The sequence below is a fragment of the Prunus mume genome, linkage group LG6, assembly GCF_029339155.1.
Source record: "Prunus mume cultivar Tortuosa linkage group LG6, ASM2933915v1, whole genome shotgun sequence".
NCBI lineage: Eukaryota > Viridiplantae > Streptophyta > Magnoliopsida > Rosales > Rosaceae > Prunus > Prunus mume.
Window position 1 is genome coordinate 11462283 of NC_142703.1, and position 114380 is coordinate 11576662.

The 114380-nt window shown below is 36.9% G+C and overlaps 19 protein-coding genes, 3 long non-coding RNA genes and 3 pseudogenes across 25 annotated transcripts; 14 read left to right on the forward strand and 11 right to left on the reverse strand.

The window, feature by feature from the left end:
• Nucleotides 1-4170: 4170 nt before the first annotated feature.
• LOC148916061 (putative sodium/metabolite cotransporter BASS2, chloroplastic) lies at nt 4171-7173 on the reverse strand (annotated as a pseudogene).
• Nucleotides 7174-9315: 2142 nt separating this feature from the next.
• On the forward strand, nt 9316-11052 carry LOC148916062 (acyl-coenzyme A thioesterase 2, chloroplastic-like; annotated as a pseudogene).
• Nucleotides 11053-11875: 823 nt separating this feature from the next.
• LOC103334663 (Thioesterase/thiol ester dehydrase-isomerase superfamily protein) lies at nt 11876-15161 on the forward strand. The gene is made up of 5 exons (XM_008237641.2): nt 11876-12521; nt 13100-13277; nt 13714-14186; nt 14373-14498; nt 14672-15161. The coding sequence occupies exons 1-5, from the start codon at nt 12114-12116 to the stop codon at nt 14837-14839; spliced, it is 1353 nt and encodes a 450-aa protein (XP_008235863.1). The 5' UTR covers nt 11876-12113; the 3' UTR covers nt 14840-15161.
• A 527-nt stretch (nt 15162-15688) lies between these two features.
• LOC103334662 (formin-like protein 1) lies at nt 15689-20456 on the reverse strand. Its single transcript, XM_008237640.2, has 4 exons — nt 18016-20456; nt 17644-17843; nt 17081-17325; nt 15689-16920 (listed from the first exon to the last, which is right to left on the reverse strand). Exons 1-4 carry the CDS (start codon nt 20325-20327, stop codon nt 16087-16089), a joined length of 3591 nt encoding a protein of 1196 aa, XP_008235862.2. The 5' UTR covers nt 20328-20456; the 3' UTR covers nt 15689-16086.
• Nucleotides 20457-26131: 5675 nt separating this feature from the next.
• LOC103334661 (TMV resistance protein N-like) lies at nt 26132-31812 on the reverse strand. The gene is made up of 7 exons (XM_008237639.3): nt 31198-31812; nt 29310-30417; nt 28907-29209; nt 27904-28791; nt 27264-27771; nt 26744-26935; nt 26132-26537 (listed from the first exon to the last, which is right to left on the reverse strand). The coding sequence occupies exons 1-7, from the start codon at nt 31692-31694 to the stop codon at nt 26341-26343; spliced, it is 3693 nt and encodes a 1230-aa protein (XP_008235861.3). The 5' UTR covers nt 31695-31812; the 3' UTR covers nt 26132-26340.
• A 790-nt stretch (nt 31813-32602) lies between these two features.
• LOC103334728 (TMV resistance protein N-like) lies at nt 32603-37398 on the reverse strand. Its single transcript, XM_008237702.2, has 5 exons — nt 36356-37398; nt 34872-35979; nt 34452-34763; nt 33432-34322; nt 32603-33220 (listed from the first exon to the last, which is right to left on the reverse strand). Exons 1-5 carry the CDS (start codon nt 37396-37398, stop codon nt 32603-32605), a joined length of 3972 nt encoding a protein of 1323 aa, XP_008235924.2.
• A 7479-nt stretch (nt 37399-44877) lies between these two features.
• Nucleotides 44878-49711, reverse strand: LOC148916063 (TMV resistance protein N-like). The gene is given in 7 exon segments (XM_089053746.1): nt 44878-45305; nt 45307-45337; nt 45510-46146; nt 46239-47129; nt 47254-47562; nt 47671-48772; nt 49083-49711. Coding segments are annotated over 6 exon segments (2265 nt in total). The 5' UTR covers nt 47908-48772; nt 49083-49711; the 3' UTR covers nt 44878-45145.
• LOC103334725 (disease resistance protein RUN1 pseudogene) lies at nt 48016-49591 on the reverse strand (annotated as a pseudogene).
• Nucleotides 49712-52006: 2295 nt separating the features above from the next.
• MED19A (mediator of RNA polymerase II transcription subunit 19a-like protein) lies at nt 52007-56493 on the reverse strand. Of its 2 annotated transcripts, none has more exons than XM_008237638.3 (8): nt 56283-56493; nt 56039-56167; nt 54906-54972; nt 54288-54571; nt 53883-54110; nt 53505-53559; nt 53199-53339; nt 52007-52381 (listed from the first exon to the last, which is right to left on the reverse strand). In XM_008237638.3, exons 3-7 carry the CDS (start codon nt 54934-54936, stop codon nt 53335-53337), a joined length of 603 nt encoding a protein of 200 aa, XP_008235860.1. In that variant the 5' UTR covers nt 54937-54972; nt 56039-56167; nt 56283-56493; the 3' UTR covers nt 52007-52381; nt 53199-53334. The 2 variants fall into 2 exon arrangements, with proteins under 2 accessions (XP_008235860.1, XP_008235858.1); XM_008237636.3 differs by having other exon boundaries at nt 53500-53559.
• A 1150-nt stretch (nt 56494-57643) lies between these two features.
• Nucleotides 57644-60917, forward strand: RNS2 (ribonuclease 2). Of its 2 annotated transcripts, none has more exons than XM_008237635.2 (9): nt 57644-57909; nt 58061-58089; nt 58462-58535; nt 58873-58974; nt 59094-59097; nt 59202-59293; nt 59462-59623; nt 59901-60000; nt 60672-60917. In XM_008237635.2, the coding sequence occupies exons 1-9, from the start codon at nt 57659-57661 to the stop codon at nt 60707-60709; spliced, it is 852 nt and encodes a 283-aa protein (XP_008235857.2). In that variant the 5' UTR covers nt 57644-57658; the 3' UTR covers nt 60710-60917. The 2 variants fall into 2 exon arrangements, with proteins under 2 accessions (XP_008235857.2, XP_088910679.1); XM_089054553.1 differs by lacking the exon at nt 60672-60917 and adding an exon at nt 60124-60473.
• A 488-nt stretch (nt 60918-61405) lies between these two features.
• On the forward strand, nt 61406-63905 carry LOC103334658 (Cytochrome b561/ferric reductase transmembrane with DOMON related domain-containing protein). Its single transcript, XM_008237633.2, has 4 exons — nt 61406-61813; nt 62024-62423; nt 63065-63354; nt 63562-63905. The coding sequence occupies exons 1-4, from the start codon at nt 61628-61630 to the stop codon at nt 63790-63792; spliced, it is 1107 nt and encodes a 368-aa protein (XP_008235855.2). The 5' UTR covers nt 61406-61627; the 3' UTR covers nt 63793-63905.
• A 589-nt stretch (nt 63906-64494) lies between these two features.
• Nucleotides 64495-65867, forward strand: LOC103334657 (transcription factor RF2a-like). The gene is made up of 4 exons (XM_008237632.2): nt 64495-65053; nt 65155-65287; nt 65381-65465; nt 65587-65867. The coding sequence occupies exons 1-4, from the start codon at nt 64938-64940 to the stop codon at nt 65661-65663; spliced, it is 411 nt and encodes a 136-aa protein (XP_008235854.1). The 5' UTR covers nt 64495-64937; the 3' UTR covers nt 65664-65867.
• A 222-nt stretch (nt 65868-66089) lies between these two features.
• On the reverse strand, nt 66090-67385 carry LOC103334656 (RNI-like superfamily protein). The gene has a single exon (XM_008237631.2). It carries the CDS (start codon nt 67383-67385, stop codon nt 66204-66206), a length of 1182 nt encoding a protein of 393 aa, XP_008235853.2. The 3' UTR covers nt 66090-66203.
• On the reverse strand, nt 66090-68380 carry LOC103334723 (uncharacterized protein At4g08330, chloroplastic-like). The gene is made up of 2 exons (XM_008237699.3): nt 68149-68380; nt 66090-67735 (listed from the first exon to the last, which is right to left on the reverse strand). Exons 1-2 carry the CDS (start codon nt 68172-68174, stop codon nt 67387-67389), a joined length of 375 nt encoding a protein of 124 aa, XP_008235921.2. The 5' UTR covers nt 68175-68380; the 3' UTR covers nt 66090-67386.
• A 2028-nt stretch (nt 68381-70408) lies between these two features.
• On the forward strand, nt 70409-74505 carry AKR2 (ankyrin repeat-containing protein 2). The gene is made up of 9 exons (XM_008237630.2): nt 70409-70620; nt 70741-70782; nt 71512-71699; nt 72280-72492; nt 72579-72727; nt 72872-73040; nt 73534-73626; nt 73893-74032; nt 74125-74505. The coding sequence occupies exons 2-9, from the start codon at nt 70749-70751 to the stop codon at nt 74222-74224; spliced, it is 1086 nt and encodes a 361-aa protein (XP_008235852.2). The 5' UTR covers nt 70409-70620; nt 70741-70748; the 3' UTR covers nt 74225-74505.
• A 4662-nt stretch (nt 74506-79167) lies between these two features.
• LOC103334653 (UDP-rhamnose/UDP-galactose transporter 1-like) lies at nt 79168-81846 on the forward strand. The gene is made up of 5 exons (XM_008237629.3): nt 79168-79493; nt 80301-80485; nt 80574-80774; nt 80892-81053; nt 81138-81846. Exons 1-5 carry the CDS (start codon nt 79367-79369, stop codon nt 81489-81491), a joined length of 1029 nt encoding a protein of 342 aa, XP_008235851.1. The 5' UTR covers nt 79168-79366; the 3' UTR covers nt 81492-81846.
• A 672-nt stretch (nt 81847-82518) lies between these two features.
• On the forward strand, nt 82519-85077 carry LOC103334652 (UDP-rhamnose/UDP-galactose transporter 1-like). Its single transcript, XM_008237628.3, has 5 exons — nt 82519-82869; nt 83611-83795; nt 83884-84084; nt 84197-84358; nt 84440-85077. Exons 1-5 carry the CDS (start codon nt 82743-82745, stop codon nt 84782-84784), a joined length of 1020 nt encoding a protein of 339 aa, XP_008235850.2. The 5' UTR covers nt 82519-82742; the 3' UTR covers nt 84785-85077.
• Nucleotides 85078-86689: 1612 nt separating this feature from the next.
• Nucleotides 86690-88885, forward strand: LOC103334722 (UDP-rhamnose/UDP-galactose transporter 3-like). Its single transcript, XM_008237698.2, has 5 exons — nt 86690-86944; nt 87417-87604; nt 87754-87954; nt 88051-88212; nt 88313-88885. Exons 1-5 carry the CDS (start codon nt 86809-86811, stop codon nt 88625-88627), a joined length of 1002 nt encoding a protein of 333 aa, XP_008235920.2. The 5' UTR covers nt 86690-86808; the 3' UTR covers nt 88628-88885.
• Nucleotides 88886-89268: 383 nt separating this feature from the next.
• Nucleotides 89269-93393, forward strand: CLC-E (chloride channel E). Its single transcript, XM_008237627.3, has 7 exons — nt 89269-89745; nt 89877-90336; nt 90424-90627; nt 90965-91431; nt 91916-92476; nt 92565-92773; nt 92943-93393. The coding sequence occupies exons 1-7, from the start codon at nt 89317-89319 to the stop codon at nt 92974-92976; spliced, it is 2364 nt and encodes a 787-aa protein (XP_008235849.2). The 5' UTR covers nt 89269-89316; the 3' UTR covers nt 92977-93393.
• Nucleotides 93394-93453: 60 nt separating this feature from the next.
• HD1 (histone deacetylase 1) lies at nt 93454-97736 on the reverse strand. 2 transcript variants are annotated; one of them, XM_008237626.3, is made up of 8 exons: nt 97253-97736; nt 96483-97029; nt 95928-96368; nt 95410-95640; nt 94739-94809; nt 94599-94656; nt 93897-93968; nt 93454-93796 (listed from the first exon to the last, which is right to left on the reverse strand). In XM_008237626.3, exons 2-8 carry the CDS (start codon nt 97008-97010, stop codon nt 93710-93712), a joined length of 1488 nt encoding a protein of 495 aa, XP_008235848.1. In that variant the 5' UTR covers nt 97011-97029; nt 97253-97736; the 3' UTR covers nt 93454-93709. The 2 variants fall into 2 exon arrangements, with proteins under 2 accessions (XP_008235848.1, XP_008235847.1); XM_008237625.3 differs by having other exon boundaries at nt 96483-97010; nt 97253-97734.
• Nucleotides 97737-97852: 116 nt separating this feature from the next.
• LOC148916064 (uncharacterized) lies at nt 97853-98847 on the forward strand. Its single transcript, XR_016127723.1, has 2 exons — nt 97853-98565; nt 98678-98847. It is a non-coding gene; the product is annotated as an uncharacterized LOC148916064 (long non-coding RNA).
• Nucleotides 98848-98916: 69 nt separating this feature from the next.
• On the forward strand, nt 98917-100228 carry LOC103334721 (tetraketide alpha-pyrone reductase 1-like). Its single transcript, XM_089055051.1, has 4 exons — nt 98917-98935; nt 99076-99290; nt 99543-99705; nt 99781-100228. The coding sequence occupies exons 1-4, from the start codon at nt 98917-98919 to the stop codon at nt 100083-100085; spliced, it is 702 nt and encodes a 233-aa protein (XP_088911177.1). The 3' UTR covers nt 100086-100228.
• Nucleotides 100229-100387: 159 nt separating this feature from the next.
• LOC148916065 (uncharacterized) lies at nt 100388-103277 on the reverse strand. The gene is made up of 3 exons (XR_016127724.1): nt 102629-103277; nt 102355-102513; nt 100388-100755 (listed from the first exon to the last, which is right to left on the reverse strand). It is a non-coding gene; the product is annotated as an uncharacterized LOC148916065 (long non-coding RNA).
• Nucleotides 103278-103651: 374 nt separating this feature from the next.
• On the forward strand, nt 103652-107358 carry LOC103334648 (tetraketide alpha-pyrone reductase 1-like). Its single transcript, XM_089053925.1, has 7 exons — nt 103652-103865; nt 105314-105440; nt 105553-105722; nt 105969-106163; nt 106416-106578; nt 106654-106846; nt 107009-107358. Exons 1-7 carry the CDS (start codon nt 103845-103847, stop codon nt 107145-107147), a joined length of 1008 nt encoding a protein of 335 aa, XP_088910051.1. The 5' UTR covers nt 103652-103844; the 3' UTR covers nt 107148-107358.
• A 5427-nt stretch (nt 107359-112785) lies between these two features.
• LOC148916066 (uncharacterized) lies at nt 112786-113985 on the forward strand. Its single transcript, XR_016127666.1, has 3 exons — nt 112786-112933; nt 113287-113350; nt 113786-113985. It is a non-coding gene; the product is annotated as an uncharacterized LOC148916066 (long non-coding RNA).
• The last annotated feature ends 395 nt before the right edge of the window (nt 113986-114380 follow it).

Below are 114380 nucleotides of genomic sequence, written 5' to 3' on the forward strand. Positions count from 1 at the left end.
TGACTTTCAGATAAAGGAAGAAGACGCTGAAAATTGACAACTGCCATTCCCACTTGTCAATGAAATGTTTAGCAATTGACGCTCTCCACTCCAATGCTTGTCTTCCGCCCCTACTTATGCCGTCACTTAGAGCATGATCTAGTTCAGTTATAAACTTATAGTTGAAGGAAGACAGCGATGTAATATATCAAGTAGTTCCCCGTGAAAGATACAACTAATTTGTTTCCCTCTTCACGTGTTAGTTCAGTTTGCTCCGAAGCACATGTGTAATGTGATTCAGAATATCTCCAAGGCGAGGCACAATGAGCCAAATTGAGAGAAAGATCATCCATATTTAAAAGCGAACTTATGACATTCATCATCATGATCTGCATCATTACATAAAGCATTATAAAATAATTACAATGAAAGAACAGGGAAAAAGATGCAGCAAACTAATAAAACTGATGATATATATCACAAACATATTGAGAGCATTTACATTTGAAAGGAAAACATGAAACTTCACCAGTCATACCACATGTGCATAAGTTCAATATGTTGCATCCTACCATATAATAAAATAGAACAGAGAAACACGAAACCATCAACATGTGAAGAAAAACATGTCAAATCCCAAAATGACAAAAAATATGAAATACATTGAGTGCAAAATTCGTTTGCAGATCTAATTTAAGTGTTGGAGAAATCCATTTTTGGGATTGGGCCATAATTCTCCCTTGGATGCATAATGCAATGGCCTTCTTCCATTTCATTCCCCTCCACCTCCCTGCCCCCGGCACACGCACACACACACAACAAAAAAGACTCCCACAAACTTCGAGTTACAACATAATATGATAGTATTATTATATTAATGTAACAAAACTAACAGAAATATTATATTAGCTTCTCTTGGGGCGTGTTTGTTAAAGCATTCCAAAGACTACTTTGGTGTAACTCATGTTGATTGGACAGAGTTTTGGGCTGAATGAAATCTGATTTCATATGTCATGTCATGAATATTGTTGGTCTGATTTTGATGGTTTTCTACCAGATATCTTTGAAGACGAAAAGAACAAAGAAATAGTTTTCCTTTTCTTTCTCTGTTTTGAATAAGATATAGTTTTCCTTGTAAAAACAACAAAGAAATAGACCAGAACAAGATTATTTTGAGGATTTTGAGTACTTACCCGAAGTGGACTTTGATTTCCAGTACGAAATTCTCAACAAAAGGGTCTAACAGGTGATCTTCGCATGCTATTTGTTCTTTAGCAAACAACATCAACGATAATTTTCAATTCCATGCTCGACCAGAATTGACGCAGGCAACAGAAGAGGCAAGATAAAGTCGATAACATAAAGAATCAGAAGGAAATTTCCGACAAATCGGGCTAGGCAGCGCCTAGGCGGCCTGGGCGGCTCTGTGGAATATAAAATTAGTTTCTTTAGGTTCTTCTATTTTCCTTTTTGTAATTAAACAATATCTTTGCTTTATTTTAATTATTTTAATTACTAATTATGTTTTAAATATTATTTCTTTAGTGAACAAGTAGTATTAAATATTTTAATTAAATTAATAAATTATATTACTTAATAAATAGCAATTATTATTTTTTAAATATTTTTCAGACTTTAATTTTCATAGGGATAAATTTATTTTTTATGGAATAGCTAATTAATTAATATTTTTAATTAAATAATATCTTAGTCTTATTTAATCAATATATTTACTAATTAGCTTTTAGTTATTATTTGCTTCATAAATTACTTATCAAATAGTAATTAATTTTTATGAATTATTTGTGCTCTTAAAAACCAAGAAAGTGGTTGCAACATAGTGAGTATATATCACAAAAGAACCAATACGTACATATAGTATACTTGATTTGCTTATGAACTTGGTTCTTGATTGACTGGTTTGTAATGGTTACATGTCCTCTGAATACGCAATTGATGGGTTCTACTCGATAAAATCCTATGTGTATAGTTTTGGTGGGTTGGTGGTAGAGATACAGAGTGGGAAGAGAAACATAGGATCTACTCATTGCTTTTTTTGTTTCTTCTTTTAACTAAGCACAATGATTTTGAACTTTTGATAAATTCTTTTAGGCATGGATGCTATACACAGAAGGCTGGTCCATTGATGTGATGTATGTGCTTGATACATCAATAGGGGACTCAGGTGATCCACATGAAGTTGAGAGATTATTTCATGCATGTAGATCTTTTATGTGTGCAGCGTAACCCGGGAGATAGGCCGAGCATGTCAGTTACAGTTCTAATGCTATGTGGTGAAGGGTCATTGCCTCAACCTCAAAAACCTTGTTCTTATAGTGAAGGGAACCTCATTGAACTCAAAGTCAGTCATTCTTTTAAAGCATTTTCAACAAATGAATGCAAGTGCTTCATATTTGGAGCAAAGATACATGAAGTTCCAAATTGCATGAGGAAGGATCTCCTAAAATGCCACTGCAATGTGCACGTGTTATAAGGTATGCAATTACAGTCACTTCAATCATATGCACTTCAATCATATGCACTTAGCGAGTTAGTGATAGGGGAAACTAGTCTAGAATTTTCAGATTCTTTAGAGAGCATGTGATTTTTGTCATTTTTGACCATTGTGTCATATTTACTATTTGTAGTCCTAGATGGCTATTTAGACTTTTAAAACTATTTTGAAACTCTATGTGATACTGTGGACTGTGATAAAGACTTCTATTTGCTTTGGAAGCTATTTAGAGGCTCAGGTAATTATTTCTGTTTACTTGGCATTCCCAACCCAAAGCATATGTACAGTTTGAGTTTTGTGTTGTATAACTTACTGAGAAGACTTGGGGAACTGAACCATGCATATTCCCTTCTAATGGCTAGCTCACCATTACCCTTACCCTCATCCACACACTAGTAGTAACATTTTACATATTGAATCAATGGTCAATAAGTTTTCCAATAACATATTTGTTCTAGCTAAGCAGCCGCGAGCCTGGTTATATATATATATATATATGGAAGTTCCATGACACCATATTTTTAACACAAGTTCTTGATAGTGCCCAATCAAAGGGTATAGTCGCCCGGCTATACTAGTTTTTTATAATAAAAAAAAGGGAGTTTCACTAAAACACCCAAAATGGAGGTTGAAATTATAAAAAAACCCAAGCACTATTTAAACATATAAACACACCCAAAACCCATCATTACACACACTCAAAACCCATTTATAAACACACCCAAAAAGTTGACTTTGGGGTTGATTTTGGGTGTGTTTCTATGTTTAAATAGTGCTTGAGTTTTTTTATAAATACATGTCTAGGATTGGGTTTATTTATAAATTTGTATAAAAAAAACCGTAGCATAGCTATTTATTTAAAAAAATTATTATAAAAAAAAAAAAAAGACCCTTCTATTTGCATTAGTTTATACTTTTTAGATATTAATTTGCTAATTTCGATATATATACTTTATAGATTTAATTTTTTAAATATATATTATTTTTATTGAAAATTTTGTAAAAAATCAAGTGTATTAGACATGAAAAATATATACGTACATGTAAAATACGAGTATTAAACATGAAAATGCTAAATTTTTTATACGGCTAATGACTCTGGAAAAGTAAAAACTCAAAAGGGTATAATAGAGACTCGTGTAAAGGCCTAATAATAATGGAAAACGCTCAAAACTATTGATAAACAAAAATCAGGGAAAAAAGATAATAGTATCCATGTAAAGAGTATAGCCGAACGGCTATACTAAATTAAAAAAAGACCCCAGTATAGTTATAGCCACGCGGCTACACTCTTTATTTTTATTTTAAAAAATCCCGAGTATAGCCACACGGCGATACTATTGTCAGTAGGAGAGTTCAAATCTGGCTAAAAACTAAGCAACACAAGATGCTAGAGGAAAATACCACGAGATTCTAGAGGTACATAACATATTAATGATAAAATAGGATGCTTATTTATATTTGAAGTATTAGTGTGACCTCAAACAACACTGTTTTAGACTATTAGTTAACAATATCTTCACATAAAAAATAAAACAAAGAATCTGAACTCCGTAAGTGTGCCAGGAAACTTAGAAAAGGCTTTTACTGTCACTTAACATCAACTGTAGGAAACTTAATGGAGCCAAAATGATACATATCTCCAAGGACACCCAGACTGCTGCTGCCACTTAACCTCAATCAGTAGGAGTCTCCTTGGAGTCGAAGGGATCTACATATCTCCAAAAAAATGCCAGATCGCTTCTCATTATATTCATAATCACAGCAGACAATGTTGCGAGTAATGCAACCATCGGCGAGGTGAAATGAGAAGTGGCCAAAACCACGCCCAAAGAAGAATTTTGCATACCAACCTATGAGTGTCAAACATGTGAATGAAGGATTAGTGTTGCATGCCCACCAAAATTTATGGAAGTTTCGACATTTCAATCTGAGCATAAAACAATGAAGATCTTCTATGGACTTACAATAAAGTTTAAGAAGAGAATTTTTATATCTTTATTACCAGTTTGACCAAAGCCGAAACAAAATTGGAACACAAGGATTCACAGAAAGCCAGATCATGTCTTAAGGTTTACATTCTATTTGATTAAGGCTTAATTATGTACATGCCCTCTGTGCTTTCAAACTTATCTCAGATTACCACCTGTATTTGCAAGCGGCTCAAAGTACCCCCCAACCTTTTAAAACCGTCTCATGTTACCCTTCCGCAGTTTTTTGACGTTCGTTACAAACATTACTATTCATCCCCCTCCCCAAGAATCCGAACAGCCCCTCCCTTTGTTACTGCTTCATCCGACCAGTTTTTGTGCTGCCATCTCCTCCTCCGGCCACCCCAAGCGACGACATGGGTATCAAAAGAACCAGCACGTTGTCCTCTACCAACCTCACATCTCAGCCGCTGCCAACCGCCGTTTGGATCACCGAAAAAGTAAGAAATTGGCCGTTTTTACCCAAAATCTCCATCGCTCGTTCGGGCGATTCCGAGCACCATTTGCTTCGATCCATGTATGGTTTTTCAACCTTTTGAGCTGTTCTTGCTGCTAGTTGTGTTGGTTAGGAGAAATTTTTTAGTTTTGGAGGGTAAATAAGCGATGAACAGTAACAAAATGGAGGGGCTGCTGTTCTTGAATTTTTTTGGGGATGAACAGATAACGTTAAATAGCGGAACATCAAAAAACTGACGGAAGGGGTAACATGAGACAGTTTTTAAAAGGTTTGGGGTACTTTGAGCCGTTTGCAAACACAGATGGTAATCTGAGATAAGTTTGAAAGCACAGGGGGCATGTACATAATTAATCCTTTGATTAATACCTCAATTGATATTAATTGATCGTCTTTGTGCTTCTATAAACCCGCAAACAGCTGCTGATATATACCTGCAAATTAAGACTCTGGTTGATCAAAAGACTCCCCAAGTTGCACATTTGCACCGCAAAAACTCCAAAACAAACTAAACAAACAGGCCCAGCACCACAACCTTAAAGAATATTTGTATGAGTTCAAACTCTGCCAACAATGCTCGTATACAAAACTAGCTTCTATCTTCATATGTCAAATTAAAATCAACATAGACAAAGAAGATTGAATATATACTTTCTTACTGCAATAGCTTTTATGGCTATGAAGTCATAATGACAGCAAACTATAGTTTCTCAACTGTTGCTTACAAATTATGAATACTTTGTTTTTTCAAAGTATAGTTAACTTCACTCTATAATTTATATATCAAACTTGACAGAAGCTAAATCAAACAGCAATAATACACTAATACAAGGCTTCAACGTAATTATTTTAGAATTTTTGAGCTAAAATTAGAGTGAATCTTTACATACTGAAAAAAATGTATACATTACCTTGAGCTTTTTCCACAACAACACAATTAAAGAATTAAAGTCACCAAGAGTTAAAGGCAACTTACCCCACAAAGAAACCAAGCAATATGTACTAACAGCACAGAAAGAATAACCACCCCAACTTCTCCAGACAACACTGTCTGAGCATGAGCCATTAGAGACAGATCAGCCGGCAATGTTACAACAACCATTGAAGCTTTGAGACGGACAACATTCTCAGAGAATACACTGGCCCACAAAATAAAATCTAGTATGTTTGAGAAAGAGAGCACATTTGGAAGGAATCACAGGCAAGACAATCATATCTTACATATAAGTAATTAAAAAGATATTTATATGCACAACAAATGTACCTGCATGCAAGCAGTAATGCAACTAGAACAGCAAAAAGTGGTGCAAAAGGTATCACAATTTTAACCACTGCAGGAAATGCACTCTGCATATAAGAACCTAACAAAATTGGAGCAACAACGACCTACAGATGACAGAATAGAGACCATAAGCCCAACTGATGGATAATATAATATTACTGAAGTTTATTATATTTAACTTAACCTGCATGGTGCTGATTGACAGTTTGGTAGCATCAACAGGGACGTCAGTCCCTGCCAATATCTTTGTTAGTAGAGGAGTCAGGGCTACTGCCCCAAGAGTTGTGCATTCCGTCATTACAATAGACAGAGGAACATCCCCTTGAGCAACTAAGGTCACCTGAAAGGCTATTTCATAAAAAGCATTGAATGGAGTTGAATAAATGGGCTAGGCGGGGGCTAGGCGCAGGCTGGCAAGGAGGGCTAGGCGGGCGCTAGGCGGGGCTAGGCGGGGTCTAGGCTGGCGCTGGCGCCTAGAAGAAAAAAAATCGTCATTTTGGAACTCCAAGGTCTCAGACGAGATGACGATGGTGTTATGAGGCGAGAGAGAGAAAGAGAGAGAAACGAGGATTGAAGAAGAAGAGAGGTTGCGAGTTATGTTTTGGGTTTTAAAAAAGGGCCTGGGAGAGAGAAAAGGGCATGGGCTTCATAAAATACAACATTAAATGGATTTTGCATTATGAAATCACTAAAGTAATCACTAATAAGTAACAAATAACAATTTAATATTTATATATTTTAAATCAAAAAAATATTATACTATTTGTTTAATATATAATTTATATATCCTTTTATTTTTCATAATTTTGGTATAAATTTATAATTTATAATACTAAATAATTTATTAAAAAAGGCATAGGCACTCACAAGCTCCAATTACTCCTCTAGGTGCTAAGCCCTTGCCTACCTCCACCTTACTACATAGTGATTTTTCGAACATAGGGATCAACATGTTGGTAAATCGAGGTGTACCAGCACTTCAATTTACAACCCTGCAATTTTAACTGACTCCAATTCCCTTCTGTTTGTGTTCATAATTAACTAAAAATTAGTTGCATTGCATGGCGTTTAGATTTAACTTTTCTCGTATAATTTTTCTCAAGACTACAAACAAAGAAGCAATTTTGGTCAGTTCTCAATTGATTGTGCATTGGCTATATGTCTCTGGAGTATGCCATGGGTGGGATGTTTTGCAATTGGAGATTATTAGTGGCAAAAAGGATACCAGCTTCTATTCCAGTGACCAACATATAGGCTTCCTAGCTTATATGTATGCTCACACTCTAAATCTTAATGCAAAATTGTATCTTTCATACAGCTTAAGCAACCTATATGAAACTAAATGCAGCAGAGTTTAACAATTCTGACCAACATACATGAAATTTTATCAGGCATGGCACTCATGGAATGAAGGCAGGGGTTTGGAGTTGGTTGGTGAAGTATTGGGAGATTCATTTTCACCTTCAGAATCTCATGGATTTCTATTTTTGAAATCCAAAGGCATTGCATATGCATGGGTCAAGTTTCAGATTGGCAAGCACATGGAATTGCATACAATTATATTGGATTTTTGCCTCAGTTTAGGTGCACATTGATGTGCGCATTTTTTTCACAAACATGATCCAATTGGTACTTGGTATAACAAGCACAAGCAACATATACAAGTTTTGGCATGCAGCTAGCACACCAAATTCACAAAACGTAAGTGGGGATAAAGGGAACCAAGGTCCCAAGAAGGAGTTGTCCAAAAGATGCAACTCCCCACACAAAACTCTCATCTGGGGACTTGGGGGATTTCTATTTGTAAGGTAAAATACCTCTTGGTCGAGTTGGGCTAAAGTACAAATGACCGAGCTGAGCTCGGGTCCAGGTGGTCCGGTTGAGCTCGATATCAATGGACAAGCTGGGCTTAAGCCTTGGGCGGGATGTCTCCAGAGTATGAGTGCACGATAACTTTTTTAGAGTTCCAACTGTTCACATTTTTTTAAATAAAAAATTTCGGAGAAATATTTATCACAATGAGTCTAGCATAATAAGGAACAGGCTAGGCGATTGTATAAATTTCAGTTTGTGTTTAGGTTTAAAGTATTAATAGAACAACATGTCAAGGCAATATGGAGAATTGGAGAAAATTTCAAACCACACCATTTATAATATGATTCATATTCCTCCTCAAATAAAAATATAATCTATCATAAAACATATAATTTTTTCTTTTATTTTAAAAAAAAACATAAACTACATTTGACTGTATATATAGCCAGTTAATGAATTGGTAATTGCATAGGCAAGAACCTAAGGTATATAAATATCCCCTCAACAAGAGCCTTGATTAACTTACCTAGGAGAAAAGTATCCTAAACGTGAAGGGAATGGTAAAAGTGAAAGTTTATCGCTTTTATTCAACTCGTTGTTAACAGTTGCCTCATAATTGTCTTACTGTTTTTTAGAATGAAGGGCATAAGGAGAATTGTTGATGATCCTACAAAAACATAAGTCATGTGTAAAGTGCTATGTAAATTGATCAATTAGAATCAAATATCTTATGTGTTTTGAAAAAAAAAATCAAATATTTTGTGCCTTAAGAATAAAGAAATAGAAACCATGTTAATCTTAAATTTTTTCTAGGGCTACAATGAAAGGGCAAACTCTAGCTATTGATGCCAATCAATTTGCTTCATTATACGGTTAAAAAAAACTCGATCTCCTTTTATATTTTTTTTCCTTTCTTTCCTTCTATTATGTTTTCTTTTGTCAAACAGTAAATAAAAAAAATTGTTGACCATCAATTATTTAGGCAGGTAAGTGGTCTTGGGGGAATGATGGAGAAGAAAATGGGTGGTTGCGGCGGTTATGGGTTCGTTGGGGTGGGCCGGGGGGGAGGAGGTTTGTCTGTGGGATTCCTCAATTTGGAAAAATATAATTAAATATGTCATAATTTGCAAAGTTTGCTCCTTATTAACTGCCCCAAAATTGAAGCCAATGGAAACTTCTCTTATTAGGACAGAGACATAAGCCTTAACCATCAGAGAAATAACTTAAGCTAAAATCCCATGGATCTAGTTTCCTCATTGCTCTTGAGAGCCCTCCATTAATGAACAAGTTAAAATCTTGTGTCCAAAAACCCGTAAGGTTACCAAAAGATGCCCCTCCACAAAGCCAATGGCTCACAAAAACTCCATCTCAAAGAAGGACAAGCATTTTGTATAACTTTTTCATCAGATTATATTTTGAGAGAGCATTATAGGGATCCATGGAATGAAGTTAGAATTGGGAGATTGCTGCAAGACCTTGATGCCTTGGCTACTACGATATCGGTCAAGGTATTTATTATGTCACCTTCTTATTAAAATTGGACTAAAATTGCAACCTTCATCACCACAAAATAGTAATTCGTAATTGATCATCTGTTAAATTTCTGGTGGATGATCAGCATTGTTCCGATGATGGTAGCAAAACACGGCCGCTCTTTCTGGTCACGGCTGCTGTTGATAAGATTGTCCTGAAGAAGCCGCTAAGTGTCAGCATTGATATGAAAATTGTAGGTAATGTCATCTGGGTTGGGAGGTCATCAATTGAAATCCAACTAGAAGTCACTCAACCCTCTCAATGTACATCAATATAATTATTTAATTGTACTATATTTATTGATCGCATCTTTCGCAGAGGTGGTCAACAACGTAGTAAGTTCGTACATGTGTAATGTACTAGAATTACTCTTTTTGCGCACAACTATACAAGTAATTGTGGTTTTTTTATACAGAGGACCCTGAGGATGATTCAGACTCAGTGGCTCTTACAGCCACATTCATATGTGTGGCCATTGACTCAAAGACAAGGGAAGCAGTACCAGTGAACCGTACTTTGCCCGAAACTAAGCAAGAAAAGGCTCTTTTCAAAGAAACCGACGCACAAAACAGCTTGAGGAAAAGCAAGAGAGGAAAAGAGTTGGTGAATGGAGAGGTACTAATCACCAAAAATAGAGTAGAAGCAATGTTGGCTGAGAGATGGATCTTCAACAACATCCCATCCTTGGCAGACAGAGAAAGCATTCTCATAGGGAAACCCGCCTCGAAAGCTCTCAGTGATATGCCAGCCACAGCACAGGAACATGCATGGTCGAGTCTTTGGAGGGTTTCTGATGTACCGGGCTTTCGAATTGGCTTTCTCAACAGCTTATGCTTTTGCTGGTTTGGTGCCTTGCTTTTCAGAAGTTGATCACATTGAGTTCTTAAAACCTGTGAGTGTCTATTGTATTGCATGATGGCATATAAAGTAGGTTCCTTTCCCACCCAATTTTAGTCACACATGCTCTAAGTATTTAGCTCATTTACCACACTCACGTGATGGGACGTGTTGAGAGAATATGACTAAAAACCTTGCGTCCCGTATTCTAAGTTTTGAATATCAATGTATATTAAAATTCATGGTTTGTATGCCTTAATTTTGAGCTGCAGGTGGATGTGGGAGACTTCCTCCGTTCCAAGACATGTGTTCTATACACAAAACCAGAGGATCCTGAACAACCTCTGATCCACGTTGAAGTTGTTGCTCATGTTACAAGCCCAGAGAAGAGGTCTGCTGAGGTAAGTACTTAAGCAATTAATAGTGAGCAACAACTTTGAAAAAAAGCTGCTTATTTTTTACCCATCAGAAACCCAGTCAGTTAGCTAGCTATCTACTTGGCTACATTTACATGCTTCTTTCTTATTTAAGAATTTGGAAGCTTCAGGTATCAAATACATTCTATTTCTCTTTCGCTGTTCGTCCTGAGGCAAAGGCCACGATGAAGAAGGACTTCAAAATGAGGAAGAAGCTCGACCTATGGTAGCACATGGATTCTGAACCCTTGGACTCAAAAAAAAGAGGCAACAGCTAGATGGTGAATATATATAGAATAAAGAAATCAAGGTAGTCGTCTGCCTTATGTTATATAATCTGTAATGGTGAGGCCAACCGAATAGCTAGCGGGTGTCATAACCTGTTTTGATTGGCAGCATACAATACCTCAATCAACTTGTGTCAAATTAATGTATTGTAAGTTGTGACTGAGATTCTGCTTATAATATAAACTGGTTTTTGTCTTTCTAGTGAAACCAAAATGTTAAAATAATATTTCAAAAAGTGTGTAAAAGTTGACAAAATTAGTTGAAATGGAAAGAAATTCCATATGCTTGTATGGCAGAATCAGATTTTTAAGACTTATCGTACCCTTCGAGAGAATAGACCAATACACCATCTCTCTAGTGGCGTCTTATCTTGTTAGTGAAAGGTCAAATTTAAGCTGTTAGGAAATTGACCAAGAAGTTAATCGAGCTTACAATCGTACCTATTCCTCACGGAGTCTCATATTGACCAGAAAAATTTGTATTTTTATGAAACATTATTTCCGACCAATTACAATTTATTATGTGAAAAAATTATCACAAGTACCATATCGTGATTGACCGGGTGATAACCCGGTTCGATGTAAATGTTTCCCATGTTGACCATGCAAATGGCAATGCACTCGTCTGAACTTAACAAATTCTCATCAACATTATATCACTCATAGTCAAATAAAAATTGGGAATGCTACAAACGTCAAAAGCGACTCGTCGTTGTGCTGAGCAAGTCTTGTCGTTCAAACATTCATCCCACTTTCGTGGAAAATCTGCAAAGAATAATCAAAAGCCCCCATCGTCTTCTCCGAATGACCTGCCAGTTCTCTGCTTTAAATATGATCAAAAGCAAGCAAGCTCACAACTTCAATTATAAAAGCAACGCTGACTTCTTTAAAATTAAAACCCACCAAACTTGTAACCACCAAAATTAAACAAAACCGGTTTAAAACCCACAAGCCACACCTGAAAATTTCCCAGAAACCCAATTCTCAAAACCCCCCAAAATCCCATGGACTTGAATTCCTCTCCTCCCAATTCCAATTCCAACACCGCCATTCCCGTAGTCTCAACCTTTTCATCGCCTTTCGAGAACCGGCCTTCGGCACAAGATGGGCCCAACGGTTGGACCCGAAAGCCCATAAGCTTGTGGCCCGGAATGTACCAGTCGCCGGTGACAAATGCACTGTGGGAAGCGAGGTCTAAGATCTTCGAGAGGTTCTTTTTGGACCCTCCGAAAGACGCTCCTCCACAGAGCGAGTTGCTCAACAAGACTCCGGCGCAGAGCAGGACCACAATTCTGTACAATTTCTCGTCGGATTATATATTGAGGGAGCAGTACAGGGATCCTTGGAATGAGGTTAGAATTGGGAAATTGCTTGAGGACCTTGATGCTTTAGCGGGAACCATTTCTGTCAAGGTACAGTTTATTTTAGTCTTCAGTGTAATTGGATATGTGGGTTGTGCTTGAAATTTGATTACTTGAACTGGGTTGTGATTGGTTTGGTTGAATTGCAGTTTCAATATGTAGGCCTGAGCTTTCGAACTTTACATTGTTAGGAACTTTCTGGTTTTAATTTTTGATTGGGAACTTGGGTTTTTGTAATGAGTGATATGTCTTGTATGGTATTTTTCCGCTGTTGTGTTCAAATTTTTGGCTGAATCCTAGTTTTCAGGAATGAGATTTTTTCACACATAACATTATGCTATGGAGCTGCCATAATCTGGAATGCTTTTTCTTTAAGAGAGAGAGCACTGAATTGGTACTTTTTGCATATGTATATTATGATGCAAAGGGGGAGTGGAGGAAGCCGAGTGGTGGTCATGTGCAGTGATCTAAGCTAGAAAAAATTTGTCTTTTAAAGAGACCTGATAATTATGAGCTGAGTTGCTAGCTTATTTCATGTTAAAGTAAATTTCTCCAAGGTGGAATTTCTTGTTTGTGCTTTTCTTTTAGTGAAGTGAGCGACTTAAATTTTATACCTTTGTATGGATCAGCACTGTTCTGACGATGATAGCACAACAAGGCCACTCTTGCTGGTCACTGCATCTGTTGACAAGATTGTTCTGAAGAAGCCGATTAGTGTTGATATTGATCTAAAAATAGTTGGTGCTGTCATATGGGTTGGGCGATCATCTATTGAGATTCAATTAGAAGTCACCCAGTCCTCTAAAGGTACTTATAATAACTTTGAAGTTTGGTAATGTTTCAAAGTTCAATTAAATTCTTTTTTCCCAGCATTTCTCTCTATAAAGTGTGCTTTTCTTTAAAATATATCCGTTGATGAGTATTAAAATTGCTTATCAGCAATGTTTTTTCCCTTCTAATTTGAGTTTAATGGAAAGTAAGCTTTACAATTTGCCTCTGTTTAGCGTAATCTTTACCTTGAAACTAAAACCCACAAGAACTACCGAGTGGCTGTTATAAGAAGTTTGAACTATGACCAATATTGTCAACTTAAAAAGAAAAAAGAAAAGGGATATTGATATTATCTGCCTGCTCAGCTAGTGTTGTTGCCTTTGAAGTTTTGCTTCTCTTCATGTGAAGGGAAGGGCTTAATGCTATGACCAAGAAGATTCGCATAAGTGATTTTTTATTTTATTTTTTTCAGAAGGATTTGACAATTCAGACTCAGTAGCTCTTTCAGCAAACTTCATATTTGTGGCTCGTGATTCTAAGACTGGGAAAGCTGCTCCAGTTAATAGGATCTCACCAGAAACTGAAAGAGAAAAATTGCTTTTCGAGGAAGCAGAAGCCAGAAATAATCTGAGGAAAAGAAAGAGAGGAGGAGGAGACAAAAGAGAGCTTGAGAATGGAGAAGTAAATAGACTTGAAACACTGTTGGCTGAGGGAAGAATCTTCTGTGATATGCCTGCCTTGGCAGACAGAGATAGCATTCTTCTGAGGGATACCCGCTTGGAAAACTCATTGATCTGCCAACCACAGCAGAGAAACATCCATGGTCGAATCTTTGGAGGGTTTTTGATGCACCGTGCATTTGAATTGGCTTTCTCCACAGCTTATGCCTTCGCAGGCTTAGTGCCTTACTTTCTAGAAGTCGATCACGTTGACTTCTTGAGACCTGTGAGTACCCCATTGACATCCTTCTTAATTGCTAGCATTACGCATAGTCATTAGCTTCTCCCTCAATTGAAATTCTAGTGAAGCATTTTCTGGTACTGTTTTTGTTATTTATTATCTTTGGCGAGTATCTTATCCAAAGTATCTTTAACCTATTATTTTGGCTTTCTGAATGGCCCTTGATTGTAGGTGGACGTTGGAGACTTCCTGCGTTTCAAATCATGTGTCCTCTACACAGAAGTTAATCCAGATCAGCCTCTGATTAATATTGAAGTTGTTGCTCACGTTACCAGGCCTGAGCTCAGGTCTAGTGAGGTATGTTCCTCCAACTCCGCGTTCAAAGAACAAGAAAGCTAAAGTTTGGCAATGCTACAGTACCAGATACCCAATTTACTTTCAAGGAACTTTCAGTTTTATGATGATCTATTCATTCATGAATTTTCCTTTTAGATAACTGCACATCTTTTACTATCTCATGTTTGAAACAGGTGTCGAATACATTTTATTTCACTTTTACTGTACGTCCCGAGGCGAAGGCCAAGAAAAATGGATTTAGGATACTAAATGTGGTTCCAGCAACAGAGGAAGAAGCACGCCATATAGTAGACCGCATGGATTCTCAAGCCTTGCTTTCAACAAGAGGCTTCGGAAAGTAAACGCAAATACTAATTGTACGAGACAATAGGCAATGAAGAGGCTCATAGTTGCTAGTTGCAAGTGAAAAAACAAAGTCCTATAGAAAAACCTTTGAATAAGAGCCCTTGAACAAATGGGCTTATATTTATATCTCCTGTAATTGAAACTTTTGGAAAACGTGAGCAAGCATACGCCTCATCTGCACCCTATCAGTTGACATATACATATATATTCAAAAGAAGGGCTCATATTTATATCTAGTGCCTGTAATATCAAATTGTCAATCAAAACCACAAATCTACTTATTTCATCTGTGATTTGTGTAGCGAAATCGAGGGTGCAGATTCATTTTGTGCATGTGAAAGAATTACTATTCAGATGAGGAAAAATAAATCTTGGACACAGTAGGCTGCTTTTACCTTATGCCCCACACAGTTTTCTGTCCTTGCTCCTCCACAAACTCTTCTTTTGCTCACAAGGAAAATACAAAATGTTATCCAAAAGGAATAAAGACAATAGAAATGGAACTTTTCCTTCCTGCCCTTTTATTACTCGTGTTGGTTAAAGATGAGGATATTCCACTAAAAAAACAGTAAAAAAAACTCGGGTCCAGTTAAAAAGGCATAGATATTTGGATGGAGGCAGGTGACTTTCTGGTTGGATCAAAAGGCACCAAGCAAGCACACCATTTTCAATTTGCCTGTAAGCAGCAGAATCTTTTCCTTGAAACACGCAGGATTTGCATCATGTGATGTATCCCTTAATGGAAAACGACCCCTTCATGTCTTCTTTTAAATATTCGAATTTAAAAAACAAGTTGACTGCATAATCAGACACTAAGCATGCCAGGATTAAATTACAAAGAATAATTGGGGATAAGAAAGTTAACAGAGAATAAATTAGTAGTTTGATTTGGTACAGTACAGAACATTTACAGAAACTATCTACAGCCATGGGTTCTGCTTGCCTTAAACAGCATTTCTATGATCAACGTTCTAGACAGGTCTACAGTATTAAACTAATCCGAAATACAACTTATTCTTCCCAGATAAAATCCCTTCCTCCGTATATTATCTATAGAACGCAAAATCGCTTACAAGAAATTTTTTTACAAGTACAAATATAAGGGTGGAGAACCAGAAGCTATATATATAAAACCTGGCATGCAAGCTGGACCATTCTAAGCTTCAACCTGTTCCGACCGCCTACTTCAGGCAGTTTCTTGCTAAATTGAACCAAAAAGCCGTTCTGAAATGAGCCAGGGAAACTATGGAGATGTGCTCTCATCGTCAGTCCAACTGTAAGGCCGCCTTCCATGCATTCCAGGAAGTGCTTGGGGCAGCATTGGATTTACTGGAATTACTTGTGGTAGCATTGGATTTACTGGAACTGGAAATTTGTGGGCAGTACTAACTATCGTTCGCTCATTTATCATACCAACTTCTTTACATACCCGGTCAAGAATTGTAAGAAAGTCTCTGACCACCATGAAGATTCTGAACGGGTGAGCTTCTTCCCTGGCGGAGTTACCATGGAAGTACTCTGTAATCTCCTTCACTAGGGACAAGGCAACACTTTCTTGAGCTTGAAGTCTTATAATCTCCTCTTCGGCCATTTTCATGAACATGTTCATTGACTCTGAAAATTTCCGCCTGCTTTCATCTGATACTGCTCTCTCATTTAATTGCACAACCTCCTGAATGTCGCTAATTCCTTTAGAAAGCTTTGAAACATCAGTGCTAAGCACATCAGAATCCATGGCAGCAGCTTTCTTCACATTAGTGAGCTCTGAACTGAGACCTGAAACAACTTGCAGGCCAAGCCTCCTACACTTGGCATCATCATTCACAGTTGGGTTTGAAGTTTGATTCCCACCAGTGAGACGAGCACCTTCAGTTCTTATGATTTCTTGTACAACAAAATGCAAGAGTGTGGTTTTCCCATCAGCCCCCTTGACATCGACCAGCTTGAGGAGTGTGTCAAGTTTGAAGGCATGGGCATCACCACGGTTTGTCCCAACATTCATCCTGTTTCCAGTCTTCAGCACAGCTTCTAGAAGCTTCAAGAACATCCTACTGTTCCTCAATTCTTCACAGGCAGCCTACATGAAGGAAATTCCAGTGAGATAACACCGGAAGGCACCTCAGCATGAGTATAAAAAAGGATACTAAAATTACGTGCAAAAAAGGGAAAGAAATTAACAGGACCAGTGAGAGAGAGAGAGAGAGAGAGAGAGAGAGAGAGAGAGAGGTGTGATTTACCTCTAGAGTTTCAAAAGACTTTTTAAGGTAATCAATCTCAGACTCAAAATTAGTCATGTAGAGCATTGCCTCCACCCTTTTAAAAGCAAATGGAACATCAAGCAACTCTTTCAGAAATTTCTCAGCAGTACCAAGCTTAACTGGTGAATCATCTTTGTACTCCTTCAACTTACGCTCTTCTTCTTTGGTTGGAGCCATCTTCAATAGACTTTCAAGTAATTCAGTTCCAAGAGCATCAGAATTACCTGCATTGATAACCAGTACCAACAAGCACCATGAATTTACAACCATCACACGAAACTTATCAAAAACCATTCCATTCGCAATTAGAAATCCTCTAAGAAGAATCACTGCTATATTTCAGTACAATAAATTTTTAGAAGCAAAAGGATATGAACAACATAATGCTAATAGAAAGACAGAGAGTATTTGAATGCTTGTTTCAAATATTTTCCTGACCAACCAAAATCATAAAATTCTCAAGGTTATTTAAAGGGTGAGTTCAAGCTATAACCAAAAGAAGATAACTCTGAAGAAATAACCAAAAACTAACGGATTTATACCTTCTAATAACGCTTCACAAACTTCATCTATGGTCACATTGAGTGCCCTTAGTGAGATTGCAATATTTTGCGACTTTTTCGGATCAAGTACTCTGTTCTCTTGGTTTGGAGAGGGAAGAACTGTGCGTGGGGTCGTTTCCTTTGGATTCGGGTTTGGTGTTTTTACAACAAACAATGTCTCTATCATTTCTTCATTCAACCTGCAACCACCCCAATTCCACAAATTTAGTGGAGCAACTCAATACAACCAACCGAAGTACTGCATAATTTATAAGCGTACTATAACAAGAAAAGCAAGTAAAATGCAAATCAGATACAGATTGAAGCACAATATAAGGCGAAACTACATAGTGAGAGACTGCAATGTCTTACTTGAAAGAGCTTGATCTAAGCTGATCCCACACCATTTCGCGATCGGAGCTTGCTCGAACTTTATCCCAATGCAATGGCTTTAACTTGGGTTTTGGATTCTCCTCAATAGGCTCCAAGGGATTCGAACTTGGAGGCAACTCTACTGGTGAAACAGAGACCTTTGCTGGGTTCTGAAGTACAAAAGGTCTTGAAGGAGGTATGAGAGCTGGAGGCTTACACATCACTTGGCCAACCGGTGTTTTAGGACTTGGAGTTTCCCACAGTCTTAGTGAAGGAGGCATCGGTGGCGGAGGCGGCGGCACTGAAATAAGATGTTTTAAACCACCGCTAAGTCTCATCGAAGACTCTGTAATGTGGTGAGAAACATTTGAAAGTTTTGATGAAGCATCTGAATTGTTCCCAAACTCTCTCTCTGGTGAGTTAGACAATGAAGATGAAGCTGATGATGAGAGAGACTGCACTTTTGGATCCAAATTAATATATTCGGAAGCGCTTGAAATTCTTGGTGATGCAGCTGGGCTTTTCTCTGGTGAAAAAGACTTGGCCTCTGGATCAGAAGCATTTGATCGTCTCTCTGGTGACGATGAATAAGATGAAGATGACGACGAAGACTGCTCATTACGATCTGAAAAGGCCGAAACTTTCGGTGACGCTTCTGGGTTCTTTCCGAAACTTCTCTCTGGTGACGAAATGGGCGAGCTTTGGTCCGAAACGACCGAAATTATAGGCGATGATGAATCTGGGTTCTTACCAAAACCTCTCTCCGGTGATGAACTGGGCGAGCTTTGGCCCGAAACGACCGAAGTTCTCGGTGATGATGAATCTGGGTTCTTTCCCAAACCTCTCTCTGGTGACGAAATCGGAGAACTTTGGCCCGAAACGACCGAAATTTTCGGTAATGCGTCTGGGTTCTTTCCGAAACCTCTCTCCGGTGACGAAATCAGAGAACTTTGGCCCGAAACGACCGAAACTTTAGCTGATGCATCTGGGTTCTTTCCGAAACCTCTCTCCGGTGACGAAATCAGAGAACTTTGGCCCGAAACGACCGAAACGACCGAAACTTTAGCTGATGCAGCTGGGTTCTTCTCCAAGCTTCTCTCCGGTGAAAAAGATAGCGACGACAATGAGGGAGACCGTCTCTTTCGGTCCGATGTAGATGGGTATTCGTCCGCAGCTTTCTCTGGAGAAGACATTGGAGTCAATGAAGGAGACCGTACATTCTCGTTACCAAACCGCGTCGCATGGTACGTAGCTACGGGCTCAGGAGGCTTGGGCTCTTCTGATCTTCTGTTGGGGCTCAAACTCACCGGCGGAGAGAGGCTGATAGACTGTGACCGAGACGGCGAACCCGAATCCGAAGACGAGCAAGAGCAAGACGTTGTTTCACTGCTTCTCCGGTCGAAAACACCACCCGCCACCGCCGCGAACACTCTCCTGGACCCCGATCCAGTTCCATTGAAGCTCTCTCGATCGCCCGAAGACCCTCTGGGCGAGTAGAACTCTTCTTCTTCTTCGTCCTCGTCTTCGTCTCGGTCTCGGGTCGAACCCGGTTCGGCATTCTCGCAATTGATCAGCATCGAGGTCTGCCGAGCCAGTGGCGGAAGCGGCTGGAGGTCCGGCGACTCCACTTTCCGAGTTTCTAACTCGGCGACGAGGCCATTACTGCCGCACGAGTCGACTGGGTCCTCGAGTCCGCGTGAGCTGACCAATGTGCCCAGGTAGAGGAACTCGGAGCTGGTGGAGGAGGCGGTCCGGAGCTTGTGGGTCCCACTGAAGGAGTGGCTGTGATTGGGCTGCTGAAACAGCCTGTTGCTTTGTTCGGATCTAATAAACGACTTGTCATCCTCGTCGTCATCGGGGAAGTTGCGGCTATTGTGTCGTCTGCGGCGGTAGAGGAAGAAGGCGGCGAGGGAGATGACGACGACGGCGGAGAGCACGGCGGCGATGGTGAGGGCGAGGAGCTTGTGGGCACTGGAGTTCCCGGAGGGGGTTTTGGGGACGATGAGGGAGGAGATGTTGGCGGGGAAGGAGGCGAAAGCGGTGGTTGGGGAGGGAGGAGGAGGCGGCGGGGAGGGGTAGGTTGGGAAAAAGGGGGAATCGGCAGGGGTAGAGTTGGAACCGGAAAATGGGTACTTTGGGGGAGTTGGGTTTGAAGGCAGGGAAGGTGGGGAAGGTGATGGGGGCTGAGTGGGAGGTGAGGAAGAGTCTTGAGGCAGAAATGGCTGGTGGAGGACCCTATGGTTTGGCCTTGAGGTAGCAATGGGCTGAGAAGATAAGAAGAGCAGGAGGAAGATGAAGAAGAAGGAGGGCATTGTGAATTTGGAGATTGAGTTGCAGAGTCTCCAGTGTTGTGTTTGTGTTTGAGTCACTTGTCAGTGAGAGAGAGAGAGAGAGAGAGAGAGAGAGAGAGAGAAGGAGAGAGGAAGGTGGGGACTGTGTGAAAAGATTGAATCTTTGAGAGTAAAAAAGTGGTGTTTTTTTTTTTTTTTTTTTGGTTGGTTAGACATAGAAAAATGGGAACTGGTCTGTTGGTGATGCAAGTGAGTGCAGCTGCATCCAGCTGTTTAGTGTTCGCTACTTCCACTAGTGGGAACACTGGACTTGCCTTCCTTGCCTGCCTCGCCAGTGCCACCACTCTCTGGTTTTGTTTTCTTCTGGTTAAAATTGATTGCCTTATTCTATGCTCTATGTTGGTCTTATTCTCTATAGACTATAAATGCTACAGTTGAATAATCTTGAATAATCTGTCAATAGACTCAACACCACTCTAAACCCATCAAACCATAATTCCACTAGAAACATAATTGAACTAAAATAGAATGGGAAGGAAATCTCGATGAAAAAAATACCAAACTTTCCTTAAATCTTTATACGCCGAACTTTCCTTAAATAGTTAAATTATGATCAATGTGCCATAAAAGAACCGATGTTTGTTGGCCCAAATGCCCTTAGGTCATGGCAAAGCGATGTGTATTGCTTGACATGTCGACATCATTTGCCCAATTTGCAAGTCATAGCTCGTTAGAGCTTGTGCATTTTGAGACAATTTATGGATAGAATAATGCTGATGATCCTCATATAGTTAATTAGAGTTGCACAAAACATAATTTAATTAAGTTTTACGCAATATTCAATTATAATATAATAATAATTTAGTGATATTTCTCTTCTCAATGTTAAAAGATGTTCCGAATATGAATGTCTTCTTTCCCTTTAATCAAAATAATTATAAATAATATCAAGGGCTTGTCCAATATAGACCCCTACATTTTCTATTTCCTAAACATATACTCATCATTCTATAAATCTATGTGTAAAACCCAATTTCAAATTTAAATGACCAGTAGGATATAAGAGGTCGTAGTATTTCTATGTTTTTACATCGTTGCCACTAAACTTCATATTTTATTTATAATTTTATTTCAAGCATTTCATTAACTGTCATAATTGTAATTAATATACTCCCTATCAATAGCATATCAATCACCCCATTTCTTTTAGTTGTCATTCCCTCTCACATCTCGCCCACTAAAATTGCAAACAAAAAAAAAATCTGTAAATTACATATCCAATAATGTACCTATGAAAAATATAATATAAATATATACATATAAAATATATGTATATTATTTACCAAAAAAAAAACAAAGTCAGTTATTTTGTAATTGCGTATATTTTTCATAATTAAAAATAGGTACACAATAATTTATATAAAATATAGGTATATTATTTACCAATAGGCCTGTAAATGTGTATAGGTACATTATTTGGAGAGGAAAAATAGGTACATTATTAGAGGAAAAAATAGGTACGTTATTTGGAGAGAGAAAATAGGTTCATTTAAAAAAATTGCTTTTAATAAAACAAATAATAGGTACTTTATTCAGAGAAAAAAGGCTATATTATTTATAGAAAAAAATAGGCACATTAATTAGATAAATAATAGTCACTTTATTCGTAGTAGGTATATTATTCAAATGGTAGGTACATTGGATGGCATATAATACCTAAATTCTAATTGTAAGTACATTAAAATTAATGTAGGTATATTGGATGTCGTATAATGTAGGTATATTGGAATAGATAATTATGTACACTTTTCATACTAGGTAAATTATATTTTTCATAAAATAAACAAGTAATAGGTACATTATTTTTTCAACATAATTAGTATGTACAGTTTTATTCATAAACAATTATAAAGTGGATTATTAGTCATTTATAATTCATAAAAAGAAAATAACATAAACATTTTATTAAACAAACCAATTACCCAAATTAGAATTTATTGTTAAATTTTTTAAAAAATGTTTCAAAATTAATTCTTACATCCATTACAACCATTTGGAGATCTTTCTATATTCAACATCTGTCATTATATACAATCCAATTAAAAACTATTTCCATATTGATTCCTACATTAATATACAAAATGTAATAATGGCTTAGTTGGGGGTATTTTTGGAATCGAAAAAGTACAATAAATCAGATTTTATGCTTAATTAGGTAACTTACTGAGTTAGATCATAGTCATGGGTTTTTACTTATACAAATTGGGTATTATTTATAGGAACAAAAAGTGAAGGGTTTTAGATACTACAAATTGAATTTAAAAGGTGTAAGCCAAATTTACTATAATATCATCAATACAAAGTTTTTACAAGGAGTGGAAATTCAGCTAGTATTATTCCTTACCGACAATAGCGCCCGAGATTTCAGGACGGACGGAGGTCAACAAAAGCGGTGTGTCCGGTCGTCGCCTTTTTGCAGTGCAACCCATGCATGCGCATTATTGCACCACCAATACCATGACACCGATAGCTATTGGAATATTGCACAAAGCGACGTCGTACCATCACACCATCATAGCTTCACCTGAAAGGAAGATTAGATTAGAAAGCCAATTCAAGAAAACAAGAATAATAATTAAATTTTACGTAAAGTTCAATATACTAATTTTCTCTAAAAGCCAAATTCAGTGGATATTAAAGTAAAAAAGAAAGATTAATTAGAAAGCACATTTTATGAATTTCTTTTTTAATTCGAGAATAAAAGTCAAACTTTAAGTTCAAACACGAATGAGTGTATTTTCCACAATGATTTAACCGAGTCAAGCTGATCGGCAATAAGTATGAGATTTTATATCCTCACGAACCCATCAGATCGCTAGAGTTATAAGTCTTTATTTTCTAATTGACGAATTTTGATTTTGATTTTTTTTGTAAGTAATTTTATTTTATTTTATCTAAAATCGAATGCGACATAGCAAGTGATGTAATTGGTGTAGTTTTTGACACCTTGCGCACGGAATGCATACAAAAGCAAAACAAAGCACTCTCTCTGAGTATGTGTAAAGGAACATGGACTGTGCAGCACCGACACTTAGAAATTATGTGCATTATTATTATTATTATTCAACCAAGTACGTGGGGTGGTCAATTTGACAGTGTAGCTACCAAATTTAGAAAACCAATGGAGGAGACTGGCACGTTTGCTGATGAAACAATGGAAACTGGGAAGAGAAGGTACATCTTGGAACCCTAATGCTGATTGCTTTTACGGTTATTTAATTATATTTATGGATCTGCATAAGATAGATACCATTCGTCTTCCCTCTTTGTTTAATCTGTGTTTATATATTTTATGCCCTTCTTCCTGTCTTGCATTCTTGGCCTAACGTTCTTTAAAAAATAAAATAAAACTCTCCAGAAGAGCAATAATTAATTGTTATTCTATTAGTTATCTGATTGAGTGATTATTAAGTGATGATTTTTTTTTTTTTTAAACGAACCTTATAAGTGATTTTCTATCAAAGTGATTGTTGGTCTATCTAAAATCACTCTCGAACGAACCTTTATACTTTGGGTGGCTAACCATTATCAACCGGGGGTCAATTTAAATTGATTAAAAAAATATTACTAAATCATTTTAATTTTATATTGTGTATAGTTGACTAATATTGACTATACAGTGCAAAGCCTCTGTTGGTTGTCAATTCCTTTAAAAATTGATAAATATTGATCCTTCTTGCACTCGCACTCAAGATTCAATTGTGAGGGAGTTTTTCACATATATCAAGGTACCACGTGAGTTTGAACCTGAAACTATTGATATGCAGTTTTTTTTAAACCTTAAAAAAACCGTTATTTTTTAAGTGGGTTTATATATGATACTTAATTAGGTATATATATAGTGGAAAATTATGTCACATAATGAATTCTAAGATCGATCTAACCCAAAAAACAGAAAAAGAACCCAAATTTTTTTCTTCTTCTCAGAAAAGCAAATCATGAAGTGCTCTTATGACATGGGTCTTGACTTTATTTGTACATAGCTCACATGATCAGCTGGAACCTACCAATTTGACCTTGCATACCAATATTACCAAGGGAATGTTGGGTGTTTCCAGTGATGTGCATTTAGAGGCAATCATTTGCTTGTTCTTCAAATACTTGAAGGTAAAGCCACCATGAAACAGACACTATCAAACTAACCAGAAGCATAAAAATCATTAGTGCCATAAAAGCTTAGAATTACTTTATTCTATAGAGAGAGAGAGGGAGAGATATATATCTGGCATTGAATTTAACCTAATTGATTGATTTGCCCCCCATTGCTATGTATGTGCATGCGTTCCTTATTCTCTAGAAGATGCCATTTTAGATGACCTGGGCTTCAACGGTAATATTTCTAAATTTTTTTTGAGATCTTTAGACTGGGATTAATTATGAATTTTCAGTGCTTAATGACTTTTCCCCTCTTTTTCCAGTGCTAAAAGGTCAAAAAGCAATTTCCGGAAAAGAAAGAAAGGTAAAAGAGAAAAAGAATAAAAAGAAGAGAAAGTAATTTGTTCTTTAATTAATTAGGGTAATTGGGATTAGAGCGCTGCTTAGGGTTTTCAATGAGCAAAAGTGAGATTTCCCTCGACCAAAAAGCTCCAAGGTTTTGGAAATAGAAATGTATATATATTTTTTCTTTTCTTTCTTTCTGTTGTCTTTTGTGGATCATCACTGCTTTTTTATTTTTTTTATTTTTTATTAATTATATAATCAATTTATAATAACCCCAAATCAGAAATGATAATTTTGATTAAACAAGTACCTGGATGAAGCATTGTTGGTTGGATGCTCTTGGGCACCACTGTGTTTGTGCGATCATCTGTCATGTGTCATGTGCACACCCTCTCTTGCTTTGTTGCATGCACAAGCTTTTTAAGTTACCTATAAAAAGAAAGATAAAAAGGTAAAAGCCAGGATCGAAATTAAGCAAAAGAAAAGCATTGCTGCAAGTGGAACGTTGTGGTTATTCCTTTTACTATTAATATTAGAGGGTGTGATTTGGTTTTTTTTATAAATAATATTAGAGGGTGTGATTTGTTTTTTTTTTTTCCTTAAAAAAAAAAAACAATTAGAAGTTGTGATTTGTAATCTCTGGATGTCATGGTTTAAAAAATAAAAAGAAATTATAATGCTTTTTTATAGGGTTAATTTCAATTTAGCACCATTAACTCTCACCCTTAAGATGTGTTTGTCCACGCACACTCAATTTTAACAATCGTATATTCTTTTTAATTTTTTTGCAATTTGGTTTCGGCCGTCAAAATTTCCCTTAATTGTCTACATGGTAGGCATGGGTCTCACCTTTTCGTTGGTTTCGATGTCAGTTGAAGGGTATTTTCGATCATGCCTATATCATATTCTAATGAGAAATTTGTTAGACACCATTTGTTAAAATTAAGAGTGCATGGACAAACATGCCTTAAGGGCGAGAGTTCAGGGTATTAAAGTCAAATTAACCATTTTTTATAAGGTCCTTTAGAGTTTTGAAAAGTTAAGAAGATGGAAGATACCTCATCCCAGGACTAGAACATACGAAGGTCTTTTGATCGTGATTAAAGTGGCAATTAACAAGCTAGATATATATATCTATAAGCAATGATGGTTTGCTAATTGAGAGTCTTTTTCCTCCTCCCCACATTCCAATTATTATATGTGGTAATGATTTTCGGACCCTGAATTTAATTAACAGCATAATTAAGGCATAAGTTAGGATACTAATCATGTTTTGTAATTCCAAAATTGAACTCTCTCTAGCTCATCACATGGAGAAGGCTCTCTACTGTAGAATGTGCTCACAACATGCACCTTTTTAAATTTATTTATTTCCATTATATATAGGGTTTTCATCATTATTTGACCATCACCGCCATAATCTAATCCACAACGATCCATATCAAGTCAAAACACCTTCTTCAATTTTGTTCTATTTATGATGGGCCTTGCCTTCCATGGCTTTCTTTCCCAGTTGGGTTGGTGGAGCTTCCATTTAGTACCCTTCTGTTCCGCCGCAACGGAAGTTGTTGGGAGTTGCTTTCCGAATAATTTTCTTTGTCATTGTGAAGATGCTGACCACGTAATTCCAACCGAAATTGAATGCTTTCCCTCCCTCTCTTTGATAAGAGGCGGATTCACTGTCTCCAAATTGCATGTCCCCTTTATGGTTCTCTTCTAAGTTTTCGAGATCTGTTTTCTCACATAACATATCCTAACACGGTTAACTCGTATAAAAATATAAAATAAACAAAAGACCTACTAGTATAGTGATTTGGAGCAATTGCTTCCTTCAGGAATTGAATATTAATACTTAAGCGTAGATATATAGTTGGAAGTTATTAATAATATTCAACAAGTGAATTTGTAAAATCAGACGGGGACGTTATAGAACATACCTATCTTTTCCTCACTAACGAAGTCATCGAACCATGACCACCTATCCACAACAATTTCCTCAGGTCGATTGCTGAGGAAGTATGTTCCTGACATCACCTCGTCAGTTTTTGAAAGATCTCCAGCAATGACAAATTGAGAAGAAGGAGCATCATTTCGAAAACTTATTACACCTGCCGCCTCATCATGATCATCTAACCAACAAACCCAGCAGAGTAAACAGTCAGTTCCTGAATCAAAGTTTTTGTTAGTCAAATTGTCAACTATTGTAAAACATAATTAGCTTTTAGTTGATTTTTGTTCTATTGTATTGAGCTAACCTAGTCCCAATGAGAGATGCTAATTGTACAAACTTTTACTGAGGACACATTATTAACCGCTTCTCTAATAGATGTGGATTTCATATAAATGGACGGGTATCACCGATTAGTAAATGTGGTACAAATTCTATATGCTCTGTATTGATTACCATTTCAAAGTAATGAAAAATATCTCACTTCTCATCATCGTCCACCCACGTACCTTGGAGCACCATATTTGACTGACTTGTGTCAATTCTATCTTCTCGAGTCCTCATCTTCTTTTCTTGCTCGTGCACAAGCTGAATGCCGTACTCTTTTACCTGAAACTCAAATCTCGTAAATACTGAAACAGTCACCCGATCGCCACGATCTAATATTTGACTTCCTAACCTCCAATGGCTTAACCATACCATGTCTTTCCCATCACCTGGAACGCCAAAGAATGAAGGGACATATACCCACTTCAAATTCTTTCCATTTTCATTACTGACTTTAATTGCAGTAACTATTAGGTTAGGTATTGATTCAACATTGGCATTGATGTTCTTGGGAGAATCACTGTTGGACTTTGCATAGACAGAGAAGACGTTCAAGCCCCGAATCTTGAGATTGCCACGTATAGGCACGGTTAAAGATATTGACGACTGTGTACTACTTCTATGGCTGAAAGGGCCTGGAACCTCATTTCCAGGAAGAAATGTGCTGAATATACCATATTCATTCAGTCCCTATGCCAAGGAAATCAAAATATATTAGTGAAGTAAATCTTGTATATATGAAGACAGACATCACGTGACACAAGGTTAGCTTGGCATGAGAGAGAGAGAGAGAGAGAGAGAGAGAGAGAGAGAGAGAGAGACCTGGATGGGATGCATCCTACTCTTCATCCAAGTTTTGAACACATGTAGGGTACTATCCATCATAATGGTTTCCGTGGATTTCAACTTGCCCAGGCTCAAAAGGTTGATCATTTTTTCATCAACTCTTTCAATATGTTCTAACTTGAAGTAGTGCTCAATCTCAACTAGCTTGTAATTGGATTCATCCAAGATGATCTTTGGTTGGTACGACATTGATTGAAATGCTACTGTTTCCAATGATGCGCAACCATTTACTATCAATTCTGTCACAGGGGGTAGCCCTCGAAGCGACTCGAGTCTCATACACTGTGAAAAAGAGAGTTCCTCGAGTCTCTTAAGGCCTCTGATGCAATCTGGTAGGCTAGAAATAGGATTACAGCTTAGATTTAATCTTTGCAATGAGAACAGGTTACCGAAACCCCGAGGAAAATCATAATCAGAGAGATTGCAGTCACTAAGACTTAATTCCACTAAATTGCATGGTAAATAACTAGTCCAATATGTCTCTGGATTTTTTCTTGGTTGTAATTTGACCTCCACAATCGTAGTGAGTAAGCGATATATTGGAACTCCATCTCCTTGAAGCACTTTCAGAGATTCCATTTTCCCCATCTCTACTGGAAACTCATTAAGACTTGAGCAACCAGAAATGATAAGTGTTTCAAGGAATTTTAGCATAAAAATGTTCTTTGGGAGCTTTCTGATATTTTTGCAATCTTCCATATTCAAATAAACAAGTTTCTTTAGGTCTCCAATGGATTCAACATCAACCAAGTTTGTACAGTCTTTAAGAATAAGGCTTTCTACATTGGGGACATGTGAAAAATCAGGGGTACCGATAAGGCGATGGGAATTACTGAGGTTTAGGATCTTCAATGATGGAAGATACTGTTAAAATGCCAACAAAGAAAAAAGGGAAGGAGTCGATCAAATCCTATAAATGTATAAAATATAAGCTTAAAAACGTTAAAGAAAAGCGAAATATATTGTCTTGATCCCATACCTTTTTTCCCTTCCAGACTTGTCTCAAGTTGCTATAGCACATTTCAAGAACAACCAGGCTTTCCAATGTAAGATCACTGGGTAGATAATCAAATGGAAACTCATTCCAACACAACCATCTTAGTTTTGTTGGAAATTCTTTGTAGCGTCCAATGAGACGTACATGACTAAGTTGGAGTAGTCTTAGTTTGTGCATGCTTGCAAATGCATCGGTTTCCAAAGTTACCTCATTCGAATTTCTTGGAGTGCAATATGCAGGATGCATTCCCATGTTCAGGACAAGGCCTTCAATTGTTTGTGTACCCTAACAAATAAAAAAAAGATAAAAGAAACACTTCTGTAAGTTGATTAACAAACACCGCACAGATGCATACAAAAAAAGTATTTCACAAAATATATCTTACATTCTTTTCTTTCAGTACTTTGAAAGAATCTTTATGATTCCACAATCTACTACGTTCCCCGGGCTCCTTTGATTCTAGGTGAACAATACCTCTTCCCATGTCCCGGATCATGTAATGCATATGCACCTTGTTATATTCATCAACTGTTACCAGACATCTATCAATGAGATTTTGAATGCCAACAATTGTGTAGAAGCCACAACTATCTAGTATTCTAACAATCACATCTTTCTCCATTCCGATGAAGAAACATGCAATATGGAGAAATAAACTTCGATCATGTTCATCTTGTAAAGAGTCGTAGCTTATTCTGAGTTTATTCAATATTTCACCATTTGGAATGGCTTCCAATTTGTTTAATGCACTTTCCCATACAACTGTACTTTTCCCTGATAAAGAAGAACCCAAAATCTTCAAAGCTAATGGAAGTCCTCCGCTAAGGTTTACCACCCTTTCTGAAAGTTCCATGTAATCTTTTTCGGGATGGTCTTGCCCGAATGCATGCCAACTGAAGAGCTCCAGTGACTCATTGCGACTAAAAGTTTCAAGGTTATGCACCTTAATGGCTTGGTGGCTAGCATTTAACAAAGCTGCGTGGCTAGTTGTGATGATGATTTTGCTTCCTGGACAAAACTGGCCTTGCATCTTAAGTACTGCATCTAATTGCTCGACATGATCCACATCATCGAAAACGAGAAGAACCCTTTTAGAGCTAAGAGCATCTTCAATCTTAATTATTCCCTCGCTAATATTCCCTACTTTCACTCTTTTGCCGTTCGAAACATCAGAAAGAAGTTTCTTCTGTATTTGTACCAAACCATTGGTTTGCTTTGAATGTTCTTTGATATTTTCCAGGAAACTGCTTCCCTTATACCTTTTGAAATTTATATTGTAAACGAATTTTGCAAGGGTTGTCTTCCCTATTCCACGCATCCCATAAATGAGAAGTACTCTAACTTTACTCGATCCATCATGTAACCATAAATTAATATCTTGAACTCGAGAATGGATTCCAATCAGGTGTGCGTGTGGGGCAACATTGAATGCAGTGCGACTTAATTTGCCTTCAATCACCTTAACAATTTTCTTGATGAATTTTGACTCGTGCCTAGAAAATTGCAATCAAGATGGAAAACAAGGGAAGCATAATTAAATTGTAAAGTCTCATGGAAACAACATGCCAAAATTCTAAGTACCTCAATTAATCTTTTATTTATTTTATTTTTTTATACAGAGTGGGGTAAGGGAATCGAACTCGGGTACAGAGTGAGGAGCACATCCGCTCTAACAAACTTGGCTAAGTCCATGTCTGCACCTCAATTAATCATTTAAATTTAATAAGTACAAAATCAAACTTTGTAAAAACAATTTATAAACCTTATGGCAATTTTGTGTCTTTCTCCTCATTATCTATTTTTTTATTTTTTATTACAAGCGATATTCTACTTTAAACTAATCTAATTACAGGAAAGGGGATTCACATTTGGGTACAGAATGGCGAGCACGTCCTCTCTAGCCAATTTTATTAAGTCCATATCTGCCTCCTCATCATTATCTTTGATACGCATATGAACAATATGTTTCAAGTACCAAAATTGCCCATGAGATGTGTTAATTTTTATATATTTATTTGGTACTATTGATAGACTAAATTGGGACAAATAACGTTAGGTAAAAGTCAATGTTCAGGTACCAATTAAAAACAAATCATATAATATTATATTTGGGAACACAAAAAAGAGAGAAAAATAGCACCAAATAGCCTCTATCTATAAATTTTTTACCAATTAATCTAGAAGGAGATCTAATATATCCAAGGTCATATATATAATTCTTTTTTTTTTAAAGCATATATGTACGAGTTGTAATAAAGAAATTAATTAATTACCTATCAGCTTGATTTTGCAAGACCATCCCGGCTAGATCTGCAACTTCAGTAAGTGCAGCCCTCCGTTTCTCCACCTTGACCTTCAAGGACCCATTTTTCACAAAAGCTGTTGCAAGACTTGCCGTCGGCTTCCTCACTTGAGATGGGTCTACGTCGTAGAAGACTGGTAAAACTACATGATCTGACGTCCTTTTGCGTTCGAGGATCATGACAAGTTCGTCAAGGCACCATCGGGAAGACGCGTAGTTTTTTGATAACACAATGACAGAACTTCGCGATTGCTGGATGGCTTTCTGCAGTTCTGGCTTGATATCTTCTCCTCTTTCGAGTTCATCGTCATCTCTAAATGTGCGAAAGCCTGCGTTTATGAAGGCTGTGTAGAGATGGTCAGTAAAAGTCTTGCGAGTGTCTTCGCCTCTGAAACTCAAGAACACGTCATAGCTGTGTGGAGGATGAGAGGCGTTTTGACTCTGATCAGCTGATTTAACAAGAGCCATCGAATAACGTGTAAATCTCTGCCCTTGAAATGAAGATGTGCGTACTAATTTTTAGAAGGAACTGATCATAGGTTGGAACCACAAACTTTTATTTTTCCAGTTATATATTCTAGCTAGGAACCAGATAGCGTATAGGAATATCTGGTGGCAATGAGTTCACCGACCATGATGAATAAAGAATGCAGTTCTTTTATTTATTATTTTCTGACCTAGTGTGAATGGAGTGAATGGTTGCTTGCGACGATACGATTTCAGCCCTTGCCAATTCATAATTTCCAGACATAAGCCCATTGACTTTTGATTCATTGATTAATCCAAGTTTATTATTATTATTTGTCTTTAAATGAGTTGTTGTAGTCAATACTTTCTGGAAAGTCAGCTGAGAGACAAGCGGATTTTCAATCCCACATGCCCTCATAAGTAACATGACATTCATTTTGGCTGGCAACTTCTTGGAAAAATGCCATCAAATTATTTGTTCATTAATTTTCTTCACCAAATGAGACGGAAATTATGTTATTTATTTAAATCCCTCAGCTCACAAACTTTAAATTGTAAAAGGAAACCTAAAATGTTAATTGAAGAATAAAGGACCTACAAGTGTAGTAGTTTAGAGTAATTATTCCATCAGGCAAGGTTTTGGATTCGTGTCCTAGCATCCATGTAGTGTGTGTGAGTTTAGTATACTATCATCTTTCTCAATGAAAATGATCCTAAAAAAAATTGTTAATTGACGATGGATGACCGGTGGAGTATTTCTACAGTCATACTTTATGAACCGCTTTGTTTTCGTAACGTTTCTTGTTCTGATCAACCACCACAGCATGCATGAATTAAATTGACTCCAATACACAGGAAAACGACAACGTTTAGTATCCAGCTAATAGTATCTTATCCTTCACTTTGAATCAAGTGATGCGCCTTAGGTAATTGAACTCAGGTGCAAAATGGTTGGTAATATATTCTGCAGTTGGGCCTGGCGTAGAGTGAGTGATGAAGTATGTTCCTTTACGATCCCACTTAATCCCATACACCGACGCTTCTCCAGCAATCACATTTGGATAAAAAGGGTCCTCCGTGTAGCTCTTCCACCTCTTCTCTCCTTGCTCGTACACGACCTGGATGCCACATTTCTTTACCCTAATTTCCTCTTTTGGAAATACCTTAAAATCCACTTCATCACCCCCTCGCACTTGATCACCGAACCTCCAATGGCTCAGCCATGTCACATCCTCTCCATCGCTCGGGACGCCGTAGTACAACGGGCCGTATGTCCATGCCACGCGGCTGGTCTTGTTGTCGACTTGACCCATTATAGGTCTAAGTGATGAATCCCTAGTGTAATTGTACTTAGAAGGAGTGTCGGATTTTGTATAGACGGCGAAGACGTTCAAGCCTCGGATCTTGAGATTGGGAAGTAAAGGCACGGTGTAAGATACTGAGAGCCCATCCATATAATGGCTGAACTGTTTTGGAACCTGGTCCCCGGGAAGAAATGTGCTGAATATACCATTTTCATACAGTCCCTATGCCAACAACACACTTACACATCAACATATGCATAGTACTATAGCAGTAGCTTCGCGAAGATTTTATGTTAAGAATTGATTAAAAACTTCTAATTTCAGCTATCTATGTTTTTTTTTTAAACACTTCCGTTTCCGTATACGGATCAATTTAACAAAAAGCTTCTTTTTAATGCATATAACTATATAAAGTGGAGATAGAGAAAGAGACCTTGATGGGTTGCTGCTTCTTCTCAGTCTCAGCATTGACAAGCGCATCATGTGTAGTGTCCGTAATAATTCGCATGGATGCCCAGTTGGTCAAGTCCAGAAGGTTGATCATTTCTGCATCGTCAAATGCATCAATGGGTTCAAACTTGAAGCAGCCCTGAAGCAGAGCTAGCTTCCAGTTGGATCCAATGACAAAGCGGGTGGGTCGATAGGAAATCGATTGATACGATATTTTCTCCAATGAGGTGCATCCGGATATTACAATATGTTCTCCAACCTTGGGTAGCCTTACAAGGTATTTGAGCCTTGTGCATTGAGAAAAAGAAAGTGTATAGAGCTTCTTAAGACCTCTAATACAATCTGGTAGGCTGCGAATAGGGTTGCCGCTTAGGTTTAGGTTTTGCAATGAGGACAGGTTTCGAAATGCCGCAGGAAAATCATCATCAGAAAGATTGCAATTTCCAAGACTTAAATCTACCAAGTTGCTTGGTATGTAAGAAGTCCAAAACATTTCGGGAATATTTTCTTGCCCTAGTTCAACCTCTGGATCCTCTGCGGTATGGAGCAATTGGTGAATTGGATCTGCTTGAAACACTTTTAGAGATTTCATCTTCCTCATGTCCATCAGAAACTCGTTAAGATTTGAGCAACCGGAAATAATAAGTGTTTCAAGGAATCTTAGCTGAGAAATGTCCAGCTTCCTAACATTTTTGCAATCTTCCATATTCAACTCAGTGAGTGTCTCTATTTTTCCAATGGATTCATGGACATCAACTAAGCTTGGACAGTCTTTCAGAATCAGAACCTCTAGATTGGGAACAAACGAAAAGTCAGGGGTTTCTTTAAGATAATGGGAATGGCTGAGATTTAGGATCTTCATTGTTGGGAGACACTGTTGAAAAAGAAACAACTTAACTAAGTAGGTAAACAATTAATTCTTACAAATGTATAATCCAGCATCGAAAACGCGAAAAAAAGAAAAAGGAAAAAGGAAAGTATAGTGTAAAGAGGTAGCATATACCTCAGTTCTCCGATTCCAAAATCGTCTCAAGCTGCTATAGCACATTTCAAGAACAACCAAACTCTTCAATGGAAAATCAATGGGTAACATTTCCAACTGAGATTGATGCCAACTCAACCATCTTAATCCTTTAGGAAATTCTTGATAGTTTCCTTCGAGTTGTACATGACTAAGTTGGAGCAGCTTTAGTTTGTTCATCTTTGCAAATGCATTGGTTTCCAAGACTACCTCAACATTTGACCTTCTTGAAAGAGCACTATATGCAGGGTGCATACGCATGTCCAGAATAAGACCTTCAATATTTTCTGTACCCTGAAAAGTAATAAACATTTGAAAATAAAATATTTGGATATATAAGTAACCAAAATGGATGCCCAAAAAGTAAAGCGTACAGATACAAAAAGGAAATATGTTTCTTACACTATTTTCTGTCAATACTTCGAAAGAATCCTTATGACGCCATAACCTACTGCGTTGCCCCGACTGCTCGGATTCTAAGCCAACAATTCCCCTTCCCATGTCACGAATCATATGATTCATCTGCACCTTTTTACATCTATCAATTCTTATCAAACATCTATCCAGGAGATTTTGAATGCCAACAATTGTTTGGAAACCACAACCATCTAGTATTCTAACCATGACATCATTTTCCATTCCAATGAAAAAGCATGCGATGTGAAGGAATAAATCTCGATCGTGGTCATCTTGCAAAGAGTCATAGCTTACTCTAAGTTTCTTCATGATTTCATCCTTTAGGATAGCTTCCAATTTCTCTAATGCACTTTTCCATACAACCATACTTTGACCTGATAAAGAAGAACCCAAAGTTTTAAGAGCTAAGGGAAGTCCTCCGCAGTGGTTTACTACCTTTTTTGAAATTTCCTTGTAACCTTCAATGGGATGGTCCTTTCCAAAAGCATGCCTACTAAAGAGTTCCAATGATTCACTGTCCCTGAAAGTTCCAATGTCATGCACCTTAATAATTTGGTAACGATCAGATCTTAACAACCCTACAGTGCTAGTTGTTATGATGATTTTACTTCCTCGGGAAGACCGATCTTTCATCCCAAGTAGTAGATCCAATAATTTGTCCATATGATCCACATCATCAAGAATAAGAAGGATTCTTTTAGAGCTAATGGCATCTTCAACCTTAGTTATGCCCTCACTTACACTATTTACTTTCACTTTTCTTCCATCCAAAATATCAGTAAGAAGTTGTTTTTGTACTTGAACTAAGCCATTGGGTTGTTCTGAACTTCCTTTGATATTTTCAAGGAAACTGCTTGCTTCAAATCTTCTGAAGTTTGAATTGTAAACAAATTTGGCAACCGTTGTCTTCCCTGTTCCACGCATCCCATAAATTGCCAGAATGCCAACATCAGTCGATTGATCTTGTAACCACTGATTAATGTTTTTGACTCGATAGTCAATTCCGATCAAGTGCGGCGCAGCACTTAATGGCGTGCGACTTAGCCTATCTTCAATCACTTTAACAATTTTCTGGATAAACTTCGCCTCATGCCTAGACAATTGCAATATGAAGAATAAATGTCGGGACTAATATTGTTAAATCGTAAATTCTCATGGAAATAATATGACATTTAATCTACAATGAGTTGAATGAGGAAAAATATATACAGACCGCGAAAACCATACTGAAAAAACACACGAAAGAAAGAGAAAGAGAAATAGCACAAATTAATCTACAATTCTTTTTTTTCTTTTTCTTTTTGGTGAATGTTGAATTGGTACATCTTGGAATGAAGTTGTTTAGTCAGCTTCAAATTATTCGCATTATTTTTTTTCTTTTTCGTGTGACGGCATATAATTTTTGGGATTTTAGTTTATTCTTAACTAATCAAACGCGTCATAAAAATAAATAAATATTACGTACTCACCCATCAGCTGCGTTTTGTAAGACCATCCCTGCTACATCTGCAACTTCTGTAAGCGCTGCCCTCCATCTCTTTGTCGTCTCCAACGAGTGACGCATTTCATGTCTAGCAAACGCCGTTGCAAAACTCCCCGTCTGTTTCCGCACTTGGCATGGATCGACGTCATAAAATACTGGCAAAACGACATGGCTAGAGTTGGAGCTCCTCTTGCGATCGAGGATCATCACGAGCTCGTCAAGGCACCAAAGCGAAGACGCATACTCCTTTGAGAACACAATGACAAAACATTTTGACTCTTTGATGGCTCTCAGAACTTCCGGCTGAATATGTTCTCCTCTCTCTAGTTCATCGTCATCTCGGAATGTGCGAAGGCCGGCCTTCACAAAGGCCGTGTAGAGGTGGTCAGAAAAAGTCTTGCGAGTGTCTTCGCCTCTGAAACTCAAGAACACTTGATAACTAGATGGAGAAGGACGAGAGGTAGTACTGTTAAAAGATGAGGAGGCACTATTAGCACGAGAAGAACTGACATTGCCATTACCATGACCATTTCCGCCAGGGTTATCATATGCAGTACTAGAAGCACCAACGCTGGGTGCAACCCGGCGACCTCGAAAACTTGTTGATCCCGAACGAGGAGAACCACCGCGTCCTGATGGAAGAGGTACTGAGGCAAAGGCGGCGGCTGTAGTGGCAGAATTAGGGTTGTGAGATTGAGAAGCGTAGAGCTTCTCCAAAGACAGCCATGCGTTCCGTGCAGTAGTGGAGTTAGCCACAACAGATAAAACAGAGGGAGCAAGCGAGGCATTGATCCAACTTTGGACCATCCGATCCTCTCTAATCCACAGGTCATATGCGGGATCAACGGTGAAGGTTATTTTTCCTTGAGCATCAGTGAGATAATAGTCAGGGCAGGGCTTGGTCCCGTCCACATAACCCATGAGGTTTCGACTTTGTAAGATGGGAATAGCTTTGGCATGCCAAACAGGATAATTGGTGCCATCGAGTTTGATGGCATTTGACGGAAGAGAAGTTGAGGAGGAAGACATGGATGGATGAACGAAATCGATCGAGCAATTAAGTTGTATTGTATAATAAGGGAATGAAGAGAAGTACTGGTTGGCACTATGGTTCTGATCACTTCAACGAATTAACTTCTTCTTGTCAACACACTAGTGAATTATTAGAAGAAAAAATTCTTCTAAAATTCTTACAAGAGATGTATGCAAACGTCATCCACGCGTTTTGGGGTGTCGTTTGAAAATTATAGTTCACCCAACACACATGTTGACTAAGAATGAAATTATTCTATTTTATGTATGGATAATATACAAAATTCAATTAAAAGCATCAAATTTATTTCCAAAACTTAATTACTTGTTAAGTGACCAACGTGGTCTAGCGCTGGAAAGGGGCATGCCCTTGCAGACCATTGATCTCATATTCAAACTCCCATGACACCTTAATTTATAATATGTTTATGAGAAAACCCACCGCTCTTCTTAACTTTTCCAAATAATAATAATAATAGTTGTGAGTCAACCTTGAGAGCTCTAATATAAATCATCATATAATATTATCCGATTCAATTATTGCTTATAGATCTTATTATTGGGTGATTGTAGCACCGCCGGTAATAAATTGTTCATTTATTAATACAATGTCATTAAATTAACTAAAATATCAGTTCATGTTATAACATTTAACTAATAACACGACCTGGTGTGACAGTCACACTCTAAAAATTTCCTCGAAAGTTAGAGTGCCGACAAATATGTCCGTATGATAAACATCGGGGCCTCTAATTAATTAAATAAATTATTCTAATGATTCTTACAAGAGACAACGAGGTTGGGGTGTTAGAAAAATTTTGTTGACCCGACACTTGAGGCAGAATGGTGGAGTTCTTGTATATATATTTTCTTTCAAAATAATTTTGGACAGGCGGCCGGTGTCCAATATTAGACAAGCAACATCTCCAGATATTGCGAGGAGCTCCTCTTGATGCACCAGGAGTGGTCAACATGATTGCTGATTGGCTGGCTGGCTCTCCCTCCATAGTCTAAACTATTGAAAGAGAAAGCAAGGCAATCATCAATAATATATCGATGATCTGTCTCCTTAAACTAAAACGAGTTTCATATTGTTTGGCAGAACCTCCAAAGGGGAGGAGAGTGTTTGGAATTTAAAATGCCCAACAACTGATGCGATATTTCCACAATGTTCATCAATTGGTTAGATGAATGTGTGTGAAATTCTTACGAATATGTTTAAGTAAAACCATACGGTGTGAGGAACATATTGGAAGGGATAATAATAAGCCGTTACGTGACAGGGGAGTCTCTCCATCCAAGCTTTTTTTTTTTCCCCCAATTTTTCTCCGGAGAGATTAAATGTTCATATTCTCATCAGTGAACTTCTCACCATCAGATCATATATATTCGAATAGTCTAATCCCTGATATATATCAGAGTGCTTCTATTGAGGGATTCGTCAAATAAACTTATTTGAGGGGCACTCTTGTATGGTCCATTCTGTATTGTATTTCACTAATCCAAACTATCTATTTTGTAGATACTCATTCAAAGATCATCTCTCTACAAAAAATATTTAAATCTGATATCATTTGACCACTCAATTAAAATAATTTAGTACTTTCTTGAAGCATCATATTCTTTGATTTTGTACGACACAATTAGATATCGAAACGGTTTCCTATTTGTCTAATTTTTTACAATGATGATCTATGAATGTAGACTTAAAAAATAGATGGTTTCGATTGTTGAAAATATATTTATAGGGGGCTCTAAAGAGTGTCCCTCAAATAAAATTATTTGAGGGATCTCTCAATAAAAGGGGACTATATATATATATATATATATATATGATTTTTTACTATGTAGATGTATGGATGTTATTACTTTGCAGACACTGTGTATTTTCTACTACCCCTTCGTGCATTTCTCCCTATTTACAATAGTGTCTGCACAATAATAACGCCCGGACTTTCATATAGGAGAATTTACGTATATATAATATCCCAATTTCTCATATATAATACTTTGGGAGGAATTTTTGGACCAAACTAAACTCTAAATTCCAGGATTACAGTAATTTAGAGGAAAAAAATCAAACCAAACCATTGAATTGATTTAGTTTGACCCGTTTGGACAATGTTTTGCCCAACTCTAGACTAAAATTTGCTTTGGCAGAGAGAGGAAACCTTTTTATTACATTGGAAAGGAAAAGAAAATTACACGTGATACACAGAATGATAACATCTCAATATGAGTAGTTTCAGTGTCCAAAATATCTAGAAGATGCTTAGGTGAGCGCTCTAAATTGTCAAGTCCACACGATGCATAGCAAACCCAGAATTAAACCATTCAAATGCAACAACAACAACAAAAAAGTGCATAAATTATTACATAGGCAATTCTTTTTCAAGCGTCAATAGTATGTTCTGAAGAACTTTGTAGGTGAGAGGGTTCCAGCTAGAGTTAGCCGTAATCTTATACTGCGGGAAATTACTGGTGACAACCGTCACTAAATCATGGTCAGAGATGGGGCTGCCAGCAACCCTAAGTTTGTCTGCAATGGAGTTTGTTCTGTTTAGGTAAGCCGAGATGGAGATATCACTCCTCTTGTGAAGAAGCTCACCGCAGAGCTGCAAAACTCTGTCGTTTTGAGACTGAGAACCGTAGCGCTTCTCCAACGACAGCCATATACTCCGCGAACAAGCAGAGGGAACCACCATGGACGAAACAGCGGCAGTAAGCGAGCCGTTGATCCAACTCTGGATCATCCGATCCTCTTTAATCCATGCATCGAATGCGGGATTAACTGTTTTGCCTTTTCCATCGGTGAGAAGATAGGCAGGACATGGCTTTGTCCCGTCCACATGACCCATGAGATTTCTACTTTTCAAGACGGGGATGACCTGGGCAAGCCAAAGAGGATAATTGGTGCCGTCAAGTTTGATTGGAAAAAAAGACGTTGAGGTGGTGGAAGCCATGGTGGATAAACAATCTTGCAAACAAGCTGTTTGGAAGATATCAAAGCACTTGTTGTTGGTGTTTCTTTCGGTTGAAAAGGTGATGGAGTATATATACAAGTAGTTCATGCTGATGAACATTAGTTCACATCACTCCATAAGGTGTGTTCCCTTTCGTCAATCGAAATGCATATGGAATGTCAAATTTGTCCTTCAAGTAATTAAACAATATTTTTTTTCTTATTTTTTAGGGCTTGTCCAATATATAGTTCCCTACATTTTCTATTTCCTAGACATATACCCATCATTCTATAAATTTATATGTAAAACCCAATTTCAATTTTAAATGACCAATAGGATATAAGAGGTCATAGTATTCCTACGTTTTTACATCACTGCCACTAAACTTCATATTTTATTTATAATTTATTTCAAGCATTTTATTAACTACCATAATTGTAATTCATACTCCTTATTAATAGCATATCAATCACCCCATTTCTTTTAGTTACTATTCTCTCTAACATATCGCCCTTAAAATTGCAAACCAAAAATATATATATATATATATATGTAAATTACATATCCAATAATGCACCTATGAAAAATATAAATATAAATATATAGGTAGAAATATAGGCATATTATTTACCAAGAAAATTTACAGAAAAATAGGTGTATGATAATTTATAGAAAATAATAGGTAGACTATTACAGAAAAATAGGTACATAATAATTTGTAGAAAACATAGATACTAATTAATTTTTAATAAAAAAAATAATAGGTAGATTATTATTCATGAAAAAACTAAATTATAAAAAAATAGGTGCACAATAATTTATAATAAAAAAATAATAGGTAGATTATTACAGAAAAATAGGTACACAATAATTTATAATAAAAAAAATTGGTAGATTATTATCCATGGAAAAACTAGGTACAATAAATGAAATCCAAGTTCTAAAATAGGTAATTATTATCCAGGAAAGATGGAACAAAATTTCAAAAAGGCAATAAGGAAAACAAACTTTTTTGGCCAACAAATTGTTGACTATATTAATGAATTTTAATAATAAAACTGATAATTAATTGCAAACAAAATTTTTAGAGGGAATCACCACAATAAATTGGGGAAGCAAAAATTAAAACATCACCCCATTACACATTGAAAAATAAATAGGGGTATTTAAGCAATAAAAAAAATTATAATAAATCAGATATTAAGCTTAATAAGGTAACTTGATGAGTTCCTAGTCATGAGTTTTTACTTATAAAAATTGGGTATTATTTATAAGAACAAAAAGTGAAGAGTTGCATGTAAGATAAGTTGAATTTGAAGAGTGTAAGCCAAATTTACTATATTTTTTATAAATTTTAGGGCTTGTCCAATATAGATCCCTACATTTTCTATTTCCTCGACATATACCCATCACTCTATAAATTTATGTGTAAAACCCAATTTCAAATTTAAATGACTAGTAGGATATAAGAGGTCGTAGTATTTCTATGTTTTTACATCATTGCCACCAAACTTCATATTTTATTTATAATTTATTTCAAGCATTTCATTAACTGCCATAATTGTAATTAATATACTCCCTATTAATAGCATATCAATCACCCCATTTCTTTTAGTCCCCTAAAATTACAACAACAAAAAAAAAAAAAAATCTGCAAATTACATATCCAATAATGTACCTATGAAAAATATAATATAAATATATACATATAAAATATAGGTACATTATTTACCCACAAGTAAATTATTTTACAATATACATGTAAATGTGTATAGGTACATTATTTGGAATAGATAATTATGTACACTTTTCATACTAGGTAAATTATGTTTTTCATAAAACAAACAAGTAATAGGTACATTATTTTTTCAACATAATTAGTATGTACAATTTTATTCATAAACAATTATAAAGTGGATTATTAGTCATGTATAATTCATAAAAAGAAAATAACATAAACATTTTATTAAACAAACCGATTACCTAAATTTGAATTTATTGTTAAATTTTTTAAAAAATGTTTCAAAATTAATTCCTACATCCATTACAACCATTTGGAGATCTTTCCAAATTTAACATCTGTCGTTATATACAATCCAATTAAAAATTGTTTTCATATTGATTTCTACATTAATATATAAAATGCAATAATGGCTTAGTTGAGGGTATTTTTGGAATCTTAAAAGTACAATAAATCAGATTTTATGCTTAATTAAGTAACTTGCTGAGTTGGATCCTAGCCATGGGTTTTTACTTATACAAATTGGGTATTATTTATAGGAACAAAAAGTGAAAAGTTTTAGGTACGACAAATTGAATTTGAAGGGTGTAAGCCAAATTTACTATATCGTGCGTTGATAGTTCTACTTAATCATTAGAAAACCTATTCTTCTAATAAATCTTAGAAGAGATGCATACAAACCCGATCAATGCGTTTAGGGTGTTTAGAAATTTTAGCTTGCCCATCACACATGATGATTAAGAAAGAATGGAATTATTCAATTTTATGTACAGATAATAAATAAATAAAATACTGGATTTTATTTATGAATTTAGTTGACGGCAGCATCAATTAAATTATAAAGCTCTTTCTGCTTCATTTTATTACTTTGGACTTTGACTTTGGAGAGCCAGCCAACCAGCAGAATAATTTTATTTATTTATTTTTTTAAACATAGAAGAATTCCATTCTGTTTTAAATAATAAATGTGTTGGGTCAACTTAATTACAAATTTAAAACATCCAAACCGCGTTGATGACATCTCTTATAAGAAATTAATTATTAGAAGAAATCCATATAAATATATAAATTCAATTCTATAGAAAACGAGAGCACTCATCATCAAATTATAGTTTATGGATTTCATGATGATCAAACTCAAATACCAATTTATTTATTTTTTATTTCAAACCATTCGATCCAAACCGGCCTCTAAGTTTTATTTTATGAACACCGGCCTCTATAACAAAAAGCTAGTTGTATATAAAACACCATCACCTTTCAACTGAATGGATCTTAATTTGTTTGTTCAAGCTACTCCTTCGTCATGTACTCTTCCTCCTCCACGGCTCGTGTCGGGAACCTTCCTCCCATTGCTATCAAACTTGATGGCACAAACTACCCTCTTTGGCTTGCACAAGTTGTTCGTCACTTAAAAGGTCGAAATTTCATGGGCTACGTAGACGGGACGAAGCCATGTCCCGCCTATTTTCTGACTGATGATCAAGGCAAAAGTACTTTTAATGTTGATCCCGCCTTTGATGCCTGGATTCATGTGGATCGAACGATCCAGAATTGGATCAATGCCTTGCTCACTCCCTCTGTCTTCTCTACCGTGACTGACTCCGCTTCTTCACGGACAACATGGGTGTCTTTGGAGAGGCATTATGCTTCTCCAATCGACACCCGGGTTTTGCAGCTGTGTGGTGAGCTTCTTCATGCAGCTAGGGCTGACTACGTCTCCACTGCGGCTTACCTAAACAAAATAAACTCCATTGCAGATAATCTTAGGCTTGCAGGCAGCCCTATCGCTGACCATGATTTAGTGATCATTGTCATGAATGCCTTCCCAACATATGAGTTTAGCACCACAGCTATCACCTTTGATTATCTTCAGAAGGTGCTGTTGAATCTTGAAAAACATCCGACTCACCAGGTGTGCTGTTTATTCTCTTGAACCTGCCACTGCTCCCATCCATGCCTCACCATATCGTGGCCCAGGCGTCGATCCAGCTGGTTCTTCCCAGGCTGTTGGTCCTTCTAGTACTACAAATGCTAATGTTAATGGTAACAGTGCCTCACCTTCCAATAGTGCTTCTCGTCCTTCTCCGGCTGGTTGTTATTGTTGTATTTTTGGCTCACCGAAAGTGTTAACATGAAGTTTGGACTCAAGATCAGGATTGAAGAAAAGGCGTCAGGCGGCATTAGACGACACTGGATTGTATTGCAACAAGTCCTCGAGTGTCCAGTGGGATTTCTCAAATTGGCTCAAGCTTGCGATACAATAAAAGGGTGGCAAAGGTTGGCAGAGGGAGAGAGAGAGATCTTAAGATCTAGAGTGGAGTAAGGGTGAGATTGGTAACCAAAATTGTCTTTTTTTCCTGCTAGTGAAATTTCTCGAGGTGAGCACCGAGGCTGTGAGGACGTACCTCGCTAAGTCTTGGTGCTGCTTTGTGTTATATTTATTTTTCTGTTTTAAAATTATCCTTTGTTTGTGGGTGTTTGAGTTAGGCGAAGTTATTACTACATTCATATATACATGTTGATAACACCCTAGCTAACCAATCAGTTGGACGTTTCCGAAAGCTCTTGAAAAAGGAAGAGGAACCATCTTTAGGACTATTGCAATAGAGATTGCATCTCAGGGTAGAGGTGATATGTACATACACCTTACGGGCATCCATTTGTTAAACATGTGGTTTACAATGCAATCTTCAATATGGTGCAAATGGCTTTACTCAGGAATTCTTAAGAGACTCTAGTCTAATGGATTTTTACATCCCGGTATGAATTTTTATTTTTTTTTCTAATTAAAGAATCAAAAAGAATTTATAAGAACCTATCGATCATTCAACAAAGTTTATGCGTTGAAGTCATATATGTGACATGAAATCTTTTTGCTTTCAATTCGAACTAAGGACTTTATCGATATATACAATATCTTCCGGAACCCATTTTTTTCTAAAAGATCACAAAATTGTAATCCAGTATAAGAAAGCCTGATATGTAAAACAGAACAGAGAGAACACAAAGATGATGGCATCAGATTACTATGACGAAACTATGGAGATCTTGTAGCATGACGCTTCTTTGGCCGAAGGAGAGAAGAGCGAGCCACTAGAGGAACAGAGAGAAAGAAGACAGTGGCGATGATGAGATTGAGCACCTTCAAACCTCTGCCACCGCGGTTATTGCTATTGTTGCTCCTCTGTCTGCAAGCGTCTGCATCCTACCTGCTGCTCTTCTTCTTTGTCTGTATAGCATACAAAACATCACACAGTTAATGTGGAGTAGTGATTTTGAAGTGTTTCAGGGGGTATCAACTATCAACGGCCTAAAACTAAGTCAACAAATACGCCTGTGGTTCTAATTTTTTTTTCTGAAAGTAGTTGGAACAAAATTAAATGGGACACTGAATAACACACCTGTGATTTGAAGAGAGTCCCTAATGAGGTAATTGGACCAAACCGATGCTCGCACATCCATATCAATAATCGTTGATGTAAGACCTTTAGGTAGACGGCAAAGGAAGTATGTTCCTGGCCTCACCTCAAAATTTGACAAATCTCCACCAATAACATAAGGATAAAAAGGATCTGTGTTGTTGTTGTGTTGGCGACTCATCATCTTCTCTTCTTGTTCGTACACAAGCTGCACGCCACACTCCTTTACCTGAAGCTTAGGTACGGTAAATAATGAAACAGTCACCTCATTGCCACGTTCTAATTGATTCCCAAACTTCCAGTGGCTTAACCATATTGCGTCTTCTCCGTCACCTGGAACCCCAAAGAATGCCGGGCCATAGATCCACTTCATGCCCTTGCTCTTATTGCTGACTTCAGTGATTATGGGATATGGAAATATTTCGAAATTGACATTAATCTTATGAGGAGAATCATTGTTGGATTGTGCATACACAGAAAAGATGTTCAAGCCTCTGATCATGAGATTAGGAAGTAAAGGCAGGGTAAAAGATATTGAGGACCCTGCGGTCCTATGGTGAACGGCCTGGAACCTCATTACAGGTAGAAATGTACTGAATATCCCATATTGATATAGTCCCTATCCAGTGAAATTAAAATATTAGTCAAACGGTTGCATATGATATGATATGTGTGTGTGTGTGTGTGTGTGTGTGAGAGAGAGAGAGAGACCAGGATCGGGCTGGGACACATGTTCTTCGGACCTAATTGGGATTCGTATATGGTGGAAATCATAATGCTTTTGGTAGATTCTAAGTTGCTCAGCCCCAAAAGGTTGATCATTTCTACATCAACTTTTTCAAGGAGTTCTAACTTATAGCAGTATTCAATCTCAAGTAGCCTCCAGTTGGAGCCGACACGGATGCTTTCTGGTAGACATACTGATTGAAATGATAAATTTTCCAATGATGAGCAACCTGACAATATCAGTCTTCCTACAACTCTTGGTAGCCTTACAAGTGATCTGAGCCTCCAACAAGAGTACAAAGAGAGTTGGTCGAGCCTGGTAACACCCCTTACGCATTCTGGTAGGCCAGAAATTTGATTATGACTTAGATCTAATCTTCGCAAAGAAGATAGCTGACCAAAATCCCTAGGAAAATCACCATCAGAAAGATTGCAGTCACTAAGACTTAAATCTACTATATTGCATGGTAAATAAGAAGCCCAACAAATTTCTGGAGTTTTTCTTGGCCATAAGTTGACCTCCTCATTGGTGGTGAGTAATCGATGTATTGGAACTCCATCTGCATGAAACACCTTCAGAGACTCTATCTTCCGCATCTCCATTGGAAGCTCATTAAGATTTGAGCAACCAGATATGATAAGTGTTTCAAGAGCTTTTAGCATACACATGTTCTTTGGAAGCTTCCTAATATTCTTGCAGTCTTCCATATTCCAATAAATGAGTCTCTCTAGGTCTCCAATGGATTCATGGACATCAACCAAGCTTTCACAGTCTTTAAGAATCAGTCTCTCCAGATTGGGGATATGCGAAAAGTCCGGGGTTTCAGCGAGGGCATTGGAATGGCTGAGATTTAAAATCTTCAGTGATGGGAGATACTGAAATAAAAATTGAAAACGAAAGGTGAAAAAAGGTATACCTAAATCTTACAACTGCATAATCAATGAGTGACCCAGAAAAAGGAAAAATAAGAAAGAAAGGATATAGTGTAGAGTAGCATACCTTTGTTTCCTTCCAGACTTGTCTCAAGCTTCCAAAGCAAATTTCAAGAACAACCAGCCTCTCCAAAGGAAAATTACCGGGTAAAGAATCCAAAGGAAATTCAAGCCAACACAACCATCTTAATCCTTTAGGAAATTCTTCATAGCATCCATTGAGTTGTACAGGGCCAAGCTGAAGCAGTTTTAATTTGTGCATCCTTGCAAATGCATTGGTTTCCAAACCGACTAGTTCCTTTGAACTTCTTGAAGGGATGTCTACTTCAGGGTGTGTATGCATGTTGAGGGCAAGACCTTCAATTGTTTGTGTACCCTAATACAAAAAGAGTAGAAAACAGTAGGATAAGTAACCAACATGGATGCACAAAAAGAAGAAAAAAAAACATCCACATGCATACATAGGAAGGAGCATGTTTCTTACAGTATTTTCCGTCAATACTTTGAAAGAATCCTTATGATGCCATAACCTACTACGTTTCCCTGGATCTTCTGATTCTAGGCGAACAATACCTCTTCCCATGTCACGAATCATGTTATGCATCTCCACCTTATTGTCTTCATCAATTGTTACCAAACATCTATCAATCAGATTTTGAATGGCAACAGTTGTGTAGAATCCACAGTCATCTAGTATTCTGCTAATGACATCTGTATCCATTCCAATAAAGAAACATGCAATATGAAGGAACAAACTTCGGTCATGGTCATCTTGCAAAGAGTCAAAGCTTATTCTGATTTTCTTTAGGATTTCATTGTTTGGAATAGCTTACAATTTGTTTAATGCACTTTCCCATACAGCTATACTTTTTCCTGACAGAGAAGAACCCAGAACTTTAAGAGCTAATGGAAGTCCCCCACTCTGACATACCACCCTATGCGAATGTGCCATGTAACCTACGATAGGATGGTCCTGCCCAAAAGCGTGCCAACTGAAGAGCTCCAATGATTCCGTGTATCCCAAAGTTGCAACGTTATGGACCTTAATAACTTTGTGATGAGCTTGTAACAACACCGCGCAGCAAGTTGTTACGATGATTTTACTTCCTGGATAAAACAGATCTTGCATCCTAAGTATTGCATCTAATTGGTCCAAATGATCCACATCATCAAGAACAAGAAGAACTCTTTTAGAGCTAATAGTATCTTGAATCTTAATTATCCCCTCACTAACACTGTGTATGTTCACTTTTCTTCCATGCAAAATATCAGAAAGAAGTTGCCTTTGTATCTTGACTAAGCCATTGGATTGTTCTGAAACTTCTCTAATATTTTCCAAGAAACTGCTTCCTTCAAATCTTTTAAAGTTTGAATTGTAAACATATTTTGCAATTGTTGTCTTCCCAATTCCGCGCATCCCATAAATCATAAGTATGCCGACATCAGTTGATCCTTCTTGTAGCCACAGATTGATTTTTTCTACCCGAGAATGGATTCCAATCAGGTGTCGGGCAACACATATAGGCGTGCGACTTAGTCTGTCTTCAATCACTTTAACAACTTTCTTGATAAACTTTGACTCATGCCTAGATAATATGCATCAAAACGAATAATGAATCGAATACGTCTCATGGAAATAAGCTATAAAGTCTTATGGAAATAGAAGCCAAAAGTCTTATGGAAGCAATTAAACTATGGAGTGTCATGGAAATAACATCATGAAAAAGTTCTTATTGCATATGAAAGGAAAAGAAAGAACAAAGTAACACAGAACCTACAAAAGTTAATCAAGATGAATGGAAACACCTAAACTGGTAAGTATTTGGATGATGAATCTAGAAAGAGATCACAGGTGTGATAAAAATTAATCAATGGAGTAGTTGGAATGGAATTTACCCATCAGCTTGATTTTGTAAGACCATCCCTGCCACATCTGCAACTTCTTCAAGTGCTGCCCTCCATCTGCTTACCCTGTCCCAAGATTGATTCTTTTGGTGTGCAGCAAATGCTTTTGCAAGACTTCCTGTCTGCCTCCTCACTTGGGATGGATCGACGTCGTAGAAGATTGGTAAAACTACATGTTCCTGAGAGCCACTCCTCTTATTGCGTTCAAGGATCATCACAAGCTCGTCAAGGCACCATTCGGAGAATGCGTAGTCCTTCGAAAACACGATGACACAGCTTTGTGATTGTTTGATGGCTTTCTCAAGCTCTGGCTTGATGCCTTGTCCTCTCTCGAGTTCATCGTCATCTCTAAAGGTGCGAAAGCCTGCATTGACAAAGGCTGTGTAGAGGTGGTCTGTAAAAGTCTTGCGAGTGTCTTTGCCTCTGAAACTCAAGAACACATGATATCTATATCCAGAAGAAGAAGAAGAAGTATTGGAAGACGAAGCTTCTTGAGCCATTGGAAGAAGATGGAGATAACAAAATCACTTCTTCTTGCTGGTGTGGTTGAGTGGAAAGAGAGAGAGTTGTTCTTATAGTGTTGTTAAGGCTCCTTCTTGACGCGTTTAAGTTGTTGGGAAAATGAGGAGGAAAAGTTAGTTCTGCTTCTGCATTATAGAAAGCAAGCCATAGACGTGACCGTGGGTTTAGAGTTTTGCTTTTCTTCAAGCAAATCAGATCAGAAGCCCTTTTACGTTTGGAAAATTAGGACCCAGAGAGTGAAATCTCGGGACCCCCAATTGACTCTTTTTGCCCTTTAGTCTCTTAGTCAAGCAAAATGGAGAAGCAATTTCTCCTACATCACTTTAGGACCAGAAGTGCTTCTATATTGGCCCAAAATGGAGAGTTGTTTGTTAAGGCTCCTTCTCGATGCGTTTAAGTTGATGGGAAAATGAGGAGGAAAAGTTAGTTACGCTTCTGCATTAAAGAAAGCAAGCCATGGACGTGACCGTGGGGTTAGAATTTTGCTTTTCTTCAAGCAAATCAGATCAGAAGCGCTTTTATGCTTTTGGAAAATTAGGACCCAGAGAGTGAAATATCGGGACCCGCATTGACTCTTTTTGTCCTTTAGTCTCTTTAGTCAAGCAAAATGGAGAAGCAATTTCTCCTACATGACTTCCAGGACCCGAAGTGCCCAAATGTGGGTCCCTCGCCCGCTCATGGATTAACCCAACAGAGTATTTTTAACTCAGATGAAAGTGAAAATGCGGTTCCTGTATTGGGTTGTTATCATCTTTTTAAAACGGGAAGATATGAAATCACTTCTTGCTTGCTGTCTGTTTGAGTTTTAGTGGGAAGGATAATGTATGCAACCAGCTCGTGCTCATCAGTCATTCATGGAACCTCAAAATATGCCCCTTTCGTTCGTGGAAATAATGGCCTAAAACTTCATTATTAGCCCACTCTCTCATCCAACCCTCTGGAAGATTTACATATCAAAAAACCACTTGGTTGCTAGTAGCTGGTGGGTCTTTCCGTTCAACAAATTTTTCCCTGATTTTCTTTCTTTTTTTTCCATTTTGGGAGACAATGCAATACCAATACTGTCAGCATAAACATGTTTCTTTTGTTAAACATAAAAAAAAATATTGGTGTTTTGGTTGGGGTACCGCCAACGAATAACAATCTTGTTCTCCACTCATTCATGAGGTGCAGTTGTAGCACCTTTTTTTTATATTAGAAAAAGGGCAACGGATCCAGAAATTCTGTACGCAGTCCAATTTTAATCTCAATGTTGAAAATGGGAGGGCTGAAGATTCAAAACAACTGAAAATGGAGGCATCCAGATATTTTCACAAAAATTGAGGCATCCAGATATTTTCACAAAAATCTCTTACTTATGGGTACATAAAATGGAGGCTCGTCGCTCACCATTAGCCAACTGATACAAAGTGATGGGCAAACAAAATTGACACAATTTCAACTTAAGGCATTTCACGGGCATACTACAGGCAGCTTATCAAGATACATCCCCGACGCATAAACGGTGAGATAAGATGCATAAGAACAAACTAATAATTTTGTTTTTTTCCCTTGAGTAAGGAACAAATATAGCTTTTGCTCATACTTGAAACCACCTGGATAGCTATAGCACATGCCTCGTGAGATACAAAATATGTGGCATGAAATGTATGCAACTTGCAACTAAGAATCACCTCTCTATCACTACATGATCACTTCTCAATACAAGACTCTGTCCCAAAGATCTAGAAGATGATCAGACTTGGGTAACTGCTCTAAATTGTCAAGTCAAGACGAACAATGTCTTGCCACTGATGTAAACCATTCCAACAACAAAACTAAGCATTGTCACATTGAGTCCAGGATAGCTACTACACCAGCAAGACAGCTTAAATCACTGAGCATCGTAGTCTAGCTTAATCCCTGATTCCCTGTCATAATTATTTTCAGTATGGTCCTGTCATGTTTTTTCTCATCAAAAGGTGCCGACAACAAGGTAACCCAAAAACTGGACCACTTGCTCACTCACATTCTAGGGGAGGCTTCTCTCTCATGAGGGTTTAGTAAAACTGGACGCTGAAAGGGATGGTTTCTGTAATTAATCACACACAAGGCAGCTTATACCATCTCGTTTCCAAAGTTTCCAACTTAGAGGGTACTAGGAGATAAATTATCCCATTAGATGCTAGTTACAAGCAAACCAGAAATCTACACATAGATAACCTAAATTGAAAAGGGGACCAAGAAAAGTCACCATCACGAGCAAACAGCAAAGAAGAATGACGTCATTCACACTGCAAAATGTTAACCAGCAGGAATAATGATTGTTTCAAATACCTATCATCACTGTCTTTCCTCTTCATGCACAAAGAATATTTCACTGATACCAGTCAGAATTCAGGTGAGAACCAACATAAGACTAGACGTTACATCTTTTTTGGATAATTAGTGAAGTTAGCCATTGATACAAATAGGAATAAAGGAATCGTATGTACAATCTCTTCCTAACCTATTCTCCCTAATACTGGAAGCTACAAACTCTACCTCACAAACTATAAATTCTGGACTTATAAAAAATGCAAAGAGATCGTAAAACCGTGAACATGCTACAACATCCAATGTGCCATGAAAACAGAATAGCAGAGTTTTTTTCAAATTACTGGCAGTCATATTAGATCATTGTTATAATACAAAGAAGTCCATTTCACTACTTTTTACCTTTAATCCACATATTTTTTCAGCAGGTGAATTCACCTTCTTCACAATCTTTTGTCAGTTCAGAAGTTATTCTGCACATAAACGAAAAGCATCATGTATCCAAGCTTCTTGGCAAGTGATAACAACAATACAACTACTGCACATAAGCCTATAAAATAAGAAAACTTTTCAAAAAGGAGAATCGATGTTTTGGCATTCATATGGTAATTGTGATGAACAAAAATTGTACTGTAAACAGAGAAGGGTAATTATACAAAACTAAAAGGCCTAAAGACCCGCCAGTATTGCATAAATGACAGCATATCAAAAAGGAACATTGTTATTACCATATAGATGAGATGAAGAGTACGCATATATAGGGCTCGAGCATAATAATATTCTAAAAGATATTTTACTGGATAGTCTTATATTATCACCCAGCCAACGAGCAGGAGGCCAATAGGTAATAAATGAACTTTATAAGTTGTATGATAACTTGAGATCGCAGCCCTACTTAATCCAAATGGCCTTTTTTCCAATCACTTTAGCTGCTTTACCCCAACGTCAGAAATAGATAAATTATTCACTGTACAATGCATTTGACCAACCTCAACTACGACATCTAACTTCCAAATAATAACTATATCCGTCTAACTCATTCTCTAACTTGCCTGCCAACTTATATTTCCGTATTCCCATGCCAACCTCAACAGATCAATATCAAAGAAAACAAAAGGCCATATCAAGTGTGACGAAAAATGAGGAGTTGAACCATCAGCATGAAGAGGTAAGATATAAAATGGAAACAATGCAAGGCAGATATTGGTGCATCTTTAATCATTTATTAAGAAGAAACTAAAAGTACAGAGTATCTTAATCTAGATATACAGGAAAGGTAAAGTTGTGTACCTCAAGAAACACAAAATCAAGTGAAGGACCCCTCGAAACTATGAACGACAACCATTGAAGAAAACAAAATTACTAAAGTATCCCATCATTTCAGCCAGCTACCCTGATTGCACCCACTTCATCAATTTTTGCGCTCTTATGCTGAAAAGTTAGTGAGAAACAAAGACATTGGTTAAAGGTGGATGGAAAGGAACTATACAAAGAATACTGGGCACAATCATGTGCATCACAAGGAAAAAATAAAGGTAAGAATCGGACATACAAAAGTTCACTTCCAAACAGAGTTTCATGTCTATATTACCTTACTTTTTTTGTGTCTGTGAACATCATTAAGATCTTCATCTCCATCGTGTTTCCTTTTCTGAAATTATACAAAGTACCAAAACTAAAGCATGTAAATCCCTCTGAATATTTAACTACATTTATATGATAATAAACATTAAATTTGTTACTGGTAAAACAAAAAACTGTAATTAGATTGGTCAAAAAACAACAGCAGCTTACAACTACCCGGAAGCTTATTTTTAGTGCCCATGGGGAGGGGCAGGGGGTGGGGACCAACAGTTGAGACCATAATATAGCTATTTGGACAATTTTTTATTTTCATTATTTTCTTGTTTCTTGTTAATATTACCAAGTGCTGAAGAAAAGGAATGTAATCGTACGAGTGTACAATTTTCCAACCTTTTCATGGTGTTTCTTCGAGTGATCACCAGTCGATTCATGATGCCCACTTTTCTCCTTTTTCTTCTCCTTGTCTTTATCTTTACTTCGATCTTTATGACGGCGTTTGTGCTTCTTGTGCTCTTTATCCTTCTCTTTATCTCTGTCTTTGTGCTTTTTGTGTTTCTTCTCCTTGTCTTTAGACTCACTCTTTGATTTCGCTGCAATAGTTGGAGTCCCCTTATCGGCCTATAGAAGACAAAACATATCAAATAAAATGAGAACATGGAAAGGAAAACAATTTTGCAAGACCATGTATTTATTGGAAAAGAAGAAACTTCACACAACTGTCGTCCAATATAAGTAAGAAACTCTGAAACTATAAAAAGGAACAGCAATAGTAATAACTACAAGTAGAATTCTCACGAGTGGCAAATCAATAGGAGCTGTTTCTCTAAGATGGAAAGCCTCTCTGAGAATATCTAGGTCAAAAGGCTGTATGCGTGGTTTACTGAAATATGATGTACTCTGAATAAGTTGATCCAACTGCATCCCATCTCCTTTTCTAATTTCTGTGTCTCCCACCACATTATGAAGATAATGTGTGTCTGAGATTGATACAGGAAGTGATCGCTTGCAGAAAAACTCATGGTGGGGAAGCAACTTGTAGTGACTTATGAGATCTACAGCACCGGTCAGCTCTTTTGGTCCTATATCCAACAGCATCTCATCAGATAAAATAAAATACTCTTAAACTAATAGAAGCAAAAGAATTATGCTGTCAACTAGATTGGAATAAGTATATTTTCAGGGATATTGTTATGAACTATTGAGCTTCTGAAATTAACCAGATGGATAAGGGTGGACAAGTTCAAAATTCAGTGCTATAGGTGAACAAATGAGGTTTTGAAGGGTGCTTCAGCTATGAATACTTTTGTTAAATATGCCACTACAAATAAAAGATACAACTATAGATGAAGTTAAACCAAAAAGGGAAAAGGAGAAACCCCGTGATAAAGCACCGTATTAAAAACAACATTCTACCTTGTCCAAACTTTGTTCCTTCAGGATCCATGGGTCAATGTCGCATGAAGTGGAAAGACGCTAACAACTGTGATGTCACAAACAAAAGATAACATGAGGAAGCTTTGACAACCATAGAAACAGCAAGAAGATATAAAACCCAAAATATAAAAAGGTAACACATTTGCAGTGTTTCTCCGTTACATTACAGTAATATTTGAGTACATATTCAGATAAAGTGGTTGAAGGTTCATGACAAGGTTTTCATAACTAGCCTCTTGTGTGACACTAGAGACATCCATTTTCCTGTATAATTCCGAAGACACCTACCACTTCCATTCCTATTGGAGACCCTCACATATTTTTGCCCAAAAATAGCCGGGGCCGCATACTAAATCGTATACTTCATAAGCAAGCCAAAGTAAATAATATCCAGCTTCCTATGCTTATTTCTCTACTCTGGACCCCACATAAAACAGGGCCACTAATTAATCAGGGGATGCTTTCAGAAACTCAAAGGAAACCACTGAAGAAATTAATGTTGACTCTTGAGCAAGGCAGGCGGGTGACCCCAAAAGAACTCAGAATACTCCCTTACTAATTCAACAAAGCTTTTGCTCAGTTTTTCCTACTACAGATTCGACAATCAGCAAGCAATCTATGACTATCACTAATGACTCAAAGGACACCATTGTCGTAACTGAACTAGGGCAAGCAACTAAGCATGGGATGAGGTTTCAATTTCACTACCAATGACACAAATTTGATTGCCATATTTTCTTAACTTCGAGAACATTAGTAGCCACATTTACCCATCCCAATATAAAATGCTAATTATTTCTTACAAGGCTAAGCTTTATCCTTCAAAGATTTCTCCTTTCTGTGTTCTCTCTTTCCGTCAACAAATCTCTATTGTTACTGAAACTACCCAATAAATATGAGACGAAATCAAGTAACTTTTAAGATAACCCAAAGCAAATCTTTGGACAAACAACAAAGGGTAAGTCTCTAAAATATTGATATTATCAACAAAAATGTCTTTGGAAGAAGAATCAATTACATAAACTTCAAAACCCAAAGAAACAAAAGAAACATAATATTTTGAACTATTGAGAGAGAAAAAGAGGGGGAGATTGGTCAAGCAAAGCGCAGACCTCTGACATGGATCCCGAATTGCTCTTGAACTAGCAGTAACCCAGATCACGAGGCCAAGACCGTAATTCCAGCTCTTCCTCCCTGCTCTTTGCCCACTGGTCCAACCCGGTAGTCCCACACTTCAAAAGCTGCCAAATACAAAAAATTCCAAAACCCAATTGAGTGATTGACCGAAACAGCTCAAACAATCAAAACGCTCGTCAACAAAAAGAGGTGCATAGGGTTATCGAATGCGAAATTGACCTGCGAATTGAAGCAAATTGCGGGGTTACCAATCTGCTGGGGTTTGGGGGTTCGGAGGAGTAGAGCTGGAATTGTCAAGTTCGGCTTTTGCAGATCGAGAAGCTTCGAGAAAGAGCGCGAGAGAGAGAGAGAGAGAGAGAGAGAGAGAGAAATTGGAGTTTTAGAAGGTGGTGGAGAACACTGGTGGAGGGGGGGAGAGAGTAATGCGTATGTATATATCCAATTCTAATGATATATATAAATCTAACTAAACTAGGGTTTGGACTTTGGACTTGGAGGGGTCTCGTTTTTATATTTCCAGGCCTTCTCTCTCTCTCTCTCTCTTTCCCTCTTTTGGTTCGGATCTTTTATCTTTTTTGGGTCTTATTTTGGAGAGTGGACGTTCGTTATTTAGAGCGCCGCTATTACTACTACCAAAATATGGCGCTGTTTTTGGATTTTATATTTCACACAAAAAAACTTGTTCAACCTTTTTGCTTTTGTGAGTGGGTTTGGGATGAAAGGCAAAACCTTTGAGGACAAAAAGTAGAAAACATTCTATGGTACACTTGATGCATCATGCATTTAGTGTGAGGAGATGGCAATACAGTTAGCACCACATGATTGCCATATGATATGAGGTTGGTTCTTATTCAAAACGAAGGTAGTTGTTTGAGTGAGGATATGGGATTTGTTTTTTCTTTTTATAATTTATGTGTAAGAGATCTATACTATGAGGGTGTTAAGTATGACACGTCGTATTGGAGTATGGGCCTTATAACATCACTGTCCATTAATAAATCATTCGAAACAAGTTTATAAAAACATAATATCACCGAGTACGGGAAGGGGGATTGAACACGTAAGATAGTGAGGAGCACATTCACTCTAACCAATTTGGCTAAGCTCATATCTCTTCATTTCATTTCGTTCTTAAGTTATACCTCCTCAAAGTTTTTACTCTTATTGTTAGTGTAAATCAATCATTGGAGTTATAAATAATAATTAAAAAAAAAGAGAGATTTGTATAATGGTAAACTAAATGGACGATAATTCTAAATTACATGAATTTGCCCAAACTCCAAATACAAACCTTCGCAAATAATATTTACCAGAAATAAAATATTAGTTTTGACGATAAGAGGAGAGAGATGAGGCAGAAGAAGAAAGAATATGAAATTAAAGTTAAAAACAAAAAATCAGTTAATAATTTATAATTAAACTCGAAAAAACAGAACAAAACAAACCCCGAAAAGGAGGAAAAAAAAAAAAAAAGAACTCTGGTTACAATTATTGGAGAAGAAGAAAGCCGTGCCTTTTTGGGGCTTTCCTGTTCTCATACGTCACACAAATGACAAATCTACCCTTGTTGTGCCCATATAAACCAACCACGCCAGATGCCTCTGAAATTGACCAAGTTCCTCATATATTTGAAAATGGCTATCTTCTCTGCCCAATTTGCTTCTGCAGTAGCATTGATAGTAGCAGCTTCGTTGTGTCTGATTGATGCCAATCAAACTGCAATTGGAATTGAAATTGGAAGCAGAGGGCAGAGAGAGTTCGATTACTTCAACTTGGCCCTGCAATGGCCTGGCACTTTCTGTCAACGCACCCGCTATTGTTGTTCATCCAATGCTTGCTGCCGAGGGTTCATTCTCTCTTCCCTCTCTGTTTTTAAAGTTTCTTTCTTTTTTCGTTTTGGTTGATTTTAATTTGGTTAATTAGGTTGGCTTTCCTGTTTATGGTCTGTGTTGATTGATTTTGAGGTGATTTTGTTACTTTGGTTTTTCTTATTCCAGCGCAAATTCTCCAACCGTGTTTACAATCCGTAAGTTACCAACATATAATATTTGTATATTGCAAGGATGGAAAGCATGACATAAGTTGATTTTGCACTTGAAGTTAAAATATTTTGGTTGGGGCATGTTTGTTCGTAATTTTGGAAGCTAATTTCTGCTCTTCAAAGTTCAGAAAACACAAAATGTCCATATTAGCGAGTAGCTTTGTTTTTGCGTTTTCAGAAAGGGAAAAAAAGAGATTGCTTGTTACTTTTTCTTAAAGGACACAACCTGAAAATCCAGGAAGGGGTTTCAAAAAAATTTATTTCACTCATGATCAAAGTCGGCCAACCCATATTTTATCCATTGACTGTTTGCTTAATGAGAAATATACTAACCACCATTCAATATGTGAATGGTAGATGGATTGTGGCCTGACTACAATGATGGAACATGGCCTGCCTGTTGCACACAGAAAAGCTTTGATGAAAAAGAGGTGTGTATTTTTAATTTCATGTCTACATGGTTTTGGGGGTCGTGGATATTTAAGAAAATAGCTCACAGAAAGGAATGAGGAACCTCCAAAAGAAAGATTTCATTTAAGCGCATGATTAATATGTATTATATAATGAACGTAGTGATTGATGGAATAAAGTACCAACACTCATGTCGCGCCATCTTCGACAAGGCTTAGACAGCACTGTCCATGTTTTTATTATGAAGACATTATGTGACTTGTATTAATTTTCAACTTTTACAACTTTGTTTCCCCCTTAGAGATGCATCTCTAGTAGTGGCAGTATCTCACCACTCTCTCTTTATGTATTGTGTAGATCTCAACATTGCATGATGCATTAGAGAAATATTGGCCGTCTTTAAGTTGTGGTAGACCATCATCCTGCCATGGTGGAAAAGGATCATTTTGGGGTCATGAGGTAATCATCAGTTGTGGACTTATTTTGTTCTCAAATTTGTTATGACCCTAACTTTGAGCTAACTATTTTTCATTCTTATCTTTCCTTCATGACTGAATTGCACAATATTACAATGGCAGTGGGGTAATCATCTTTATCTTTTGCTCCTTTTCTTTTCTTGGAATGCATCACATGTACAAGTTCTTAGTTCTGCGTTGGTCTTGCTCATTTTTCATTGTTTCTTGCAGAGAAGCATGGGACTTGCTCCTCTCCAGTAGCTCGAGATGAATACAACTACTTTTTGACAACCCTCAATGTCTATTTTAAATACAATGTCACTGTAAGTTCCAGAGATATTGTAATCTGTACATGGATGCTATCCCTGCCATGTTTTCCACACTTGGCTATATCCATAATTTGTGGTTCTTATTTGTAAATTGGTTTAACGTTGGAGTCTATCTATTTTTGTATTGGATGTGTAATGGTAGTTTCCTTACCCTGTGTGCAGAAAGTCCTGAATGAAGCAGGATATGTACCTTCAAATACTGAAAAATATCCTCTTGGAGGCATTGTTTCTGCTATTCAGAATGCTTTCCGGACAACCCCAAAGTTGCTTTGCAAAAAAGGTGCTCTGGAGGAACTTCATCTATGCTTCTACAAGGATTTCAAGGTTAGAACTCCCATCTAGAATTTGCCTTTGATCCTATATGATATTGAACCAAAGAATTAAACACTTCTTGTAGATTGATTGATTTAGGAGTCAGACCCAATTGTTGTGGTGGTTAATAGTGATGCACTTTGTCAGTTTATTTACTTGAGGCATTTTGGATAATTGAGATTATTTGAGATAGACATGGAGGACAAATCCCAAGGTCCACCTTTATTTATGGTCTTTTGTTATGTGCAGAGGTTTCCTTACGTATTCTAAATGTTTCATGTTATTGCAGCCTCGGGATTGTGCGATTGGATCTACCAGTCCAAATGGCAGGCTATATTCAAGTAGTTCATGTCCTGATTACGTCCGCATACCAGCATATGCATCAATGGGTAATTTTCTTTAAACCCCAATTATCTGATAGTATATTTATTTGTGCAGCTTAGGTATGTCATTATTCTTTGAATCAGATTTTGATTTTGAAATGTACATTGTGCCGATAACGTGTGGTGTAGATGCGTTTTTTACTTGCTATGGAGCTAGGTAATCTGGATCCAAGGGACCACCCATAAGGCGGTTCAGCTATTTGCTCCATTAGGAATTGAACCCAAGGACACTCTGTCAGAGTAGGGAGGGCATGAATATTGGGGTCAAGCTCATTGTCAGGAAATATTTCTAGTTGCAACTGTTTATGCTTGCTGGCTTTTTGCATCTTCTTATCTTTCCTAGAGTCTTTCTTCTATGAACTGCCTGTCCTTTAGGCCTTTCACATAAACTTTACAGAAGACAAGAAAAGGAAAGTCTAAACATATGATAGTTGTGTTTGTATTTGTGTCTTCAGGCGATTTGGGGCATATTTTCGTGAGTGCATCATTTTTGAACCTTAAGTTATCATTCAACAGTTCTAGGATTCACAGATCTTTCTGAGACATAATCATTCCAACATTTATGTTAAGATTAATTTATCATCGAACATTTATTCTAGCATAATATATTATTGAATATTGTTACAGGGTTGTATATAATTCCAATTCAGATTAATTTATTCTTTTTTTATGTTCAGGGCTTGGCAGTGGTGAAACGGAAATTTCAAGTGCCTGATGCTGATGTTCTCTAAGATCTTGGCGGGTCGACGTGTTGTAAATTACTCAATTCAGTTTGTGTAAATTAAAATTCAGATCCCAAAATTGGAAAAGATTGCTTAGCATTGCTCCCATGAATTTGTATTCTACTTCATAGTTTATCTGTATGCTACAATGCGGTGTAAATTCAGAACCCCAAAATAAATAAAAATGGGAAAAATTCTTTACTCTCTCTCTTTCGTTCCCTCTCTAAAATAACATATTCGATGTCTTCAATGGACCATTGAGGTGGTTCAGCCGCCCATATATTCTTGCTTTCTACTTCACTGCTGCAGCCTGCGTCTTGTGTACCCATGCCATGGAATCATTCCAAATTGCACTGTGGGGAGAAAAAAAAAAGAGCAACAAAAAGGTTGGTCTTTATTAAGTGGACTCTTTCTGTTAGAAAAATGATACACCGAAGCAAATGACAGCAAGGTGCTCCTACTCTCTGTGTTGTCTTGTTTGACCAGACCTATAAATTCAACCATTTTTTGGGTTATGCTTATGATGGCTTTCCCTTGCGTAAATGCTGACAGTGGGACAAACATGACTTGTTATAAGCTTTGAACAAACCCATTCTTCCATATGTCACAAATATGAGCTGATAAGCTTGGAAAGTAGTAGTTTCTATATCAGAACAACAATGCTTGGTCATGTGGCTTACCTAATGAATATATTTCATATAAGTTAAACTTTTGTATTACAATAATAATTCTCTGCGCACAAAGTATAGCAGTAGCTTTCAATTATTTATCAACTCCATTAGAATAATGATCATTGTCAACTTCTTCCAGGTGACATACATTGAAATATTGAATCCATCACCCACTACTTGGCCTGTTTTATCCCACCCCTCTACAAACAGAGAGAGAAAACCAGAGAGAGAGAGAGAGAGATGAAGACAACCCAATTCATAATTTTCATCCTCATCATCACCACCATCTTTGGCTTCTCAGCCAAAGTGAATTCAGAGACAGATTCTTGCAGCTCAAGTCTCAATCTGCAGAATGTCAATTTGCCCTTTGATGCAGCTTCCCTCCACTGCCTTTCTGTTTGGGATGCTCACAATTACATCCTCAGAGTAAGTCAACCACGTCCTCTAGCTTCCAAGACTGACAATTATAATCTGCATATTCATCTTAGACTCATTTGATAATAATTCTGGATAAGCCAATAATCACTTCTATGGAGAATCTCTCCATATAATCACTTTATAACAGACCCTTAATTACAACAATAATCATGATCATCAAAGTGGTCTAATGGAAAATCTCCTTTTTTTTTTCTGCAGTACTCACAGACCTCATCAAACATATGGACCTTTGTCCTCTCAACACCAGCTGTAAACTCATTCATAGCAATGGGGTTCTCAAGCAATGGACGGATGGTGGGGTCCAGTGCAATTGTGGGGTGGGTGTCCTCAACAGAACGCACGATCAAACAATATTTCTTGGGTGGGACTTCAGCAAACCTTGTGGAGCCTAACAAAGGGAACCTTCAGGTTGCTGGCAACTTCTCTTTAATTTTATCTCAGTCCTCTCGTCTGTACCTTGGCTTCCAGTTGGAGACCAGCCAGCCACAGACAAGGCTCCTATACTCTGTTGGTCCAGATGGGTTTCTGCCTGTGGCACCAGACTACAGGTTGATCGAGCACAGTGACAAGTTCTCTACCTCCATAAATTATATCACAGGTGAGTTACATCATCTCAACTCAACCCATGTTAATTAAGGAGGAGAAGTTACCTTGCACTCAACGTCAGAAGTTTGATCCTCCTTCTCTAATATCACTTGTATCAACCAAACAAAAGAAAAGTTTTTTTTTTTTTTTTTTTTCCTTCTTGGTGACATGAGGAGTTGTGGGTTTTGTGATGCTGACCCTAACATCAGGCTTTAAGTTTGATTGGTGAAACATTGAAAGTAACTGGCTATCTGCTTCTTGGCTCATTTTGTGGTCCTATTAAACTCAAAATCGGTTTGGAATTTGTTTTATATGGAACCAATTAAGTGATCATGGACCCCTTGAATAATTTCATATGATGTAGTTGTACCACTACCACCCACCTTGTCCTACAATTCAAATCGATTGTGATGTGAAAGCTATATGGTTAGGTTTGGATATACAGAGGCATTGTAATTTATCTTGCTAAACCTACGTCGTTTGTGAATTTTAGACCACATGTTCTGATAAGAATTAATTTGATTATGGATCTAAATTGATAGTTTGACAATATAGAGCACCGTCTTGTTTGTATTGAATATGTGTTTAACAATATTTATTTGACAACATAAGTCTGGCAAGACATCATTACCTAAATAGTTCTTCTCTCCACAGGTCAAAGCACATCGAGCTCACAAAGTCCATATTCAAAACTGAGGAAGAGCCATGGAGTGCTGAACATGCTAGGATGGGGCATTTTGCTGATAATTGGAGTAATAGTTGCCCGTTACTTAAAGCCATATGATCCACTTTGGTTTTATCTTCATACGTGCATTCAATCATTTGGGTTTATATTCGGAATAATAGGTGTTGTATGTGGATTTGTCTTGAACAATAAGCTCAATGCTGATGTCTCCACCCACAAAGCTCTTGGTATCATCATTCTTGTGCTTGGATGTCTTCAGGTTTGTCCTCATTCTTTCTTGTTTTTCATCCTTTACCTCATTACATCTACTTCAGGGGACATACCCTGTTGTCATGCTGACGTGGTATTAATAGACTAGTGTCACTAGATAACGCTATAGGTTACATATGAAAGACAAAATTTTCGAGAAATTTTTTTTATGTGTGATTGTAACACCATTACACCGTTTGATGTTTGTTGATTATAGGTGATGGCCATTTTGGTTCGACCAGAGAAGGAGTCGAAAACACGAAAATACTGGAATTGGTACCATCAAGGCGTGGGAAGGATTCTCATCATTTTTGCAATAGCAAATGTTTTCTATGGGATTCATTTAGGAGAAAAAGGAAAGGCATGGAATGCTGGCTATGGAGCTGTTCTTGCTATTTTAGTTGTTACTGCTGTTATTTTTGAGTTAAGATTGTGGTTTAAAAAATAATGAGTGTTTGTGGGGTACTCTCTCTTATTTAATTTTTAATTAGCATCGCTAATTGAAAACTTTCTTGTTGATTAGCATAATATTGAATTTGAAGTGATACTCACCATTATGTATATTGCCTTTCACAAATTTTTACTATTGCACCTTAACTAGGGTGGGTAGGCACAAAAATGTCCCAACTGTTCAAACCGGCCAAATCAAACTAATTCGAACCGTTCGATTCAGTATTTTTCTTTTTCATATTAAAATAACTTTATAAGGTGACTAACAAGGAGTGATTAACATAAATAAATATTTTCTATATCTTCTAATCCCCATTCCAAATGACAAAGAAAGTAAAACTAGCATTTTTATTAGATGATTTAGTCACATAGACCTTTCTAGTTTGTGTTTAGATTGGGCGATTTGGTCATATCCATGTGGTATAATGTGTACAATAAGACACTGAATAAATAAGATACTATGCATTTTGTTTGTTATTTTTTTTTTTTGAAGAATAAGATACTATGTATTTTGGAGAGAAAAAAGAAGAAGGTAAGATTCAATGTATGTTGAAGTATTCCATTTAGGGTTATCTGGGGAATACTATGTAAGACTAATTTATTTCACTTACTTTTTTTTATATATTTTTTATATAAGCAATGTTGGGGGGGGGGAATCGAACCTAGGACCTCATATGCAAGGGTAAATGCTTACCGCTTGAGTTACTAATCCATCATTCTTCTATCCACGCACACTTTTCAAGACATGTAAATTTCTAGTACATTAAAACGATCATTGTTCGGTTTATGCATTGTAAGTGAACTTTTATTAATTGTGTGACACGGTGTATGTACTCAATAGAACTTTTAGTACCTTTAGAATCACTCTGGATTACAAACCTAAACATAAATACACATAAAATCAGATTGTTAACCATTCTACAAGCTTCCATGCCATTTTTAAATCCCTTGTTATGGAAATAAATCCAATAATTTTGAACTGTCACCAACCTGACAGTATATAATAAGGTTGTCATCGCACTCAGGTTTCCACATCAGTTTCTTGCAACAGATTTTCGTTTTCCTCTTATCTTGTTTCCTTCCTATCAAACTTACATGTATTGACTGTTTCTGGTGTGGAAAAAATTCTATTGCATTAGCACTATGGCTGATTCAACTCCCCCCAAAAATCACAGTGCTAGCTCAATCACCGGCATGAAGAAAAACCCTCCTGCAGTTCTTGCAGACATGGCCCGACACGATCCAAAGCGAGCGAAAAGGTGTTGTTTTCGATGATCTGTAATGCTGAAACATATTTTTCTTCGGAACGCCAGTAATGAACCCTTTAAGCAAATGCAAAATGGCTTGAAAAATGTGGCAGGATTATGACGAACAGGAGGTCAGCTATGAAGGCAAAGCAGAGGAAGAAGATGTATGTTAGTGCGCTTGAATATAACTTGGAAAGGTTGTACTGTGAAGCGGCTGCTCTGTCTGCTCGGTTGAATCTATGGATGGTAAATCAACATCATTGCCACCCTTCAAAGGAGAAACTTAGTATGTAATAATGAGCATTAACTTTTTTGGTTTTGTGTTTCTTTATTGAGCAGACAGATGCCCTTTACATACATGCAGACAACAAGAGACTGAGGCAATGCCTGCACCATATTGTGCAACAAATTCGATTGCAAGACAGTAAGGACTATAATATTGCAGACTCACAGCCTAATTATTCAACTTGAAAATAAGTTTCTTGACAATGAATTTAGTTCACAGCTAAGGATCAGAGACTAATATTTTTCATGTTTGCTGACAGCCTTGATGGATGAGACTCAAAAAGAGATTCAAGATCTGAAAAGATTTGTTTGGTCACACAAGACCTCAAAAAATTGAATGGAGAGTTTGGTCTGGATGAAGGGACTCCGAGCAACTTCTACTCATCTTCTTGAAAAACAGCAATAATATGTAATTGAATCAGCCCTTAGCCACACAGATGTTTTCTTCACAACTTCTGTATGATCTTGAACAGCAGCTGGAGCAACATTGTTCCAGTGGAAATTATTTTCTGAATCCAAAATGGTTATGTTTTTTCATCAACATCATCGACATTGTCCTTACATCGTTGACATAATATATGTTTCTTGTGTGGTTGTATCATTCAAATTTGTTTACTAGAATGGATTTTGACTCAGTAAAAGAAGAAACACAATAGTTTCTTGTGTGGTTGTGTCATTCAAAGATTGATTTCACTAATAATCCATATGAAATTCATTACGTCGAAGCAATCAAATACTTATTAATCCACCGAACACTGTACTGTAAAATTAATTTCATCATCAATTCAATAAATATTTAGAAAAATTACAACTCCTTTAAGGATATCATAGACATTTTCATGTCAAATAAGTCAAATTTCTTTTCGTCCAATATAATCTAAATGCCCACATAAGCCCCTATACACATTTTTTCTTCTTCCTTGATGGTAACATCACTCCTATAACATTTGAACAACTCTATTGCTGTTGAAGTAATCCTAGAACAACCGTTCATGTACAGAACAGAGAGCTGTTTGCAACCATTTTGCAAAGCCAGTAATCCAGCATCACATAGACTCCGACACCGGTTCACATGGAGTTTCTCCAATTTGTGACAATTCATCCCAATAGAAGACCAACCAACTATCCTGACCCCATGACACAATGCCAAGTTCCATTCCTCAAGAAGCGGACAACCTTCTGCAATTGCTACAATAGACTCATCGCCAACAGTTCTGCACTGCCGAAGGTTAAGAATTTTAAGGCTGAAGGCAAATCCACTCCCAATTGTTGCCAAACCATTTACACCATTGGACAAGATTAAACCGGATATATTTAAATATTCAATCCCACCTCCACTTACAATTCCCGAAATGCCCTCTGACTTGAGCTTACATGATTCAGCTTCTACATAAGCTAAAGTTGATGAACAACCTTTAAAGCCAATACCAGTTACGCCCTTACAATGTGATATCTTAACTGCCTGAAGTTGACGACAGCCTTGTGAAAGAGCTCTTAACCCATGATCAGTAATAAAATAGCAGTAAGAGAGATTCACATCCTTTAAAATTGAGCAAGAATTAGCCAAACTTTCTAACCCAAAATCAGAAATTTGGCAACGGTAAAGGCTGATCACTTGTAATGATGGACAACCAGTAGCTACCACAGACAACCCATGATTAGTAATACGAAAACAACATTCCAGAATAAGGGTGTGCAACTTTGACCCATAATTTACCAAATGGTCCAAGCTTGAATCAGGTAGCTCTGTGCAGCCAGATAAGGACAATGAGTGTAAATGCTGAAAGCGAGTAAGCAGCCTATGGAGATGATAGGTGTTGATGTTAACATGGTTATTTGAATGTGATAATGAGGAAATGTCAAGCTGTCTGAATGAACATTGAAAATGTAAGGACCGACGGCTAAGATTTTGAATACGAAGACAGCGATGGCAAGTCAAGCCAAAGGATTCGCGGTCAGAACTAGAATCAAGGCATTGAAAAATAAAAACGAGACAATCATCTGGAAGGTCCATGATGGAAGTAAGAGCATTAGTACTAGAACTACAAGTAGGTTGCATCTTAGCACTCTTCAGAAGGCTGTAGAGCTCGTATTTTTACAGTGAACTTTCTGTAAGCTGAAGTAGATGAGTTGGGAGAGTCAAAACCACAAAGAGCAGAAGAGTCTCCATAACCATAACCAATATGAACCCCACATTTACGGCAGAGGAGTTTAGTCTTTGAACGATAACGACCCCAAGAGACAGGAAAACAGTTTACCTCATCAACCTGCGTGAACCGACTAAGATCAACTGTGAGGAATGAAATAAAACCTTTCTTGACGGACTTTTGATACTCAGAGCCAATGCCAGAACCAGAGGTCAAACGATTTAAAGATGACAAGTTCAGAGGGTATGCACAAGACCCACAGCTGTAATGAATTCAAAAAACAAAAACAAAAGATCCAATTTCAGTATAACAATCAAGTTCTGGCACCCATTAAAACAAAATAAAGATAGCAGATCATGCACATTTGGGCAATGTTCAATTTTACTAAACAAGGTGCCTTTAAACTTTATTTAAAGGTACTTCATAAAGTACTAGAATCAAGTTTTGGGAAACACCCTATGACCCAATGAGATTAGACTGATGAAAGGTCAAACCTTCATCTTCATCACAAATGAATGCAAGTAACTTTTTGGGTTCATCCCAAGTCCCCACCTTTGAAAACAAAAGTTACTAGAGTGAGAAGATTAACATGAAACTTTGACAAAGGATTCAAATTGGGTGAAGAAATGAAATGACAACAGATTCAGATTCAGAACAATGGAATTGGAAAATTACCTATAGGACACTTCAGCTTGGGACATCCTCACTCACCCAAGATCAGACCCAACTTTCCTCCGATTCATTGAAATAATTGCTGCCAATACCAGACCCAAGTTGTCTCTTTTCTTTGGGATATTCGTAAATTCTGATCCTACCTGGTCAAGGGATTTGCCGGCTTGTCATATGAAACTGGAGACTCTCTGAGAGATGACAAGTTCTTAGACCCAAACAATGTACATGGGCTGGAAGACTTGGGCTGGTTCTGGCCTGCCTTGAACTATTTATTTATTTATATATTTTTTTATTATTAAGAATACTGCTTACCTACTACTTTCTTGTAAAGAAATACTCCTCCTCTCTACGAATCATAATTTGACACATATGCAAAAATAATTCATAAAAAAGATAAAAGGAAAAACGTAAGCACACATGTCACATTGCTATTGGCTGGAATGCAAGAACTTCTACTTACATGATAAGAAGAAAAGTATTTTCCTTTTATTAATGTAATCTTGAATTTCTTTTGTATTTTGAATAGTTTACCATATACATCATTCTAATTTTTTAAAAGGCAACTCTTAGCAAAATAAAAAATAATTTTTTTTCAAAAGGAAATTTCTGAATGTTTTCAATGACGTCTGTCAAAGGGAGGTGCTAACCATTATCATGTTAGTTCTTTTCTTATTGATCAATACATCAAGGGGTATAATGGGAAATTTCTTAGCTTTTTTTGGATGATACGTATACTAAATTACCATTTAAATTCTTGAGTGCCATGAGCCCAAGTAACCTTAAGCAGTGTTTGTATGGTGTAACAAGATGATGTAAGGTAAGAACTTACTTAGTGTTACACAAATTTTCCTTGTTGGCCTAAACAATTGTCACATCTTGGGATCGACTCTGTCTTAGAACGATATTCTCTGCTTTGGGCCCCCCTCTCTGCTATCACGGTTTTATTTATGGGAACTCACGAGCAACTTTTCAGTGGATCACCCATCCTGGGATTGCTCTAGCCTCCAATTCGCTTAACTTCGGAGTTCCTATAAGGCGGGCATGTACATATAAAGCACATCACCATTTCTCCGTTGGTCGATGTGGACGTTACAATCCACCCCTTAGGGCCCGACGTCCTCGTCAAGACACTCGCACCACACAGAGAGTAGCTCGATATTATATTGACAGATTCCTCGGAAGCCAAGACAAATCTGTGGAAGTGGGCCCGACATAGGGTAATGTCGGAATTCCACACTGCACTGGGTTCCAAGGAATTCGGGCAAGTCCTGTCAACAATCCCTAATTCTACACAAATTATTTGGCAGGAATTCTCAAAGTAGAGATACCTTTCTTCCTTATGGCTGAAAAGCAAGGTATTTTGCTAACTTGTAATAAAGCTTCAACCTTTTAGAGTGAACAAGAAAACTTAAAACTTTGGGTTTATGATAACATCTTTTCCATTTCAACCTCAATCATAGTCATTTTGGTGACCTACAAACATACAAGATAAAAGGGACAACAAATTATTTTAATGAGGTTTTTCTCCCTCGTCAAAAAGTTAAATGATTGTCAAAACTTACACATTATTTGACAAGTATGTTCACAAGTAAAATATTGAGTCGCATTCAAATGTTGAATCGCAAATACATAGTTAGTCGTCTAGCTTTTCCTTCACTTACTAATATATTATTTGATGATCCCAACATGAATGAGAAATTTTTTATAATTGTGATATAAATCTTGTTTGATCCTCGTATGATTAGGGTATGTGTTGGGAATGATTTTGAAAGGGCTAAAATTACTTTCTAACAACCAAAAGTTTAGAAGTACTTCTGGATCATAGAAACGTTTTCTAGATATGAGACTTATCCATGAAACACTTGGATTTCTTATAAATTTTTTAATATTTTTATTATAAATAAATAAATAAGTGCTTATGAGTAGAAGTGCTTCCTAGAGAAGCAATCCGAAACAAGTCCTTAGTCATGTGACAAAAAGAAAAGGAACAAACAGGGTGTATGTTCTTTTACCTAGCAATGCACATTCTTTTGTACTTTCTTTAGCCCAAGTCCCCAAACATTGGGCTAACACAGTGGGTCATTATTTGCTTGTAGAAGCCCAAGGCAAAAGAGTAATTATATTGGTCTTATGGCAAGAGCCATTCATTTGGGAATTGGGAAGATGAGGATTGAGATGGCCCACTGAGTGGTGCACAGACATCGGTGGTACGCAGCTGATAGATAGATATGTAGATTACTTGCAGATATATATATATGTATATATATATATAATATATAAAAACTATAAACTCGCCAAAATCCATTTTTCACAGTAGTCAATAGCTCAATAGGGTTGTGAAATCGCCATAGCGAGCGAGGATCTCTCTCTCTCTAACTTCTTCAAGTCTCGGAAGTATTCGCTTCTTTGCGTGTTCCGAAGGACCTCCTCTGCTTCACTCTTCCACTTCAATCTACCTCATCGCATCAGGATCAGGTTCGAAAAATTCACACTTGCCCCAATCGCTTGTACACAATTTTGTGTATTTATGTTGTTTCAGTTTTGATCTTCGATTGGTTTCTGATTGGTGATTGCTCTGTTTCTTGGTCGATTTAGGTGCTCCAATGGCTTCTGCGCAAAAGGATTTGCCTGCGGCTGGTATGCTGCTACGTTGTGTCACACTGCTAATTGTATTGGTTGTGTATTGATTTGAATTAGCAATTCATGTTTAGCTGGATTTCTGTAGTTCTGCTGAGTTTGATTGATCTGGAACCTCTCTATATAGGAGCTGGATTGGGATTGGATGTAGAACAGTGGGAGTGGGATTGGGATTAGGGGTTAATAGAGAGAGCTCTTCTTTTTCCTTTATTTTCAGGTTATAGAAAAAGCTTGGAGAGTTTAGTGTTTAATTTGTTTTGATTTTCAAGTTTTGATCAAAGGATGCTTCCTACAGTAGCCTAGCGGAGGAAATTTTATGAATTGGTTTTTGATTCAGATTTATAGCTCCGAGGGTAGAGTTGAATGGTGATGCAATTTGTATGGTTTCATGTTTCTCACTTGCGTAGGGGAAATTGAGGGTTTTGTTGTACTAATGCCTATATTTCGCTTCATGAAAGTGATTATTGTCATAGAATATACTGTAGTTATCCTTATCCTGTTGTTAAAAATCTGGAGGAATATTTAAACTATATGATTTGGGGTTATGCCTGTTCTTAACACAGTACAAGTAAATTGGTTTCATTTTAATCTACTGTGTTTTGTTATAGTGGAGCTTGATAATTGGTTGGTTAGATAATTGTTTCATCACGACTGGATGAAAATGGTGTCAAATACACGGACGTTAAGATTTTGAGTATGCGGTTCTCATGGTTATCTTATCTTTCCCAGGCGAAAATCCAGTTTCAACAGAGAACAAAAGCTCCAAATCTGAAACAGAGGTCAAAAGTCCCAAGTCTGAAACTTCCTCTGGAGATTCACAGTCAGGACAAACAAGAGCTGCCCCTTTCCAACTTCCAGAAGCCGGATTTGCTGCTCCCAATCCGTTTGATTTCTCTGCCATGACTGGCTTGCTGAATGTATGTCACACTTTTATTGCCTTTTTGAGTTTTAAAAACATTTGAACGACTGAGTTGGGAATGAAGGAAAAGGAGTCCTTTCTTTGCATTACATATGAAGAATAAATTTTTGTAGGATAGAAGTTTCTTTTGATCAATTAGTAGTAAACAATATATATCTATTAAACTCTCCCTCATCCTCCCCCACTGCACATAGGCTTTCTCCCCGAAAAAAATTGAATTGTTTATAGAATGGGGGTAAGCTGGATGCTGGCAGGACATCATGCCTCGATGGTAAATTGGGTGTTGGTGTGCCAACCCTGGGTCCAATGGCATGAAAAGCCTTAATGTCTGGGTGAGCCAAATTTGATGATGAGGAAAAAGTATTAAAATTTTGTCCAAAATTCAAGAGGCTAGTCAAAATGGAATTTTTTAAATTTTGGTCCTTTATATAATGGCTCAAGTACTCATGTACCTTACACTTTCTTTTTGGTGTTATGTTTATATGTTATTTTATTTTTGTTCTCACGAGTTGAGAGTATGAGTTCTGAAGTTCAGTCAGTCTCTGAGCTAACAACTGTCCTATATGCGATATGCACAGGATCCAAGCATTAAGGAACTAGCTGAACAGATAGCAAAAGATCCTTCATTCAACCAGATGGCAGACCAACTTCAGAAAACTTTTCAAGGTGCAACAATTGATGAGGGTGTCCCTCAGTTTGATAGCCAACAATATTATTCCACCATGCAACAGGTTATGCAGAATCCTCAATTCATGACCATGGCTGAGCGCCTCGGTAATGCATTGATGCAGGTATGAATTCTTGTTTTATTCGTCGTGTTATACAAGGAAGTTGCCTGGTCGGTAGAATTTCAATCTTATTAATTTTGCTACCCCAGGATCCATCTATGAATACCATGCTCGAGAGTTTCGCAAATCCAACAAACAAAGATCAGCTTGAGGAACGTATGTCACGTATCAAAGAAGATCCTTCTTTGAAGCCTATTTTAGAAGAGATAGAGACTGGTGGTCCAGCTGCCATGATGAGGTAAGTAAAGCTAGTTTTTTTTTTTTTTTTTTTTTTGTAGGATGGTTGAGCTATTACTTTTTCCGTCTTGGCACATGGTATTGTGGTTTCATTTAACTGATTGTGGACTTTGGTTGAGCTAAAGAGGAAATTCTGCTGTTTCAGATACTGGAATGATAAAGAGGTTTTGCAGAAGTTGGGAGAAGCAATGGGTCTTGCAGTTCCAGGAGATGCAGCTACTTCTGCTGACAATTCTGGACCAGAAGAAGTAGAAGATGCTGGAAATGAGGATGAATCAATCGTTCATCACACTGCTAGTGTTGGTGATGTGGAGGTAGAACAAACCATTATCTGATCCTATCCTCTTCATGTGCCATTTGGTTGGCTCTAATTGTTAATAAGAAATTCTGCAATTGAAAAATGATTATGATTAATGGAAAATGTCATTCTTTTAATTTAAATCAGAAAATTATTCGCAAATCTTTACCAGGGTACCATAATACTCTCGAATCTGGAGAATCAATCATCTTGCCTGGATAGTATTGTGGTACCCTGGTAAAGAGTTACATTATATTGTTTAAAACTTTTCTTTCAAACTCATGTTTTTCTACCGCAAACTTTTCATGTTAATTAGGCCTGTTAGTTTTGTTGGAGGGGTTTGTATTTTCTGTTGTACTATGAATTAGATATTTGCACTATTCTTATTACTTTAGAATTCTGTATCAGGAAATATGCCTCCCTGGTAAACTTTAATTTGTATATTTTGTATGTGTTTGGTCCAAGTTATCAGATGTGCAAGTGTTTTATGTTTTCACTCTGTCAATTAGGGTTTGAAAAGTGCCCTAGCCTCTGGTGCTGACAAGGATGAGGAAGATTCAGAAGGAAGGACAGCACTGCATTTTGCTTGTGGATATGGTGAGGTATGATAATCTTTATAAGTGTGGCTTCCCCTGTCATTTTACTCACTTTTATCTGCGAAGCCAATAATTGTTATCATTGGGTGATGATGGACCTTCCGTGCATATGGGGTAGTCGTGCAGTTCCAATACGAGGTACTGCGAAAACCAATTTTTGGAAGAAATGCATGCATGAATAAAAAGGAGTCGGGGTGATAGAGTTCTATAAATGGTTTTCTGCTTTTGATATATGGAGGTATTTAGATACATATCATTTCATTTCATTGCAGGTGAAGTGTGCTCAAGTACTTCTTGAGGCTGGAGCAAGAGTGGACGCTCTGGATAAGAACAAGAACACGGCGCTTCATTATGCAGCCGGTTATGGCAGGAAGGAATGTGTGGCTCTTCTATTAGAGAATGGCGCTGCTGTGTAAGAGACACATTTGTTCCTTAATCTTTTAATTTCGAGCCATTCTATTACGCTTACTAGTACTTAAATCGTTTTGTTTTTGGCATCTCCAGCACTCTCCAGAACATGGATGGAAAGACTCCGATCGACGTTGCGAAGCTGAACAGCCAAAACGATGTGCTAAAGTTGCTCGAGAAGGATGCCTTCCTGTAATTTCATAAAAGTCATGGAGGCATATGCTGCAGTTCTGGGATGTTAGGCGTATGTCGGTTTGGGATTTTGGATCCAATCTGTGGCTTGGATCAGCAGCAGCGTGAGGAGATGTAATCAGCACCACAACTTTATGCTTTGTCCATGTTATCTTTTGCCTTTTCTGGTTCCTACATTGCTAGAATTTGTTCAACAACATAAACGTTTTGATGGCAGACATGGAATGTGTTGTGTGGCATATGACAAAGTAGCTTCATTATTAATTTATTACTTTTGCTATTTCATTTGACTTGTGGGTAAATAAAAAATAATAATAATGAAAAGAATATTTTGGTATTGGTTACACATTTTCAGACTAATACTACCTCAACAAAGGCTTAGCCCTGTTGGATTGGATTGGATTTCTCTAATTAAGGCCTGTTTGAGAGTGCTAAAAGCGCTTCTTAACAACTGAAGGCTTGTGGGCATGCTTTTGAAAGAGCTATAAACTCTCTCAGACAACTAAAAGCACTTACGATAGTGCTTGACAGAAAAACTTGATGGGTCACAAAGCGCTTTCTGAAGAAGCATTTGATTTTCTAACCAGTTTTAATACATTTTTAACGTTCTTCTAAATTCTAGAACAACTTGTTTATGAATAAAAGTGATTCTACAAAAGCATTTTCAAATTCCAAATGAAATAAAACAAGAGAAAATTGAAAGATCTTCTCTTCTCTCTTTTTTTTTTCGGGTGAATGACAGAAGGATCTTCTCTTGGCATATTGATTTTGGATGTGCCTTGCTATCAATTAATGCCCAAACAATGAGAGCCCAAATTTGGATGGGGCTGCCTTATACATTGGGGGAGTGGGTGTTTCTTGTCTGTGATGTAATTTGATTAAGAGGCAAATTTTGGCTAACGTTTTATTTTTCAATATTTGCCTTCTTCTCTTTTATTTATAATAGATTTTTGTCTCGCCCATACGTGTGTGTGTGCCAACAGACTTTTCTTTTATCCTTATCTAAAAGATTTTTTTTTTTTTTTTACTCAAATAAGATTTTTTTTTATATTGGACATGAAGTCTTATTTCCATTAAATTGAGTATTGGTCTTTAGAAATTTTTTCTTAAACGAGTTAGGTTATGTGAAAACAATTTGAAACATCCGGGGATGTTCGTGTAATATCTAAAACCTCAAAGAATTTGTGAAAACACCGAAAATCTTAGGGAATCTTAGTGTAAATAACTCCATAAATAATCCAAAAATAGGTGTAATTCTCTGTGTATGTAGTAAATAAGAAAGCATTTCTAGAAAGTATATACTATAAATATGCTCTTAATAAATGAGATCATTTTATATGAATTTGGCATGTGAGTCGATTCGGTGGTGCTAGGCTGCTGAAAACGGTCCACTCCCTTTTCTGGCTTACAGCAATTCACACCTTTTGTTTTATTTATTTATCAAACACAACCATTCACCTAAAATCAATCTAAATTCTTCACAATGATTGAGGAGAAAAGACAGGCAACCGGATAAGGTGGTTTGTTTTTTTCTTAATTGTTTGGCTGGCAAATCAACTCTTCACCAATTTATTTTTTTATTTATTTTTTGCTTGCATACTGAAAAAGAGCTTTCGAATGTGAATAAAAAGGAGTATTTAAAATTTTCTTTTTCATAATGAAACTGATGAAAATGATATCCAATCGAAAGCAGGTTTTTTTGGGCTTGATTTGTTTTTCTGAATAAATATTTATTTATCGGCCTTGATTGAATAATTCACTGGCTTCATGCATTCTTATAAATAGTATAAAGTTAACAAAGTACCCACTAGTGTAGTTATTTGGAGCAATTGCTTCATCACACAAAGTCCTGGATTAGTGGCGAAGTCAGGATTTTATGTGTGTGGAGGCATCTCACAAAATATAAACAATAAAAAATTTGAACTCAAGAAAAACCAAAACATCAAAAATAATATTGTCTATTCATTACGATCATAATTTTGACCAAAAAAAAAATCATTATAATTCATAATCGTCCTTGACAAGTTTTCATATTTTGAAATGGTAGCATAACAACCATGTTATCTGTACTATTAAAAATGTTTTTCTCAATATATGCAACCAAGCAATCATTCATTTATGAATTAACCTAATTTTAAAACGTGATAATATAATATTGAGTTTGAGAGAAAAACTCACAAATAATGAGAAAATTTGCTCCTGCCAAGAAATAGAAAAATGGATTAAAATCTCTTTGCTTTTTAGCAATTTGTGTACAAAGGTAATATTTGTGTTAAAAGGTAATATAATAATAATAGTTTTATTAAAACTTCTGGGAATGTGTTTGTTAAAGAAGGCGTACTCTTGGAGGAAACGTAGGTTTGGCTGGCTAGGGCCCCATGTGGTAAAATAAATATGTTAATTAATATGGGTTATCCAACAACAACATACTACTTTTTTTAATTATAATAAAAACTTAGTGGGGGCTTAGGACTGCATTGGTCTCAACGTGGCTCCACTCATGTCCTGAATTCGAGTCCTATCATCCATCTAGTGTATGTAAGTTTAATATATCATCGCCGCTCTTAATAATAATAAAATCCTATAAATAAATAAATAAACGGTACAAAATTAGTATAGTTGGGTTGGGTTTTATCTAGCTTACCGGCTTTCAAGCCTATAATTATTAAACGAACCCTAAAATTAACTGAGTACATCATACTATAAAAGTATATATTGAATTACTGATTTACCCTAATATAAAATGACTAAAAAGGATATATGGAATTGTGAAACAAATATAATTTTAATAAGTACACCCTACTAACCATATTCAACTCTAATCAAGAGATTGCTTGTCCTATTGTGTTTTTAATGAAATAGGTGGTGATTGCAGGAATTTGGAATTGCAAAAAAAATGTCAACAGTTTTAGTAGAAGCATAAATTCATATGAAAAGTCAAAAATTTATAAACACTAATAAAAAAATCAAGCTGAAAATTAATTATAAAATAATGCTACAAGTATTAGGGTGTACTAAGGGTATTTTTGGTAGTTTTATAGGGTGTACTTAGTTAATTTTACATTTTAATTAAAATATTATGATGTACTTAGATCATAGGGTGTACTCGGTTAATTTTAGGGTTCGTTTAGCGACACTCATTATTAATTATTGGGTTTCTTTCTATCAACTGACATGCTAAGCCTCCTTCACATGTTGAACAAATTTTGGGTTTCAATGGAACAAGCTAACGTATGAATTTATTATTAAAACATTGTGGGTGATTCTATTGTGTACGATTGACATGTATGTAGATGTCAAATCTATTGTAATCAGCTGTGATTTAAATAATGACTGGTTTATGAACGGCAATATCTCCTCTCCAGATAGATGTTACGGTGAATCGACGATATAACATGTGCTTATGTTAATTATTGTGAACCTAAACATATAACAGGCAGTAGAGATAAACATGTAGCACCTTAACATGCATAAGTCTAGAAATAGTGACGTCCACTATTGCAAATTTGAGCTCATGACGAATGGGTCTAAATTACTTCGAAACAACGAGTTGAATCAAACTCACTGTTTCGCCGTAATGTATATGACCACATTTGCGTATCTTTTTTTTGTTTGTTATCAAAGTTAAAAAGAAAGATGTTTTCTTGGACACAACTGACATTATTAACCCGATGTTTTCTTTGACATAACTGACATTATTAACCTGCAAATCAAGACTCCTTTTTCATTGAACTAGACCCCGTCAACCACATGCCTAATTGAATCTATCATTCCTCTCCCCCTCAATGGAAGTCTCCTCGGTAGCGAAGACATAAAAAAAAAAGAGAAATAATAAGACGCGGAGTCAAACATACACAGTTGGGTTGTTAAAATAGTATAATTGAAGACTTTGTTGACGATGGGAATGATTTCCAACTGATATTGCAAAGCTGCCAGATAATCTTAGGGCCCTAAAAAACATGGTGCCGGGTCAAACGAGTTAAAGAGAAATAATAAATGGGGACTTTTGGGGATTGTGGAGGAGAATTTCGAAACATAAGAGAGAGTTCGTAGGTTGCTTCCAATTTCTCACTTCGGACTAATTGTGTGTTTCATTATAATTTTTCTCGCATCTGTCTGTTCATGCATGTTGCATTGCCTTCATTCAACTCAAAAAATATATATATATAAATATAAAAAAAATAAAAATAAAAATAAACGCGTGAGTAAGCATTTGGCAAAGCACAGGAAACGTAAAGGCAAATTCTGGAGTGTCTCCTTTAATCATGCTTACACTCGTATTTAATTAACACTTCACTTTTATTTAAATCTTATTATGCTTTGGTAAAAGAAAAAGGTGAAACAGTGAAAAAGAGAGTTGAAGGTGTAAGTAAAACGCTGGGAAAAAAGGAAACATTCAGATGAGGTAAATATAAAAATCACTTTAAATTATTCGAGTGCAAGATTTGGAGACAAAAAATCCACATAAATTAGAACTATCTAGTCAAGTAAAAATTAGTCCATCCTATCTTAGTAACTCTCAAAACAAAACCGAGCCGGCCATTTTTATAGGATACGTTCAAACTTTCTTCTCTTTGAATAAAAACGAATGAAACTTTACTTAAATCTTATTATGTATAAAATCTCTTGATTCTAATTACATGTATTCAGAATCGCAAATTAAATGGAGTGAATCTTGAAGTTTTTCTTGTTACTATAACAAAATTTACCAAAGTTGGAATAAGATTGGGAAAGGGGAAGGGAGGTAAATCCTATCAAGCCCCCTTACTTAGAGGTCAATAATTATAAGATTGATATCTATTAATTGTAATGGAGGGGAAGACCATGGGGGTAACATGCTGGTTGCCGAGAGAGACAACAAAGGCAAAAAAAAAAAAAAAAAAAAGGAAAAAAAAAAAGGAGAAAGAATATGAAGCCAGCCAATATAGCCTAGCCTTCTCCTTTGTCTTTTACATTGGGTTTTTGCCTTTGTACATGTTTATATAACTCAAAAAACTCTTGCTGGCTCTCAGAGGGAGGTGAGTGACTTCTGCAGCCTGCAACTCTGTCTGCTTTGGTTGTCCACCTCTCTTCATATTGTTGCATAAACAAAGAAAAAAAAAACAGAAAACGGTTTGTTGATTTGAGCTTGGATCTGAGAAAAAAAATGGAGAAGGAAAAGAAGTCTCCAGTTTCTGATGTAGGAGCATGGGGTATGAATATTGTGAGCTCTGTGGGCATTATCATGGCCAACAAGCAGCTCATGTCCCCTCACGGCTTTGCTTTTGGCTTTGGTCAGTTCCTCTTCTTCTTCTTCTTCTTCTTCTTCTGTAATTTTGACTATATTGAGACTGCATCAATTTGCTCTGTTTGCTCTATCTTCTTCTTCCAACTTCAGATCTGGAGTAGAAATATCTTCTGATGGGTTTATAGTATTTTCCTTGTTTTCTTTCAATGAATTTTGGGTTTCCTTTATCTTCCTTGAATTGTTCTTCATCAGTTTTATCTGATTTTATGACCCAAATTGGGCAAAGAACATTGAATTGTTGCAGATGCTATAATCCTGAGGATGAACCGCATTGAATTATTATTTTTGGACTCATGTTTGACAAGGAGCCAAAATTCAACTAGATTTCAATATAATATGACGTGCGCTTGGACCATTGTTTGCCACTTATGGCATTTACTGTTATGGCTAGCCTTTTCTGACCAGAGGTTCGGATCTAGAGAGAAATGAGAGGGGTTGAGTCTCCATTGGTCTGCCCATTAACTCGGCTGAGGCTGGGGCAAAGTACCTAGGGTGAGGTGCAAAGTAGATAAGGTGGGGGGCAAAGTGTTTGTTAAAATGCCTCAAAGAACTTAGGCAAGCAAGCAGCTAGTAGTCGGGCGATGTGGGCTTTTTCTCCTGGATCCTTCAGTGTCTGTCATCATTCCCTGTAGATCTAGCTACATTTGAAAAGAAATTAGGATTTCGTACAATTATGCTTGGATTATGACCTAGATTTGTAAGGTGATCTCATTAGATGTGTTTGCAAGACCGTAATTGAACTCTTTGGTAAATCGGTTTCCTGCAATTCATGATAGTATATTTTTCTCTCCAGCCACAACTTTGACCGGCTTCCACTTCTCTGTTACCGCGTTGGTTGGTCTGGTGTCAAATGCCACTGGTTACTCTGCATCAAAGCATGTTCCTTTGTGGGAACTTGTTTGGTTCTCACTTGTAGCCAATGCTTCAATCACTGGGATGAACTTGAGTCTCATGCTCAACTCTGTTGGCTTTTATCAGGTGAATATCATTCTGTTAGCATGACCATTTCCTTTGCCGCACAATTACCTTCTCAGATCTGACCTTGTTCATTGGTATTATGGTGTAGATATCGAAGCTGAGCATGATTCCCGTGGTATGCATGATGGAATGGATTATTCATGGAAAACATTTTTCAAGGGAGGTCAAGATGGCTGTGGCAGTGGTGGTTGTAGGTGTGGGAATATGTACAGTGACTGATGTGAAAGTTAATGCCAAAGGTTTCCTCTGTGCTTGTGTGGCTATCTTGTGTACATCCTTACAACAAATTGTGAGCATTTCTCAATTTTCTCCTTCTTATAAGTTATATATACTATGAATCTGAGATCAGGCATAAAAACCTTGAGATAATTGTTCGTCTCTGACATTCTTGTTGTTTGAGGAACAGTCAATAGGTTCCTTACAGAAGAAATACTCAATAGGCTCTTTCGAATTGCTTAGCAAGACAGCCCCAATCCAAGCTCTCTCCCTTCTTGTTCTTGGTCCATTCGTTGATTACTTTCTTACTGGAAAACTTATATCAGAGTACAAGTTGTCTTCTGGTGCATTTGTAAGTGCTTCTTCTTTTATCTGAACTGCAATTGCCGTGTATATGAGGAAACAAATTTCTAATGAAGCTTCTGTCCAATTGCAGTTTTTCATACTACTCTCATGCTCCCTAGCCGTATTTTGCAACATCAGTCAGTACCTCTGCATTGGCCGCTTCTCAGCAGTCTCATTCCAGGTTTTAGGCCACATGAAAACAGTATGTGTCCTGACATTGGGGTGGCTACTCTTTGATTCAGAGCTCACATTCAAAAACTTGCTCGGAATGGCTCTTGCGGTTCTTGGCATGATAGTATACAGTTGGGCTGTGGAGGCTGAGAAGCAACCCAAGATCCTCCCTAGCACAAGAGACAGTCTGTCAGAGGAGGACCTGAAACCATTGAAGGAGGGAATAGCAGAGAGTCCATTGAAAGACACAGAGCTTGGCGAGTCTAAAGTATAGACTTACCATAGGGCAAAAAGCTTTTTCTTGGACTCATCTTATGCCCCTGCAAGATATGAGAAAGTACATGTTTTGACATTCATCTGCTCATGCAGCAGAGTCTTACAATCTAATTCTATTTATTCACAAAATGTGTTCAATTTTTTTAAATATCTATTTATTTTGTCAGAAAGCAATTAATAATGAATTTTAGGTTGAACCAGTTGTTGATGGTTGTAAAATATTTGTATATCCATTTCAGTGTTGAGAAAAAGTACAATTAATTAATGCTTTATTTATTTTTTCATTGTGTTGTAGGCTTGTAGCCAATATTTGGAGTAATATTAGTGAATGGGTGGAAATGCATTGTGTTTTAGACCTTTTGTTTTATCCAATTATTATTCTGTGGATATTTATATATACTGTGTGCATTAACAATATTTTCCATGTTAGAAATCAGCAAAACCGTTCTTTTCTTTTCCACACTTTCTCGGCCACCAAACAAGTTGATTAAGAAAAGCTCAAGGAATGTTGTATCACTAGGAGTATAATTCATTTTTTTATAAAGGGAAAATTGCATAACCGCCATTTTCGGTTGAACTATATAAAGACTTTCTATAAAAATTAATTTGGTAGATCTACTTGAGAAGACAATAAGTTTTGTAACTAGGGGATTAAAATATGAATCACTTGAGATTAGTAATATAGAGGTAATGAGTTACGATTAAGATACGATTAGGTTCGATTTCCTCTAATGTAACTTTAAATGTTGGTAAAAACTAACTGTTAACTACAAAACAATTCGGAAACACCAAACAAGTGATTGTGCGGTCCACAAACTTGAGATACATAAAATTTAAAAAGAAATACAAAAAATTAAAAAAACTCCACAATCGGGTTAGGTAAAACTAGAAACATGACATGAAATGATTCCCAATTAGGCCCAAAAGTTTTCAAGACCTAATATTATTACAGAGATTGAATTTTTATTTTTATTTTTAAAATTTTTGCTAAGAAAAAGGAAATTACAAGTTCTTTCCTCTTCTGTATGCAAAATCAATTAATTGTCTTTTTCCCTTCCACTTCAGACCCTTTTTGAGATCCCAATATAACTTTTACTATGTGTGATTATGGAAGAGTAACATATTATTGATCAAAGAATTCATGCGTTTTTGTTTTGTATTCGTTTAACGTCTTTGAGAAATTCCACCCAAATCTGCAGAGCCTTGGCATTCTGTCTGCTCTGGTTGATTGGCTTGGAATTTGTAAAAAATGGAGAAGGAGAAGAAGTCTTCAGTGTCTGATGTAGGAGCGTGGGGCATGAATATTGTGAGCTCTGTGGGAATTATCATGGCCAACAAGCAGCTCATGTCCCCCCATGGCTTTGGCTTTGGCTTTGGTAAGTTCCTCTTCTTCTTCTTCTTTTAACTGTACTGTGTTTTCTTTTAATTTCAGATCTGAAGTAGACATCTTTTTTTCATAATTCATATTCACTTCTTCTCACCATTGATGGGTTTAAAGTATTTTGCTTTGTTATGAATTTTGGGTTCCGTTTCCAACCCTGAATATTGGGTTCCTCTCTAATTTCCTGAGTTCATTTTCGTCTGTTTTGTCTAATTTTATGACCTGAATTGGGGTACAGTTCCATTCTTGCAGATGCCATATATTTTTTTGTTTTTTTAAAATGTATTTTTAATTTATTGTTTCTGACATAAGGAGCCAAAATTCAACTAGATTCCAATATAATAATATCCCATGTGCGCTTGGACCATTATTTGCCACTCATGGAATTTTCTGTCATGCGTATAGCCCTTTTTTTGACCTGTCATCATTGCCTGTAGATCTAAGCTACATTTCAAAAGAAATTAAAATTCAACATAATTAGGCTTGGATTATGACCTGATGCATATGGTGATCTCATTAAAGGTGTTTAAAAGCAAAAAAAACTTACTTGTAACGGGGAAAAGTTATCGAATGTGTCATTGTGTTTTTGGCAGGGGATGACAAAAATTATTATCCCCATTTCACGAGAGTTTCTCTCGTTTGCAAGAGCATGCCTATGTCACAACACACAGATAAACTGAATTATTTGGTAAATTGATTTCCTGCAATTGATGAAAGTGTATTTTGTTTACTCCAGCTACAACTTTGACTGGCTTCCATTTCTCTGTTACTGCATTGGTTGGTTTGGTGTCAAATGCCACTGGCTACTCTGCTTCAAAGCATGTTCCTTTGTGGGAACTTGTTTGGTTCTCACTTGTAGCCAATGCCTCAATCACTGGGATGAACTTGAGCCTCATGCTTAACTCTGTTGGATTTTATCAGGTGAATAACATTTTAATAGCCTAACCATTTTGCTTGAGGCAGAGTTGCCATCTGAGTTCAGACCTTGTTCTATGGTATTATCGTGTAGATATCGAAGTTGAGCATGATTCCCGTGGTATGTGTGCTGGAATGGATTCTTCATGGAAAACATTTTGCAAGGGAAGTCAAGTTGGCTGTGGGAGTGGTGGTTGTAGGTGTGGGAATATGTACAGTGACTGACGTGAAAGTTAATGCCAAAGGTTTCCTCTGTGCTTGTGTGGCTATCTTGTGTACATCCTTGCAACAAATTGTGAGCACTACTTAATTTTTCACATAAATTATTTATACTATGAATCTGAGGGTAGGCATAAAAACCTTGAAATAATGGTTGACCTCTTACATTCTTGTTGTTTGAGGAACAGTCAATAGGTTCTTTGCAGAAGAAGTATTCGATAGGCTCTTTTGAATTGCTCAGCAAGACAGCTCCAATACAAGCTCTCTCCCTTCTTGTTTTTGGTCCGTTCTTCGATTATTATCTTACTGGAAAAGTTCTATTGGAGTATAAGTTGTCTTCTAGTGCACTTGTAAGTGCTTCTTATGTATATTAATTTGCAATTTCTGAGTTTGTAGAAACAAAATTCTAATGAAGCTTTTGTGGAATGCAGTTTTTCATACTACTCTCCTGCTCCTTAGCGGTATTCTGCAACATCAGCCAGTACCTCTGCATCGGACGTTTCTCAGCTGTCTCATTCCAGGTTTTAGGTCACATGAAAACAGTGTGTATCCTGACGTTGGGGTGGCTACTTTTTGATTCGGAGCTCACACTGAAAAACTTGCTTGGAATGGCTCTTGCTGTTCTTGGCATGGTAGTATACAGTTGGGCTGTGGAGCAACCCAAGACCCTCCCTATTACAAGAGACAGTCTGTCAGAAGAGGATCTGAAACCATTGAAGGAGGGAATGACAGAGAGTCCATCGAATGACGCGGAGCTTCGCGAGTCTAAAGTGTAGACTCACCATTATTGGACTCAATTTGTTTTACCTTCATTCCATGCCCCAGCAGGATATGAGATAAGCACAGGTTTTGGCATTCATCTGTTCATTCGGCACAGGCTTTCCATCATCTGATTCTATTTTTTCACGAAATATGCTCAATTTTTGGTCTCTATTTATTTTGTCTGAAAGGAATTAATAATGAAGTTTAGGCTGAACCAGTTGTTGATGGTTGTAGAATACTTGTATATGCATTTCAGTATCAGTACTGAGAAAAAGTTCAATTAATGAAGGATTTATTTCTTTTTTCACTTTAGGAAAACCATTTCCCTCCCTTTTCCCACATTTTCTCGTTCACCAAACAAGTTGATTCTGTGAAGATACTGGGGGCATTGCCACTGACAATATAATATTTCAGCCAACTTAAAGATGAAAACTGACCTAATCAATTGTACACTTGCTAGTCTTCGCCCTTTAACATGAGTTCGTCACTGGTCAGTGTCCAATTAGTTATGAAATTTGCCTGACACTCAGCTGTCTAAATTCTTTATTGGTCTAAAGTAACAAATAAATAAATAAACAAATAAAAGAGTCTCACTGTTATTATTTTATCACTTTGCGGCATTTTTTTTTTGGGAAATCACTTTGCGGCTTTGCTTGCAGTCGCATTGTTGATCACATCTCTTAATAAACACAAAAAAGATAAGAAGATAAATCCGTGTGGAAGTCATTTAAATAAATAGATTTAAGAGAAATGTAATGTGGTGTACAAATCAAAGTTACATGCCATTTGTATCCATGGCATGTTTTTGGTGTCGAGTAGAAAAGCTTATTTGTGAAAATGGGAATTGCCCATTTCATCTGCACTGATGGTGCCCCTTTCTGGATGCTCATTTAGTTGTGAAATCACCATTATTGGTGAGAGAATATTGCAAGAAAGAAACACTATCTCTATCCTCTACAACATCTGCATGGGCTCTTAGCTTGATACAAGAAAAGACAGAGGAACTTGCTAAGGTACAGGGGTAAGTGTATGTATTTCTTTCATGCTGTTCATTAGAAAAACAACTTTGCAACTTGCTATTTCTTGCTTGCTTAACCTAATCTCAGAGAAAGAGTAATTAAAAATAGAAATTTGATTATGATATCTAATCCAATTACTTCAACCTTTTACAAGAAATGTACTAGATTCATGCACTGAAAAGTTGCAATGGAGAACAAGTAAGGCTAGAGTTACATTCCACTTTCAATCAACAGGGAAGAAAGAGACAACGATGAAGTGGATAGCAAGTTTAGATTTTAGATTTGTCAACTTCTGAAAAGAGATAAAAACGTGCACAGAGAGAAAGGTATGAATTGATGAGAGATTGAGCAGGAAGCTTTTAAGAGATAAAGTATCCAAAAAGAATTGGAATGATTTCTTATCAGATATCTCGACATACTATGTTGTCAAACTGTAAATCGTAACTGCATGTTATACGTTATTCGATATAATCTGAGGTCCTAATAATCATAGTGTGTGAATATAACATGTTAAATTACTGACAAGAAAAAACTGACCATATCTAAACACAATAATAAGGGATTATGTACGCAAATATTACTCTGCATATTGTTTTTTTTTTGTTTTTGTTTTTGTTTTTGTTTTTGATGAGATTCTCCATAGTGAAAAGGTGGACAAATAAATGTCAACAAGGGGTTTTAATAATCCCTATCCCAATTGTACTTAAATTCGATTCATGATCATTAACATGTAATATTTAATAATTATTAGGAGATGAGTGAGGGTAACATGCTGGTTGCTGAGAGGGAGACAGCAAAAGCGAAAGAAAGCAATATGAAGCCTGCAGGCAATATCATATGCCAGCCTTCCCTTTTCATGATTTATAGTGCATGTTTTGCCTGTATTTGTTATAAAAACTCAAACCCTACTCCACTTGGGCTCTGAGGGAGGTCATTAAGTGAGAAGTGCTGCACTAAAAGTAATTAAAAAAAATTAAGCATCTTGAGTGGTGGATGATCAGCTTGGATATCAAGTTTAAATGGAGATCAAGGAGAGAAAATCGCCGTTTACGGTATGTAATGTAGGAGCATGGAGCATGACCGTTGTGAGCTCGGTGGGGATTATCATGGCCAACAGGCAGCTCATGTCCCCTCAAGGCTTTGCCTTCGCCTTTGGTCGGTTCTACATCCTCTTCTTCTTTAACAACATGGAATGAGTTTGTGTCCTACAACATGATTATAAAACCTTTAAATAGCTTCATTGTTTAATTATGCTATAGCTTTCTTTTTGGTACAACAAATGCACTTTGATTGATCCCTCCGGTGGTTCACATCATCATATTACACGTGCATGGAGAGGTCTATAAGAAGTTATTAAAACATTTTGAACCCTATAATCAGCTAATCAAATTAAAATGATGTGTTATTTGACAACCGATCATAATAATTGATGTAATGAGTAAACATCGGCGTATACTGTAACACTACTCAAAGAGGATCACTAATGGCCGCAGTACAAGTGGACTACAAAACACCATTTTATAAGATGAACTCCTTAATTTTTTTTGCTATTATGTGATAAACATAATTGAGTCTTTTTGGTAATTAAAATGGTTTGCTGCAATTGATGTTGGTGTATTCTTTGCAGCTACAACGTTGTCTAGCTTCCACTATTCTCTGACCGCATTGGTGTGTTTGGTGTCAAATGCCGTTGGTTACTCTGCATCAACGCATGTAATTCCTCTGTGGGAGCTTATTCTGTTCTCAGTTGTAGCCAATGCCTCAATCATTGCAATGAACTTCAGCCTCATACTAAACTCTCCAGGATTTTTTCAGGTGCATATCATTTTTGGTCCTAAATTACACCTTCTTAATTGGTAGAGGCGAATGCTAAGGACAATTGTTCACACGCGCATGGACGATTGTAAGCCATTATTAATTATCGGAGGTTCTAATTGTAATTGGCAATCGTTATTATGATGCAGATATCTAGGTTAAGCATGGTGCCTGTGGTATGTGTGATGGAATGGATTCTTCATGGAAAACAATTTTCAAGGGGGGCAAAGATGGCTGTGGTAATGGTGGTTGTAGGTGTGAGTATCAGTACAGTGACTGATGTGAAAGTTAATGCTAAAGGTTTCCTCTGTGCTTGTGTGGCTGTCTTGTGTACATCCTTACACCAAATTGTGTGTATCAATTACTCAAATTCCTCCTTCATTTGGATTATTAGTTTACTAAGAATGTGACACTAACTTGGTTTTTTTTTTTCCTTTGAGGAACAGTTAATAGGGTCTTTACAGAAGAAATACTCAATAGGGTCTTTCGAATTGCTCACCAAGACAACTCCAATGCAAGCTCTCTCCCTTCTTTTTCTTTGTCCATTCATCGATTTCTATCTCACCGGCAAACTTCTATCAAACTATAAGTTCTCTTCTGGTGCATTTGTAAGTCAAGCCGATGCTTCTTATGTTTTGTCCCTTGAGTTTCATTTGCAGCACATCTGATCTTTAATCTCTAAAAGTGCTTTCGTGAATGTGTTTGCAGATTTTCTTGCTACTTTCATGCTCAATAGCAGTGTTTTGCAAAGTCAGCCTGTACCTCTGCATAGGGCGGTTCTCAGCATCCTCATTCCAGGTTTTAGGCCACATGAAAACCATATGTGTCATGACATTGGCGTGGCTACTCTTTGATTCAAAGCTCAGCCTTAAAAACTTTCTTGGGATGGCTCTTGCTGCTATGGGCATGATAGCTTACACTTGGGCTGTGGAGGCTGAGAAAGGTGCTACTAATTCCAAGAGCCACCGTAATACAAAAGACAAAATTTCAGGAGAGGTTATGAAACCATTGACTTCCATATAGGTTTCCATTTGCCGAGGGCAAAAATTATTTTATGGGACTATTTACCTTTCATTCTTTGCCATGACAGGAAATGAGATAAGCACAGGCTTTTAATCAGCTAATTCTATTTATTTAAAGCAAATGTTGTGTGTTTCTCTACTGATTTTGGGCAGACAGTAAAAACTATGATGTTTTAGGCTGAATTGGTTATTGATGGTTGTAAAAATTTGTATATATTTATATTCTTGAGGAAAGAGGCACAATGGTTTTCTCCATTTAGTGAGTTGTAGTATTTGGATGAGCGACGGTTGATACTTTCTACATGAGCTTTCTTTTATTCGGCAGTTGGTTTTTGAATATCTTACAAGAAAAAAAAACTAACAAAACCGATATCAGATCCAAAATTATGTCGAGACATAAATATTCGAATTTGAAACATCTGTCAATATTAGGAAGAAAAATGTGATTATTAGTTATTCAAAAGTATAATTATTTCTCCATTTAATTATTTTTCTAACATAAAAGAGTAAAATCAGTAAAATCACCACAATAAAAATAATATTAGCACATAAATAAATAAAAAACATTGTTTTTAATATAAAAAGTGAGAAGAATATTATTTTCTAAGAATAATAATTTATTTTATGAGAGGTTTATCCATTTGTTATCGTACTTGGACTGAACAGCTAGCTAGCTCCTCTGTCTAGCTAATGGGAGGTTTGGACTGTATATGGCGTTTCCCCAACACCCAGTTTCATTGCCATTTGCGTCCCCTGGCCTCTCCTCCTCCATCTTCACCATCGCTGAGAAAAACCTTCCTTTTATTCTCTCCTTCATCAAACACCAAAATCAGCAGCAACAGCAGAAATGCTGGAACTGTTGCCTACACAGCAAACACTAGAACCAGAAGGCGTAGCAAAAATGGCAGAGCTCTCACTCTCAGACCTCCTCTCTCCCTCCCTCAAAATCAAAAATCCCAACAACAGCAACAACAACAAGACGATGATGACGAAGAAGAAGATGAAGATGAAGAAGAAAAGATAGCCCAAGGCCGTGGCCGTGGGAACTGGACAATAGTGTTGTCGTCGAGCTTAGTGGGTCTGCTCACTGGAATTGGTGTCGTGCTCTTTAATTACGCTGTATGTTTTAGTTTACCCATTACCCATTTTTTCTTTTTTGCTTTTCATGCTTGCTTGCTTACAAAGTTTTGAGCTTTATCTGAGATTGCAAAGTTTTAAGTTTTATCTGAGATTTTGATATGAATGTTAAGGTTCATGAGATACGTGATGTGTTCTGGGATGGGATACCACAACGAGGAGCTTCGTGGCTCAGAGAGGAGCCAATGGGAGATATGTGGAAGCGAGTGATTCTGGTTCCAGCTTCTGGGGGTTTGATCGTAGCCATGTTAAATGTGCTTCGAGGTGCTCTGGATGATGGTTCAGAAGATAATAAAAATGGCAATGAGCAAGGAGAGGAAGAAAAAGAAAGTTTATTGGTGAAAATGGGAATGCCCATTTCGGTTTTTCATAGTCTCAAGGCTGCATCGCATCCATTTCTCAAGGCAGTTGCTGCTGGTGTCACTCTTGGGACTGGGAATTCATTAGGTCCTGAAGGTCCTAGCGTTGAGATTGGAACTTCTATAGCAAAGGGTGTTGGTGCTGTATTTGGTAAAAGTTCACAAAGAAGCCTCTCTCTTGTGGCTGCTGGATCAGCTGCTGGAATTGCTTCTGGTGGGTATTCGTTTTTATGTTTCTCCATGCTGCCAGTTATTAATATATGTTTGCTCTCAATGTAATTGTTCTTCTGTCTTTTTTCAGGGTTTAATGCTGCTGTTTCTGGTTGTTTCTTTGCCGTTGAGTCAGTCCTTTGGCCATCACCATCAGATTCCTCATCTATTTCACTAACAAATACCACATCTATGGTCATACTTAGTGCTGTGATAGCTTCTGTAGTTACAGAAGTTGGTCTTGGCTCTGAGCCAGCCTTTAAGGTCCCATACTATGACTTCCGCTCACCTACAGGTATACTATCGATTATCTGTTTCACTCTTGAAAATGTTATAGATAACTTTCTGCACCCTCGAGTGAACAAAAACTGGTGCTTTTGATTTGAATAATTTCTTCTGCTGACTATTGCATTACTACATAATCTATGAGTATTTCTTGTTCCTAGTAATGTGATTTTCCTTTTCCAAATATGGTTTGTAAGTTTACCCTATTATTTGTTACAACACTAGGTTATTCACTCTACTGGGATGAATTTTTTCAGGCATACCTTTAGTATATCTAGAGATAGATGTTCAAATTATTATTTAAAAGGTGCGGTTTTAACAGTGAGACGTATTCAAATCATTTTCAGAGCTTCCGCTATATCTCTTGCTGGGTGTCCTTTGCGGCTTGGTTTCGCTAACCTTATCAAAGTGCACATCATACATGTTGGGATTTGTTGACAATCTTCACAAGACTATTGGCGTACCAAGATTTTTGTTCCCTATACTGGGTGGCTTAGCAGTCGGGCTTATAGCATTGGCATATCCTGAAATTCTTTACTGGGGTTTTGAGAATGTTGACATTTTGCTGGAATCTCGACCACTTGTGAAAGGCCTCTCAGCTGATCTATTGCTTCAGCTGGTAGTGGTCAAGATAGGTGCAACCTCTTTGTGCCGGGCGTCTGGATTGGTGGGTGGCTACTATGCTCCATCACTTTTTATTGGTGCAGCAACAGGAATGGCATATGGGAAAGTCATCAGTTCTGCAGTTGCTCAGTCCAATCCTATACTTCATCTCTCCATATTGGAAGTAGCATCACCGCAAGCATATGGCCTGGTATGCTCTATGCCACTTTTGCATCTAGAAGATAGTTTGCCTTCAAATTTCTGGCAATGGTCAACTCGCTTTGTTTTTTTTTGGGTATATGAATTCTGTTTTGATATTTCTGAGAACAAAAATCACATTCGAATTAGGAGATCACTTTATGTAGTTAACTAGAAACCTACAATATTAGCCATCGCCTTCAGGGGCAAAAACCTTTTTCTTTGCAGCAGTAGGTTTTGTGTGTCCTGCTTTTTTATTAGAAGGTTAAAGTCAGTTGTCTAGTTGGTTCTAAATTGTCAAATGGTTTTGAAAATTGACATGGACGGTACATGAGATAACTTTTCATTGTAATACTATGTAATAATTAAGACAGAACAGCCTAACTTTCTGTGTGAATATATTGTTTCTCTGTTTGGAATTCTCTGCTGAAATTTGACGCTATAACGGGTAGTCAAAATCAGGTTGTGGTTGACCATTGGAGAGGTTCCTTTTACAGGTTGGAATGGCTGCTACTCTTGCAGGAGTCTGTCAGGTACCCCTTACGTCAGTTCTGCTGCTTTTCGAATTGACACAAGATTATCGAATTGTTCTTCCGCTACTTGGAGCTGTGGGGTTATCTTCATGGATCACATCTGGACAGACAAGGAGAAAAAAAGATAGCTGGAAGAAACTCAATCAGGGAAAAACTAGTAGCTTTCAACAACCTGAAGTACCTTCCCCTAGTGCAAGTGGGGTATCTTCTAGTAATGCTTTCACTGAAAGGACGTCTAACGCAAGTGACCTTTGTGAAATTGAAAGTTCACTCTGTATAGATGATTCTAATATTGACACTGAAAAGTTGGAAAAGAGAATATTCGTTTCTGAAGCCATGAGGACGAGATATGTGACTGTTTTAATGGACACTTTGCTTACAGAAGCAGTGACTCTCATGCTTGCAGAGAAGCAGCCCTGTGCTATGATAGTTGATAATGATCATATTCTAATTGGTTTACTGACACTTAAAGACATTCAAGAGTACAGCAATAAATATGCACAATCAAGAAGACAGAGACCCAAGGTAATGGATTATTTTCTTGCTGAACTACTGCTAATTTTTTACGTTTTTGTGGCCCTGTGAGCTTGAATGACTGGTGGTACTGTTACAGGAGCTTATAGTATCTGAAATGTGTTCTTTGAATGGGGAAGTATGCCAAGCTCCATGGACTGCTACACCCAGTATGAATCTACTTTCAGCTCAGAATATTATGAATAGGTATGGAATGAATCAAATTCCAGTAGTTACAGAGCATGTTCAAGATCACAGAGGGCACCTAGTTGGCCTTTTAGACAGAGAATGTATCAGTCTCACTTGCAGGTACCAACATTTTTCTTTGCCGTTATAGACTTTCTCATTTATTTGCTTCAGTTTTGCATTACTATTTGCGTACGGAGGATTGCATTAAAATCAAAGTTTGACATAGAAATTCTCATTGGTTTGCTAATTTTCTGATTTTGTACTTGTTTTTTTCCTTTGGTGGTTGCAGAGCTCTAGCAACCAGAGAATCCCTTGGCTGGTAGTAACCAATACTGGATGGCTTGATTTGTTGATAAACCAGAATACCTGACATCATATTTATCTTTCAGTCTTTAGTAATACAATCTCAGGACTCTCAAACTTAGCCTGGACAGATACAACTCAGGTGAATCTCAGATTGCTGCCTTCGACCACCACGTGCCACACTCAACTTAGTCTTTCGTTTGCTACTCAGCCACTGAAAAGGGCTCGAAGTCAGAAATCTAAGATAAGTCAGGTTGTACTGACTGGACACGTACAAATATACATACAACTGATGGAAATACTAGTGACAATATTCATGAGAAGAAAAACTATCATTGGAACAGATACTGTCAAAATTGGATTTTCCCTTTTACCAATTTGCCTTGTAATTTAGACTTACTGGCTTTGTTCCAATAACGTACATGTTGTTCAGGTTTTCTTCTTGGCCCTCAGGCGATTGTTATATCACTCCAATTGTCAATAAAAAGTGAAAATTCTTTTGAGTAAAGGTAATTGAAATGGCATTTCTTGACATAAATATGGTTTTATGGTACAATAATACGATTGCTGTTCCATGCCTTCCTCTCAATTCAACAATTAAAAATGCATCTACAAGTACAAGAGGCCAAATTTGGATACAAGTTCATTTCCAATTGCTACCCTAATCTGGACTCATCCATAAATCAAGCCTAAATTTAGAATGACTTTGCTCATGATAATTGACCAAAAAAAGAAAATTGGTCATGTTAACGTTTATATCTGATCAGCAGGCTTATTCAGAGTCTCTTGTTCAACCTTCACACTCGGTTCATCTGCGGACCCAGAGCCCATATCCAAAGCCTGCAAATGTAAATGCCGACAGGAAAAACCATTAGTTCATGAGCATTTTTATATCAAGTGTGTCCTGCTTTTGTCTGTGGACTTGTGTGTTTAACTTCACCTTTGCGCCTGTTGTAATCTCTTCTACTGCTGGATCATAGCCTGAGCCTCTAGCATTCTCTGTGCTTCCTTTCTGGCTCCCCAGTACACCATGCCAACCAGAAATACAAATTGGTGAGGCAAATAAACACAAAAAATAGGATCTAAACAGTTCAATGTTGTGAATCTACAATCCCATCATTTATCAAGTACAAATGCAGAAAGAATATGACATATGTTGTCATACAAGAGGATATAAGCCACATGCATATGTAAATTTTGAAATGTAGCACAACAAATGATATGAGCACATCACAAGAACGTAGTTGTGCTATGTGCAGGACATAAACATATAAGCATAAACAGAAAAGGAAACACACGGTCATGCTACGTCATCTTGAACATGGTCATACTTCTCATTCAAAAAAGATAAAAAAGGAACAGTACTAATCCAGTGTAGGCTTCACATAACAGCATATCGGAAACAGGATAATAAAGGGAAGAAAAAGAAACACTACTAAGAGACAAGATTTCCTCATGTTTCTTTGCCATGAGTGAAAAGTCTAGCCACTTGTCCGTCATCAAAGACAATGAGCACAATTTACTATGCATAGGAATATTCATGACTAGACAAATGAATCGATTGCCCGATTTCACTGAATTATAGTTTATACACTTCCGCACCCAATTTACAAAAAAGTTTGTGAGATGGTTTGTAGCATACCGGATCCTTAACCTCAGTTTCAACGATCTCTTTCTTTACTCTGCTTGATAACGGCTTACTGTATAAAACCATAAATCAGAATATTGCAAAGATGAAAGTGCAAGATAATGATAGTAAATTAAGAGAAGAAATTAAAATACCGTTCATCATCAACATCCATATCAGAATCCGCATCCCACCTCTCATCTCCGTCATCCTGATCTTCATCCGCCTACAAGATTTTTAACAAAAAATAAATTTCAAATACTGATTACAAGCCTATAAAAGTATTAACCAGATAACAACTCAAATTAGATTAATGTGAACTAGCAAGCTACATTCATTATACAAAGATTGAAGAATAGTAAGAAAGATGGGAGCTTTGCGGCAACTTTTTCCTTTGGATCATCAAGTATTCTATCACTTAAGCAACAATGAATGCCGCATTAGAGGAAGGAGAGGGAAAATATATTAATGTCAAAATGTCAGCTTGATGACTATTAAGAAAAGAATAATTTTGGAGTCTTCTGCTTAGGAAGAATTTCTCTTTGGAGTCAACAGGAGCACCAGTTCCAGCTTGTTCTGTGATTTTAAGCTGGAGAACAACATTTTTCTACTATAAGCTACTTATTTAGACATTATACAAATGAAACCCTCATTCACTTAGCTGTATCATGTAAAATGAGAACAAAGAACAATAATTTGCTACGATAAGTCAAACAAATCAATACAGAAGAATATGTTTCAATAAGATGACTATTAAGTTTTGACGAATATGGAAGATATGGAATTAGTTCAGAAAAAAAAAAAAAAATTTGTTGCACAAAAGTACCTCTGGAAGCTCAGTATCAGGAGGTCTTTCATGAAATTGGACACTGGGTGCATGCTGAAGCCTGGAGAGGTTTTCAAGAAGCTTAGATCGTATTTCTTCTAGTAACACATGAGAATTCTTATTTTCCATGTTACTAGGGGCAACATGAAGAGTATAATCTGGGCCAAAATACTCATAATACTCATGCTGTGGCATTTTGTCCTCAATTTCTGCTCCAAGTGCAACTCCCGTCTGTTTTACAAACCACAAATTCAGATCAAAAGTATTCAGTCAAGACTCAAGAGTTAAAAATAAATAAACTGTGCCGAATATTGTAAGCAGAAATTACAACGGCCATGTGTAAAAGAGTAATCATCTGCCAGACTATAGGCGTATTATTCAAATCACATAACACAACATACTCTCTGGTAAGAAATTATTACTCATATGTTAAAAACCATGTTCTATGTTCAGCATAATCACGTCACATGGAATAGTTTGGAAACCTTAATTAATAAAACAAAATACAACAAGAGTACCTCATAGCACCAGCAACGAGCAACGTTCCGAATAGTATAGCCACCGCCACCTAGAAGCAAGAGTGGCACATTGAAGGATCTCATATATCTAACACACTCAGCATGACCTTTGATGGAAAGGTTGAAGCAGCCAAGCCTGTCCCCAGATAAAGAATCAGCACCACACTGGAGAACAACAGCACCAGGCCTAAAAATTTCCATCACCTTCCCAATGATGGGCTTGAACAAGTAATGGTAGCTCTCATCATCAATCCCATCGTCCAACGGAACATTAAGGGAGTAATACTTCCCTTTCCCGTACCCAATATCGCGAATGTCTCCTGTGCCTGGGAAATAATCCCCAAACTTATGAAATGAAACCGTCATGACCCTGTCCGTCGTGTAAAACGCCTCTTCAACACCATCTCCATGGTGAATATCAATGTCCACATACAAAACACGCTGTTTGGCAAAACATCAACACTTTCAATAACCCATTTCAGAATTCTACGAAACAAAACTAACCCAACATGAAAAAAGTCAAAACCTTTAGACTATGAAATCAGATAAACTAACCTCATGCAGCTTAAGAAGCTCTAAGATTGCCAGCACAATATCATTGACATAGCAAAACCCAGAAGCCTCACACTTCTTAGCATGGTGCAAACCACCAGCCCAATTGATAGAAATGTCACAGAAGCCATGGTTCAGTTTCACAGCACCACCAACAGATCCACCAGCATAAGTCTGGCAAAACGAATACAACCCATCAAAGACAGGGCAGTCCTCACCCACATTGAACCGCTTGAGTTGCCTCAGCTGGTCCTGCTGCGTTTCGGGGGTGATGTTTCGGAGAAACGAAACGTAATCGTCGGCGTGGAAGCGGCAGAGGTCCCGGTCTCGGGCCGGGTAGGGTTTGAGGACCTGCATATGTTGCAGAAGACCGTAGTGGGCGAGAAGGGCATGGGTCATGCGAATCCGGTGAGGCTTCATCGGGTGCCCTTGGCCATAATAGTAATTTCCCACTTCTGGGTCGTAGAAATAACTCACCTTTCTCTTCACTCCGTCTGGACCCGACGCTAAAGAGTTGCCGCCGGTGTCCATCTTCAGCCAAAACCCAGAGCTTTTTTCAGCCAAAAATCAGAGCTTTTTCTCAGATTGGTTTTTTGGGTTGTGGGTTTTTAAATCGGCGGGTAGGGCATCAAACGAAATTAATTTGCTTTTGTAAAGTTTGTTTACTTATATATGCTTTATATAACATCAAAAGGAGATAGCTTGGTTCTTTAAACTGAATTTTAGAGAGACAGAGTGTGAGAATTTTAGAGAGAGAGAGAGAGTGAGAGTACCTGGTTGATGATTTGAGCGCTGCAAAGACAGAACAAGAAGAAGTGCTTCTGTTTGTTCTTTGTTGTTCCCTCCTCCTAAATTCGTAGGTTGTTGGTCTTCTTGTATTTAAAGTGCTCTAAACCAAATGGGAGTAGGATGCTTCTTCTAGCTTTCTATCAAAGAGTTTACTTGCAATTGAAAATAAATATTATTATTTTTTGGGTTCTAATATTTGTACTTTTGATATGTTGGTAAATAGAATAGGGTGAGTTAGAATTTTCATGTTAATATAGCACAAGGAAATTATGAATATTTATTATTTTTTGCCTCCAATGATAATAAGGACAAGGAGAATACCATCCATTAATATTACTTTCTAGTCTATATCTTATTTATTTTCTTTGAAAATCTAGCTTATATCTTATTACTATTAGTTGTTCCTTTTCGTGTTTCTTTTCAAGGAAATTAATTATTATTATTATTATTTTTAAATATGGGTTTTCCATATTTAAAAAAAAAACGACTTTTTCAGTGAAAAACAAATAAAGAAAAGGTCTTTAGAAGTGTCCGGCCCGGCCCAATAAATAAATGGACTGCATTTCAGCGAGCAATGGAGGAACCTGGCGTTTTAGAGCAATGAGGCTTGAAATTCCTTCTTGGGTTGATGGGCGGTCTTGAGGACAAACGTGAAACCCGGGTCAGAGAGGATGACCAGTTGGGGAGTTTAGGAATAGTACAGGCGATGGTCTAGACTATAGGGGAGGGAGTTTTGGACATAAGATCTCTAATTTGCAAGTTAATGCCCTTCTTCATTGGGGTAGACCCGTTGGCCTTTGGGGTGGGGTTTGCCAACAAATAAGCTGTGATTGCTCTCTTTGATTCATTGTTACATTGTATCAGAGGGATCAAGAAAATCTAGACCAAAGAATTAATTTGGAGCTTGTGGTGCAAGAATGGCATGGGACTTCAGCACTTTTGCCTGACTTGCCTAATTCTAACCACAGCTCAAGGTTGAACCATTACACTTATGCCTTTGACTTTGTATACTTCATAAAGAATAAGATTTACTAGACCACAAGCATAGGATGGCTTACCTTCTCCCATTCATACTCTTGGAACCCCCAACAGTTATTACATGTATACATTCCTTATAAAATCTGGTGGCCAAAGGGGTTCTGTGCACTGAACCACTGCTTGATTTGAAGGGGATGGATCAGAAACTTGAATCGGGCAAAGTTTGCGTTACTGGGGCTTCTGGCTTTCTGGCATCTTCGCTTATTAAATGACTTCTCTTGTCCGGCTATCATGTAACTGGAACTGTTAAGAGACCCAGGTAACCCCCCAGTTAAAATCTGCATGAAGTAGAGATTGTATTCTTTTTATGGGACAAGTTTATATATGGTTTTATAAAACTATGGTCATCTAATTTATGCATGCATTCAAAGGAAACCAGAAGAAATTGGTGCATTTGTGGAGGCTGGAAGGAGCTAGGGAAAGACTCAGATTGGTGAAGGCTGACTTAATGGAAGAAGGCAGCTTGGATGATGCAATCTTGGGGTGCCATGTTGTCTTCCACTCTGCTTCCCCTGTACTGAAACCTTCATCTGATCCAAAGGCATGTTTGAATATATTATACGTCCTTAAAATTAAGGGTAACTTTTTATTGTCACTTATTTGGGATGCCATGTTGCCAAATTCTCAATGTGGATCATATATTCAAACAAAAGATCCACCTTATCATTTGTTCATATTCTAGCAAAATTGCATAACAAATATCTGGCAAGTGATCACAATTGGCCTACAATTAATACCACTCACACAAATTGAGTATTGTTGTAACTAGTATGTGTCATCTGTGCACAGACAGAAATCCTGGAACCAGCTGTTGAGGGTACATTGAATGTGCTACGTTCGTGCAAGAAAAATCCGTCTCTAAGGCGTGTGGTTCTCACCTCATCTTCTTCAGCTGTAAGGGTGAGGCCAGATGAGGATTTCGACTCCAATATACCACTGGATGAGTCGTCGTGGAGCTCTGTAGAACTCTGCGAGACACTTCAGGTAGCATTCTGTCCTTGTTGAAGTTTAAATTCTGTCATGATCATCACCAAATTCACATCAAATCCTATGGCCTTTGTGAATTCAAATTAACTTTGAATTCTGCTCTTTTTATATCTAATTCTAACAGCTTCAAAGCAAAGCAATGCAGAACTATAATGATCTATTCTAGAACATTACTTAAGCTCCATATTTGGTTATGGTATGTACATTATATATAATCCATGTGACTGATTAACCTGCCTGTTACAAAAGATTTGGTACCCTTTATCGAAAATTTTAGCTGAGAAGGCGGCATGGGATTTCTGCAAAGAAAATGGGATTGATTTGGTAACTGTTCTGCCCTCATTCGTGATCGGACCTTGTCTGCCACCAGATTTATGTTCTACTGCATCAGACGTACTTGGCCTGCTTAAAGGTACTCATTCTTGGTTTAACTACTAATTTCGTTTATACGATTGTTAAGCGCCGACTTGTTTGATCAATTAAGCAGGGGAAACAGAGAAGTTCAAGTGGCATGGAAGGATGGGATATGTTCACATTGATGATGTTGCACTTTGCCACATCTCAGTTTATGAGCATGAAAGTGCTCATGGTCGATACCTTTGCAGCTCAACAGTTTTGGACAACAATAAGTCGGCTTCCTTGTTATCCAAGCAATATCCTTCCTTACCTACCAATCATGATATCAACAATATTGAGCTTCAGATTCTATGTAAACATTTTGTACGTTTGTCTATGGAACTTCGAGTTCTTGCAAATTTATCTCATATATATATAGAACTTCAGGTTCCATGAATTAAATTCAAAATAAGCACATAACCAATGAACTTCAGGTTCATGATATTCCTTAAAAATTTGGTTTCATATATTCGAAGCTTCAGGTTCGAACAAGTGGATTCAATAATGAATTAATAATAGTGCTTTGAATTCCAGAATTACATTTATGTAAATGTTCTCAAAACTTCTGGTTTTGGATTACACATAATTAAACATCATAACTGAGATGTTTGAATTTCATGTCATATTTTGAATTTCTGATTCATACATATAAAATACTGAAATGAAATAAATTAAATACAATAATAAAAGTAAGACAATAATTAAACGGATGTAAAATAAATTGTTGAAACTTCTGGTTTATCATTTAATTGCTCTTTTATGAGTAAGAAACTGCAGGTCCCTTTTTGTATGTACTAACAGTTCACCCAAAATGGTTACTATTCATGTATAATACATTTGCCATCATATTTACTATTTCATGTGTACGACACTATTACATTATCAAGGAGCTTCAGGTCCTGGCTTATATGTCAAGGATCTTTAGGTCCAATTACTTTTTCACAAATATAGTTCCAGAGAAATTGTCATCTCTCATATTATTATCATTATCATCATCAAGGATTTTCATGTCGTGATGTAGTTGTATGATGAGAATTAAGGAACTTTTGGTCCTGATTTGCGTATGCTGTAAAATTCATCATAACTCACAATTAATTCATAAAATAAATTGCTATAAATGGCTTGTAAATAAATTGTTGGTATGGACATACTTTAAATAAATGTAAATGTGGGGATAAAACCGCCACCTAATTGAAAAAGCATCTTTTGTCCTTTTTTCATGAATTTAGGGATTGCTGGCCATTGAGGATCAAGATCTCCAGGACTCAACCTCCTCCCTTTTTTTTGTGTTTTTTTTAGAGCTCCATCATTTAAAAAAAGAAAAAAGAAAAAAGAAAAAAGAAAAAAAAAGGGAGCTTTAGTAGTATACCCAAAATAGGGGATGAAATTTAAATAAAAATAATAATTAAAAAAAAAACCCCCCACATGGAATGCATTTTAGAAACATACCCATAAATCATTTACTATATAAAAAAATGAGTGTTGAAGTTTCTATAAATTACATGACTGCCATTGATTAACTTAAAACCTGCCCAACACAAAAAACTCAACCAAGAAAACCCAAATCAAGCCTAGTAAGTCCAAAGTACATTGTTAATACCATGTTATAGAAGTATATTGTTAATACCACGTTATAGAAATACATTGTTACATTTTATACCAAAAAACTAAAAAATAGCCAAAAAATAGCATAGCAAGACATTCGATATCCTTTGTAGAAACCACCTCCAATTGTCTATAGTTTCACCAGAAACAATCGCAAAGGCAAAAGGAAATACTTTTACAAGAAAAAAAGTACACTGTTAATACTATTATGCATATCATAAACTTCAAGTGCACAACTTTATATAGAGCAAAATATAGAGCATGATTTGTTACTGAAAATATGTTAATCGGGGTTGGCATCGAAACCAAAGAACCGATCTACAGAACCAAACCAGACCTTAAAAAACCGCAAAAAACCATGTTGACCAAAAAGTCAAACACAATTTAAAAAATCGAACTGAACCAGTTCTATACCCCAACAAACAGAACATGCCAAATTAAAAAATATATAATTTTAATATTTATTTATATCTAGTGCTATATTTTTAATCTCATAACTAATATTTACCCAAATTCAATTTCAAAACATCTCTCTTTTCTAGCCTCAATATTTCTTTTTGTATGAAATTGGATAATTTGTTAATTTTCAAGCCAAAAAAATAAAATTTCAGGTGAAATTTGTATTAAAAAAATAATTATATGGTTCAAAACCGAACAGGACCAAAATCGGTTCCACTCGAACCAGACAGTTTTATAAATTTTTTGGTTATAATCAGACCGAATAGAACCGAGTAAATAGTATCAGATTTGGTTCCAATTTGAGGCAAAAACTGGTCAAACCGAACCGTGCCCACTCCTATATGTTAGTACTATGTTATAAAAGTATACTATTAATACTATGTCATAGAAATTCATTAAGTTGCATGTATGAATAATATGAGAAGCAACATGCAACCAAATAAACAAATTCATTCAGCTCACAAAAATGGAAATTCGAAAATAAAATTATGCATGCATTAATTCCACTGAGAAGCTACAATTCACAAAACGCAACTAAAATCAAAATACCAAAAACTAATAAGAACAAAAACATTAGGATAAGGTAGTGAAGCAACAATACCTGAGCCGATAAAAGAATCCAAATTCCAGTTTAAGATCAAATCACCGATAGCCATTTTGCTCTGCACCTCTTGATTGAAGCTAAAGCTCAAACAATCAATTGTTTCAGCTCAACAAGTTCTCACACCATTTCAGAATTCAAAGTCCAGCAACCAAAGAGCTGAATGCAAGGCAAGGAGTGAAATGACAACGTTTTCAAGCTCTCAAAAGTTTACATTGATCCCCAAATAACTATACTATCAACAAGAGCATGAGAAGAGGATTGAAATCCATACCTGGATCGACAAGAATGGTCTCCAAAGCCGTCAAAAACAATATTGGAATTTGAAACCCTCGAAGGTTCCTGGAGCTTGTGACAGCCCAGAGAGGCTGGGCTGGCCGAGGTTGGGCTCAAGCATGGTTCGCCGACCTCCTCTGCTAATTTTTCGACCAGTCACTCATCTAGCCGTGGCCGGAGCACCAAGATCACCAGCAAAAACTGGCCGACCTAGTTTCCGTGAAGAACGAGAGACGAGATAGAAAGAAAGAGTCGGGGGTGGAGGGAGACGCACCAGATTTTTTAAATATGAATTCATCACCAAAGGGTAAACTCATAAATCAAATATTAAGTAAACCCAAAAAAAATAGCTAGCAATAATATGGTGTATTTATAAAGTCTATTTCATATAAGATATGATGTGTTATAAAGTCAGTTTCATGTATGATTTTTCTATGATTCTATAACTAAAAATGAGTTTCTTTATAGCTATGTATAAAAAGAAAATTCCATAGAGTGTAACCAATCCTTTCATATGAATGTCAGTCATAAATATATATATATATATATAATGGACATAAGTAATCGTGGTTCTAGTTTGATATATATATGTAAAAATTATATAACTTATTATTATATGGTACTAATTTTCCAACTTTGTTTTTATTTACTTACACTCTATTTTTTTAAAATTGTATGTTCTCACTTTTTTTTGTTTACTTACATTCCCTTTTATCTTATCGTAAAAAATATTAAAAAATTAAAAAAGAATGGAAAAATCACCATCCTCATTATATAAAGTAAGATTATATATTATCATTATATTAATATATAGAATACAAGTATCGCCTGAAAGCTTCTGGCAGTCATATCAAAAGCTGCAGAAAGCTTTTCCACCCTGTTTTTCTGGTGGGTTCTGATCAACACCAAGATGCAATAGAATACTATATATTTATCATTCATCTTTGTGCAGGATATCACGCATCCTCCTTGAAGCAATAATTTCATAAACAAAGTGGATGAATCTGCACAAGCTCCTCCAGCACACCATTACTCGCTTTTTATGATCAATATGAATATATAATATTATAGGTATAATAATGTAATAAACTATCAAGATAAAGACAAGTGGAGGACTTATCTCTGAGACAGTCGGCAAGAATTATTTTTCCTTGTTTTGTGCCTTGGCCCTTTCAGTAGCATCTCCCTCTTGAGCAGACCACAGTTCTCCACCAATGCTTCAGTCTCCATCCCTGGTAAGTCTCTCTTTGGAAGAAGTATGGCTTTTGTGTGGTGGTTTCATGAGAGGTAGAGAATGAAACAATGTGTTTATCTGGATTGTGTGTTCTTTAACACTTTCTTTTCTTGTAAGTTGTATGTCTGTAGATATTTTAAGAGAGGACTATATCATCTGCTGCAGTTGCAGAGATTAGTAGCTAAGACTTGAGATAGAAAGGTAATTAAGCAGGGGGTTTGATCAGAGAATTCAGCTAGTATTTTGAAAGCGTATTCGTGCAGATCACGTATTATAAAACTAAGAGAATTGAGAGAGAGTTTAAGAGAGTATAGATAGAGAGCCATAGAAATTCTCTAGGCTTGTTTTTCTTCTTCTTGTTCTGCTTTCTCATCAATCTTAGAGGCCTATTTATAGGCATAGGGAAATACATAAAAATTACTACCATAACATGCTTAGGTTTGGTAGGTTTACATACACAGTTGGTGGGCACCCATCTTTGGATTTACAAGAAAAACGACTTTTTCAGTGAAAAACAAACAAAGAAAAGGTCTTTAGAAGTGTCCGGCCCAATAAATAAATGGACTACATTTCAGGGAACAATGGATCTAAAAAATAGGAACCTGGCGTTTTAGGGCATTGAGGCTTGAAATTACTTCTTGGGTTGATGAGTGCAGTCTTGAGGACAAATGTGAAACCCAGATTAGAGAGGATGAGGAGGCTATAATGAGGAGTTTAAAGTGAGAAGGCTATTTGAGGAGGTCAATCTCACCATCAACAAATGTAAAAAAATCAAACATTTTAAATGTTTTGATTGTAGGATTGGTCTCCTCAAATAGCCTCATCACTTTCATTGTAGCCTCTCTCCAGAGAAGAGCCTTTGCATTAATGACTAGTTGGGGAGCTTAGGAAGAGTAGGTCACTCATTCAAACTACACAGAATTTCATTGGTTAATAGGAAACTTTGGCCAATCGTTAGGTGGTTTTATTTATTTTAGTACAAGTGATAGTCTAAACTATAGAGGAGGGGGTTTCGAATATGAGACCTCTAGTCTGCAAATCAAGGCCCCTTTCCAATGGGCTAGACCCCGTTGGCCTTTAGGGTGGTGTTTGCCTCTAAATAAGCTGTGATTGCTCTCTTTGATTCATTGTTATATTGTATCAGAGGGATCAAGAAAATCTAGACCAAAGAATTAATATGGAGCTTGTGGTGCAAGAATGGCATGGGACTTCAGCACTTTTGCCTGACTTGCCTAATTCTAACCACAGCTCAAGGTTAAACCATTACACTTTTGCTTTTGACTTTGTTTACTTCACAAAGAATAAGATTTACTAGACCACAAGCATAGGATGGCTTACCTTCTCCCATTCATACTCTTGGAACCCCCAACAGTTATTACATGTATACATTCCTTATAAAATCTGGTGGCCAAAGGGGTTCTGTGCACTGAATCACTGCTTCATTTGAAGGGGATGGATCAGAAACTTGAATCGGGCAAAGTATGCGTTACTGGGGCATCTGGCTTTCTGGCATCTTGGCTTATTAAACGACTTCTCTTGTCTGGCAATCATGTAACTGGAACTGTTAGAGACCCAGGTAACCCCCAAGTTAAAATCTGCATGAAGTAGAGATTGCATTCTTTTTATGGGACAAATTTATATATTGTTTTATAAGACTATGGTCATCTGGTTTATACATGCATTCAAAGGAAACCAGAAGAAATTGGCGCATTTGTGGAGGCTAGAAGGAGCTAGGGAAAGGCTCAGATTGGTGAAGGCTGATTTAATGGAAGAAGGCAGCTTTGATGATGCAATCTTGGGGTGCCATGGTGTCTTCCACTCTGCTTCCCCTGTACTGAAACCTTCATATGATCCAAAGGCATGTTTGAATATATTATGTCCTTAAAATTAAGGGTAACTTTTTCTTGTCACATATTTGGGATGCCATGTTGCCAAATTCTCAATGTGGATCATATATTCAAACAAAAGATCCACCTTATCATTTGTTCATATTCTAGCAAAATTGGATAACAAATATCTGGCAAGTGATCACAATTGGCCTACAATTAATACCACTCACACAAATTGAGTATTGTTGTAACTAGTATGTGTCATCTGTGCACAGACAGAAATCCTGGAACCAGCTGTTGAGGGTACATTGAATGTGCTACGTTCGTGCAAGAAAAATCCGTCTCTAAGGCGTGTGGTTCTCACCTCATCTTCTTCAGCTGTAAGGGTGAGGCCAGATGAGGATTTCGACTCCAATATACCACTGGATGAGTCGTCATGGAGCTCTGTAGAACTCTGCGAGACACTTCAGGTAGCATTCTGTCCTTGTTGAAGTTTAAATTCTGTCATGATCATCACCAAATTCACATCAAATCCTATGGCCTTTGTGAATTCAAAGTAACTTTGAATTCTGCTCTTTTTATATCTAATTCTAACAGCTTCAAAGCAAAGCAATGCAGAACTATAATGATCTATTCTAGAACATTGCTTAAGCTCCATATTTGGTTATGGTATGTACATTATATATAATCCATGTGACTGATTAACCTGCCTGTTACAAAAGATTTGGTACCCTTTATCGAAAATTTTAGCTGAGAAGGCGGCATGGGATTTCTGCAAAGAAAATGGGATTGATTTGGTAACTGTTCTGCCCTCATTTGTGATCGGACCTTGTCTGCCACCAGATTTATGTTCTACTGCATCAGACGTACTTGGCCTGCTTAAAGGTACTCATTCTTGGTTTAACTACTAATTCCGTTTATATGATTGTTAAGCACCGATTTGTTTGAACAATGAAGCAGGGGAAACAGAGAAGTTCAAGTGGCATGGAAGGATGGGATATGTTCACATTGATGATGTTGCACTTTGCCACATCTCAGTTTATGAGCATGAAAGTGCTCATGGTCGATACCTTTGCAGCTCAACAGTTTTGGACAACAATGAGTTGGCTTCCTTGTTATCCAAGCAATATCCTTCCTTACCTATCCCCAAAAGGTTTGATTTTTTTTTCCCCAAATATAAGTAGTAAAAACAACAAATAGATAGCTAAGCTAGTCTACATGGGAATTAAATTAAGTAAAAGATTGAAAATAATTTTATGGAAAACAGAAGATTACGAACTGTTATTAAGATTAATGTGTACATGGGAATTTTCAGGTTTGAGCAACTAGGCAGGCCAAGGTATGATTTGAACACCTCAAAGTTGAAGAGTCTAGGGTTCAAGTTCAAGACTGTCCAAGAGATGTTTGATGATTGTATTGCCTCTTTGGTTGAGCAAGGTCATCTTACTCTCTAGTTACGCTCTCTCAAATATCGTGCTCCGACAAAGTTCGAGTTCATGTTATCAATACTTTATCAATAAAGTTTTGAGAATTTTCTCACCTCTAGTTGATTCCAAATAATGCGTAGCGCTTACTATCTTGAGAATTTTCTAACTTCATGTAGATGAAGAGATACGAAGTTTGAATTCCAAAAATAACTAGAAAATAAAAACTTGGTTTTGACAATTTTGTTTTCCTCTCTTTGATTTTGGGCTTTAGTTTGTTTATATATTTTGGGCCAAAATGTTGTAGGGTCCATTTCTTTAATAAAGTTTCCTTTGCAAAATTTTTGAAAAAAAAAAAAATGAAAAAAATAGTTACGCTAAGTGCTGTTGAGAGAATTCAGGTAGGTATCTCATCCTTTGTTTTGAAAGCAACAACAATGGAGTATTATAAAACTCAAATTCAAATAATGAGGATGGTTCAGGTGTTTACCTCCTAATATATATGATGCTTACAATGCACCGCTCCTTCATCTCAGTCGAGTAAATTCCTTACTTTCTGCCACTACTTAAAGAGTAAATTCATCTCAAAGGTCGGAACGAATACCGGAACGTGTGCAAAAATGTCTTCCTATCCCCAAAATAATTTGGATTTGAATACTGCTCTCCATGAGCAAATACTGTTAGCAGTGAGATCAGACAGTGGTGCTGTCAATGACTCTCTGATTGCTAGCGTGCGGTATGCTGCATCAATTACCAGTTTGGGACAACGGCTGCTGGCATTTCTTTCTTTATCAACATGCGATGTGGGGCATGTAGGCATCCATCAATCAATATTAATTATTTGAGAATAAGACCCTTGGTTTTTTTTCTTCCTCTTAAAAGCAAAAGAAAAGTTGTTTGTCCCTCTTTTTAACCGGATTTCTTCTATTTGGGGTTTTTATGATAAGATTTTAATGTGGCCACTTTGTAGAGAAGTCAGAGCTCTGGTTATATTCACGTCGTTTCTTTATGAATGAAAGTTCTCATTTTGATAATAATAAAAAAAGTTGTTTGTCTCTCATGTCTTTCTAATTTTATTTATTTTCATGGGGGTTTGCTTGTTTCTATCACAAATAAATTATACGTTTCCTTGTGGCTCATATCAGAAGACAAAAGATGTACTAAAAATATATGAATATATATATATCCCTTTCTCCAATAGCTTGCCGCGAAAACTCCACAAGCCACTGATCGAAGGGGAGATGATTTTGCTGCAAAAATTAAGGGATTTAACAATTAGATTAATTCCTTTCCTTTCACAATCAAGCCTGAAAAAGGAAGTTGAATGCCGAATCTTGGGCACTAAAAAAAGTTGTGTCGTTTTCAATCATTTTGTTTATTCTGTTTTTAGTCCAAGGCTAGCAAAAAGCTAGTAATTTGGTCTTTGATTATATTATTACCCTATAAGTATAAGCTCCTTGTGTAAATGTTCTCAAAACTTTTGGTTTTGGACATAACTGAGATGTTTGAACTTCATGTCATATTTTTAGTAACTGCAGGTCCCTTTTTGTATGTAGTAATGGTTCACCCAAATTGGTTATTATTCATGTATAATACATTTGCCAGTATATTTACTATTCATGTGCACGACACCATTACATTATCAAGGAGTTTCAGGTCCTGGTTTATATGTCGAGGATCTTCAAGTCCAATTACTTTTTTGCAAATATAGTTCCGGAGGAACTGTCATCTCTCATATTATTATCATTATCATCATCAATGATCTTTATGTCCTGATGTAGTTGTATGATGAGGATTAAGGAACTTTTGGTCCTGATCTGTATATCCTATTAACGCACAATTAATTCATAAAATAAATTGCTATAAATTGTTTGTAAATAAATTGCTAGTATGAACGATAAACCTTCTGCATACTTTAAATAAAGGTAAATGTGCTTGTATGAGTACTAATTATACTTCATACTTTAAATATAAATAAATAAATGTGGGGATAAAACCGCCACCTAATAGAAAAAGTATCTTTTGGCCTTTTTTCACGAATTTAGGAACTGTTGGCCCTTTATTATATATTGAAGATCAAGATCTTTGGGTCTCAACACCCCCTCCTTTTTTGTGTGTTTTTTTTTATAGCTCCATCATAAAAATAAAAAAAAAATAAAATAAAAAATGGGGAGCTTTAGTAGTATACCCAAAATATGGGCTAAAATTATATAATAAAAAATAAATAAATAAACCCTCATATGGAATGCACTATAGAAATATACCTAAAAATCATTTATTACATAAGAATTGAGTGTTGAAGTTCCTATAAATTACATGACTGCCATTGATTAACTTAAAACAACCCCAACACAAAAACTAAAAAAAAAAACACAAAACAAGCCCAGCAAGCTCGAAGTACATTGTTAATATCATATCATAGAAGTACATTGTTAATACCATGTTATAGAAGTACATTGCTACTATTTCATACAAAAAAACTATATAAAAAAAACCCAAAAAAGCCCAGAAAGACATTTGATATCCTGTGCATAAACCACCTTTAATTGTCCACAGTTTCACTAGAAACAATGGCAAAGGCAAAAAGAAATACCTCTACAAGAAAAAAAGAAAAAGAAAAAAAGTACACTGTTAATACTATGTCATAGAACTATCTTCTTAGTAAAAATCACATTATGCATATCATAAACTTCAAGTGATCAACTATATATAGAGCAAAATGCAGTGCATGCTTTGTTACTGAAAATCTATTAATACTATGTCATAGAAATCAACTCAGTTGCAGGGTATGAACAATATAACAACTATTCATACCACTTACTAGAAATTAACAACTACATCATTTCATTTGCATAATAAGTATGATAAAAATGTACAACTCAATACCACTCAAAATCAATACTCAACAATGATAAAAGCATAAATGATGACTCTATCTCAACAATAGTTGCAAGTCCTGACATTCCGAATGATGAAGCAACCTTGGAAGCTAAAGAGTGCGCTGAGGACAAGGTACAAAAGACATCTATGACAGATGATCATGAAGAAAAAGATGGACTTTAAGTAGCTAAGAAGGCAATTGAGGCCCCTGCACTCCACTTATCACACAAATAGTGAGACACACTTGCCGGAAGTAAGAAATTCTGATATATTCAAAGTATATCTTGAAATTGGCTCAGAAGACATCATCAAAGAGAGTCCAAAAGAACCTGAGTACCAAAACGAATTCCTCGAGGAAACTCCGAAAGCCAATAACACTGCAAGTGAAACAATTAACGATGATGAAAATTCATAACGACTTTTTGGCAGTCCATGCATGAAGATAGTAACAAGGGAATCACAACAACGTGGTTTGTTTGACATACTTTTCCTGCCAATATCAAAGAGTTACAAATAGTAACAAGGAAATCGCCTAAGAAGCATCAAAATGAAGATAATAAGTTATGTTGATAAGAATTCCCAAATTGTCCATCCCTCCATCTATTTCCAATTTGACATACAAATTGTCTAAATTTTTTCAGCTAAATTAAGCAAGTCATTAATGAACTCAAAGAGATAAAAGCATTCCCAAAATTGCTCAGTACATAAATTCATACATACATGCATATATATATATATATATATAGCCTGAAAGTTGGATCGGTTGGTTTTTTATTCTACTGCCCCAATTTCTATGAAATAAAGGATATCATTAAATGAATCTTAACTTATACGACTCTAGATATTCTATAAGATTATCTATGGATTAAAAGTAGACTTGGTCACGCTCAACTCCAAATTGCTCAGTAAATATATTCATATATACATACTGATTGGTGAATTGTTGAATTAAAGGTAGACTTGGCTTAAATTACTTGTCACATCCCGGGATTGGCTCCGCCGTAGCATGATATTATCCGTTTTGGGCCCCCCTCTCTACCCTCATGGTTTTGTTTTTGAGAACTCGCGAGCAACTTCTCAATGGGTCACACATCCTGGGATTCTAGCCCCAACTCGCTTAACTTTGGAGTTCCCATGACTCTGAAGCCAGTGAGCTCCCAAAAGGCTTCTTGCTAAATGGAGGCGGTTATGTACATATAAGGCACATCACCCCCTCTCCGTTGGTCGATATGGGATCTTACATTACTAAACTTTCTGAAAAATTCAGCAGCAAAATCAACAATTTGCAATCGAAAATTTACCAACATAACTATATGATAATGCAAAGCAAGAGAAGCAACATGCAACCAAATAAACAAATTCTTTCAGCTCACAAAATGGCAATTCGAAAATAAAATTATAAAATTCAAACCACATGCATGCATTAATTCCACTAAGAAGCTACAATTCACAAAACGCAACAAAATTAAAACACCAAAAACTAATAAGAACAAAAACATCAGGATAAGATAGTGAAGCAACCGTACCTGAGCCGATAAAAGAACTGAAATTCAGGTTCGAGATCAAACCGCCAATAGCCATTTTGCTATGTACCTCTTGATTGAAGCTAAAGCTCAAATAATCAACTGTTTCAACTCAACAAGCTCTCACACCATTTCAGAATTCAGAGTCCAGCAACCAAAGAGCTGAATGCAAGACATGAAGTGAAACGACAGAGTTTTCAAGCTCTCAAAAGCTAAAATTGATCCCAAATAACTATACTATCAGCAAGAGCATGAGGATAGGATGGAAATCCATACATGGATCGACGACAACGGTAGTTGGAGCCGACGAAAACGGTGTCGGAAAACTCGAAACCCTCGAAGGTTCCTGGAGTTCGAGACAGCCCAAAAAGGCTAGGCTCGCAGGGGCTGGGATCAAGAGTGGTTTGTCGGCCTCCTCTGGTAATTCTCCGACCTGTCACCCGTCTAGCTATGGCCGGAATACCAAGATCGCCGGCCAAAACTCGTCAGCCTAGTTTCCACAAAGGAAGAGAGAAAAGACAGAGAGAAAGAGTTGGGGGTAGAGAGAGACGCCACATTTGTATACCACATTCCTATACCATCTTATGTGGCAGTTGAGGTGGACATCAACATCAATTAAAATTATTTAAGATTTTCTTTTCTTTTATGATTTATTCCAGTATTTGTTTTTCTAATTGTCTTAATTAAAATACACTTCATTGATTTAATTGATGTGACATATAATATGGACATGCCACATCATGTGGTATAGAAATGTGGGATAAAAATGTGGTAAGTGTAGCATTACTTTTTTTTAAGTATGAATTCAACACCAAAGGGTAAACCCGAAAATCAAATATTAAGTAAACCCAAAAAAGATAGCTGGCAATAATAGGGTGTATTTATAAAATCTAATTTATGTAAGATATGATGTGTTTATAAAGTCAATTGCATATAGCGTTTCTCTATGATTCTATAAAAAAAATTACATAGAGTGTAACCAATCCTTTCATATGAATGTCAGTCTATATATATAATGGACAGAAATAATCGTGGTTCTAGTTTTATACATATACACATTTATATATAGGGTAATTCTATATGAACCCCATTAATTGCTCTTTACACCCCACTAAATTTTAATAAAATTTCAAATTACTCATTATACTCCTTTTTTTTTTCCTAAATTGCCCTCATGAACCTCATTCCTTAACTCACTGTGTAAACCTCATTCCATATCAGACACCACTCACCGAAAACCCCCTTCCCTTTCAACACACCCCATCTGAAATCAAACCCCACCCCATCTGATATCAAGCCCCACCTCATCGAAAATTCCCTCCTCTTGCAAATACACCCCGTCACAGAACCCATCCATTTGCAAAGACCCATCGCACAACCCAGCAAACCCCCATCGCCGTCGTCGGTGGCTAGGTCCGCTTCCGATCCCTCACCTTCTCTCATCTCTCTCATCAATCCGAGTATATGAACTTTGATTTGTGTTTCTTTTTATCTGCTTTGTAACTTAGCCCCCGAGTTTGACCAAAGCTTAATGCTTCGAACTAGTTTATACTCGTGGTGCTTAAAAATAAATGAATTGCTTTTATGCGTTTCGGTTGAACTGCTAGGAATTGTCTACGCTAAGTGGAACATGCTTGCTAATTGGGAAAAAAAAGAATCAAAACTTCTAGAATATGATAGCGAATTTTAGAAGAATTGGTTGAAGTACTGAATTTGTTGTGATGCTAATATATAATGTTTGCTTATATTTTTGTTCTGTCGTGCAGAGTTGAGGGAAGTCTTCTGCCTTAGAGAGCATTATTGGGAAGGACTTCTTACCACGTGGTTCTGGTAAGACTATCGAAGCCCAAGAAATCTTAGTTATTTGTGGCAGTTTGGTCGTCTGATTTTGATTTTGATTTTGATTTCAACGTTGTGTATGGTTCGAACCTGGTTTTACGAAACTGGATTCTAGTTTCGGTGGATTACCACCGAAATGGTTACATTGATTTAGTGGTAGTCCACTGAATTTGAACCTGAGTTGTATGAAAATTTATTTTACTTTCGGTGGGTTACCACCGAAATTGTTACCTTGTTTCGGTGGTTGTCCACCGAATCTGTTTCTATTTTTCAGAGACTCCCATCGAATTTATTTTGGTTTTTCAGTGGTATTCTACCGAATTTGTGTTCTTTTTTTAGTGATAGTCTACTGAATTTATTTCCTTTTTTCAGTGATCATCTACCGAATACGTTACTGAGTGTGTACTTAATATTATTTGTTTTTAGATATGAAGAGGACTCGCAGAGGTACTACTGAGGCTTCATCATCCCGACCTAATAGACAGCGTCCCACGGCCTCAACGAGAAGACACAGAGCGGCTCCTCAAGATCACTTTGAGGATACTACAAAGGTTGAAGATGTAGTTCCTACTCATGATAGTAATGTTGACACAGAGGTTGAAGATGTAGCTGCTACTCAAGATAGTAATGTTGAGGTACATGCCGAGCCTATTGAACCATCTGAGTAGGTCTCATTGATCCATCTTTACTTACAAGTTTTAAAACTCACATAGCAGCTGCAATTTGGAATAACCAGATAAGTCGTTTTACTGTGACAATATAAGGTAGAATATAAGTCTGGTTCATGGTAATTAACCTTAATTTTATTTTTTTGTTTAACTAGGAACGTGAGCCCCTTAGGTGCATGTCGAAAACATCTACCCTTCGTGAGTGGAATTGGTGGGGTAATCCAAATAATAGTATATTCAAAGGGTATATTCAGAGGTCTGGATTAGAGCAACTTATTAGGTGTTCTTATCTGAATGCTGATAAGATGTGGTATCTACATTTGTTGAGATGTGGCATCTCGAAACGAACACCT

Excerpts from the sequence above, each read along its gene's own strand:
- LOC103334663 (XM_008237641.2), top strand. The coding sequence starts at position 12,114 with ATGGACTTGAATTCCTCTCCTCCCAATTCCAATTCCAACACCGCCATT. Across the intron at positions 12,522-13,099 it reads CGGGAACCATTTCTGTCAAG|CACTGTTCTGACGATGATAG; the intron begins GTACAGTTTATT and ends TGTATGGATCAG. Across the intron at positions 13,278-13,713 it reads AGTCACCCAGTCCTCTAAAG|AAGGATTTGACAATTCAGAC; the intron begins GTACTTATAATA and ends TATTTTTTTCAG.
- LOC103334662 (XM_008237640.2), bottom strand. The coding sequence starts at position 20,327 with ATGCCCTCCTTCTTCTTCATCTTCCTCCTGCTCTTCTTATCTTCTCAG. Across the intron at positions 17,326-17,643 it reads TTGTGAAGCGTTATTAGAAG|GTAATTCTGATGCTCTTGGA; the intron begins GTATAAATCCGT and ends TTATCAATGCAG. Across the intron at positions 16,921-17,080 it reads AGTCTTTTGAAACTCTAGAG|GCTGCCTGTGAAGAATTGAG; the intron begins GTAAATCACACC and ends TCCTTCATGTAG.
- LOC103334661 (XM_008237639.3), bottom strand. The coding sequence starts at position 31,694 with ATGGCTCTTGTTAAATCAGCTGATCAGAGTCAAAACGCCTCTCATCCT. Across the intron at positions 26,936-27,263 it reads GTCAAATATGGTGCTCCAAG|ATGATCATGATGAGGCGGCA; the intron begins GTACGTGGGTGG and ends TTTGTTGGTTAG. Across the intron at positions 26,538-26,743 it reads CGTTAGTGAGGAAAAGATAG|ATCTCGAAAACTTAGAAGAG; the intron begins GTATGTTCTATA and ends GTGAGAAAACAG.
- LOC103334728 (XM_008237702.2), bottom strand. The coding sequence starts at position 37,398 with ATGTCTTCCTCCTCAACTTCTCTTCCGTCAAATGCCATCAAACTCGAT. Across the intron at positions 35,980-36,355 it reads TTACAAAACGCAGCTGATGG|GCATGAGGCGAAGTTTATCC; the intron begins GTGAGTACGTAA and ends GCAATTGTCTAG. Across the intron at positions 33,221-33,431 it reads AGAAGCAGCAACCCATCAAG|GGACTGTATGAAAATGGTAT; the intron begins GTCTCTTTCTCT and ends TTGTTGGCATAG.
- MED19A (XM_008237636.3), bottom strand. The coding sequence starts at position 54,936 with ATGGATCCTGAAGGAACAAAGTTTGGACAAG. Across the intron at positions 54,111-54,287 it reads CTCCTATTGATTTGCCACTC|GCCGATAAGGGGACTCCAAC; the intron begins GTGAGAATTCTA and ends TGTCTTCTATAG. Across the intron at positions 53,560-53,882 it reads CGAAGAAACACCATGAAAAG|AAAAGGAAACACGATGGAGA; the intron begins GTTGGAAAATTG and ends GTATAATTTCAG.
- RNS2 (XM_008237635.2), top strand. The coding sequence starts at position 57,659 with ATGCCTCTGAAATTGACCAAGTTCCTCATATATTTGAAAATGGCTATC. Across the intron at positions 57,910-58,060 it reads TCCAATGCTTGCTGCCGAGG|CGCAAATTCTCCAACCGTGT; the intron begins GTTCATTCTCTC and ends TTCTTATTCCAG. Across the intron at positions 59,624-59,900 it reads GCTTCTACAAGGATTTCAAG|CCTCGGGATTGTGCGATTGG; the intron begins GTTAGAACTCCC and ends ATGTTATTGCAG.
- LOC103334658 (XM_008237633.2), top strand. The coding sequence starts at position 61,628 with ATGAAGACAACCCAATTCATAATTTTCATCCTCATCATCACCACCATC. Across the intron at positions 61,814-62,023 it reads CTCACAATTACATCCTCAGA|TACTCACAGACCTCATCAAA; the intron begins GTAAGTCAACCA and ends TTTTTTCTGCAG. Across the intron at positions 62,424-63,064 it reads CTCCATAAATTATATCACAG|GTCAAAGCACATCGAGCTCA; the intron begins GTGAGTTACATC and ends TTCTCTCCACAG.
- LOC103334657 (XM_008237632.2), top strand. The coding sequence starts at position 64,938 with ATGGCTGATTCAACTCCCCCCAAAAATCACAGTGCTAGCTCAATCACC. Across the intron at positions 65,288-65,380 it reads CTCGGTTGAATCTATGGATG|ACAGATGCCCTTTACATACA; the intron begins GTAAATCAACAT and ends TTTATTGAGCAG. Across the intron at positions 65,466-65,586 it reads ACAAATTCGATTGCAAGACA|CCTTGATGGATGAGACTCAA; the intron begins GTAAGGACTATA and ends GTTTGCTGACAG.
- LOC103334656 (XM_008237631.2), bottom strand. The coding sequence starts at position 67,385 with ATGCAACCTACTTGTAGTTCTAGTACTAATGCTCTTACTTCCATCATG.
- LOC103334723 (XM_008237699.3), bottom strand. The coding sequence starts at position 68,174 with ATGTCCCAAGCTGAAGTGTCCTATAG. Across the intron at positions 67,736-68,148 it reads CAAGCTGAAGTGTCCTATAG|CTGTGGGTCTTGTGCATACC; the intron begins GTAATTTTCCAA and ends AATTCATTACAG.
- AKR2 (XM_008237630.2), top strand. The coding sequence starts at position 70,749 with ATGGCTTCTGCGCAAAAGGATTTGCCTGCGGCTG. Across the intron at positions 70,783-71,511 it reads AAAGGATTTGCCTGCGGCTG|GCGAAAATCCAGTTTCAACA; the intron begins GTATGCTGCTAC and ends TATCTTTCCCAG. Across the intron at positions 72,493-72,578 it reads TCGGTAATGCATTGATGCAG|GATCCATCTATGAATACCAT; the intron begins GTATGAATTCTT and ends TTGCTACCCCAG.
- LOC103334653 (XM_008237629.3), top strand. The coding sequence starts at position 79,367 with ATGGAGAAGGAAAAGAAGTCTCCAGTTTCTGATGTAGGAGCATGGGGT. Across the intron at positions 79,494-80,300 it reads CGGCTTTGCTTTTGGCTTTG|CCACAACTTTGACCGGCTTC; the intron begins GTCAGTTCCTCT and ends TTTTCTCTCCAG. Across the intron at positions 81,054-81,137 it reads AGTTGTCTTCTGGTGCATTT|TTTTTCATACTACTCTCATG; the intron begins GTAAGTGCTTCT and ends GTCCAATTGCAG.
- LOC103334652 (XM_008237628.3), top strand. The coding sequence starts at position 82,743 with ATGGAGAAGGAGAAGAAGTCTTCAGTGTCTGATGTAGGAGCGTGGGGC. Across the intron at positions 82,870-83,610 it reads TGGCTTTGGCTTTGGCTTTG|CTACAACTTTGACTGGCTTC; the intron begins GTAAGTTCCTCT and ends TGTTTACTCCAG. Across the intron at positions 84,359-84,439 it reads AGTTGTCTTCTAGTGCACTT|TTTTTCATACTACTCTCCTG; the intron begins GTAAGTGCTTCT and ends TGTGGAATGCAG.
- LOC103334722 (XM_008237698.2), top strand. The coding sequence starts at position 86,809 with ATGGAGATCAAGGAGAGAAAATCGCCGTTTACGGTATGTAATGTAGGA. Across the intron at positions 87,605-87,753 it reads ACTCTCCAGGATTTTTTCAG|ATATCTAGGTTAAGCATGGT; the intron begins GTGCATATCATT and ends ATTATGATGCAG. Across the intron at positions 88,213-88,312 it reads AGTTCTCTTCTGGTGCATTT|ATTTTCTTGCTACTTTCATG; the intron begins GTAAGTCAAGCC and ends ATGTGTTTGCAG.
- CLC-E (XM_008237627.3), top strand. The coding sequence starts at position 89,317 with ATGGGAGGTTTGGACTGTATATGGCGTTTCCCCAACACCCAGTTTCAT. Across the intron at positions 89,746-89,876 it reads TCGTGCTCTTTAATTACGCT|GTTCATGAGATACGTGATGT; the intron begins GTATGTTTTAGT and ends ATGAATGTTAAG. Across the intron at positions 92,477-92,564 it reads CAAGAAGACAGAGACCCAAG|GAGCTTATAGTATCTGAAAT; the intron begins GTAATGGATTAT and ends GTACTGTTACAG.
- HD1 (XM_008237626.3), bottom strand. The coding sequence starts at position 97,010 with ATGGACACCGGCGGCAACTCTTTAGCGTCGGGTCCAGACGGAGTGAAG. Across the intron at positions 95,641-95,927 it reads CTCGTTGCTGGTGCTATGAG|ACGGGAGTTGCACTTGGAGC; the intron begins GTACTCTTGTTG and ends TTTGTAAAACAG. Across the intron at positions 94,810-95,409 it reads CTGATACTGAGCTTCCAGAG|GCGGATGAAGATCAGGATGA; the intron begins GTACTTTTGTGC and ends AAAATCTTGTAG.
- LOC103334721 (XM_089055051.1), top strand. Across the intron at positions 99,291-99,542 it reads AACTCTGCGAGACACTTCAG|ATTTGGTACCCTTTATCGAA; the intron begins GTAGCATTCTGT and ends CTGTTACAAAAG. Across the intron at positions 99,706-99,780 it reads CGTACTTGGCCTGCTTAAAG|GGGAAACAGAGAAGTTCAAG; the intron begins GTACTCATTCTT and ends TCAATTAAGCAG.
- LOC103334648 (XM_089053925.1), top strand. The coding sequence starts at position 103,845 with ATGCTTCAGTCTCCATCCCTG. Across the intron at positions 105,441-105,552 it reads TGGAACTGTTAGAGACCCAG|GAAACCAGAAGAAATTGGCG; the intron begins GTAACCCCCAAG and ends ATGCATTCAAAG. Across the intron at positions 106,847-107,008 it reads TCCTTACCTATCCCCAAAAG|GTTTGAGCAACTAGGCAGGC; the intron begins GTTTGATTTTTT and ends GGGAATTTTCAG.